This window comes from Lacerta agilis, chromosome 8 (assembly GCF_009819535.1).
Source record: "Lacerta agilis isolate rLacAgi1 chromosome 8, rLacAgi1.pri, whole genome shotgun sequence".
Classification (NCBI taxonomy): Eukaryota; Metazoa; Chordata; class Lepidosauria; order Squamata; family Lacertidae; genus Lacerta; species Lacerta agilis.
In genome coordinates, this window is record NC_046319.1 from 15,958,575 (window position 1) to 16,102,361 (window position 143,787).

The 143,787-nt window shown below is 46.5% G+C and overlaps 2 protein-coding genes and 1 long non-coding RNA gene across 3 annotated transcripts; 2 read left to right on the plus strand and 1 right to left on the minus strand.

Annotated features, from left to right (window-relative positions):
• The first annotated feature begins 17,942 nt into the window (after positions 1-17,942).
• LOC117050607 lies at positions 17,943-24,726 on the plus strand. Its single transcript, XR_004427112.1, has 3 exons — positions 17,943-18,090; positions 23,558-23,559; positions 24,245-24,726. It is a non-coding gene; the product is annotated as an uncharacterized LOC117050607 (long non-coding RNA).
• Positions 24,727-29,409: 4,683 nt separating this feature from the next.
• Positions 29,410-115,834, plus strand: TTLL10 (tubulin tyrosine ligase like 10). Its single transcript, XM_033156298.1, has 16 exons — positions 29,410-29,710; positions 65,751-65,898; positions 67,097-67,303; positions 68,198-68,387; positions 74,710-75,290; positions 96,014-96,103; positions 97,189-97,357; positions 97,818-97,936; positions 98,504-98,618; positions 100,669-100,754; positions 101,279-101,450; positions 104,689-104,860; positions 109,467-109,607; positions 110,316-110,432; positions 112,598-112,691; positions 114,919-115,834. Exons 1-16 carry the CDS (start codon positions 29,708-29,710, stop codon positions 115,746-115,748), a joined length of 3,234 nt encoding a protein of 1,077 aa, XP_033012189.1. The 5' UTR covers positions 29,410-29,707; the 3' UTR covers positions 115,749-115,834.
• Positions 115,835-119,986: 4,152 nt separating this feature from the next.
• Positions 119,987-128,232, minus strand: TNFRSF18 (TNF receptor superfamily member 18). Its single transcript, XM_033158938.1, has 6 exons — positions 128,076-128,232; positions 124,187-124,303; positions 123,337-123,424; positions 122,991-123,088; positions 121,418-121,540; positions 119,987-120,198 (listed from the first exon to the last, which is right to left on the minus strand). The coding sequence occupies exons 1-6, from the start codon at positions 128,209-128,211 to the stop codon at positions 120,065-120,067; spliced, it is 696 nt and encodes a 231-aa protein (XP_033014829.1). The 5' UTR covers positions 128,212-128,232; the 3' UTR covers positions 119,987-120,064.
• Positions 128,233-143,787: the final 15,555 nt, after the last annotated feature.

The window sequence follows — 143,787 nt, forward strand, 5'->3', positions numbered from 1 at the left end:
GCAGTTTTTCACATCCAGCCCACGCAAGGCGCATTGAGGCAACTGCCTGGCAGCCACGGCTACAGGGGAAGGAGCAGGCACTCCCATCTGCTGCTTTCAAAAAACGAAAGTCGTTTTTTGTCAGATGATGGAAGAGCTTTGACTCCGTTCTGGAGGTTTATAAAGAAGAAGCCATGACTGGCTGCGTGGGCGGTGGTGGTAAAGAAAGGAAGAAATGAAATGGAAATTAACACATGCACTGTTGTACACAAGAGTTATTTTCCTCCAGCCTCAGAGGCACACAACCACACCTGAGGGTTCCCCCCCTTTTTTCCCTGAGGAGGCCAATTACCTCAGGTGAAATCTCAGACACAAAAGCTGCGTTGCTAAGGAGGCTGAGAGGGGCCTGCGGGTTTCTGAACATTGTCTCCAGAGGGGTGGGTGAACATGGGAGAACTGGCACAGTTAACTGTTTGCTGGCCGTGGGAGACAGCCTTTCTTACAAACAACAGGGGAAGTATCCCAGGAATGCAGAGTTGCTGACTTGGATGGAATTTATATAAAACTTTCCTTCTCAACCTATTCCAGGGAACCATGGCAGGCTCAGTTTACGGAGAGTTGGGGTGCCATGGCAGATTTCAGGAGGGCAAAGTCATTTCAATAGGAGGGCAAATTTGCAATGAGGTTTACAGGCCTGGCTATTATTATTATTATTATTATTATTATTCCACTCTTTGGCCAAAAGAGGCTTCCAGAGTGGCTTACAAATATAACTGATAAGACAGTTTGTGCCCAGAAGCAGTTAAAGATATGGCAAAAAAGGGAAAGCGTCTGGGAGGGTAGAGGTAAAAGGCAAACTGAGGCACTGGTTCTAAGTTACAGAGGGTTATATCTAACTAAAGGTAGAACCATTAAAATTAATCTAAGTTAGTCATGCCTATTAATTTCAGTGTGTCTACTTCGAGTAGGACTAATGTTGAATTGGATTCAGAGTTCTTATTGCGAACTCGGTGCAGTGTAGATATTCAGTGCAATGCAACACTACATGTGTTTTCTCACAAGTAAACCCACTGTGTTCAATGGGGCTTACTGCCAGGAAATTGGGTATAAGATCAGGGCAGGAATTGCAAAGAGAAAGGAAGAAAGTCAGCATTTTTCTGATGGTTTTGTGATTTATAGCTCGTAACAGCACAAACCAGCTACTCCGATTTCCCTCCAATGAGTAAAGCAAATCTGTGGCTTTGGCCACAGAAGATCTGTCCATACAATCAGTTCCCCAAGCATAGCGGACACTGAGAGCTGCTTTGTGGCCCCTGCTCTGTCTCGCTCAGTTCTCTCTCCTCTGACTGCCAGTATTGCCCAGGCAGAGAAAGGTCTTTTCCTATTCAACCTGAGAGGTGCCAGTGACTGAACCTTGGCCCTTCTCCATGCCAAGCAGGTGCTCTGCTCTGGCCATTGTGTTGTCCAGAAAACCAACTGCTCACGGCAAATGATCTCAGGTGGGTTTCAGAAGCAAGCCCACCCCTGACTTTATAGCTCCATCCTCTTATCCGTGTTACACTATGAGGTTAGTTTGCTTTTTTTACAATCAGCAGTATATGCATTTTATGAAACAAACATGTGGCTGTCAATAGGTGCCTTCCATTGCTGTTTCTCTCTCTTTCTCTCTCTCCCTCTCTCTCTCTCTTTCTTTCTCTCTCTCCCTCTCTCTTTCTCTCTCTCCCTCTCTCTTTGGTTCAAACAAACCATACTCGGAATTTGCAGAACTGATTTTTTTCTAGAGCTCATGTGAGGTGACAAAAAGGTAACCGAGTGCACCAAGGGAGCTTTGAACTGTCCCCTGTGCTGTTCTAAAAGTGTTTGGTCGATTGTCAGTCCTGAGAATGACAGCTGTAACCAGGCCATGGGAAAGTCAGCCTTGCCCCTAACAGCCGCTCACAACTTCTGTGCCCTTTGCATGGGATGGGCGTTATTTATTTGATATCCAAATCTGATGAGTGGATGAGCTGCCAGCTGTTGCCTCCCTCATTTGTATCCCCCATGCAAAGCTTGTTTCTCTGTTTCCCCTCTCCTGCCTATTTTCACCAATTCTTTTTGTGGTGGTGGTCTGTGGCATAATCACGGGCGTCATGGGGGGCGGTGGGGGCAGTCCGCTCTGTGTTCCAGGGGAGGGGGGGTGACACTTGGACCAGCCCCGCCCCACTGGTGGACCCGAGCAAGCTGTGGAGCAAAGCCCTACGGCCGTCCGGGGTCCACCCGCCAGCACCGCTATGGGTCCCAGGGGAGGGGGGTGACACTTGGGCCACCCCGCCCTGCCAGTGGGCCCTGAGCAAGCCGCAGAGCGAAGCCGCTCCGCCCCGCGGCCCGTCCGGGGGTCTGCCCACCGGTGCCTCTATGAGGCTGCCCCGCGCGATTGGGATGGGGAAGCCCCAGGAGCCAGCGCTCATTCGGTGGGTTGCCACTGGAACAGCAGTGCTGGCGGGATGGACTGCGCATGCTCGATTTCCGCGCATGCGCAGTCTATCCTGATGCATGCGTTGTGACATCACGACGCATGCATCAGGTCGCCCCGCCTCCAGGGGTTGCCTCAGCGCGGCACCGCTACCCTGGGCACCCAAGAGGCTTCCTACGCCTCTGGGCATAATTTAATCTGCATCGCTCTCATCTTGCTTGGCATCAGGAATTTTATAGGCCTCCAGGGAGGAGTCTGTCAGTGGTCCCCTTTTACCCCAAAAGAGAAGGAGAAAGAGAATGAATGTGGGAATGAATGTTCCAATGAAGCTGAATGCTGGGCGATTCAGGGCACTGCATGTAACCAATGAAGAAACAGGATATTGAAGGTCCACAGGAGGCAGTGACAGCCACCAACCTAGATTGCTATAAAAGAGGGTTGGACAAATTCATGGAGGAGAGGGCAATCAATGGCTGCTAGCATGATGGCTATGCTTTGCCTTCACAAGCAGAGGCATTATGCCTCTGAATACAGGTCAGGAGAGGGCTCTTGTCCTTGGGTTCTTCTTACAGGTTTCCTATGGGCATCTGGTTGGCCACTGTAAGAACAGGATGCTGGAGTAGATAGGCCGTTGGTCAGATCCAGCAGTCCGTTCTTACATTCTGGAGGAGGAAGAGCTCTTGAGAATGTACATACAGTGGTACCTCGACTTACAAATTTAATCCGTTCCGAATGCACATTCGTAGGTCGAAAAATTCGTAAGTCGAAAAAAGCAATTTCCCCATAGGAATGCATTGGAAATGAAAAATTCGGAAAAATTCGTAAGTCGAGTAAACCGCATCTAAAATTCATAAGTCAAGTAAACCACATCTAAAACCGCCAACGGGTGTCCTTCGGATGTCGAAAAATTCATAGGCGTGCGGGCACTTTTTTTCATTCGTAAGTTGAAAAATTCGTATGTTGAGTAATTCGTAAGTCGAGGTACCACTGTAGTTCTTCCTCTATCCACTCTGTAACCACAGCCAGCCTCAAATCAGCTGAAATTTAGGCAAAGGACTTTTGGAGCAAAAGTCATCCAGTGTTGTCATCAGGCTAAGACTGTGCAGCAGAAGTCTAGGGTGCCACTCAACGAAACAGGGATGGGAAAATGGGTGCCCAATGGGTGTGTGAATGTGGACCTCCAGATTTCTCCATGTGGCCCTGAGGACTCTCCCCAGGCCACACCCTCTTCCCTGTTTTGCACCCTCCTTGAGTCCCTACACCAGCTGGAAGGTGTCTTTGAACTCTCATCATGCCTCTTTCTTGCCTGGCTGGAGAGGGGAGTGTGAGTGTCTGTGTAGAAAGTAGCTGACTGTACAAAGTTAAGATGTCCACATTGTTCCCACCCAGCATGACCAGTAGCCAGAAATTATGGGAGTTGGTGTCTACAAGCAGCTGGACAGCCACAGGCTCCCCTCCCAGGACCAGATGGCCCTGGGAGCTCCTTGCTGTGTCTCTGCATGAGTGGCTTTGCTGGTTTTTATTAAGGCCGATTGAAACAGGGATGGGGAACCCGTGGCCCTCCAGATGTTGTTAACGGCCAGAGATTATGAGAATGGGAGTCCCCAAATATCAGGTCTCCGGTCTCCTCTATCCCCACCTTTTGAGGCTCAACAAGTTGCATCTGGGAAGGGAATTTCAATTGAATGAAATGTCACTCTGTTCCAATGTTAGCTATTTGGTTTTTTGCTTTGTTCTTTGCTTTTATTCCTCGCTCCAAACCTCAGGATAAATGGAAAGAGACAAAGCAAATGCAGTTCACAGTGGGAGTGGTACAGCCACCATTGATACCCAAATCCTCTTGTTCGCTTGACATGGAGCAGGTGTACCTGTTTGCCTCTTTCAAATGTTATTTGCGGGGGAAGAAAAAGAGTATGGATATTGGGAGAGAAGAGGGAGAGATGTAAAAGATCAATTGAAAGAAGAGGATCCTCTTTGTCTGTCTTGTCCTATGTGGTGTGTGTGTGTGTGTGTGTGTGTGTGTATGTATATGTATATGTAAAATCTCTTACGAGTTCATGTAGGGAAACAAGTGTATTTGTACTGTCAATGCAGATGGCTGAATAGTCAAACAAGTTGTTTGGCGGTATTGTTTCCCGTCCACCTGCAAAAAAAGAAAGGGAGAAAGTGGCCTGTGGTGTTTGCATCCCCCTTCCAGCTATCTTTCATGTTTGCTCATGCAATTTCAGCGCAAGGAACGGTCCCCCCCCCCAGAGGTGTGGCTCAAAAGGTTGATCTGAGGTTCAGCAAAAGCTGGCTTCCTAGCTGCCCAGAGCAGTGAGAAGAAACCTGACCCTGGAAGCTTTCACAGGTGGCAGTTGCACATTACGAGGGGTGTGTGTGTATAATGCATCAGTGGCCCCCATGCCGCTTGATCCGGCCCCCAGAATTCTCTGCCTCCATCGCTAGCCTTGCTTCACACCATTCTCAAGTGTTAATCTTCCCTGCCTAGATACTTTGTTCATTGCGCTATACAGGCAGCGGACATTTTATGCGCGGCCGATTGATGCTCGATCACACACATGCTGGTTGCTGCTGCCCCAGAAGTGGCTTGAAAACGGGGCAGAACCAGGGGCAGGGGTGGAACGGGGTGGGCTGGGCTTATAGGCACTCCGCAAATGCGTGTGGGTGTCAGGAACAGAAGCCCTGCGCAAAATGGTCGCCACCTGTATATCTATACAAGCCTATAAAATAAATGAAGAGGGCAAATGTGGGAACTGAGGCTGGGGAAGAACATGGCTTTCTGAAAGCCACCTATTGAGAACATGGCCAAGGTGAGGTTTCTGGGCTCACTCCCTTAGCGCATGAGAGCAGAGCAGGCACCGGGCAAATGACTCTGTCCAAAGGCAACAGTTCCTAGAGCAGGGGTCAGCAAACTTTTTCATCAGGGGGCCAGTCCACTGTCCCTCAGACCTTGTCAATTATATTTTGAAAAATATAAATACCCTGCAAGCCGGTCCCTGCAGCACCCTCCGCACCTGGAGGCGGAACACACTCTGCACATGCTCAGGAGTGCATTTTGGCGCTGCCCGCCCACCGGCATTGTTGACAAGCAGCAGCTGCTCCATTGGCCTGTCCAGATGGCGCGCACCACGCACTGAGGCCCGTCGTCCAAGGGCAGGTTGGCGGGCAGGCCGCGCATGAGCAGGTGGCGCACAGCTTGCCCTCCAGCTGCTCCAGCACAGCCGCCAAGCATGCTACCAGCAGCAGCACTGGGTGCCAGGTGCGGGGCCAGCAGGCGCGCCAAGCTCCGGCTAAAGCCCTGCAATGCGCCCGTCATGATGCCCATGGCACGGCCCAGACCTGCTGCCCACCCGCCGGTCTCTCCATCCATGGCTGCGGCAGGTTTACCTCAGCATGCGGGCGGTGAGGCTTCGGATTGGCTGCAGGAGCTTCCTGCAGCCAATCTGAAGCCGTGCCAGCACCACGGAAGTCAGTCAGTCCCCGTGTGTGGCGAGGCATCTGCAGCACGCGGGGACTGAACAAGCAAGCGGCAGGGTCCACGGGCCGGATTTACGAGCCTGGGGGCTACATTCGGCCCCCGGGCCTTAGTTTGCCAACCCCTGTCCTAGAACAAACCTTTTGGCAATGATCTGTCTCAGACCCATGGACTGGATGTGGCCCTCCAGGCCTCTTTGACTGACCTTTGGGACTCTCCCCAGACTCTTTCCAGCCCTGCCTTGCATCTTCCTCAAGTGTTTTTGCCTGGCTGGAATGTGTCCTGGAACTCTTCTTGATCACATACCCTCCAACATATCTCCAATGAAAATAGGGGCGTTCTAAGGAAAAGCAGGACATTTCAGGATCAAATCAGAAACTGGGATGACGTCTCTAAATCATGGACATCCCTGGAAAATAGGGACCCTTGAAGGGCCTGTGATCATGCCTCCTGCTGGAACGGGCAGAGGGCAGAGAGGGGTGTGTGAGTGTGTGTATAAGCTAGGCTACTATACAGTGGTACCTCAGGTTACAGATGCTTCAGGTTACAGACGCTTCAGGTTACAGACTCCGCTAACCTAGAAATAATGCTTCAGGTTAAGAACTTTGCTTCAGGATAAGAACAGAAATCATGCTCTGGCGGCATAGCGGCAGCGGGAGGCCCCATTAGCTAAAGTAGTGCTTCAGGTTAAGAACAGTTTCAGGTTAAGAACGGACCTCCAGAACGAATTAGGTTCTTAACCCGAGGTACCACTGTACAATGTTAAGGGTGCACATCAGGGCTGTGGTGCAGGGAGAAGGGATGAGGGCTAGTGAGAGAGGGGTGGCATACCACAGCTTGCCCCTGGGCCCGAGGCGGTGATCACTGGCACCTGAACGGCCATGAATAGTGCTGGTTAAAAATAACCCAAACATATTATTCAATTTGTTTAACTTAGGTAAACGCAAAGTTTAGTGTGTAAGTGAGCCCAGAGGGACAAGATGGCTGCAGAGATCGAGGCTGTACTTTATTTGCCTTGGTGAGCCCAAAATTGTATTTACCCCCCACAAAAAACCTAATTTCAGGAAGTAGGATCCTTTTAAAAACAAAAGCAAGGGGTGTGGACATAATGCCTGTGTTTATTTGTTCACTGGGGTGAGGCGCTGAATGCCAGTGTTGCACTACATTGCGGTGTTCCCCAGGACAAGGAAATTCAGGCATTTTATACTAAATTGGAGATCAGGTGTGGCCAGCTCTAGTTGTAAATGGAAGGAACTTACTTTCACCTTCAGAGTCCTTTACTGAACATAGGAAGAGACCTGGTGTGTGAGGCCAAAGGCCCATCTACTCCAGCATCCTGTTCTCACAGTAGCCAACCAGATGACTGTGGGGAACCTACAAATAGGAGATTTGGAGCAAGGTGTCCATCAATACGCAGAGGTCACCCAACTCTATTTGTCTCTTCCTTCTGAATCAGGTGTGGCAGATCAGGTTTCCGAACTGTGTGCGTGGAGGTAGTGATGTGCTGGATGCGAATGCGGACAAGATGAAGGTATTGGAGATAGCTGGTTCCCAAATCTAAGTTGGCCTATGCTTGAGAGGGTTGTACACCCCTTGAAAGAACAATTGCGTAGTATCGGAGTGCTCATCGATTTAGCTCCTGCACATAAGCAGAGATTGCTGGATCAGGCCAACGGCCCCTCTAGTCCAGCATCCTGTTCTCACAGTGGCCAGTTGGATGTGTGTAGTAAACCCTCAAGCAACACCTGAACACAAGAGCTCTCTTCCCTCCATCAGTTTCCAACAACTGGTATTCAGAAGCAAACTTCTTCCGACTGTGGATACACAGCATAGCCGTCATGGCTGGTAGCTATTGGTAGCCTTATCCTCTGTGAATTTCTCTCTTTTTAAAAAATGCCGTCCAGGTTTGTGGCCATCACAGCCTCCTGCAGAAGTGAGTTCCGTAGTTGACCTATGAGCCGTGTGAAGAAGCGCTTTCTTTTTTCTTCCTGGAATCTTCCAACATTCTGTTTTCTTGGATGCCCACGAGCAAAGCAGGTGCCCACGAGTTTGAGTGTCAAACATCACCTTTCAGGGAGGTGACTGGAGGAAGCTTTGCTTGAAACTGGCACAGGAAATGCAGCACGGCGGGGGTGGAATCTATTCAGCGACGCCCTTTGTGTGCCTCTCTGTGAGTCAGTCCTCCCGCTAGTCATTAGCGGCGCAAAACAAGCCGAAGCTTGGAAAGGAAGGTGAAGGAGAAAGCAGCGGTGGGGGGGTGGGGAGGAAGGACTCCCCTGGCAGTGGAATGGGTGAGGCAACTCTCTCGTTAATTCTCACCCCTCCTGGCACTCGGTGACAGTAAAAGGAAGGCTACATTCACAGAGTCACGCGATGGTCTAGAAGAGGAGCGAAGCGCAACAGGCGAATCTGCCAGTTCCAGTTTCTCGCAATTTCTCGCTATGAAGTTCCGTTTGCCACATTTCCACATCAAGGCCCCCCATCCACACAATACCTTTAAAGTGCTATGATCCCTCTCTAAGCCATCACGACTTCCCCCAAAGAAATCTGGGAACTGTGGGCTGTGAAGGATGCCCAGAGTTCTGAGGAGACCCCTGTTCCCCTCGCAGAGCTACAATTCCCAAAGTGGCTTAACAATCAATCCCTCTTCCTGGGGAACTCTGGGAATTGTATTTCCAGGAGGGGAATATTGGGGGAGGGTCGTCTCCTCACAACTCTTAATTCCTTCAATGAACTACATCTCCCAGAATTCTTTGGGGGAAGCCATAACATTTTAGTGCTTTAAATAGCTGGTGTAGTGGTTAGAACATCAGATTTGGGCCTGGCCCAAAAGCTCCCTTGGTCCATGAACAGAATCGACACAGTTCAATCTTAGGCCACGTCCACACCATACTTTTACAGCACTTTCATTACCACTTTATTTAAATGGTAATGGTGCTGAGAGTTGTTGGGAGACCCAACAATTCCTAGTTCCCAAGGAAGAAAGATTGACTGTTAAACTGTTTTGGGAATTGTAGCCCTGTGAGAGAAGTAGGAGTGACCCATCAGAATTCAGCACCCTTTGCAAACTGCAGCTCTCTCAGGATTCTTTGGGGAAAACCATAACTCTTTAAAGTGTTATCATAATGCTTTAAATGTTTGGTGTGAATGTGGCCTGATTTGTGAATTTTTTAAAACCGTCATGAGAATCCAGCATTTTCACAAGAATTTTCCCCAGTGTACACATTTCTGCATGCAATTTTGCCTAATATACATGTTTATGTAAAGCATATTTCTGCAATATTTATATTTTCCATAATAGAATGCATTTTGTACATTATTTTCACTACTATGTGCATTTTTTTGCACACATTAATTAACCAGAGAACAGCACTTCAGAGTTTGGAAAAGTGCAGAATGGCTGCATTTCAGAAACAGTGAGTTAAGTAGATTCTGCCTTTAAAGGTGAACTGAACTGGACTTTTGCCCAATCCCTGAGTTCTCCTGCTTGCAGGCTTCCTACAGCCACCTGGTTAGCTACTGTGAGAACAGGCTACTAGACTAGATGGGCCTTTGTCTGATCCAGCAGGCTCGTCTTACGTTTTCTGGCTGAAGCCAAGCAAGTTTGGATCCCAGAAGTCAGACTTCATAGGGAGGCAACCCAGGATTCATACTTCATCCAACTGGAGCTCTTGGGAGGGGGAGAGAGTTATAATGGGTAATAAAATAAAACACTTCTATGATGGAGGCAGCAGTAAAGGAGAAGGTCAGGGTTTAGTTTTAAGCCCTGATTTACCACCCAGTGCCATCTTCTGTTCCTGATTTGTTGCTTGCAGATTTTGTTTCAGGCTCCATGTCTAGACCAGGATCTGGCAATAATGCAATGAGAGATGTAGGTCTGACTTTCATAAAGGTGGCTGATCTGGGTCTGGGTTGTGCAACAGAGGAGCATAGGAGGTTTCCTTCCATCAGTCCAGAAGAAGCAAAGATCACCAGTGTCGAAGCAATGGTTCTTCAACATCAATTTTGTTTGACTGGTCATGTTGTGCGGATGCCTGATTATCGTCTTCCAAAGCAACTACTCTATTCTGAACTTAAAAATGGAAAGTGTAATGCTGGTGGTCAACAAAAGAGGTTTAAAGACTGTCTCAAGGCAAATTTTAAAAAAATGTAGTATAAACACCAACAATTGGGAAACACTTGCCTGTGAGTGTTCCAATTGGAGAACAGCCTTTACCAAAGGTGTCATGGGCTTTGAAGACACTCAAACTCAGGACACAGGGGAGAAACATGCTAAGAGGAAGGCACACTTGGCAAATCCGCACCGTGATCAACTCCCGCCCGGAAACCAATGTCCCCACTGTGGAAGCATTTGTGGATCCAGAATTGGCCTCCACAGTCACTTACGGACTCATTGTTAAAACTGTGTTTATGGAAGACAATCTTACTTGGCTACGAGTGATCGCCAAAGAAGAAGAAAGAAGAATTGTCTACTCTGATGGTCAGCAGTTCTCCAGGGTTTGGGGCAAGGAATCTTTCCTAGCCCTACCTGGAGATGCCATTGAGGATTGAAGCTGGGACCTTTGGCATGCAAAGCAGGTGTTTTTGCCACAGAGCTAGGATTTCCATTCATTTCTCTCTGTGAAATCTTGTGGGGCTCAAAATAGGAAGGAGGAGCCAAGGAGGCTATTCTTCATGTCTCCACTAAGTCTCACCCTCCTTAAAATGTGTGTAGTGTAAGAGTAGGCGAATCTTTCTATGTCGGTTTCAGCTTCTCATTCTTTCAGACGTCAGTTCAGTTCTTTCCGCATCAGTCTGTGAAATTTCCCCAAAAGTGTTCATGAAAATTCTCCAGCATTTTACTGCAAATCGATCCTTCCTTTTTTTGGGCCAATCCATCCTCCCTAATTTGTATATGTTATTTTCACTAATATATGCACATGCATTTCTGTACATATTGCTAAGCTGGAGAACTGCAGTACAAAATTGGGAGAAGTGCAGATTTCAAATGACTGCTGCTTTTGGATTCTCAGGTTGTTTCATAAAGTGCAAACTAATTTGCAAATTAAGGGCAAATTAATTGCTAAGTGAATCCAATTTATCAACTGCTCCTAGTAGCGGGCAGGTTTAGAGAAACAGCTTGGCTCAAAGGACAAAAGTCGTGCTTTGATCGCCGCCCTCTAAACCTGCTTCTGAAACCACATTTGGAATATGGTGTTCAGTTCTGATTGCCTCACCTAAATAAAATAAAAAAGCTGAATATTGGATGGCTCAGGATGGATAAAAGAAAGGATTTCTTCAAGCAGTGCATAGTTAAACTATGGAACTCGCTCCCGTAGGGGGTAGGTATGGCCCCCTACTTGGATGGTTTAAAAAGATGATTAGACACATTCATGGAGGAGAAGGCAATCAATGGCTGCAAGCCATGAGATGGTTATGCTCTGCCTTTATGGTACAAGCTAGTCATCCTTCTGAAACCACAGGAGGGGAGAGTGCTGTTGAGCTCAGGTCCTGCTTGCTGGTCCCCCTCAGGCATCTGTGGGGCCACTATGAGAATAAGATGCTGGACTAGATGCTCCTTAATAAATAGTATGCTTCCCCCCCCCCGCTACTTCTTCCAGAGGGAAGGCAGCACAATCTGTGCATGCTCAGAGGTACTCTTTTCATTTGTACTTCACATCCTGCCGATGGAATGAGGGAATCAAATTATAAATGACAGCAGGTTCCTTGGGTGAACGTTTTAAAAAAAAAAGAACACTGTTCCAAACCCTTCCCGTCTCCTGGCTCCCATTGCTTCTTTTTTCCATTGCTTCCCCCCCACCCTGGCACCCCCAAATCTTTTGTAAAGTGGAAATGGAGAGCGGTGAGGGTTGATGGGGAGGAGAGGATAGAACAAAGGAAGGAGGGGAGGGGGGGAACCCAGCAATCCTAAGTGCCTTTATGAATGGTTTCTTTTTCACTGCTTCTGCATGGAGAGCCGATCGGAGCCTCGCCTCCCACGGCAACTCCTCCGCCCTTGCAGGAGGTGTGGGTGGGAGGGAAAGCTGTCTCCCATCACCCATCTGGAACGTGAAAGCGGTTGCTGGGACCATAGGCGTGTACAGGAGATTAGCAGCGGAGGAGAACACCTGCTTCCACTTAAACAATCCTAGCTGGGAACAAAGGGCGAGAAAGCCTATCGCCCCCAAACCTTGCCAGATTGGGTGGGAGTGGAGAAGAAGCTGGTTCTTGGCAAAGGTGCCTTCCATTTAGGGGGCGGGACCCCAGGCAGAAGGTGCCAAGGTGTTGTTGGATCACAGAGGAGGATGCCCCCCTCCCCACCTCCGCCTCTTGGGCTTTTTCGTCCTGACTGGAGTAAAGGGCAGTGAGGCAGCAGGAGTGGCTCAATGTATAAATGCAAGGGTGGGGAGGATTAGATAGAGCCAGGTGGGTGTCTGTGCCAATAGGGAGTGTCTTCCAAAGGGCCTCTGAATCAGTTTTTCCCATTTTTTGCTGCTTGGGACATGGCCAACTGGAACAATGTAGACCTGCTCAGTTTTTTGGTTGGTTTGCCTGCTTACGTGTTTGGAAGAGAATCCAGCCTCTTAATGTGATGTCTCCAGGAATGTGTGGCTGCCACAGAAAGCAGGACCACAATGCACCTGACACACCCACAAAACACACACACACCGCCACCCCACATGTCTCCTCCTTCCTGTCTCTCTACCAGCCACAGCATGCTGGTAAAATGGTGGCACTCCCTGAAAACATCATATATTTTTTCTTATTTAGAAAAAAAAGAATGCATGCTGCTAGTCCTCATGGTTGTAAGGAGGCAGGCTTCCATAGTCTCCTGTGTGGATGAGGGCAAGTCTTCCAATCTGCTTTCTCCACCTTCCTGCGCCGTTGTTTCTGGCCGTTCTAATTGTGCATAACAAAGAACGAGCTAATGGCCTCATTGATTAATTTCATAGAATCTTAGAGTTGGAAGGGACCCCAAGGGTCATCTAGCCCAACCCCTGCAATGCAGGAATCTGAGCTAAAGCATTTTATTTATTTATTTATTCATTCATTCATTCATTCATTCCCCACCCGTCTGGCTGGGCTTCCCCAGCCACTCTGGGCGGTTTCCAACAAAATATTAAAATACAGTAATCCTTCAAACATTAAAAGCTTCCCTAAAAGGGGCTGCTTTCAGATGTCTTCTAAAAGTCTGGTAGTTGTTCTCTTTGACATCTGGTGGGAGGTGTTCCACAGGGCGGGTGCTACTACCAAGAAGGCCCTCTGCCTGGTTCCCTGTAACTTGGCTTTTCACAGTGAGGGAACCGTCAGAAGGCCCTTGGCGCTGGACCTCAGTATCCAGGTAGAATGATGGGGGTGGAGACGCTCCTTCAGGTATACTGGGTCAAGGCCGTTTAGGGCTTTAAAGGTCAGCACCAACACTTTGAATTGTGCTCGGAAACGTACTGGGAGCCAATGTAGGTCTTTCAAGACTGGTGTTATGTGGTCTCTGTGGCCTCTCGCAGTCACCAGTCTAGCTGCCGCATTCTGGATTAGTTGTAGTTTCTGGATCACATTCAGAGGTACCCCACATAGAGCGCACTGCAGTAGTCCAAGCGAGAGATAACCAGAGCATGCACCACTCTGGCAAGACAGTCTGCGGGCAGATAGGATCTCAGCGTGCGTACCAGATGAAGCTCGTAGACAGCTGCCCTGGACACAGAGTTAATCTGCACCTCCATGGACAGCTGCGAGTCCAAAATGACTCCCAGGCTGCGCACCTGGTACTTCAGGGGCACAGTTACCCCATTCAGGACCAGGGAGTCTTCCACACCTGCCCGCCTCCTGTCCCCCCAAAACAGTACTTCTGTTTTGTCAGGATTCAACCTCAATCTGTTAGCCGCCATCCATCCTCCTACCGCATCCATGACAGATGGCCATCCAACCTCTGTTTGAAAACCTCCAAGGAAGGAGAGTCCACCACCTCTCGTGGGAGTCTGTTCCACTGCTGAACAGCTCTTATTGTCAGAAAGTTTTTCCAAATGTTTAGTTGGAATCTCCTTTCTTGTAACTTGAAGCCACCTGTTCCATATTATGCATGACCAGAATGTCCAGGGATCCCTTTTACAAACTATGCCTACAAAGCCATGAGGACTAGCAGCATACTTTTAAGAAGTAGTATCTGATTCCCACTCACTCAACTGCACCACGGGGATCTGAATAACTGTTAAATGCCAACTTTGACAAAGGTTTGGGAGTGTTTGGAGCCATGGGTGTTGATACATGATGCTGCGTGCAACACAAGCTTTTAGCTGCCTGATCCTTTACAGACACTGCAATGCCCAAGGCCCCTCCCTTCCCCTCCTTGACCCTCCTGCTCCCGCCTCTATTCCCCAGCTCGCTTCACATGCCAAGACACTATTCACTGCGATTTTGGCTTCAGATACTGTAAGGGCAGGTGGGGCCCTGAGCTGAACTTTGCTCCCATGAAAAACAAGCAGGAGCTCTGAAATGCCTTAATGCCCCTTTTAAGCCTGCAATGATTTTCACCTCCTTCCATCAGCTATCGCCTGGCCTCAGACATATTTCAGCTAAAGAACTTCGCCCAGGTGGCACAGTCAGAAAACAGCAACGCTTCCAATTTCCTCTCTGAGTTTGGAATTCTGAGTTAAACCAGTGGAACCCCCACTGAAATAAGCAAAATGCTTCTGCTCAGGGTTTCAGCTGTGCCCTTTTCCAGGTACTCCATTTTATTTGAATCCCAACAGGTTTTCCATCCTCCCCACCCTGCCCCGCTTCTAGACAGCATTTCCAGGCCTCGTTGGGATAGTTGGGGTGGGAGTCACATCTCCTTTAGGATTGTTTCCTTACATTTTCTTTTCTGCAAATACCTCCCTCTTGTGCGTGGGTGGTGCCATCTTGACTACGAAAGGATCCACTCTCCAGGAATTTGCTCATGCAAGGTGTACTGGGGGCCACTGACTTGGATGCATTTAAAAGAGGATTGGACACATTCATGGAGGAGAAGGCTATCATTGGGTGCCACCCATGATGGCTGTGCTCTGTCTCAACAGCTGGAATCAGAATACATCTGAACACCAGTTGTTGGGAATTGCATCTGGGGAGTGCCCTGTTGCACTAAGGTCCTTCCCATGAAGTTCATCCAGGGAAAGTATAACTAGCTTTGCCTCTGCTGCTATTCACCCTAGTTTGTATTTGTGGGACTAGGTCATATGAGTCTGGCAAGGTTGGGCTGAACCTTGTCTTAAAGCAGAGCCTCTGTGTCCCTATTTTCCAGGGACAGTCTCAGATTTACAGAAGCCATCCCAGTTTCTTATTTGATCCCAGAATGTCCTGCTTTTCCTTAGGACGTCCCTATTTTCATCAGATAAATGTTGGAGGGTATGGTAAAGGTAAAGGTAAAGGGACCCCTGACCATTAGGTCCAGTCACGAACGACTCTGGGGTTGTGGCACTCATCTCACTTTACTGGCCGAGGGAGCCAGCGTACAGCTTCCGGGTCATGTGGCTAGCATGACTAAGCCGCTTCTGGCAAACCAGAACAGCGCACGGAAATGCCGTTTACCTTGCTGCTGGAGCGGTACCTATTTATCTACTTGCACTTTGACGTGCTTTCAAACTGCTAGGTTGGCAGGAGCAGGGCGTTTCTATTTCCATCAGATAAATGTTGGAGGGTATGGAGTTATGCGACCCCCTAAGCCAAAGAGGTAAGTAACTCAACAACCTTTAGGAGACATCTGAAGACAGCACTATATAGGGAAGCTTTTTAATGTTTTATTATGTTTTTATATATGCTTGAAGTCACCCCGAGTGGCTGGGGCAACCCAGTTAGATGGGTGGGGTATAAATAAATAAAACAATATTATTATGGAATACCACGTCCCTATTTTCATCAGAGAAATGTTGGAGGGTATGTTAAAGTTTTAGTTCTCCACTTCCAGCCTAGCTTAGGAGACAGGCAGGGATGGAGATGAGGTGAGAGATGGCCTGGCCTGATGGCGCCTTGAACTTCCTGATTTAAGTAATAAAATTGCATTATACTGAGTGTGTGAATGAATTGACTTATTGACATACAGATCAGAGCAGGAGTTGGGAACCTCCAGCCGGGGGGGGGGGGGGGCTAATGCAACCATCCAAGTCTCTCTATCTGGCATTGGAACTCTCCCCAGACCACTTTCACTGGCCTGCTTCGTGCTTTATCACTTGGCTATTTTGGCCTGGCTGGAATGTGTCCTCAAGTTTTGACAATGCTTCTTGCTTGCTTGGATGGAGAAAAGAGAGTAGGTGTGCTGGAGTGTAGAAACTAGTCCAGTTTACAAAAAGGTAGCATTTACAGGAAAGGCTCTGCCCACTTTTGCCACAGGATGCAGCCCCTTGGAAGTTTACCCAGAAGGGAATGTGGCCCTCCAGCTGAAAAAGGGTTTTGCACTCCTGGGTTCAAGACTCATTGCAAGGTGGCTGCCATTTTGTTCTGAGGCATTGTGGGTAATGTAAAGGGGGGGCTCACAGCCATCTGTCATGTGGGCCTGATCCCGAGGATGCCAATTTAGCCTGCTTCCCCTTGCCGTCTCTCGGTATTGCCTAGTCACTTGCTTCTCCCTCTGTGCCCAATCCGCACCACCTCATGGGTGTGGAGGGAAGGCGGCTGCTTAATCTTGAAGACAGCAGAGCACTTCTTCACACAGTTAAACTATGGAACTCATCCCCACAGGAGACAGTGGTAGCCACCGACTTGGATGGCTTTGAAGGCAGATTAGACAAATGCATGGAGAATAAAGCTATCTGTGGCTATTTCCCATGATGGCTATGCTGTGCCTCCATGGTCGGAGACAGTTATGCTTCTGAAAACCAGTTCCTGGGAATCACAAATGGGGAGATAGTGCTGCTGCATTTTGCATCTGCTTGTGGGATTCCACAGAGGCATCTGGGTGGCCTCTGTGAGAACAGGATGCTGGACGAGATGAACCACTAAGAACCATGTTCTTAGTGATAGAAAGAAGGAGCAGAAGCCCAGCAGGCTCCAGATTCAGAATTGGGTACTCCTCAGAGCTGTGCACCTTCAACAGGTGACTAGGAATGCTGGTACGCCCCTTGATGGGTGAAAAGCCCATTAGGGCAAGCTCCTGCCCCGCTCCTTTGGGTGATGCCCAAGATCTGCCACTGCATGCACAAAGAGGCGTGTCTTTCAGCAACACAGCAGCCTTGTCAGGAGGTGAGATCTGCAGAGGTCACCGAGCCCCAAGGTCGTTCTCATCAGACAAAAGCAAAGGTGTTTACTGCTGTCATTACTACAAGGGACCGAAGGGAACTTCAAAGGGGCTCGTGCAAAAAAGAAGGGGGGGGGAATCAGATCATCATGATAAATACAGTGACACATTTCATCCAGCGTTAAAAATGCTGTATGTTGTTGTTGTGAAACATACCCTGCACTCTGGAAACTGTCGGCTGTTTGAAGTTCCTGTCTTCTTCTTTTTTGCTCCACAATATTTTATTTATTTTAATTTCTAGCTCATTCCCTCAAAGACACTGTTGGCTAGTAACCAGTTCATGGCTTAGTGGTGGCTTGAGGAACCAGGTGCCCTCTAGCTGCTGTAGGACTCCAACTCCCATCAGCCCCTGCCAGAGTGGCCAATTGCCAAGGATGATGGGAGTTGTAGCCCTGTGATGTCTGGAGGGCCAACAGCTTCGCTATCCCTTGGAGTAGTGTCCCTATTCAGTAAATTATTTTAAATTGGGGCAAAGCTAGAAACAAAGCAGAAATTGGCTTTCTTCCCTCAACCTTCTTCATCCCGGCCCATGAAATTTTGCCCTGCCTTCAAGCGATCCCAAAGCTAAAACTCTGAAATGTCAAGGCCAGACCTTGAGACCCACCAACTTGACTTGCTGCCAGTGCCAGATTAAACCCTGTAGAAGCCCTAAGGCTGTCAAACTTGCAAATTATCTCGAAGCTTCTTCTTGGCTTGATCAGAATTTTCTTTCAAGATCAAATCAATATTGTCGAAGGGCCCCTAAAAGGCATAGGGCCCATAGGCCAGTGCCTGCTCTGCCTCTTTGGTAATCCAACACGGCTTGCTGCGTTCTTTCCCCAAGAATCTCCACAGCTCAACATTGTCCTCTGAGTTCTCCTGCAGAAGACAAATTGCTCCATTCAGCATGCAAAAGCTTTCAAACTCTCAGTGCCTGCGTTCAATTTGCTGGGCTGCGTCTGTCGCGGGCCCTTCGCCCTGTACAGCCCACCCCCGGACGTTTTACGGTCTATGGGTGCTGCACCAACGACAAACAATCCCCAGCTGCAGCCCTTCAGACTACTAGCTGGATCCTGCTTACTCCATTCACCACAGACGAGGATATTGTGAACTAAAAAGATGTTTATTGCGTACAAAGCTTGTGGTTGCTGATAAATAAAAGGTTGTTCAATAAGCTTAAACAGTTGTCCTATACCGGCCTAATACCTCTAAATATTACCGGCCTAATACCTCTAATAGTAAACTAAATATCAATAACAATGCGCTTCACAATCTCTTTATCCTCTCTGCTAACATCCACCTAAGACTCTAAACTCCCAGCTCTATCTCTTGACTCACACTGCTCAACTCCAACTCTAACTCCCCGCACTTAACTGCCTCACTGCCCACTGGGAGGGGTGTTTTATACCCAGGCTAAGCCCGCCCCTGAGGGTTCTAACTGTCAGAAAAAATTAACCCCTACCTGGCATTGGGCTAGTCCTCCACATACCTCCCTCCTTTTTAGGTTTGTATCAGAGGAGTTACTAGCCAAAGTATCCCTCTGATACAAACAACATTTTTAAACATTAACATAAACAATACATTTTATAACTCTTACCTATATTACCTATCTATAACATAAACAGTTACATCTTCAGTAAAAGTACATATGGTTGTGAACATTATATACATGCAATATTACATAGTACCAGTGACATGCAATATCGTTGTGGTGATGTCTTGTCTTCGGATCAGCCGTGGCTCCCTGGTTTTCGAGACAACGCATCAGCCACAATGTTCAGGGTTCCTTTTACTGATTTGATGGTGAAATCAAAGTCTTGCAAGATTAATGCCCACCTCATTAACTTGCTGTTGGTCTTCATGGATCGTAGCCAGATCAGCGGTGAGTGATCCGTACAAAGTTCAAATGTTCGTCCCCACAGATACGGCTTTAAACGTTGCAGAGCCCAGATGATGGCCAAACACTCTTTCTCGATCGTCGACAGATGTTTCTCCCGAGGCAACAACTTTTTGCTGAGGTAGACGACCGGATGTAGTTCGTCCTCAGCTCCCGGCTGGCATAACACAGCGCCAAGTCCATCATTAGACGCGTCGGTGTAGACCGTAAATGGCTTGCCAAAATCAGGTGTAGCTAGTATTGGTTGGGATATCAGTGCGTTCTTCAGCTTGTCAAAAGCAGTTTGACAGGCTGCTGTCCACGTGATGGGGTCTGTTATTTTTTTTTCTGTCAGACTAGACAAAGGAGCAGCTATTTCACTAAATTTGGGGATGAATTTACGATAATACCCCACCAGTCCCAAGAATGCCCTCACTTTCTTCTTGGTTGTGGGTTTCGGCCAGGTCGCGATGGCTTCTACTTTTGCAGATAAGGGTTTAATCTGCCCATCCCCAATCATATGACCCAAATATTTGATAGAACTGCCCCCAATGTGACATTTTGCCGCCTTGATGGTTAGGCCTGCCTCTTGGATTCTTTGTAGCACTATTTTTAAGTGCCCTTTATGCTCCTCCCAAGTTTTACTAAATATGGCGATATCGTCAAGATACGCAATTGTAAAGTCATATAACCCATTTAAAACTTTATCCATGAGGCGTTGGAAAGTGGCTGGTGCGTTTTTTAGACCGAACGCCATGACTGTAAATTCATATAAACCGATAGGACTTCTGAAAGCGGTCTTTTCCCTATCTTTTGGGTGCATTGGAATCTGATAGTATCCTTTTGTTAAGTCCAAACTAGATATGTATTTACAGCTTCCAATTTTCTCGATTAAATTGTCGAGCCTAGGCATAGGATAGGCATCTGATTTTGTCACATGGTTAAGACGGCGAAAATCCAGACAAAATCTTATAGTTCCATCGGGCTTATCTAATAAAAGAACAGGGGCTGCCCATGCACTGCTCGAAGGAACAATAATGCCTGCTTTTAACATCTCCTGAACTTCCTCGGTTACAGTCTTTATATAATGGCCTGTAATCCTGTACGGAGCCAATGCAATGGGTTTGGCATCGCCCGTATCAATCTGATGCATTACCCCTTTAGCAATACCTGGTTTATTGCTGAACGTGGGTGCATAGTGTGTCAAAATTTGTTTTACATCTTCTTGTTGGGACTGCGTTAGTTGGGGGTCCAACTTAATGTCAGTTATTGGACAGGGTTTCTTCTCCCTTTCCCAACAAGGTATTGGCATGTCTTGGGGATCTTCTTTAATAGCAAATAATGACCACCCTTCTGCTTTATAATAAGGCTTTATCATGTTCACATGCACGACCCGCCTGCCTTCACCGTATTGAATTATATAGTTTACATCATTCATTTTTGAAATGATTTTAAAAGGACCTTCCCAGGTCAGTTGTAACTTATTCCCTTTTACTGGTCTGATTAATAAAATATCCTGTCCTGGCTCAAAAGATCTCACACGTGCCTTTTTGTCATACCAAACTTTCTGTTTGTGTTGAGCAACCTTGCACTGTTCTCCTGCCAATTCTAGTGATCGTTTGAGAGTGTTCTGCAATTTAAATAGGTAGTCAACTACATTAAATCGTGCTACAAGGCCATTGGTCTGTGGGTGGTCACGGGTACTGGTGATATGTTTTATCCCACACCTCTCCCACAAACGCTGCATCAGTTTAGAGGTAAATGAGGCTCCAAGGTCTGTCACGATTTGTTCTGCAAACCCTAGCCGACACATATAACTCATTAGAGCTGAAGCCACTGTTTCAGTCTCTATGTTTCGTAACGGAATCGCTTCCGGATATTTCGTCGCAAAATCTACAATAGTCCACAAATAATGATTTCCCCTGCGACTGGCTTTTGGCAGTCGTCCAATAATATTAACTGCTAAACATTGGAAGGGTTGGGAAATTATAGGCAAGGGGCATAATTGTGCTTTCGTTTTATCTTGCCCATGTCCTTGTAATTGGCAAGTATGGCACGTTCGACAAAATAACTTTATTTGCTTGCCCATGCCAGGCCAAAAGAAATTTTGGGACACCCTTTGTTTGGTTCTGGTGATTCCCAAGTGACCTCCAAAGATACTGCCATGTGCATGTTGTATTATCTTGGTTCTGAATTCAGTAGGTACTATCAGTTGCCTGTGGATCTCATTACCCCCTCTATTAGGCTTTAAAAGAATCTCTCTGTATAGCAACCCATTGTTGACTATAAACCGCTCCGGGCTTTCAGGGGTTAATACTGTATTCACGGCTGTGGCTTGAAAATATTTCTGTAAATCTGTATCTAGTTTCTGCTTGGCTGCAAAACTAGCTGCTTGACTATTTGTAACTGGCATTATACTTGTATCTTGTGTCAGTTCAACAATTGTATCAGGCCTTTCCTCCTGAGGTAACTGTCGCAGTTTTTGTGCCCTAGTTATTACAAATGCACTCTGTACATGGTCAAGGAGATCCCACCCGATTAACATTGGAGCTGGGATTTCTGGTGAAACTGCTACTTGCCATTTTCCAGACCATTGTTTATATGTCAGATTAACTAATGCGACTGGCAAGATTTCTGGCTGTTTTGATATTCCTTTTAAACTGATTGTTTTGCCTTTAATAAAGTCTTCTGGCTTTAACAAATCAGGATGTACAATACTAATCTGAGACCCTGTGTCTTTTAAGCCTTTATATTGTTTACCATTCACCCAAATTTCTTCTCCTGTTTTGTGTAATAGCATGTCATCTTGTTGAATTATATAGCACCTCACAACTTGGGCCTCTGGTAACTCATCAGCCTGTTCTCTAGACTGGGCCTCGGTTGTCGTGGCAACCATGTTGGCAGTTGGCTCTGTCTCCACAGTTTGGACACAATATGTCTGCTTCTGAGGGATAGTATTTGCACTCCTAGTTCTGAGTTCAGTTCTACAGTCCAGTTGTCTATGGCCTTTTTTCCCACATTGCCAACAGATTAATTCAGGCCTTTTACCCTCACTATATTTATTTACTTTTCCCTCAGTCCCCCCCGTTGTCATAGGCGTGTTATGGGGAACATTTGCATTGGCGGGAAAAATTTTCTTGGCAGTTTCTGTGGTAAACTTTGTGGGCTGTTGCATTCTCTTAAACTTATTTGTTTCCCACTGTTTGTCCTTATATTTTGGGGCATCATAAGCGTGTTCTCGGATTTCATTTATTTCATCTGCCAGATTAGCAGCTTCCAGGATGGTTTTAGGGCGTCTTTCTTTAATTAAATACTTCAAATGACTATTAATCGTGTCATAAAATTGTTCTAATGCAATCACCTCTTTTATTTTCGCCACAGAATCAGCACCCTCCTGTTCTAGCCACTTGTTTAAATAATTTGTAGTTTTAGCTCCTAGTTGAGCAAATGTTTCCTCACGCACCTTTTTTATTGTTCTAAACTTTTGTCTCAGTTGTTCTGCAGTAATTCCGAATCTCACATAAACCAACTGTTTAAATGCTTCAAAATCTTTAGATTGATCAGATGGCATTTGAGAATAAATCTCTGTTAATGTTCCACTAATACGAGCTCTCAGTATTTGCATTTTCTCCTCATCTTTTACTTCAAAATCCTCACAAGCCCTCTCAAAAGAAATGATAAACGCTTCAGGGTCGTCTTTATCTCTGAAGTCAGGGAATCTTTTTAAATCCACCCTGCTAGGATTTTGTGTGGAACTATTGTTGTTGTTTCTATTATCTACAGCTGATAATTCAAGTCTTTTCATTTCTAGTAAATATTCTCTTTCCTCCCGTTCTCTTTCTCTCTCAATAGTTAAGGTCATTTCTTTCTCTTTCAGTTCTCTTGCCTCTCTCTCTCTCTCTCTCTCAATATTTAATTCTCTCTCTTTTGCTTCAGCTTGTAATTTTAATTCTCTCTCTTTTGCTTCAGCTTGTAATTTTAATTCCCTCTCTTTTGCTTCAGCTTGTAACTTCGCTAGCTCGAATTTTAAATTATATTCCTTCTCAAGTTTCCATTTTTCAAATTCCTCTGAGGCTTTAAAACTAGTCCCCTCAGCAGGATTTTTGTTAACTGTTTCAGTACTGGTTTCCTCAATCTGGGAAACCCCATTTTCTTCTTCAGAGCTTTCTACTTGTGAGTCCCTAAGAGCTGTTTTAGTCTTTCTAGGTGGCATTTTCTATTTATTTGGTGGTATTATTTCTGTACTTAAATCAAGGATGTTTCAGTTAAACTATTTCCTCAGGCTTAGTTTCCACAGTTTAGGTCCAAAGTCACGCCTAAAGTTACCTCAGTGCACTTTGTCCAGCGTACTTTTCCGACCTCTCACTATAAACCTTTCTGCCTGAAATAGTTTCAAACGCAAAGTATCTTTGTAACTCTCACACAATCTCACAGTCTTAGGCGCTATCACACCACACCCTAGGGCCAGGTAATTCCTCTCTGAATTCCCCTTCTCCCTTTCCAGGTGTATGCGATCCCCCTTCCTGACTAGATTGTAGAGTCTCACAGAAGTTTGCTTAAATCCTCTTTAAGCCTCACACTTCACACAATGCGTCACCCTTAAATCCTTCTTGTACCTTGGCACTTCTTGCCAACACTTTAGATCTTTGATCTCAATGTGACCACCACTTTATGACAATCTTTCGTCCCGACGCTGCCACCACTTTAATGTCGCGGGCCCTTCGCCCTGTACAGCCCACCCCCGGACGTTTTACGGTCTATGGGTGCTGCACCAACGACAAACAATCCCCAGCTGCAGCCCTTCAGACTACTAGCTGGATCCTGCTTACTCCATTCACCACAGACGAGGATATTGTGAACTAAAAAGATGTTTATTGCGTACAAAGCTTGTGGTTGCTGATAAATAAAAGGTTGTTCAATAAGCTTAAACAGTTGTCCTATACCGGCCTAATACCTCTAAATATTACCGGCCTAATACCTCTAATAGTAAACTAAATATCAATAACAATGCGCTTCACAATCTCTTTATCCTCTCTGCTAACATCCACCTAAGACTCTAAACTCCCAGCTCTATCTCTTGACTCACACTGCTCAACTCCAACTCTAACTCCCCGCACTTAACTGCCTCACTGCCCACTGGGAGGGGTGTTTTATACCCAGGCTAAGCCCGCCCCTGAGGGTTCTAACTGTCAGAAAAAATTAACCCCTACCTGGCATTGGGCTAGTCCTCCACAGCGTCTTCTGGGGATTTTCCAGGTGCTTCTTCTAATTAGCATGATAATTGGTCATTTCATTAAACAACATCATCCACGAGAAGCTAGGGACCGAGCTCCCTTAAAAACAAGGAGAAAGGACAAAACTTGCAAGGTTGCATTTCACCCCTTTATTTTTTATTCGTTTGAGCAGAGTATATTGTAGTTATGGACGGGCAAATCTGTCAATTTCAGTTCCTCCCCATTTTTCAATTCTTAAGCTCCATTCTCCCCATTTCCGCACCAGTTTGTGATTTCTTTATTATTATAAAATGTCTTCGTGAAAATTCACCAACATTTTAGTGCAAATTCTCAACCTACACATCTTTGTATGCAGTTTTGCTTCATACAGACATTTTTACAAAGCAAGTTACCCAAATATAACACACTTTGTACGTTATGTACACAAATGTATGCATTTTATGCACACTTTATGCATCTTTGTACGCACTACTTTGTGAGAGAACTTGCACTGCAAAATTCAGATAAGTTCTGCTTCAGAAAGTTCAAATCATGTAGATTCTCCTTTAAACATGAATGGAATGGATTTCACTTCCTGAATTGTAGCATTACATGTACAGGACAGTTGAAGCAACAGTTTGAAACACACCATCCTATTCCCCACTAGGAATAGATCAATCTGTCAATTTCAATTTCTTTCATTTTTCTTATTCCCCCCCCAACCTGAAGTTCAGCTCACCCCATTTCAGTTTGTGATCATTAATTTTTTACAAGGTCCTCATGAAAATTTGTTGGGTTTTTTTTTAAAGGCTATTTGCCCTATATACATATATTTTGCAAACTATTTACCCTGACCCCATGTATTTTTGAAAGTTATCTTCACTAATATTTCGCCTTTGTGCACACTTTTTGCTAATAAAATAAGGCCATAGCTTTCATAGCTTGGATTGACGACATCCCCCCTAAATTAGATTAAAATTCACACGTGCAAACAAATGGTTGATTCTTAAAAGGTCTGAGGAGTCTGAGGCAGTTCACTTAGAGGTACCTCTGTGTCTCTGCATGACTCCCTGTTCTGAGCACAGCTCCTGATTTCAATGCATTGAGCCCATAACTGCGACTCATGTAGGGACATACTGGGCACCCCCCTCTAAGGTTTGCTCTGCTTCTGTACTGGGAGTAACCGGATCAGGCTTGATTCAGAGGTGGGGCAGACTAACTCACCCTGATGAAGACTAAATGGAAGGAAACACATTGAGGGCAGTAGATCAGGCAGAGAAAGAAAAGGCACTCTTTTCTGTAGATGAGCCACAGTTGAGTGGTAGAGCACTGCTACAGAACCCAGAGTGTGTCTCAGAAGATTTGGGCGTGCTCGATTCATGCAGACTCCTCCCCCTCCAGTGTGCATAAGCATTGGGAAGGACCCTAGATCTGTGAACAGAGCACAGGCTTTGACCCTCTGTGTGGATACTTTGCAATCATGACATTCATTAAGTTCTCACAGGGTAGCCACGTGTCCCATCTCATAGTTAGGGGCCAGCAGCTGTATCCAATGCAACACTATAATCAGGTATGATCTGCAGCACTCGAGGAAGTGTTTACAGGGGCTCCTCCAGAGGCATTATGCCTCTGAATACCAGTTCCTGGGAATTACAGGTGGGCAGAGTGCTGTTGTCCTCAGGTCTTTCTTTCAGACTTCATCAAGCTGCGAAAATAGGATGTTGGACTGGATGAGCCATTGGCATCATCCAGCAGGCATATCTTATTTCCTTAAGCCCTTTCTATTTTACAGTTATGGGCCTGTATTGAATGCTAATCCTGCTTAGAGCAGACCTGTTGTTGTTGTTGTTGTTGTTGTTGTTATATTCTGCCTTTCCCCCAGAATACAATTCAAGGCAACTTGCGCAAAATGACACCGATAAAAATATTTGCAGTGAATTTTTCAACAGTGGGGGCATATTTTCATCTGAAAAAAGGACTGGTGGGCAAAACCATGGCTCTATCCACTATCACTTGGATGTGCAGGAAAAGGGCAAAGTTATGATCCCACTCCCCTCTGCTCCAGTGGAAAAGATGCTTTGGTGGAATCTTGGGCCTTTTTTTCATCTGGAACCCGAAGGAACTCAGTTCTGGCACCTCTCATGTGGGCACCATTGCTATTATAAGAGAACAAGGAAGATGCTAATAGTGAGTTCTGGCACCTATTTTTCTAGAAAAATAACACTGGTGTCTTGAACCTTTCCGTTTCTCTCGCAAGGCCTTCCTTGCTGTGCACGCTGCAGGAGAGAAGGGGTTAAATCACCCTTTGTTGCCAAGAGACAATATCCAGGTGACATCATAGGACATGGGGTTCTGCCAGCACCTCCCTTGCTGTTCAGGTTGCAGAAGTTGGCCTTACTTTGGGTGAAAAGTGATTTTACTTTAAAAAAAAACAATAGAAATCAACAGCGCTTTGCTTATGTCTCAGAGCACCCCAGGTTTCAAAATAGACCAAAGGACTCTGTCTTGCTGTTCAAACTGCAGGAGAAGAACTTAAGAAACCCTTTGCTTGTGTCCCAGTTTGGGAGAAACTGGGTGAAAGAAACTGGATAATAGTGTTTATGACCTTTTGGTTTGGGGGTTATGATGTTGGCTAGATGGGGGTTGAGGTGTTGGATTTGCATTGAGGGTTGGATTTGCCTACAGTGGTGGCTTGTGCCTATTGGGATTGGTAGGGCAGGAACCCAAGTGTAAGCAAAGCCAGAGCAAATGATAGAGGCAGAGATGATATGTGGAGTCAACTAATTATAATCTTGCTCCCATGCTCCTCCTGGATGTGTTCTACAAGGGCAAAACTGAGACTAAGGAGAAGGAAGATTACAACCAAGACCTCCCCCTGGACTGGTTGTTAAGTAGGAAGGCAGGAAGGCTGGGCTGGCTGAGGGCAGGCTAAGGTTGGTGGGGCAGTGCCCCATTGGCATGAAGACACACACCTCCAGTTGCCCAATCCTATTATATTGTAGAGAACTGTCTCTTCCTCGTGACATTTGGGAAATTCTCTCAATGCCTACCCCCAGTTCCCAAATTGCTGCAGGTTCTTTTCAAGAGTACTAGATGGGAGGGGATCTTGGCTCATCCAACAAGGCATTCCTTCAGCTCTTAAGCAAGGGCATATATCCAGAATAAATTCACATATTTTAGTTTGGACAGCCCGTAGTTCAGTAGTAGAGCACATCACTTTGCATATGGAAGGATCCAGGTTCATTACTCAGCATCTCCAGTACGGCTAGGAAGAGATCCTAGTAAGCCTCCAGGACCAGCCCAAGATATCTTGCTGCCTGAGGAAAGGGCAAAAATGATGCCCCCCTCCTCATTTGATGTACAGAACCCAGATTGGACTGATAGATGAATCCAATGTCAACACTGGTGATGTACAGACTCTCCTTTTGTATATTTAGAACACAAGGGTGGACCATAGGGATTCTAATGACTGTCGGTCAGCAATCAGGAACCTTTTGCCACCCTTTGGGCCATACATCCAGATTTTCCTGGACATTACTGGGAATTCAAAGGCGGAATTGACATCCGGGGGGGATTTTCCAAAAGACAGCGCTTTGTCCTGGATCTTAGGCAAGTCATTCGAAAAATTGCGTTTTTGTAAAAAGAAAGCTCAACAACGTTGGGGTTTTTCTTGTAAAAGCTCAGTGACTTTTGGAGTGTCTTGATTTTTACTTTTTGAAATATGGCAACCCAAGGCACATTCTTTTCTGGGGGGCACATGCTAGTAGTGGGCAGAGCCTGAGGCAAAAGCGGGCAAAGACACAAAGGTAAATGTTTAGCTTTGTACAGTTGGCTCATTTCTACACATGCTCACACACTTCTCTCCATCCTGGCAACCATGAGGCATGATCAGAATTTAAGGACACATTCTAGCCAGGATCCGTGGGCCAGGTGGAGAGGCCTGGAGGGCCACGTCTGGCCTCTGGGCCCAAGGTTCCCCATTTCTGATGCAGATCATGAAAGGGTTGAGTTAATCAACCTACATCTGCAAGAAAGCTGCAACCTTGGATGACTCTGACTGAACGTTACAGAAAGTGACTTCCTTATTTGAAACCTTCCCCTCCTTCATTGGCTTATGGCAGTCGTGGCAGCTTGGAGGGGGGAGACTAACTGAACTTCTTTCGCCAGAAGGTTATACACCCTGCTGGTGGCGAGGACCCCTTTCCAACCATTTAGCCTACACTTCTTAAATAAAACAACAGATATGAAGGTTGAGAGAAAATGGGAGCAACGGGCCGTGCTAAGTAGGTAGGTAGGTACGGCATGCATATGTCACACATCAACTTAACTTCCTCCCCCCTCCCCCCGGTATTTGAAAAGATCCTTTGGAGGTGGGGAGGCTCTGAAACCTATTGTGTGGGGTCCGTGGCTACATCACGCCTGACGGTTCCCCGCCTGGCCTATCCCAAGATGGCAGGACACACCTGTTCATGGCTAGAGGCAAGGAGATTGGTCGGGAGCAAAGAATGCACCTGCTCAGGGAGGGGTCGAGGAAGTACATGTAAGCTGAGCCGTTAGACATTCTCCGTCTCTCCTGTATTCCAGCTTAAACAAGTAAGATGCTTGAGGCTTCCATGATGGCCGGGCAACATTGCGGCTCCCCCTTCCTCTTAAAAAACTTTTAATTTTATTTTAAGGATTTTCTTTTCTTTTTGGTAGCGTAGATATATCGAAGCTGTTCTGATTCCTTGCGTGCTTTCTGCACACACACACACACACACACACACACACACAATCCCAGCCATGTCGACATCCTGCGAAAATCCTTGCCGAGAAATCCCGAGAAATTGCTGAGACGTGGGAAGATCCGACACTCCAAAGTCACTCACGAGAGGCCTGCTGCGACTTGCTTTTTCAATGCATGTATTTATTGATTTACGATCCTTGGCGGTCTTGGGTTGGGGAAAGGTTACCCGGCGCCTTATGCCAAAGTCATTTTAATGGCTTCGCGGTCCTCGTATGCTGTAGGTTGAAAGATTCCCGTTGTGGATGTGCACTAAATGGGAGTTTAATGGTGGTGGTTGAGCCGCAGTAAAGTCTTCTTGCGAAGGTGTGCTTCCCCCCCCCCACTCCCTTCTATCTTTTGTCTCTTTTCTTTCTCCAGGTAGACTGAAGGAAGTTTTGTTTTTGTTTTTGTTTTTTAAAAAAAGAAGTATCAGGTTTTGTCTGCTTTGAGATGGAAGGTGAGGGGGGTTGGGATGGCTGAAACCTCGCAAATCCAAACGTTCACCTTACAACTGGCCAAACCAGTTGGGGCAGGTAGCAGCAAAGTTGCAAGGCGTTCAATAGGAGGCAGCCAATGGGGGGAAACGTTAGTCTCTCGTGCCCTGATCTTGACAAAGGAGGCAGATTTGGGATCGGTGGTGATGACTGAATCACGGCAGTTAGGCGAGGGGGGTGGAAAGCACTTGGTTGACCAGGAGCTGAAGAGCGATCCAAGCAGCCCATGGTTTGTATCTCTCACTGAATCCTAAATGACTTTTTTACTCCTTGTTGGTGAGCTGCGCCTTGCTTAATTCTTTCCCATCTTTATCCTTTCCCTACTGCTAAAAGATAAATAAATGGTTGTTACCCTGTTTAACATGGACAGGGGGCAGTTTAAGCGTGCGCGGGGGGGGGGACAGATATTTAAAGGCACATACATTGGAAAGCAGTAACTTCTGTTCTCTTAATGCTAAAATGGTAAATAATGGTGTGGTGTGTAAGTGGTAAAGTGGATGGGATTTGATTCTTGGATTGAGGTTTTGGCAATTAACTAGAGGATGCAGAGATCTTGATTCTGTCCAGAGTGTTTGCAGTTTGGCTTAAAGGAGCCATTTTGAGTTGGTCTCCTCGTTCTTTCCTCTCCACTGCCTCCTATAACCGCTGCAGGTCTATCCGTGTGTTATAAGAGAGCCTCTTTGCTTCCTCATAATCTTTCTTCCAGTTCTCTCCACTTCCATGCCTAACCTGTCTCTACTTGCTGCTTTGAGTTGGGCACTGAGAAAGAAAGAGACACCAGATTCTCTTTTGGAGGGGGAATAACTCCTCACATCTGAAGCCTTCTGTGCCAGTCAGTGTGGAAGGATGTTGAGTGGATCAAAATGGTTTGCGCAGGAGGAAAATGATAGAAGGAATGGCTTTCAAAGAAAAGAAAACCTTGGCTTTTTATCAACTTTTCCTTTGGCCTGTTGGGCTGCTGATGCTTGTGTGTGTGTGTGTGTGCTGTTGACACAGTAAACCGGGTGAGAGTTTTAAGACGTGTATGTGTGTGTGTTTTGTAAGCACACAAAAATGGTTCTCGTCATCCGTTGTTGGCTCCAAAAGCAGGAAAAGGCAGTTGGGCGTTGTGGACTTTAGGGGAGTTGACGCAGAGCGCTCTGTTCGGCTTTCAGTTCTTGGAAAAGGTTCTGGAAGGTTCCTCTGTGTCCGCCTTCACCAACCCGGTGCCCTCCAGATGTTGGGAATCCAAAACATCTGGAGGGCACCAGGTTGGCAAAGACTGTTCTTCCAAAGCCGGGGGGGGGGCACACAAGACAAGAAATGATTTTGATTTGCTTGGTGTTCTTTGCTTTCCCCCCCTTTTTTCCTTTTTCGAAAGGTCTCCTGAAACCAATCTTGATTTCAATACTATCCAATCTCATTACATTTCAACACAGAAGCCAGGAGAAAATGATTACAGAAAAAGAAGGGATCTGTCAGCAGGGCTAACTTTTTTATATTTACCTCCATCAAAGCCTGTTAATTAGATTTCATCCCTCTCCACATAGCCCTTATCCAATATAAACCTGCTTCTAAAGCTGCAATTCTTCAAACAGTTACTAGGGAGTAAGTCCGGGGATTTATTAGGGATTTACTCTTGAGTAAGGAAGCTTAGACTTGTACTGCATGGCTAGTACCGATATTTAATGGGGCCATTATCCTGTTGTGCCTGCATAAGCCTTACAAAGTTTATAGGATTGCTCTAGGCTAATATCCCACTGAACTCAAGGTCAAAACTCCTACCTGGGTTTGAATGGATAATAATAATACTTAGCAGGAATGTACCATTCTTGAACATTTCATATGTTCCACACGTATATGATCTTGTTGCCTTCGTTGCAGCCATAGTATTATCATTTTCATATTGCAAAAGCGGGGTGTGGGGGCATGAGTCTGAGGATGCAATCTTATTCAGGGCACCTTTCAGATGAGAATGCAGGATAAGACATTTGCTAAAATCAATTTGCAAAAACAAATTTGGTGGGGTTTTTCTTTCTTTCTTTCTTTCTTTTTGTAAAGACCCACTAGTGAACTCGTGGCAAAGGTGAGATTACCGGATTTGTTGCGTTCAGGGGCTTTCCATATATTTCCCACTCTTCCAGATATTTTTGAATTATCAGAAAGGCAGCCAGCACAAGCTGTTTGTGCTGTATCAAAAGAGCTCTTGTCTGAAATATGGGGAACTTGTGACACATCGGTGCTCCCTCAAATAGGCTTATGGCACACTCCTGCCCAAGTCTTTTCAGAAACAAGCCCCGCTGGTTTCAATGATTATTTCTTCCAGATAAGTGGATATAGGATTGAAGCCTTTAGAGCAGTGTTTTTCAACCACTGTTCCGCGGCACACTAGTGTGCCGCGAGATGTTGCCTGGTGTGCCGTGGGAAAATTGAAAAATTCAAGAGAATTACTTTATATATAGTCAATATAGGCACAGAGTTAATTTTTTTAACATTTTCTAATGGTGGTGTGCCTCGTGATTTTTTTCATGAAACAAGTGTGCCTTTGCCCAAAAAAGGTTGAAAAACACTGCTTTAGAGAGCTATTAATTTGAAAAATAATGTGGGTCTTAATGTGTACACTAAGGTATGATGGACACTTTTTGCACGAACAACTCTGCAGTCCTCCAAACTAGATAGTTCAGAAACGGCTGACACTAAAATTCTGTAGTATCTAACATTCACATTTTAAACCCTATCAATAAGATCCTACACCTTAATAGTGCCTTCAGCTTGAATGGTATTACCTTTGAAGAAGTACCCACTAAATTATAGCATGGGCACCTGATCCCAACCATATTTACTTTGGAGTATGTTCCATTCCCCTCCCCCCAGTGGGAAATAGTATCTTTAGGACTTCCATCCTAGAGCAATGTTTCATGAAAATCCATGACACTCCCAAGAAAAACTTTTAAAGGTGAAAATCAGGTTAGGGTGCTAAATGTAGGTTGCTTAATTTTGTGGATTCAATTACTCAGTAAGTTCCACTAAATGTAATAGGACCTGAACCCCAACAATGAGCACATAGTATTATTTTTTTTCAAAACAGTTTGGAATTTTAACTGTGCAACCTTGGAAGTAAGTCCTGTTTTCACCAGTGGGGCTTATTCTCAAGTAGGTGTGCTGAGGACTGCACCCTTAAAATCACTTATTATTATTATTATTATTATTTAAAAAGAAAAACAACATCAGCAGCAGCAGCTGTTAAGCTCATCTAAAAGTTGATGAATGACACAAATCTTATGTATTGGTAGTCTATCAGCAGATATCCAAATATCAAAAGATTGCTTTCTACAATCCCCTCTAACTATAAATATAGCTATTCATTTTAAGCTGCGGTCTTGTACTCACTAACTTGTTGAACCCAGGGTTTCTTATTTTGAAAATAATCTATGCACATGTTTGTGCCACAAGTTTCCATTTTTATATACTATTAACTTTCCCTTTCAACCACAGCTGAGCTGAAATTTCTCAGAAAATAATTTGCTGGTACATATTGTTTATTATTATTATTATTTTTCATGCTCCTCCTGAACTGTTGGAGAATTTCAGTCCTCCCCTGGAGAAAATTCAGTTAAATGCACCCCCGACCAGTTTCACCATCTGCATGGTTCCGGTTTTAATATTTTTTGATATTATTTTAATATCATGGAAGGAAGCAATGGGCTTGAACCTTTTCCCCTTCCAATCCTCCTTTCTCTGCCCACAACTTCCCTTATCCACCAATATGAATAACAGTAGAGTTTTCCTTCAATTTTGTCTAGCATGAAATGAGCTGAAATTTCTCACAAGAGAATTTTCTGCAGGGGGGGGGGAGAGGGACCTGGTCTCACCTCCTCCCATCAAGAAACCTGTTGACACCCACAGCAAATAGCTTTGACAATTTTGGAGTGCTCATTTTGCGCAACAAAAAATTCAATCTATCGGACTAAAACTAGGAATAAAACTAAGTGTGTAAGTCAGTGCCTGACTGGGTAGTATAACATAATCATTTCCCCTTGAGTTCTGACTGTAATCTGATTTAACAATGGATAGACTTTCATAGATATCAATGTCCCCTTTGGCATGCGTGCACACACACATATATAGGCTATTGTACTAGGGAAGCCCACAATACTTACTGAAAATAATATTGACCCAGGCTTAAAACTGAGCAAGGTTTAAACTCCAAATACAGCCTTGCTGGTGCCTGTTTCTGCTCACGCAGTGCAATCTTAATCATGTTTACTTGGAAGTAAGTGGCACTGTGTTTAACACGGCATTTCCCCAGATCAGTATGTATAGTAAGCCTGCAGCCTTAAGAGAAGTTTTGATGTGAATAGTTGAAACACCCTGCATTTATACAGCTTGCCCTGAGCAAGTGATGACAGAAAAATTGAAACTGGCAAAAATATATATGTAATAAAAATAAATCTTTGCTGAAACTGGAAGACGTGAATAAAATAAATTAAGAACAAGGATGAGGTTGCTGGGCGTCCCCCTCTCCCACCCTTAATAGAAGAATCTAAATTGTAAATTCAAATATGCTTAATTATCTCATGCTGCGTTCTGACAAAGTGTTTGCAAATTGCTTTTGGTAACAATATTGTTTCCCCAGAAGCTGGTAAATGTTTGTTTTGATGGTTCTCTGAGGAGCTCTTAGGTTTTCTTTAGAGGCTGCATTGGGTACTTTCCCCCCACCCCTGTCTCTACTGAATCTTCGCAAACGAATGTGGGGCTTCCGCACATCCCCATTACCAAAATCTCCTGAAACAAAAGGTGATCTCTGGCTGCCTGTCTCATCGGGAACCCTGTAACACATTTGATTTTTTTTTTCTTGTAATGCAAATTGGAAAGCAATCACATGTCAATTTATGAGCTTTCTTCCGTGTGTGGTGTGTTTTTGCAAGAGCAGCTAATTGGAAGTTTTGGAATGTGTTTATCAAGAGGTGAAAGACAGAAGGCATCCTTGTCTATTACTGGGGCCATCTGAATCCAGACCGCTTGCTAGCTAGCTAAACAGATTGTTACAGCACAGTGCTGTACACGTCCACTTGGAAGTACCTCCCAATGAATCTCAATAGGGCTTACTCCCTGGGTAAGTGAGTACAGGACTACAACTTTAAAGCAACTGAGAACTAATCCCATGGAACTCAGTGGAGCTTACTTCTGCGTAGACATGCATAGGCTTGCTCTCTTAAGACACGCAGAAAGAGACTTAATTCCAAAATTACCCTGAGATGCATGTTTTGATTAGAGTTCAGGGTTTACTTGGTTCCCCCAGCTTCCTCTGCCTCCTAAAAATAATGATGGTGTTGGGAACAAATTAAAATAAATTCAAAGCAAGAATGCTATCACTGAAGTGTAGAGAAGCCACAGAAACATCCCTTTGCTCCTTCTTGAACTCGGAAAGGCTGAACAGGCCAGCCTGTCCCTTTGGACTCCAGGTATGGCTTATCTGATGGGGATCTGAGATAAGGGCTCGGCTTTTCTTCTGTGTTTGTTCTTTGTTCCTTTCAGAGTCCCTGGCTATTGATTAAGGCTCAGGCAGGCAGGTTAACTAACAAGTTAGAAGTGCGGGGATCCCCCTCCCCTCCCCTTTTCTTTCCTCTCAACTCACATTCCTCTCTGGACCTTGAGCAACCTGGTGCAGTATGAACCAAAGGCCCCCACCTTTGGAGGAGAAATGATACCTGGTTGTTTGAAAAGCGCTGCTCAAAACTTGGCCTTTCTGTACTACAGAAAGGAAAGGAGGAATAAAGAACAGCAGGGAGGATGGCATGAGGGCAGATAAAAGAATGGGATCCCAAATAGAGAAAGTAGTAGCATTTTATTTTCTTAAAGTCCTTTGTTTCCTCCCCTCTCTTTCCTCCACACCTTTCCTGCCACCCCTCTCCTTTTGGGCCCTGGTCATCATGGTGATGATTAACTAAATGAGGTCTGTAACCCAGGTAACAAATAGGTTGGTTTTATGTTTCATGGGTACCCAACAGCTGGAAATAGTGTGCTTGCTGAGGGCTTAAAAACGGAGAGCTTTTTTCGTTTTATGATTTATTTATTTATTTTAAAAAATGATGACCTTATTTGCTTTAATCTTGTGCCATGGTAAGGTTACAGCCCTTACCTTCTTGCTGTCCTCTTTTCTCCCTTCCCTCTCCTTCCGTGTCCTCAATGGATAGACCAACCTTAAGCGTTCACACCTTACTGCAGGTGCCTGTGGGTGGAGGGGAGGAACTTCCCCCTCAAGGCCTTTCCCCCTCAAGGCTTTGCTTCGCCCACCTCTTAGTATTTTATGACAATGACCACAGAGAGAGAGAGAGAGAGAGAGAGAGAGAACACCTCTCGAATAGAAACTGCTTCCACTATCATCCTATGCCCTGCTCCACTTAGCACACGGTATCTATATGCTTCTTATTGCTTATGGCCATGTTGGCAGTTAAGGAAATGGCCGAGCATATTGCTCAGAGCGTGTCGTTCATCTCGCTGATGGGAGCCTCTGGTGGGCTATGCGCTGAGAGCCGTAACGTGGAAAGGTTGGTTTAATTTTTTTATTTTTTTGCCCTTGTCGAAATGGAGGTCTTAGCATGGTCAGCGGGCGAGACCGACTGGGGATAGGAGAAGAATTATGTGTTAAGGAAAGGCCATCTCAGTTCAGCTGGGAAAGGGGGAAAATAAAACTTTGCTGGATGTTTTGGAATGGAGTCAGATCTGCGTAAATAGGAAGAAGCTAAAGGAGCACGTTTTTGGGTGCGAGAGAGGAATTCAAATGGGGGAATTGAAAGGTAGTGGTTTGCTTTCCTCTTCCAGGCTGGTTGTTTAATGGAATCCATAATGCACAACTTAATGCCTTTGGGGGCATTCCATTCTGTTGAATCGAGGAAAGGGTTGTGCTGTATCCAGCAACCTCAAATCCCCATATGTCCTTCTTTGGGGGAGACAGTCCACCCTAAGTGGCAGATTTGGGGGTGCCATTACAAGGCAACATGCTGTCAATAACTTCATTTCTTATTAAAGGGGAGGGATAAGGACGAGTTCCCACTACTTGTGCCTTAATCCTTGGAAAGTTTAAACCAGATGAGACTTCTGTTGCTGAAATTCCTAATATTATGTGCCCTTTGCTGAGAGAGCAAGCCAATAAAATACTTAAGAAACAAGAGTTTCATTGGGGATGGAGACAAATCTAATTGCTTTAGCCCAAATAGAAGACAGGGGGGAGAAATCACATTGGTACAGCCCATTTAAGCCAGTAATTATGAAAATAAGCCAGCAGTTTAAGATAATAATTGCTCCTAAGCTTGCATTAATTACTGAGTAGAGGCCACATATGTGATGAGAATGGAGAATGCTACCTCCTCAAGGGTGTGTGAAAATAAAAGATAATAAAGGCAGCGGCGTAAATCCATTGTAAATCCTTTCAACTTCAGTGGAGGCTTCCAAGATCTAAGATTTGACCTCTGGGTCTTTCAGATTCCTGCATGCGTGACTTAAAAATAGCTTGGCAAAGAAAATGGCGGACAAAGATTTCTCCCTTTGCATCCCTTCTGTTCTCCAATCCCCTCGGTTTCCTGCCACAAGGCTCCTTTCCATTGAGTTCTTAATCTTCTAGGAAAATCTAAGGCAGACAAATATATTATTGTATATGTTTTGGCAATAGGTGAGGTGGGACAAGAGTACAGAGGCTTCCTTGACTCTTTAGTTTTGCTCTCTGTGTTGCCGTTTGTGCTTGAGCAAGACGATGGAAGGATTAGCTAGCTGTCGGGTGGATTATGTAGCCGTAACAGGGAGCGATGGCAAGATCTTCAGGCTGGCTTGTGAAAAGCACTGCACTTTCTCTCTCTGTGTGTAGTTTTTAAATCAGATTTTGGCAACCCAAAATCCCACTTCTGCTGAAGTCTCCCAAGTGCCAACCAGGTAGGGAAGTCGGGACCAGTCTTTTGCATGCTGATCCACGTCCAGTGTACAAGACAATGACTCAGCACAGCATACATGCAAGGCTTGTGTTCACTGGATCTAATGGGGCAGAAGGTAGGGAAACCAACAGTAGGTGGAGCCAGAGCCAATGGCAGGCAGAGCCACACCCCATTGGTTGGAAATAAGACAGCAGGCTTCCACTGATTCCCCTTTGAAGCCATCTAAGGAAAGTATGATGAATAAGAACATAAAAAGCCCTGCTGGATCAGGCCAGTGGTCCATCTTGCCAGTATCCTGTTCTCACAGTTGCCAGCCAGGTGCCTATGAGAAGCCTGCAGGCAGGACCTAAGGACAACAGCAACTCTCCCCACTACTGCCTTCAAATTATTCCAGGCTGCTTTTGACCGTGGAAGAATGAAGGAAGGAAGAAAAAGTGTTTGGTGCTCCTGTTCAGGGTCAAATGTACCCTGCAAGAGCAGCCCCCAACATTGAGCCATGGTTAATTTCCTTAGCATCTGGATATAGGGACCAGAACATCATTCTGTTTTATGTTTTAGGTCTTCATCCCCGTTCACAGAGCTGCCAACCCAGCCTTTCTGTAGACTCACTAATGAGAGCCATCATCTAGAATTTGAGGGCATGGCCTCCGTACAGCTCAGAATTCTGAGCATCTCCCCCATTTATAATTAATCTCTGCTGGTGGGGCAGCAAAAACGCTCAGCCATGGCTGGATGAAGAAAGGAAGAGAGATGAAGGGAGATGGTCACCAGTTTCATACTGCACCAAGCAACCCCCAAAGACGAATGCTTGACTGTCCTGTGCTTGCAAATAATTAAATAAATAACAAACCCGATATTGGGGGTTTGGTAGACCACAATTAAACCATGGTTCTTTCAAAAGCCATCTATTTTGAGGATTAATGCAGAAGTATGGAATTAAGGATTGGTGTTTCTGCCATTGGTCAGTGGTGTAGCTATACAGAGATGATATCTGGAGTTGGTGATAACACTCACTAATTATTCCTATGATGTGTTTACATACCCCTCTAGGGTAGCTATTCACACATTACCCAAATAAAGCAGAAATGAATCAGATTTGCATCGTGTTGGCATATGTTTCAGTGGGTCCACTGTGAGCAAGGCTAATGCTGGATGCAACCCTGTATTTCAAATAGGCAGGCTGGGCATCTCGGCATGACAGGGAAAATTCTGAGCAAAAGATCTGTGTGGTTGCTTTGTCTGTGGTCCAGAGGCCAACTGCTGACAGGCAACTCCAAGGTTTACCAGATCTCCCTCCTTAGGGTTCTCAATCTTTAAACCACTCATAGACCAGACAGCCTTCAGATAGAGGACTGCCCTCTGAAAGACAGTACGCGTGGCAACTCTGTAGATCCCTGATAGCTTAATAAGGCAGTCTTCTTCTTTAATGTTGGTCATCCTTTTGCTATGAATTTGTAAAAAAAATGCATGGCTAGCACCTCCTCTTAATAGCTTGCATCAAGATAAAGCAGCTATTGTGTTATTCAATGCAAGCTCTAACCACACTTGGGATCATTAAGGCCTCATTCACAGCATGCACCTTTAAACAGTCATGGATTCCTCCCAAAGAATTCTGGGAGTCACAATTTTTTTAAGAGTGCTAAGGAGTTGCCAGGAGAGCTCTATTCCCTCAACACAGCTACAATTTCCAGACTTCCCTGTGACTGTTAAACAACTCCGGGAAATTGTAGTTTTGTGAGGGGGATAGGGGGTCTCCCATCAACTATCAACACTCTTAACAAACTACAGCTCCCAGAATTCTTTGGTGGAAGAAGCCATGACTGTTTTAAATGGTATCCTAGTGCTTTAAATGCGTGGTGTGAATGTGGGTTTAAACCCTCCAGTACTTGGACTTCAACTATTTACAGTGCAATCTTATACATGTTTACTCTGAAACAAGTCACACCATAGTCAATGGCGCTCACTCCCTGGTGCTTAAGTGCATTTACCAGATTGTGTCCTTAATCCCCCCCCCCTTATTCACTTTAATTGGGGTCTAGCTGGCACCAGTGCCCTTTCAGTAAAGTCCTCCAGTTTTTAAAAAGGGATGATTAAAGCTGATTAATTTGCAAAACATCTACATATCTCCCTTTTGTTACAATGCCTTTCCTGGACCTGATAGACGGAGATTTGTTCTCTGATTCGCCTCTCCTTACCATGTAATTATTTCGACCATGGTCATTCGTGCCAATCTGTTAGCTAACATGTCACCAGCGGCTGTTATAAGATCCACAGTGTCAAAACACTAGCGCTGCGCCATTGTCCTTACAGAACAAATCAGAAATATTTTAAAGAAAAATAACACCCCCCCCCCCAATTGAGACTTATTTCTCTTTTTCTAATGGAGCGAGAGCACCTGCTGCTTAAATTTCTCACTGGTTATCATCTCCCCCCCCCTTTTAAATCCATGAATTATTGATGCTGCAGGGGGGTGAAATGAACATGGCAGGGGGAATGAAAGAGAAAAAAAGTCTGTCTTTTGTGCAGGCTAAATGGAACATGGCTGCCTGTCGACGGGATTTGATTTGCTTTATCTTTTTTGACAGTTACCTAATAACTGGGAGGAGAGGAGGTGTAGCCATGCACTTTTGGGGCTGGGTGGTGGAGAGAATGGAATAGCTTCCCTCAATGGGTTCACCGTTTGCACGTAGGACCGAAACTAATTTACTCCTGGAAAATTCACCTCAAAATTCTCCTCTTGTCAGTTTGGATGCTGAATACTCTACACATCGCCCCTTGGCATTCGTGACATTTGCTCAGTGTTCACCTGATTGTTGGCTGCTCCATCTGGAGTCCCATGATGCCTTTTTTTCAAAAATTTGACAAAACGTATTTGATTAGGGGTGGATATTTGTCAGCCATCTTTGTGGGCTGCCCTTACAAAATTCTCCGGGTGGCTCACGGCAGGGAAACAAAGCCGTTAGCCAAACAAGGCAAAACCCAACTGAACAATGATAGAGGACAACACGGAATAAGGCTTTGCACTTGTCAGGATTGTACCTCTGACCATGAGATGATGGTTTGTGTCAGGTGGTTCCAGGGAGCTGGTGGCTGGTCAGAGCTTTTTATTTGGCACCTGCCAATGCGATCAAGCAACAGTACTCAAATTTCAAAATTCTGAGGTAAACTTTACCTCAACTTTCTGAGGTAAATGTTTACCTCAATATCCTGAGGTAAGCTTTCACACTCAGGGTGCGAATCCCTATTGAAAGTTCATATGAATGAACTGAGGGGGCAAATGTTAACATCTGACATATGTTGAATCTTTACAATATAATTTGCTTCAGCTCTGAATTGAAGAGGCAGGAACTTACTGTGTCAGAAATATTTGGCTCCTTGAGCTGTATACAGTACATGAGGGGAATGCAAACTTGGTCCTTCTGGCATTGTCTGTTCTGTGGTTTATTGTCTACACTGGCTAGCAGCAGCTCTTTAAACAGAAATCTTTCTCAGCCCTATCTGGAGGTGCCAATAGTTATGTTCAGGGCTCAAACAGGTCCTCTGCCATTGGACTGTGGCTCTCACCCTAGAAAGACTCTAGTCATTATGCTTCTGAATAAAGTACTGGTTTTAAAAGGGAGAAAGGAAGCTCCAGATGTTGTTGAACTAAACTCACATCAGCCCCATGAAGCATGGCCAACTATCAGGAGCAATGGGAGCTGTAATCCGACTCCCAAAAGCCCCACAAAGCATGGCTACTGGTGTTGTCCACCAAGCAGCACCTGGATGGCCAATGACTCCCTATTCCTGCTGTACATTGACTGGCAAAGGCTCTTTATAAGGTTTCAGGCTTTCCCTGTCCTACCTGGAGGGGTAGGATCATAATAAGAGCCCTGCAGAATCAGATCAGGAAGCCCATCTAGTCCAGCATCTTGTTCTTACAGTGACCAACCAGTGGCCAACCAGGACCTGAGCACAACCAGAACTCTCCTCATTGTGAGTTCCGGTAACAGGCATCCAGAGCCATGCTGCCTCTGGCGGTGAAAGGAAAGCACGGCCATTGTGACTATTGGCCGTTGCTTGCCTTATCCTCCCTGAATTTGTCTAATAATCTTTTAAAATCACAGGCAGATTCCATAGTTTAACTGTGCATTGTTAAGCCTGGAACCTTCTGAGTGCAAATCAGAGGCTCTTCCACATTGCTGATGAATCTTGAATATTATCTTTCTGAGAATCTTTTTGCCTTTGCATGCAACTGAAAGCCATTTGTTCCTCTAATAAAATATGAAATATACTCCTATATTCTGTATAAGACAGACAGACACAGAGAGAGAGGGGGGGGGCTTATTGATTTCTTGTACCTGGGGCACTTTGCTGAAATTCATGGTACAATGGCTTAAAAATTTATGCCACAACTCTTTTTTAAGGCATCAAGGTTCAGCCTCTCATTTGCAAAGGTCACTTTACTGCCACGGTCCAAAACACACACTTTATAGTTGTGTTGGGAAGGAAGTAAAATGGTCTATCTGATGTTAGAGCAGGCCCAGTAAATGGACATGACTTAGGTTCTTTAATTTCAATGGGTCTATTCTATGACTTAATTTACCAGGAAGCTGGTTTAGATCAGATCACCAAGCCTTATGAGGGAGGGTTGTGGGAGTTTGGTATGTTTAGCCTGGAGAAAACTGAGAGGTGATAAGAAAGCTATATTCATCTACCTGAAGGGCTATCACATGGAAGATGGAGCAAGCTTGTTTTCTGCTGCTCCAGAATGTAAACCAGTGGATCCAAATTACAAGAAAGGAGGTTCTGGCTAAACATTAGGAAGAACTTTCTGACTGTAAGAGCTGTTCGACAGTGGAACAGACTGTCTCTGAAGGAGGTGTGCTCTCCTTCCTTGGAGGCTTTTAAACAGAGGTTGGGTGGCTATCTGTCAGGGTTTCCTTAGCTGTGATTGCTGCAGTGCAGGGGGTTGGACTAGATGACTTTTAGATGCCCTTCCAACTCTACAGTTCTATGATTTGTCTATCTAGCTGGGTTTCTACTGTCCAGCTATCTACTCTGACTGGCAGCTACTGTCCAGGCTCCTAGGCAGAAGAGAGGTCTTTCCCACAATCCATGATCTGGTCCTTTTAACCGGAGATGTGATCTGGATCCCATGTGTTTAACTGGATCCCTTGCAGCCCCCTCATATACTTTTTGCCTGGGTGGAATGTGTCCTTGAACACTGATAATGTCTCTTGCTTGCCTGGATAGATGTCAGAGAGAAGTGTGTGTGTGTGTGGAAGTATAAGAATTGAAGGGAAATGGAAAATGGGAGAAGCTGTATTCAAAATATTTTTGCAAGCTGTTGGTAAAAGATAATAAAGATCTGGTGAATTCTGCCATCTGGATTTTCTTCTGTTGTAATAGAGCAGGGGTCCCCAAACTAAGGCCCAGGGGCCGGATGCGGCCCAATCGCCTTCTAAATGTGGCCCACGGACGGTCCGGGAATCAGCGTGTTTTTACATGAGTAGAATGTGTGCTTTTATGTAAACTGCATCTCTGGGTTATTTGTGGGGCATAGGAATTCGTTCATATATTTTTTTTCAAAATATAGTCCGGCCCCCCACATGGTCTGAGGGACAGTGGACCGGCCCCTGCTGAAAAAGTTTGCTGACCCCTGTAATAGAGCATCTAATACGTGCCATGGAGAAAAGGTAACAAGACCGTCTTAGCATGTAGTGCAGTGACACTGGCTGTTAGGACTCTGCCAGTACTTCACTTTCCTTGTCACATTCTCTCTCCTTAACATTACATTTTGATAATTAACCACCTATTCTGACTAATTGTGCTCACTGTTCCTTGCACGGACAACGATCCTGGGATGTCATTGCCATCTTACTGGGCAGCATTGGATGTTTTCTGTCTTTCTAATACTGCCTGGTAATGATGATTATGGCCTCTCATGCCCAGCATTGGAAAACGCCAACGGAGAATGCAGAAGCCAGAAGGTTAGTGACCAGCAATGGTGGGACAGGGAGGGCAATGCATGATAAAAATTCAGATAACTAAAGGATGGGGGAGGGGGGCCCTGATCAGTCATAAAAATGGCATACCTAGCCTTGTGGTTGGTTGGCAACCCACAGGAAGGATGCTCCACAGAGTGTCCTGATCAGGTGTTCCTCTTGAACCCAAGGTCAATTGGTTGAGCAGTTGGCTGGAGCTCAAGATGCACTTACTGGGAAATTTAGCTGGAGCCCAGGACCCAATGATTGGGCACGTTGCTGGTGTCCAAGATTCATTGATCCTCCCTCCATCCCAACATGGCTACTCTTCTCCCTTTGCACAAATTCAGTTGGAGGAAAACTGTGAATTTGTGTCTTGCAGGAAGAGGTAGGCTAATCTGTCAATTAAATTTTCTCTCAGTTTCTCATATTACAGATCCTAGGCTCAGTTCTGCATATTGCATCCATCAGCATACACCTTAGTATGCCATTCTGCCTAACATACATGTTTTTGCAAAGCAATTTCCCCTGAAGTAATAGATTTTGTGTGATATTTTCACTAATGTGCACACTTTACCCTAGTGTAAGCATTATTGTACACATTTTTTTTTCAGCTGGAGAACTGCATTGCAAAATTAAGAGAAGTGCGGATTTTGAAGGATTGCTGTGTTTTAGTTCTCATATAGTATTGGGAAGTGTGAATTAGGTAGGTTCATCATCAAATGAGGAAAGAATCAAATTTCTCCCCTCATCCCTATTTACATGTCAAAGCCTTCAGCTGGCTCTGTTCACAATTCAGAGCAAATCTGAAGTCAAGCTCCCAAGCACATAGAATTCCTCTGGGTTTAACTCATTTCTAGGTTTGCAGCTGCCTTCTCATGGTCTCCAGGTGGAGCGGTGGAATCATAGAATTGTAGAGTTGGAAGGGACCACAAGGGTCATCTAGTCTAACCCCTGCAATGCAGGATTTTTTTTGCCCAGCATGGGGCGCGAACCCATGACCCTGAGATTAAGAGTCTCAACTGAGCTATCCACATGATCCCAAGAAGGAAACCCTACGTGGCCGCCATTGAACCCCGATCCTGCTGGAACAGGAAAAGACCCATCTAGTCCAACATCCTGTTCTCATGGTGGCCAACCAGATGCCTTTTAGAAGCCCACAAGAAGGACCCAGGTGCATCAGCAACCCGCCCCACCTACAATTCCAAGCACCTACTATTCAAAGGGACACTGCCTCCAGTGATAGTGGTGGAACATAGCCATTGTTAAGTGTTGAACCAAAGGCTCCCTTACAAAGGGATGGGGAACCTGTGACCTTCCCAGTGTTCCCATTAGCCATGCTGAGGCTGGTGGGATTTGAAAGCAGAACAACATCTGGAGAACCACAGGCTGTCAATCTCCCCCACTCTCAGATCCCTCTTTCATCTTTTCCCCTCCCTAAGACCCCAAATCACCAGCTTCCTTATTCAAAGATGCTGTAAATAATGATTTACAAGGATGTCTTTGGAAGGTGCTGTTGCTGTTAGATATTTCAACTGTGATCACAGGTCTTCTTCCACACCTGGCAGGTGCAAAATGAGAAATAAATCTCTCTCTGTGTGTGTCTGTCCCTCTCTCTCTCAAACACACACACACACACACACACTCCTCTGGTACTGTTCTTTTAAATTACTGCCCACACTTACATTGGGGGTGTTATTGAAAAAGAACTTGGATACCTACCAGAAAAATAAACTGTATCCTTGATAAATGTAAACATGAAATATAAATATAGTTTCATAATATCATGGATATATGAGTCAATTACTGCATAAACAGCATTGCTTATACTTCTTAGGTATGCTTGGTTACAATTATATTTTAGGCTCAATGTCAAATTATAGGAGTGAAAATAATATATAAGGATGGGCAATGTTCTTAGCATTTTACATTCTAATAACTAGCAGATTGATATGTTTTGGGTGCAGGTCCTTATCTATTTTATAATATGTAAGTTTTGTCAACAATGCTGTATCTTACACATTTTTATTTTACCTTTGCAAGCTGTCATCTGGTTTATCTGACTTCCAGTTTCTTGCTATGACTACTCTGGCTGCAATGATCATAGCTGTTGCAGGTTCCCAATCTTCCTTACTGTGCTTTACAGATTAAAGGGGGGGGGATTCCTCTGCTTCCAAATCTCTGCAAAACACCAAATCTACGCACTGCTTTGCTAGAGACAGATAATAGAATACTTTGCTTTAAACTAACTCTTAACAATTTTGACCATGTAAATGGGTGGTGAGGAACATAGTAAGATCCTTATTAGATCCTAGTCTTGTGGGCCAGATTTGACAGGTAGGTGGGACCACCCACCTGTGAATCACCTGATGTCACAGTGAGGTCAGGCGATAGAGTGTTTTGAAGACCTGAAGTCGGGACTCCAAAGAGCCTTGTGTGGTGCTTTAAAGAGCCTGAGAAATTGGCTTTACCAGCCATCAGCTGAGCTTTACGTTAAGCGTCCATTGGCGCTGTGTCTATCTGTCCTATACTTGACTTCAGATAGGCAGGTGGACATGGGTTGTGGAAAATACCCTTGTGGGCTGAGTGTTGCCCATGGGGCAAGAGGTTTCCCATCCCTGACATAGATACTACCAAATTTAGATCAATTCCAACATTCCCATCTTCATCTCCTTTGCTTGGGTTCTTTTAAGCATCTACCCCAACCCCCAAAATAATAATAATTTATTTTTCCACTCCTTTCTTGGAAGTCAGACCTCCTGTTTATCCATTGCACATAAAAGGTAATTACTTCATGATCCAGATGGGAAAGGGGAGATATTTTACTCATAGATTTCTATAAGAAATGAATTCTTGCAAGAACATTAATGGATGCCCCATTTCGCCACCAGCCGCTGTGATGATGCTCCTCTGTGGGCATCTTACTAGACAGTGCTGGATTTTCTGAATCTACTCTAACACTGTCTGGTAACGATGTTTAAAGGGTGAGCCAAACTGCTACAGTCATCGGATGGCTTCCATGACCAAGAGCAAAGAGGTAAGTCTGGGTGGAACTTACATCTGGTGCCAGTGGGCAGCAAGTTCAGGTAGATGCTTGGGCCCCACTGTTGGCAGGAAAGGTATAGGGAAAACTTGGTCAAAACCAAATTATGTAGCCTTTATATTCTTCTTGGCTTTTGCTAGAATTGTGGTGTAACTTAAAAGCAGCACTCCTATAGAAGGATGGTGGAACAGCCCTCTACATACCCCAAGGAGTGGAAGGCTGTGTGTTCCCTGTCCCTTTTCATATCCTAACTGTTTTCCCCTTTGCTAGTTAAAAGAAGTCTACTTTTCTCCAGGGAATTCCCTAATTTCTGAAGGCAGCCTTCAGTCAGCACAAAGTAAAGGGACTTAAAAAGCCTGAAAAGAGATAATCATTATGCACGCTTCCCAGAACTCTTTGCAAGAAAGTTGGGGTGTGCATGCCATTAATAATAGAGATTACTGAAGTGGCAGTTTCTTTCTCAAAGCAGGGAATAAATCTTGCTTCCCGCGTTGTGTTTCAAGAAGCTGGAGTGACTTGTGGGAGGTGGTGCAAGTGGGTTAGTAGCCCAGTGAGTCATCTTGGGTCACACCCAGTTAGGCCCCTCCAGAAACTTGGCTCTTGTTCTGCAGTTCCACCTACCTTCTTCCAGGAATCATGAAGATGCCATCCCTGCATCTTTAGAGTCATATCAGCACTCCTTCAGCTACAGCCTTAGATAAACTGCATCCCCTCATTTGACTCAGAAGCAACCTTTCCCCAGCATTCTCCTTTCTTGGGAGATGATTTATTTGAGAGCTTAGAAACAGTGAATAGGTTTATGCCACACCCAGCTGTAGACTTAAGAATGGTTGCTTGTTGGCAGGACTTGTTTTGGCAAGCATGAGCAGCAATCGCAGGAAGCTAAGCCACCCTATCACTCAGGCATACCATGACAGCAGCATTATTCAGACTCCGGGCTACTTCAGCTTTGCATGTACAGTATGTCTGTATCTTCGTGTGTGTGTTTTAAGTCCTATAAGCCTCCCACAATGTGTTCCAAACATACAAGAGGATCTTTCATTGCTCACATTGTCATGCTGGAGACTGACAAGGAGCGCCTGGCTGATGGATCAGGCCAAAGGCCCTTCTGGTTCAGCATCCTGTTTTTCACAGTGGCCAGTCAGACGACTCGAGGAAGCCCACAGTCAGCACATGGAAGTAAATACCCTCCCTCTTTGTTACTCATAAGAACATGAGAAGGGGCAGTCTGAGGTCCGTGTCAGCCAAGGTACAAGCAGGGACTTGAACAGAGCAGCAAAATGGGATGCAAAATTCAGGTGAATTTTGTAGCAGGAAATATGTAAATAGGACTTGGCCAAGAGATCTGATTCCCCAGAGTGGAAAAATCTGGAGCTGCTTATTGATGTGAGGCAGTCCATGGCAGTGGTGGTGCTGGGGAGTGCTCTTGCACATGAAAATGAAGAAGAGGTGTGCAACATCATTCCCATGCGCTGTGAAGCATGGTCAACAGAAAGTTATCAGTTACGTGGTCTAAACCACTGGGAGATTCTCCTTCATCTCAAGCCTTATTGAAATGAATGGGGGCCAGGCAAGTTGTCCAGTAGTCAACATCTCTTCCTTCCCCACACCCTACAATCCACGCTTCTGCTGCTGGTGCCTTCCAGATGTTTTGGATGGCTGCTGCGAGTCGTAGTCTGAAAACATCTGAGGGGTTCCAGGTTCAGGAAGGTTATTCTGTCTTACAAATCAATATTGGCCATGCATCACCGTTCTGAAGCTTGAAATACTGCTCCCACAATAGACATATGAAGCACATTACAGTGGTACCTCTGGTTACGTACTTAATTCGTTCCGGAGGTCCGTTCTTAACCTGAAACTGTTCTTAACCAGAAGCACCACTTTAGCTAATGGGACCTGCTGCTGCACCGCCAGAGCACGATTTTTGTTCTTATCCTGAAGCAAAGTTCTTAACCTGGAGCGCTAATTCTGGGTTAGCGGAGTCTGTAACCTGAAGCATATGTAAACTGAGGTACCACTGTAGTTCCCCACAAGAATCTCAGGAGCTGTTGTTTACCCCATCACAGAACTACAATACCCAACCTCTTTAACATACTACAGTTCCCAGGATTCTTGTTGGGAAGTTGTATGCTTTAAATGTGCTCTAAATGGGTAGTGTGGATGCAGCCAGAGACTCTCCTTCACCCAAAGGAAACAGCCTTCCACGCATCAGCGTCAAAAACGGGCATTATATTCAGAGTAACAGCCAAAACTCTTGGACAAAACTTTTTGAGAAGAGGCTCTGTGTGCGCCTGTGTTTGAATGATGATTTCAGGCTCACTCAACTGACAGTCGGTGCCGTTCCAGAGTTTTGGAGAGTCTTTCGGAAACAGCAGCTGCTTAGAATAGAAGAGCGATTTATTTTTGTCTCCGCGCTAGTGGGCTTGCACTCAATGGCTGGCTGGTTTTCCTTCTTCCTTCTTCTGAGGATTTATTACTCATGGCAAACGCTAAGTAGCCAAAGGAGAGGAGCGGGGAGGGAGGGAGGCAAGGGGGAACCGGACCTGCCGTTGAGATGCCTCGTTACTGATTAACTGCTCGCAAAACAGTTGAGGAAATGGTGTGAAATGTGGATTGACCCTGCAAATTGACTTTTGTCGGAACAGGAGTTCTAAAGCAGACCAATATTATTATTATTTTCACCTTGTAAGGAAGCCCCAGCACATAAAAAGAAGACTCCCAAATGATTTGTATGGATCAAGAGGCACACTTGAGTCAATTTTTCTCCCATAGCACTATAACTCACGGACATCCAATGAAGCTGATTGTTGGGCAATTCGGGACAGATAAACTAAAATCTTTCTTCATGTCACTCTTAGTTAAACTATGGAACTCACTTCCACAGGAAGCAGTGATGGCCACCTACTTGGATGGCTTTAAAAGTGGATTGCACAATTTTTGGGAGGATAGGGCTATTGGTGACTACACACCACCATAGTTTGAGGCAGCAATGCTTCTGAATGTCAGTTTCCGAAAACCACAGGAGGGAACAGTGCTCTTTTGCTTAAATCCTGTTTGCCAGTTTCCCACAGGTCAGTCACTGTGGGGACAGGATGCTGGACTAGATGGGCCATTGACCTGATCCAGCACGCTCTTCTTATATTCTTACATTTACTCCTGCTCCAAAATTTGTGTATGCGTGTGTGATATGCAAGTTTACCTAAGGTGCCTGGATGTCTAGTTTGTTCCTTCTCCATATGCCATTGACAACTCTTGCCTTCCCACAGGGCTGATGGCGTGCCGATCGCTGTCTTACCAGACAAAGTTAGATCTTAGCTATCCCTGTCTAATACTGTCTGGTAATGCCGTCGATGGCACTGGCAAAGTCTTCGCCGTGAAAGAAAGAGGAAGACAGGTCTGTTTTAGGCGGGCAGTTCTGGGTGTGTGCCAGAGGTTGTTCCATCAGGTGCCTGGGTGTGTTTGAAGTGCCCGTTTGAGTCTATGGGCCCAAAGTCCGCCTTTATCGCTCTCATGTCAGCCCCATAAAGTCTCAAAGAGAGGAATAAAACCCTTGATAAGAGAGAGGTTGTACAGGTGAACAGCCTCGCATGTCCCTTGCCTTTGCTGATAGGAGGTGGTTCTTCAGCTCCAGCATACACAATATTTAGCTGTGTCAACAGCAACACAGAGGCCTCTTCCTGTTTTCCTAGACTGTAAAGCTGAAATGAGACACTTATGGAGACGGCTTGGCTGCTGCCATAAGCGGAAGAACTGTGGTTTGTTGACATAGCACCTGCTTTGCATGTAGAAGGTCTTGGGTTCAATCCCCTGCACCTCCACGTAGGGCTGGGAATGTCCCCTCTCTGAAACCCTGGAGAGCTGCTGCCAGTCAGTGTAGACAATACTGCTGTAGATGGATCAATCGATCACCTGGCTCAATTTTAGACAGCTTCATATTGTCTAAGTAGTACCCAGCTCCCTGTCACTACTCCTACAAAGGTGTAACTGCATGTACAACATCCCTTGCTTACCCTTCCTTCCCTTTGTACCCATATGGACTAGAAAATTGCATTGTTGTTGTCTTAATTAAAAGATGAGATTCTCAAGAAGCTTAATTCTACATCCAATACAATGTTAAGCACTTTTTGTTTTATTTTTTGCATGCCTGTGGTGTCACAAACCACAGGCATGCAAAATGAGCCAGGCTCAATCCTTGGCACCTCCAGTCAAAAGGATTGCATTTCTTTGGTCTTTAAGGTGGCACCTTAAAGCAACTGTTTGTTCCTTTCATTTGCATGGCCTAACAAAAGAAGGAAAAGAGATCAGTGCTGGGCTCAGCCATTCTGTTGTTTAATGCTACAGTAACTTTCCTGTGTCTCCATTAATTTTGTGTTGTCCGTATGATGTTCTCCTCCAAATCATTGCTTTCCCACCCTCTCCCTTCCCCCAGCTTGCATTCTTTATACACCAGGGGTATTCCAAAAAAGAGAGGGCATGAGAAAATCCAAACCAAGGGAAGGGAAAATGTGGTTTGGAGAACATCATATGGGCAACAGATAATTAATGGAGGCATGGGAAGATTAATTCTTTAAGCTGTAGTTCCTGCCTGGCAAGGGGTTGGGCTGGATGACCCACTGGGTCCCTTCCAACTCTACAATTGGATGAGCATTGAATCTAGCCTAGCCTTCTCCAAGCATAGCTACTTACTGAAGAACAGAAAAGCAGGAAGGAGTTATGCCAAATGGTAAGAATTGCCGGCTAAATAATGCAGCTTTTCTCACATCAGAATGTGAATGTCCCAAGTGTAAAAATGTGAATTGTTTATTTTCATGAAGACACACACGCACACAGCCCTGACTTGGAGCTGTGAAAAGGTTGCATGCATGAATATTTACTCTGGAAAACCTGCAGTGGCAACATCCCTTGCCGCCACCCCCTCCACACACCTTGCCGTGCAACTAGCACATGGCCCGGGAGGCAAATCTTTCTAATCTTCCTCCACATAGGAACGGAACTGATCAGACATTAAACAAAGAGATCTCTATGGACAGTTTTGGGAGAACAAAGGGTGTCCTGTGCTCCCTTCTCTGGTCAAACAAAACTAACTCCTGAGAGTAAACTTGGGACCATTTCCCCCAACTGACAAGGGCCCCCTTCCATTCAGTGAATGATTTCTTTGACCAGGGATGGGGTGCTGCCAACCCAGTTGACCAGACTGGCTGGTAGGCCCCCCTCTGGTGTAGCCCATGTGAGTACATACTAGGTCATTAAAAAAAGGGAGAAAAGCTAATAGGCAAAACATAGGCAGGAGTTTCTCAGGAATGTTGACTCAAGTAGGCAGGTTGACTTGTGAGCTAATCCTATTTACTGCCTCCCTCTTTTTGTCTGCCTGTCTGTCTCGCTGGACCCCCAGGTACTGTCCTCTTTCCCCACCAGATACTACCAGGCTCCGCCCATACCAAACCAAACTCTACGCCCTGATCTGCCAGGCATCGCCTTTTAGTTCCCAGGCTCCACCCCACCCCAAAAAAGTCTCGGAGTCTAAGGAGGCTCTGCAGACCCTGCTAGGGACATCCAGAGTCTCCAAGATGTGGATCCACCCCTCCATGTCCCTCTTCAGAAGGGCCTGCGAAATGGAGGCAATGTTACACCATAGACTCCCCAAGCAAACCTAACTGTTTGTGCTCAGCTTCTTCCTTTGGTAGGAGAGAGAGGGAGAGGCTCACATTCCTCCGGGTGGTTCCGAGCTCCCCATTCCCCACTGCCTCCTCCAAGCGTCTTTGAAGTACGCAAGTGTGTTCTCCGAATTGAAGCAAATTGGCCATCTTTTCTAACATTTGCTCTCTGCTAATTACCTTAAAGAACCTCCAATGTCTCCGAGCGAAATATGTTCTCTGGTGAGATGACTCACAAGAATCTCTCTCTCTCCCCTCTCCATCCAGCCCAGCCAGTTTGGGAGGACGGGTGGGGTGTGTTTTACGAAATGCTCCAGATTGTAAGCGAGATGGGGGGGGGGGGGGTGAGAGAGAGAGAGAAGAGAGAAGGAGACGGCAGCTTTGCCTTCTCAATTACCATTAATTACCGCATTTCGTATTGATGGATTGAATATTGTGCTGCCAATATTCCAGGCCCTGTTTTATCACCAAACACCACATGCCTGGGAGGGAGGTGCCTACATCCCATCTGTTTTCTTCCTGGTTCCGCAAATCAAATGTGATTCCGTTGACTTTGGGGGCTGCTCATTTATATTCCTGAGCGTGCTGTAAAAAATGTTTGGATTTCTTTCTCTCTCTCTCTCTTTCTTTTCGTTTCTGTATATAAAGCACTCCTTAGCTGTACAATTCAAATAAAATGTGATGTTCCAACTCGGTTTTCGTATTGCATTTATTTTTCAACTTCGTATTTAAAGCATTTTCTCATACAGAGAATACCCTTGCCAGATAGCTGGAATTGTACTGATCCTGCTGGTTTACTCTCAGGCGACTAACACCTGGGTCTGAAAACAGAGGCGTTTTTGCGCTTTGCCGGGAGACATTTCAAAGAATCAGAGGGTCACACAATCTAACTTTCGCCTCTAACATAGGATCTGTTACACAGGCGGAGCCTTGGAGTGAAGGCAGTAAGTATGCCATTGGCAAGCAAGGTGCAGCACACAGATATTCCCGGAGCATTCAGCTCCGGAGGACTGCAGTACATGAGACATGAGGTAGGCTGGGCAGAGAGAGGGAGGTTAGTTCAAGGTCACTCTGTGAGCTCTGTGGCTGAGAGGGGATTTGAACGCAGGTCCTATACCAACACTCTCTGGGAAGAGAGACTCCCGCTCCTGTTGTATCACCCAGTGGTCATCTCCTGTTGCCCTGAAAACTGCCTTCCCGCCTGGAGACCAGTAGGATACAAAACCAGTATATTAGTGAGAATATTAAGCTATAGAATATTTCCCTTGGACGTTCTCATTTCTAGGTGAAGGTTTTCCTTAAGGGACATCACTTGGCTTTCCTAGTGAACCACCACCACCACACACCCCTGCAGTTTGCAGGGGTACAACCCACAGGAGTGGCCATATTAAGCTCAAGGGGACAGAAACCTTTGCCGTACTTTGATGCCGGAGGGGGTATTAAAAGCTTAAATGGAATTTAGCTTCCACCCCGCCACATGTTCACGCCTGCAGCTGCTTCCTCATTCCACAGCAGCAGCCCGCGGATGCATTCACAGCCTTTTGCACAGTGGTTAAGAGAGCGCATGCTTTGCACGCCAAAGCCCCCAGTGTCATTCTCTGGGTAGGGCTTGGAATTAACCCTCCCCCCCCCAAAAAAAAAACCTTGGAGGGCCATTGCCAGTCTGTGCAGATACTGTGCTAGACGGACCAGTGGTCTGACTTGCAAATAAAAGCTGGATCCGCAGGGAAATCATTTTCAGCCCAGGTATGCTAGCTTTCCACTTGCAGAGAGATTTCTCCATAGAGAAGCATTCAAAAATGTGGTTCCCCCGACCTGGAGAAGGTCCCAGCACCAATCGTTGGCATCTCCACGTTGGCAAATCAGTTGCTCTGTAACCAAGCTACGGCATGCTTTCCCAGGTAACTTCCCCTTTCTTTGTCTGCCAGAAATCAAAGATTCCTCAGTGCTGTGTCACCTCAGCCCAGCAACAACCACGTAACACTTAAGCTGAGCTTTATCCTCCCTTGGGAATCCAACCCCTTGCAAGGAATTGTGGGAGATGCAGTTCTCTGCCTTCTCTGCCTGCAAACACTGTAAAATCCGAAGATGGGGGGAAGCTGAAGGGAGAAGCAGTAAAGCACACACAAACCACAGATATGTACGTTTGCTTTGCTATTCATAGACTCCAAGCCTGCGAGGACAAATATTAAGCCACTGTTACGAGGCCGGTGAGCCAAGGAGAGGCTTGACAAACAGAAGGAGTCACTTTCAATTAGAGCAGTGAGTTCTGTTTACAAGCCAATGTCTCCTTTACCTATACCCCCACCCATCGCAAACCATTCACGTCTGCAAGAAACTGTGATGTGTCACACAAAATGATGGTTAGACAAACACAGAAAGGAGAGGAGGTTTGTGTGATCTATAGAACAAGGGGGAAAGGTATACTCTGAGGACGGGAGGATGCAACTCTCTTGATATCCAGCAGCCTCATTTCCTTTCCCGGACCTTGAGAATCTCGTGTTTCGCAAGGTCCAAATTGCGCAGGCATTGTGTATGGAATATTCTAGTTTTTTGTTTTGTTTTTTAAAGGTATGCTCTATCTAATACATGGGTGCCTTGAATGTTAGGTATAGATATAGAAACAGTTGCACATCATGCTAATCTCTGAGTGGTGCTTCATTCCAGGCATTTACCCTGGGTTTGGTTTCCTTGGAATGAGGCACTGTGGAGATGGTGGCGTCTTTATGATATATGGTTTAGTTACACAAATATACAACCTGAGCCTACGATGGAAGGGCTCGCAGCATTAACACCCTGAAGATCTTGCTTCTCCCATAGCCACAACCTTGGATTCAAGGGGAAATCAAGCATATATATGACTTCTGCTTGCCTCCTGCGTTTAGCCCAGCCCTCACACACCTAGACTGTCCCTTTTGTCCTTCTAACTACCAGCCAGTTGAGGGAGCCACCCCTTTGCCCTCTGGCACAGAGCCACTTCCTTTATTATCCTAGGAACCCGTACTTAGGGCCATTATCAAGAAGCTAGACTGGCTATTCCAACAATTGTATCCTCGCTGGTTCCAGGAATTAGAAGGGACTCGGGCATAAAGCCTGACCCCTCTCCCACCTGCAAAAAAACCAAACAAAGCCTCACAACCATATATTCCACCTTAAACCTTGGAGAGCCACTGCCAGTCAGTGTAGACAATGTTGAGTGCTCTGACTTGTTATATGGCAGCTTCCTGTGTCTTAAGCGAAGGGCTGTAGCTCAGTGGTAGAGCATCTGCTTTGCATGCAGAAGGTCCCAGTTTCAATCCCCAGCATCTCCAGGTTGGGCTGGGAGAGACTTCCTGCCTGAAACCCTGGAGACTTGTAGCTAGTCAGTGAAGACCAAACTAAGCTAGATGGACCAGTGGTCTGTATAAGGCAGCTTCCACTGTCTCCCCACCCCAATATGTTGTGGGGTGCCTTTTAAAAATGAGGGTCTGTTTTTGAGTAAAGTGTTTTTGCAAGACACCCCACAAAACTCTTTATGAATCAAAGTGACCCAATTCAATGTTGTCATTCTAAGGAAAATGTGGGGTCAGCTCCATATCAACTGTCACAGAGCAATGGGTCTTCCTTCTCCAACCTGCAAATTTCCAAGGCATGAGCCTCTGCCAGGGGTGCCAACTTAAGTAAAATATGGGGGGGGGGAGAAGTCCCGCCCCACATAATCGATCACATGATGTGGCATGCACACACCCCATTTGGATGGCAATGCCAATCAACTGGGACACAGGGCTAATATTTTATTGAGGGGGGCCAAAGGGATCTTGCCCCCTAGGAGTAGGCTGCTATGTCCTCTGCACCTTCTAACTCAGCTGGGGCAGCCGCAGGATTTGAACCCGCAACCTTCTGAGAGCTTACGTGACCAGAGCTGCTCAGCCACTTCTCAGAAGGCAGCATCAGCTGTAGGCAAGAAGCAGAAATCCAACCGGGGCAGGCATGCAGCTGCAGCGATGCCAGGATGTTGCACTGGTTGAATGATTGGCTGTTAAAAGCACAACCATAGCTGCCAACCTTCCCTTTTTTTGCAGCGGGAAACGGCGCTGGAATAAGGGAATTTCCCGCAAAAAAAGGGAAAGTTGACAGCTATGACAAGAGCTCTGTACATGTGGGTGGGTGGGTGGGTGGGAGGTGTCAAAGCTTTCATCAGTAAAACTGATGCAGATACCAAGGCAGGCAGGCACTATTTTACCGCTGGTGCTATAGCCTGCACCTGGTGCCTTGGAGGCAAAATTTAACTCGCATTGGACAGCCTTTTTCTCCGGTCATGCATTCCTGGAAACAAACCAGACTCTCTCCCACGCACAACCACGCCAATTTCCAGATGCAGCTTCCCAGCCTCCCTCCTTCCTTCTGCCTGCCCCTTCACCCACTTTGAAGAACTCTGCCCTTGCCCTCCCCTCCCCGTCGACTCCATCCCGGGTAACGTCTTTGTTCTGAAGATCAATAGGCATGACCCGCCTCAGTCCGAAACGTTGCCAGAAAAGGCTTGGTGGGCCTTCTGTCTGAGCAGAGGAGTCTAGAGTGATGTTTCAAGCAAGTTAGTCCCCAGATCACAACCAGGTCTTTGTTGCTGGTGAGTACTTGGCAGACAGCAGAAAACAGACAGGGGTGAGATGCCCGGTTTTTCTCTCCCCTGCCCCTTGCTCTTTCTTTCCCTGCTGTTTCCAAAGCGGGTGGTTTTCAAACTCATGGAAAAGCAACAGAAAACTCAATATTTCAAGGGGGGGGTGTCGTTCACCACCCTCTGTGGCGCGCAAGCTTTAATCCTGCCAATTTGTGAGAATAAGCACAGCAAATAAGTACATTTGTATACGAAACATCCATCCACTTTATTGGTAGGTGAATTAGGTTTTTAAAAGTGCAAAGATTCACTTTCTCTCCCCACCCACGCTGGTCTTCTTTTGTTGAGAATGGCAGAAGAACTTGATCTCTGGAGGGCTTACCTTTAGGAAGGGAGAGGTGAAACTTGCGAGAGGATGTCACAGTGTTGAGGTCCAATCCCAGGTGCTTGTCAGCCATGACCACTTCCCATTCCATTATCTCTCCCCACCAGTGTGTGTGTGTGTGTGTGTGTGTGTGTGTGTGTGTGTGTGTGTAAAGTGAAATGTGAGTGGTTCATGTGCAGAACAGCTGGCTATTGTGTACATTCACACCCCTTCAAGGAGCTCAAGGTGGCAGCGCACATGGTTCCCCTCTCCTCATTTAATCCCCGCAAGTAGGTTAGGCTGAGAGGCAGTGACTGCCCCAAGGACACCTAGTTAGCTTCGTGGCCAAGTGGGGGATTTGAACCTGGCCTCCCCGGTCCTAGTTCAGCACTCTGAGCACTATTATACAAAGGCAACACTGATACTGAAGAGAAGGAAGCTGGGCTGGTTGTAAGGAAGGAAGCAGGCAAATGGGGACTGACTGAGCAGGAACGGAGGTTGATGGGACAGGGCCCCATTCACCCCAATAGACTGAGAAGGTCCAGGCACAATACCTTTGCAGTTTGGCAGTAGAGCACACTCCATCTTTACTGCAACACACTCCCCCCCCCCAATATCTCAGTGTTCTCAGGGCGCTTCCTGTCATCTCATTCTGCATCTCGCTTGGCAATCTGAAGGTCACCTCTCCTTAGACTTTACGCGCAGGGAATGTTCTCTGACAGGCGAAAATGAAGGACATCAGGAAAGCAGCCACTTCAGACGCTTCCTCCGCTCAAGTCTCCTTGACCCAACACAGTCTCTTCCATTTTCCTTCCCATTCACCCCCACCCTCGGCAAAGCCGGGCACCGGAGGACAAATAAACATCTCAGAAGCGCACTGCGGAACTCCTGAGAGCTGACCAAGGCACTCTTGATGTCATCTGTGTCTTGGTTATTTCTTTCACCTGTCTGCAATCTTCAAAATGAGAGGGAGGAAATTGCCCAAAGCAGGACCCACAGTTTAAAATCTCTGTAAGAAACACCATAAAAATGTCATATTAAGAAAAAGCAAAAGAGAGAATGAAGAATCGGCTGTATATTTTGGAAAGTGGTTTGTCTTGACTGCCTGTTTGTTAATAATAATAATAATAATAATAATAATAATAATAATAATAATAATAATAATAATAATAATTTATTTCTACCCCGCCCATCTGGCTGGGTTTTGGCTTCCTCTTGATATATCATCACCCAACTCAACAAGGTGGCGATGACCCTTTTCCTGGCAACTGGGATGCCGGCCACCATTTTGAATCAAGATGGAGGGCCCAAATGTTGCTTTGGTGTAGTTTTGCCTGTGGTTTTTGTTTGTTTGTTTGTTGTTTGTTTGTTTGTTTTTGCATAGGCTCAACCATCTCTTGAACATCATTGCCAAACTTGGCATAGGGGTTCCTGTGAGGTGGGGGTAGCAGTCTCCATCAATGGATGCCAGGCACCATTTTTATTCAAGATGGTGGACCAAACCATAGCTTTGTCATGACTTCACCTGTTTTTAAACATAGGTTCGACTGCCTCTCGAGACACCATTGCCAAACCTGACGTGGGGTGGAGGTCTCTATTGATGTTTGGATTCCAAGCACCATTTTGAATCAAGATGGCATACCAAAACATGCTTTTGGCATGACTTTACCCATTCTTTGGCACGGTGGTTCCAAACTCACAATTACACTATCCATTAAAAGACAGTGGCTAGAGCAAAGTTTTTCTCCTTCTCTCATGACACTAGAACTCACTGACATCCAACAAAGCCAAGTGTTGGAAGATTCAGGACAGATAGAAGAATCTGCTTTCCTTACATAGTTAAACTGTGGAACTCATTCCTATAGGAGGCAGTGATGGCCTGGTTTTAAAAATAGATTACGCAAATTCAAGGCTATCAATGGCTGCTAAGCAAGATGGCTATGCTCTGCCTCCACGGTAGGAGTTGCTGGAAACCACAAGGGCTCTTATGTTCAGGTCCTGCTTTTGAGCTTCCCAGAGGCACCTGGCTGGCCACTGTGAGAACAGAAGGCTGGACTAGATGGGCCATTGGACTCATCCAGCAGGCTTTGCTTATATTCTTAAATGTGATGAATTAGGAATGGCTTAAGGGCTGCAGTCAGTGTGAAGCTGGTTTGAGAAACAACACATCAAACAGTAGTATTTTACTTTAGTTCTTTAAAAAAAGGAGAGGATACAAACAACATTTTGGATAATACCATGCGATTAAAATCCAGCCCTGGAAATGCTGTGAGGGCATTGTTGGGAGTGGCAGTTCAGCAACATCCAGAGGTTCCAAAGACCTATCTTATGCAGTTAAAGTCCAGAGGAGACCTCTGGGGTGGGCCTTGACTTCTTACGGCACCTGGGACTGCCATGCCGTCTCCTTCTCCCTCCAGCACAACCTGGAGATGACGCTTCCCTTTTTACACAGCTTGTTTAAACATTAAACAGTGGCTGAGACAAGGCTGGGGTATGGACACAGAAGAAAATCAAATATATCTTGCAGGCTTTAGGAGTCCTTACCCAGAACTCAGCAGTCGTGGACAGAATGCAATCAAACAAGCCTGTGATCCTAAGGAAGATGCCTGGCAGGCTTCTTGCTTCAGCCGTGCTATGCTGAAATAAGTCCTCCAGTCTCCCATAATCATCTTCCCCTCTGAAAGAGGCATCTATTGTTTGAATCTTCCATTCTCATGGCACTAAAGGGCATTTCAGCCCCTCCAAGGCTCCCTATTTCCCAGGAACAGTCCCAGATTTACAGAAGCCATCCCTGTTTCTGATTTGATCCCGCTTTTCTTTAGGATATCTCAATTCTCCTCAGAGAAATGTTGGAGGGTATGGAGCTATGCGACTGCTGAGCCAGGGAGATAAGTAACTCTACAACCTTTGGAAGACATCTGAAGGTGTTAAGGCAGCCCTGTATAGGGAAGTTTTTAATGTTTTATTATGGTTTTATATATGTTGGAATCCGCCCAGAGTAGCTGGGCAACCCAGCCAGGTGGGCGGAGTATAAATAAGAAGAAGAAGAAGAAGAAGAAGAAGAAGAAGAAGAAGAAGAGGAGGAGTTTGGATTTGATATCCCGCTTTTCACTACCCGAAGGAGTCTCAAAGCGGCTAACATTCTCCTTTCCCTTCCTCCCCCACAACAAACACTCTGTGATGTGAGTGGGGCTGAGAGACTTCAGAGAAGTGTGACTAGCCCAAGGTCACCCAGCAGCTGCATGTGGAGGAGTGGAGACGCGAACCCGGTTCCCCAGATTACGAGTCTACCGCTCTTAACCACTACACCACACTGGCTCTGTTGTTGTTGTTGTTGTTGTTGTTGTTGTTGTTGTTGTTGTTGTTGTTGTGCAGTAGGACATCCATCCACACCACCCATGTAAAGAACTTAAAACAACTAGATACAGCCATGGCTTCCCCCAGAGAGTCCTGGGGACTGTTGTTTGTTAAGGGTGCTGGGAGTTGTTGGGAGACCCCCATTTCCATCCCATAACTACAATCCCCAGAGTTCCCTGGGAAGAGGGATTTACTGCGAAACCGCTATAGGTACTGTAGCTCTTATGCTCAGGTCCTGCATGGCAGTTTCCCACAGGCATCCCACTGGCCATTGTGAGTACAGGATGCTGGACACGATAAGCCACTGGCCTGATCCAACCTTAGTAATCTTCTTATGTTTTTTTTTTGGGGGGGGAGTACTTTTGAGGAGCGACTCCAGGTCCACTTCTTTTCAAGCCAACCTCACTTCCCCTCTGCTCTTGGCTGCCGCTCTGCAAGCTGGAACCTGTTCTTTGGGCGCCTGGCGGGATCTGGAGCAATGTCAGGGAAAGGTAGGCTAACTCCACCCAAACTTGAGGCTGGTTGGGAATGGCAGAGAGGGAGGAGGAGGAGGAGGAGGAGGAGGAATCCCCAGCTAAGGCCCATTTCCTGAATCTTTCACTGCTAGTAATGCAGGGCTGTGGTTTTAACAGCTCAGCCCCCTTCTGGAACTGATGGAGAGTGTCCTTTCCCAACACAGAGTCCTTGAGATCAGTGCAGCTGGAACAGGAGACCAGAATCTCAGAATCTTAGAGTTGGACACCGAGGGTCATCTAGTGCAGCCCCCTGCAATGCAGGAATCTCAGCTAAAGCATCCATGACAGATGGCCATCCAATCTCTGCTTGAAAACCTCCAAGGAAGGAGAGTCCGCAACCTCCCGAGGGAGACCATCCCACTGTCAAAACAGCTCTTACTGGCAGGCAGAACCAACTGATTCTGGTTTTGCAGCCATCCTCCAATTCCCCCTGCTGAATTCTGCAAGGGGCAACATTGAGGTTGAGGAGGAAGAAGATGGCAGGCAGGTGGACTGGATCTAAGAGAGAAGGCAGGCAGGTGGAGGCTGGCTTGTGGCAGGCTGAAGTTGGTGGGGCACTGCCCTATTTGCCCCAATATACCAGTCTCCGCTGCCTAAGGATGAGCTTTGGAGGGGGGAGACAAGGTTGGCATAGGGACTCAGAGGCCTGCTTTTCTTCTGGCTCCCCCCCCAGACTTCGCCCTGCCTCCGCTTCCCCGCCCCTCACAGTTGCGAATACAGCATCAGATGATATGTACTGGTTGCTATGAAGCTACACCCCCCTAGGAATATGAGTGTGGGTGGCATGCCAGGAAGCCGCAGTTGGCAAGTGACTCCCACGTCAACAGAGCTACTGAGATTTTAACCTGTGGCTGCCAGGAAATGCAGGCAGGGTAAAGAACAAGAAGACAGGAGCTGGCTGTGTCATGTTTTTTCTTTTGCTTTCCGCCCTCCCGGGTCACCTTCAAACACGGGATTCTGGGTTTGGGGGTTGTATCCCACTCATTTGCCACTAACTCTGTCCCAGGGATCCCCACAGTAGTGGCTGGTTGCACATTGGGGGAGAAGGCAGGGAGCCTGACAGTAGGTGGCGCCAGAGCCAATGAGAGGCAGAGCCAATGAATTCTAGTTTTGTCCCCCATCCTCCTCTTCCCTGCTGAGATCGGCAAAGGGAGTCTGAGGAGGAGGTTGACAGGCAGTGCCATTCTCTGGACTGGTTGAAGTAAGAAGCAAAGGCATTGAGGTTGGTGGAGTATTGTTCCATTCACCTAATGAACCATCCTCCCCTGGCTCTTTTAATACAAGCCTGCAGTAGGGTTACAAACAAGGTTATATAGAGCTCCCTGCCCCCAAATTTCTTGGTTTAGCCAAGTAAAAGTTGCCAACTTTCCTCCAGCTCCTGTGCTTCTAACAGAAGAGTGTGCAGTAATAAGCAGTTACAATCAAGGATGATGGATAGATGTGCTGGCCAAGAACATGCAGGCCCTAGAAGTGGTGAAGGCCTTGATGAACAACGTTGTCTCATTTTGTGACACTTGAGTGCAGAAATGCAACTTCTTCATGATTCCAAAACATCTGAGAAGCACCAGGTTGAGGAATGCTGGTCTTTATCAGCTCTAAACTACAGTGGTACCTCGGGTTAGAGACGCTTCAGGTTACAGACTCTGCTAACCCAGAAATAGTACCTCAGGTTAAGAACTTTGCTTCAGGATGAGAACAGAAATCGTGTGGCGGCGGCGCAGTGGCAGCGGGAGGCCCCGTTAGCTAAAGTGGTACCTCAAGTTAAGAACAGTTTCAGGTTAAGTACAGACCTCCAGAACGAATTAAGTTCTTAGCCCGAGGTACCACTGTACAGCTAGATCCCTCTCAGTTTTGCTCTTAACAAAGCCTCAGATTTATAGTTCTTACCAGGGTGTGTGTGTGTGTGTGTGTGTTGAATATGCACCTGCACTGTCCGTGATTTGCCTGACGGTTCCCAGGCATTATTTTGTCTTTGCATCTTGATTCCTGAGCCTTAAAGGAATTGAGGGTCTTTGAGAAATGCACCCTCTGCTCATCCTCTGGCAAGGGGAGAAAGGGAACGGAGCAGCAACAGACATACACCACCAATGAATTATTGCTGTCAGATTGGTGGTTAGACAGGAGAGGGTTAATGGGACCAGAAGGCCGGCTGAAAGTTGGTCAAACCTGTCTGCTGGTTCCAACCAGGCACCTCCTATTGTTAGGTAAACTAAATACTTAGGTAACTGGTTTTGTGTTGCAGGACTATTTGGGGAACAGTTCTAAACAAGTAGAGTCCCCCTCAGAAGAGAGAGGAAGACCTCCTTCTCCTCACTCCCAGCTAAGGATGAGGTAACCCAGGTGCAATCTGAGGCTGTCTCCCTAGTAAGTTTTACTGAAATTAATTAATTCAAGTTAGACATAACAGAAGCCTGCTGGATCAGGCAAATGGCCCATCTAGTCTAGCACTCTGTTCCCACAATGGCCAAATTCCACACTTTAGCCAAGAGCTTTCTTTATCTGTCGTAAATCCTCCAACACTCAGCTTCATTTGATGCCACGCCTGTTCTATTCACTGAGTCTACTCTAAGTAGAAAACCCTCCTAATTGCACTTCCGTGAGCCGAAATGCAGCTAATCCTTGGAGATTCACCCATTTCCAAATTTTGTGGGGCAGTTCTCCAACCAAAGGCATATGCAATATGTATCTAATATTAGGAGGAAGTGTGCACATATATGCATCTGTTACTGAAAATAAAATGAAATGCATTCTGTTGGGGGGAAATCCCTTTGCAAAAATGCACATGTTAGGAGGAGAAATGTGTGCTATAAAATGCTGGTGGGTTTTGTCAGGCCTTAAAAACAAAGTTCTCAAACTGACAGGGAAATGTGGCGAACTGAACGGAAGACTGGGAAAATGAGAGAAACCAAAAAGGACCGATCCGTCCATCCCTAAGTCTGAGTGAGACACAGAGAGTTAAATTTGACCTCCTCCAGACCACCTGGATACACCTGGGTATCTGATGTGGAAGGAAGCAGAGGACTTTTATAGTCTGTTGGAGAGTTTGTGCTTCTTGCCTCTGCTTAACCCAGTGCTTTTTTTATGGGGGGACGCAGGGGTACGCATACCACTAATCATTTTGTAAATCTAAGTTTTGCCTCATTGGCAGTATTTAAAAGCACTGGTTTAACCTATATATTTGCTAGCACACACAAATATTAGGAAGCACCAACAATCTCCCCAAAGACCCCCTTCCCCAACAACCAAACCCAAGTGAATGCTCTGACTCATTACCTGCTTGGAAAAGTGGGGTTGAGCATAAGAATATAGTATTTTCTAGCAAGAGCAGAGCAGGTGGGAAGGAAACAGAGATGACTCTACAGTGCCATCTTGTGGCCTCTGTTGAAATCAGCTTATTTGCCAGCCTGGATGGCCTTTTAGGAGATTTGTCCTTCTCCTGTATTCACATTGGCAGAGTTAAGCAGCAACTGGTGGACATTTGCAAGGGCTCGTGCAAGAGGATGTCTCTCACTGCTCTTCAGAAATGCACAGAATTGGGTCTGAGGAAGGAGAGGCGTGTCCGAAACCCTGGAGAGCCACTGCCAGTCTGTGCAGAACTGGGCTGGAGAAGCTGTAGCCCTCCAGATGTTGATAGACTACAAATCCCACCATCACTGGCCCTTCTGGTCAGCGCTGATGGGAGTCCAACATCTGGAGGGGAAAAGGTTCATCCCCCCTGGTGCAGACCAGCCTTCCACAATCCGCTGCTCTCCATATATTTTGGCCTACCAGGTCTATGACCTCCAGATGTTGCTAAAGTCCAGGTAAAAGGTAAAGGTAAAGGACCCCTGGACGGTTAAGTCCAGTCAAAGGCAACTCTGGGGTTGCGGTACTCATCTCGCTTTCAGGCTGAGGGAGCCGGTGTTCGTCCACAGACAGCTTTCTGGGTCATGTGGCCAGCATGACTAAACCGCTTCTGGCACAACGGGCCACAATGACGGAAACCAGAGTGCACGGAAACACCGTTTACCTTACTGCTGCAATGGTACCTATTTGTCTACTTGCACTGGCATGCTTTCGAACTGCTAGGTTGGCAGGAGCTGGGACAGAGCAACGGGAGCTCACCCTGTAGCGGGGATTCGAACCGCCAACCTTCTGATCGGCAAGCCCAAGAGGCTCAGTGGTTTAGACCACAGTGCCACTCGCGTTTCTGAAGTGCAACTCCCATGCTTGGCTACAAAGGCTGGAGCTGATGGGCATTTGAGTCTAGCAATATCACCAGGGCTACATGGCCCATTTCAATTTCTCTCAGTTTCTCGCTTTTTCCAGTCTCCAGTCTGCTTTTCCCATCTCCACATAATTTTGTGATTTATTCACTGAATCGCAGAATTGCAGAGTTTGAAGAGACACTCCAAGGGCCATCTAGTCCAACCCCCTGCAATACAGGATTCATTTCGGCTTAGTTGGTGCGGTCCTGACAGCAGCGGCAGGTCCTTTTTTGTAATCTCAGCGGGGCTGGCTGTGTGTGCCTCCACCTTTCTGTCAAATCAGCAGGATTTCACCTGGAGCAAAGCGGCTGTTTGGTTGTTGCTAACTGAGGATTCGCTCCCAGGTTCAGGAGAGGAGGGTGGGGCGGGAGTGGGGAATTCGTTTTCTTTCTTTTTTAAAGAGCCCTCGCGAAAATTCATTGGTAAATCTCGCCTAATATTCACATGTTTGTATGCTGCTTTGCCTAATGGTTGCGTTCTTGGGTTCTTTATGAGAGAGGGAGAGGGAAGAAGAGAGGCTTTAATGGTGCTTTCCTTGTCATGTACAGCAATGCGCCCCAAAGTCCGAGCGACTCGTGAGTTTGCTTCCATTTCACTCCCCGCTCACTTCCTTTGGTTCTAGGAGGAACTCAGGAGGGTCGCTCAGAAGAAAGCGCCTGTACCCAGAAATCTGCATCCGGATGACCAGTGGAAACTCCGGATGAAGTTCCTCGAGCAGGCGAAGAGTTACATCGGCGTGCCTTACGCACAGAAATACCATCAAGCTGGAAGTAAGAGCCGTTTGCTTCCCCAGGCTGCTTTGTTTTCGGAAAGCGAGGGCGTAGGAAAGGGAGACTCCCCGTGACACCAAAATACTGCTGAAATAAGCAATCCCCTCAGAACACTTTTCTTCCGTAAGGACGTCAAAAGAGCCCTGCTGGATGAGGCCAGTGGCCCATCTAGTCCAGCATCTTGCTTTCACATTGGCCGACAAGATGCCTGTGGGGATATTGCAAGCAGGATCCGAGCAAAAGAACCCCTTCCCCCTCCACCATGTAGGTTCTTCTTTTCTTTCCTTCTTTTTAAAAATATTTTTTTTTAAAAAAAAAAAAACTTTTCACATTGCAATAAAAAAACTAATCTAAACGAAAATAGTAAAAAGAAAGAAAAGAGCTGAAAGAATACACGGTCTTCTCTCACGGATATAGCCTAACTTTTATCCCATTCAGCTAAGGCTGTACCCTCCCATCTCTCACCAAGAAGCATTTTCCTTTTCCCCCAGCATCTCACTCTGGGAGCTCTCCCCTTTCCTGCCTCTCACACAGTCTTTTATCAGCTGTTGGGAGCCCCGAGATTTTCAGGAGTCCCAGTCTCTCTGTGTGTGAGAAACCCTCCAAAGGAACAGGGTTCCCCCCCCCAACACACACAAAACAGCCTCAGTGAATCCTGAGCATGCTCAGTGGCCGCAGGATGATGACTGACTGTGGTAGTGTGCTGGGACTAAAAAAACAGGCGGAAGGTCATCTAGCTCAACACCCTGCAGGAATCTGTCACCCAACATGGGGCTTGAACCCACGACACTTGAGATTATGAGTCTCGTGCTTTCCATCAAAGGCAAGGTCCTTCCTTCATACTCTGCAATGAGGAGCTTCAATGAGGACTCTGGTCATTTGCTGTTAAGGATGGGACACTGGAGTTTCTTCTTACCTGGGGTGGATCTACATGCCAGAAAAGAAACACTATAAATAAGTAAGAAATTAAATCATTAAAAGGAAAAAAAAACCACTATGGAAAATTGCTTAGAAATTGTTTTGCTCTCTGGTGCCATCTGGTGTTGCATGCTGTTTCTTGACTAATGTAGCTGAGTCCCTGGTCTGCTCATCTGTTCCCCATTGCTCATTTTCCCTCCGGACGTTCTGCTTGAGGCTGCCATTTTGCTTCAACAATATTCCACTTTCCAACTGACCTTTGCTTCAATTTCTTCCCCAGCTCCAGAATACAACTCTCCGCTCTTCCTGGACTGCTGCGGGTTCATCCGGAGAGTAATGTGGGACCTGACAGAAGAGTTTGGCTTCTGCATGGGCTTAGGAAACCAAGCTTATCAGTATGACACTCTTCCTATTACATTACCCAGCGAGGAATATCTGAAACCAGGAGATCTCATCTTCATTTCAGGAACTTACTTTGACACACAACGTAATGTGGCCTGTGATGTCCATCATACTCCTCTTCCTGTCCTTTTCTGAATGTCCCTACCATCCTTTTGCCTTTCTTCTTATCTCAAGCTCACCAATTGTCATCGGGGTTTTTGGGGGGGCGGGGATTCCATGGGCACATTTCTATTTTTCAGCAGGTGCCCTCTGAACACCTCTCTCCCTCCCACCCCCCAGGGTCAACTTCCCTGCTCCAAGAAACCAAGCAAGCAGGAGGAAACACACACTTGGCTTTGCCAAGGGAACTGGGCAAAAGCCAGATCCAATAGACTTAATCCGAGCCTTGAAAAGCACACTGAGTTGAAAAACAAAGTGGGAAAGAGTGTTGCTCTCCAAACTTCCTCCTTCAGCTCTATGTACTTTGTCAAGGGAATCAAAGGTGGTGAGGGGAGCACTGAGCATCTTTGAGGGCACCAGGGGAAGGCCTTGCAGGCACCACTTCACCCAAAAGGTGCCATGTTGGTGATATACCACATCCCCAGCAGCCATTTTATAATATGCCATACCCTCATGGCAGCCATTTTGTGATGCTCCACATCGCCCAGGGCAGCCATTTCATGACATATGCCAGCAGCACTTCCTCAAAATTCCAAATGTGCCTGATGGCCTCAAAATCTTGCCTTCGAAATGTCTTGCCACTCCATTCAGACACTGCTTTCTGTCTTCATCTGAACCCTTCAGCACACACACACCCCTCATGGGACCATCTGAATCCGCTTTCTTCCTCTTCCTAGGGCAGGCGATGAGGGGATTCTCCAGTGCCAGAATTTTGATGCATTAAGGCTCCCCTCTTCCTCACCCCTTCCAGGTGTAGCTAAACACGCCAGTTTTCAAAAGCCGCTTTCCAAGATGTACTGTACTCCTTCCCTCTCTGCAGGAAAAAGGCAGCCCCACGACATTGTCCATGTGGAAATCTGGTTGGGGTATGGAGAGCGCAGCCTAGGGGCCAGGTGGAAACGGGGCAAATCACAAGTCTTTGATTCCTTCAAGTTTGTCTCCAGCACCTATGGGGACATGGAGTACCACTTCAAATCCATCGAGACGTGGCTCCAAGGCATCTGTGTCAGGCAAGTGTCTGCCCTGTTGAATGCTGGGAGATTCGGGGCAGGCAGAAAGGAGGACTTCTCCATGCAGCACCTAGTTAAATTGGCTTTAAAAGAGAGTTAGGCAAATCCACAGATGAGAAGACTATCAGTGGCTACCAGCCATTATAACTATGTTCTACCTCTCCTGTCGAAGGCAGTAGGACTCTGAATTCCACCTGCTAGGCATTGCAAGTGGAGAGAATATTGTTGCGCTCAGGAATCGCTCATCGGCTTCCCGTGATCATCTGGTTGGCCCTTGCAAGAACAGGGTGCTGGTTTTGATGGCCCTTTCCGCTGACACAGCGATGAAGTGTTTCAAATATCCCTGCACCTAGAAAAGGAGCAGGTCAAGGAAAGGCACCCTTTCACATTGTGCAGAGAGAAAAGCGTTTCTCCCTCTCACATAACATTAGAAACTCATGGACATCCAATGAAGCTGTTGGATGATTCGCAATAGATAAAAGTCCTATAAAAAGCATATAGTTAAACTGTGGAACTCACTGCCACAGGAGGCATCAACTTTGATGGCTTCAAAAGAGGAGTAGATGAATTCAAGGAGCTACCGGTAGCTACTAGCCATGATGTCTTTGTTCTGCCTCTACTGCCAGAGGCATCATGCCTCCGAATACCAGGTGCTGGAAATCACAGGTGGGCAGAGTTGGTGCTGCAGCACTCACATACAGCTCTACCAGGCTTCCCATAATGGACATCTGGTTGGCCCTTGAGAAAACTAACTGGGCCATTGACGCGATCCAGCCGTTCTCATCTTATAGTCTTTCGATGGGCCACTCCCAGGATCCCCGCTGAAAATTCATCTTCTGTCCGTCATGCATGCTTAATTTGGGATGTGTGTGTTTCTCGCAAACTTCCCAAGCGATGCCTAGTTTCCTTGCGGCAGCCAAAAGGAAGCGGCAAGCAAGGCTTGTTTCGATCACCTCCACGGCTCTGGACTTTGCAGCCCTCCCCGGGTGTGTTTCCCCCTAACGCTCCCCGCCACCCAGCCATTGTCATTCCGTTGGCGTCGAGGACCGTATAATTTTTCATCCCCAGCACGGCGCCTCTGGAAATGGTCAACACCCACCATTGTCTCCTGAAACTCTCCCTCCCCGCTTTCCCTCTCCTCACTCCTGGTCTCCGGTGCCCTGGCCTCCGCCTGCAGATTGGAAATCAAAGGTGTCATTACAATTTCAAAGGCTCTGCCTGAGCCGCGGTTTAAGCTGCTGCTGCTCAGAGAAGAATGATGATCTGAAAAGCTCAGTTGCAACCCAGAAAGGCCAGTGAACCTGGTGTGCGTAATACCAGCTGCCGTTCTGCAAAAGTGCTTGCGGGCCTAGCAGAGGCTGGTGCATTAGACCAACCTCGGTCTGCCCTGAGCTGGACCCCACCTGCTGGTCATCTTAGTTCCACTCAGCCCAGGGGATGGCTGTGTGCTTCCTCCTGCTCCTTAGTCTCAGCATTGCCACGTAGAACCCAGCAGGGAGGAAGATGGGGACAAGCCTAGCATTTGCCAGCTCCACCCACTGTTGGTCTCCCTGCCATCTTTCCTCACCAGTATACCTGAAGGAGCGTCTCCACCCACCATCGTTCTGCCCAGACACTGAGGTCCAGCGCCAAGGGCCTTCTGGCGGTTCCCTCACTGCAAGAAGGGAAGTTACAGGGAACCAGGCAGAGGGCCTTCTCGGTAGTGGTGCCCGCCCTGTGGAACGCCCTCCCACCAGATGTCAAAGAAATAGACAACTATCTGACTTTTAGAAGACATCTGAAGGCAGCTTTTAATGTTTGATCTTTTACTGTGTTTTTGATATCCTGCTGGAAGCCGCCCAGAGTGGCTGGGGAAACCCAGCCAGATGGGCGGGGTATAAATAAATTGTTATTATTATTATTATTATTATTATTATTATTATTATTATCATCATCATCATCATCATCACCACCACCACCAGTCTCAGTGGGCACTGAGAGGGTCTCTTACAGTGACGCTGTTAAGGCAGGACTTTGGAACACACTCCCATGGCCCCAACTCAGGAGAATGAGTAGGGTCACCTGCAGATGGTCCAGATTTTGTATTACACATACAATCACATAACTGGAAATTTGGGTTTGCACAAGTAAAGGGGAATACAGCACCCTAGCTCAACAATTTATAATTTATTTCCTTGGTGTTGAGAATTTGGACATTTGAAGACTTGCCTTAAGGTCACATGATTCAGGCAGTTCCAGAGACCTAGACGTTGTTTCAGATGCTCTGAAGAATAAAGTGGTTTTGGGCCATTCCTTGTTCCTCTAGTTTGTAGACCCAGAATTGTTACATGATATCGTTAAGTGCAGGATGGGGAATGCTCTGGGTCCACACCCCGTCCTCCAGAGAGCATATCAGAATCATTATGGTATCACCATCCCACAAGCAAATCAGGTATGACTTCCCCAGAAACCAATAAGAGAGAATGCTCCATCAATACTGTAGTCTAACCTCCGCGTAAGCAAGGTGCAAGGAAATCAGGATGAATGCTCAATAAACAGGTCATCCGGAAGAAGCCTTCAAATGCAATAGACTTGCCACATATTGTAGTCAGAGGAAGAACTTAAGCTCTTCGGAATAAGGCCAAAGGCTCATCCAGTCCAGCATCCTCTTCTCATGGTGGTCAGCCAGGTGTCCCAGTGGAAAGTCTGTGAGTAGGACCTGACTTCAGCAGCACTCGCCCCACTTGCAGTTCCAGCAACTGGTATTACTCAGAGACAATTTGCCTCCGACAGTGAAGGTTCAACGTAGCCATTGTGGCTAGTAGCCATTGGAGAGTCTCCATGAATTTGACTAAGAGTTCATCCACACTTACTTTTGCTCAGGTAACAGGTTTGGGCTTTCTTTTTAAAAAAAACTACTGGATTTTATATATATATAAAATACAGTAAGAATTAGGCTATCTACAAAACAGGAATAGTAGTAGTAGTAGTAGTAGTAGTAATAATGCCAGAGAAAAAAGAGAAGAGAGGAAGAGAAAGAAAATACCCATAAGACCCTTTACCATATTTATATAATATATCCTGTAATTTTTCCACACGCAGAGAGGTAGAGACCCCCCCCCCAATCTCCCACCTTCCAGGTCCATATCTGAGTGCTGGTGTTGTTGCTGTTTTTTGCCCTGGTGAAAACTTGTTCTTTACTGCTGAATTGGAGCAAATGGCAATTCCGTGGAAAGCCCTAATTGCCATTTGCTCCAATTCAATATTAAAGAGTAGGTTTTCATGGGGGAGGCGGGGTCAGGGGAGAAAGCACCGGGACACAGTGCTTTAAAACAGGGGTCAGCAAGGTTTACCTTGCCTGGAACGGTTCACTCCAGCAGATATCCCTTTGTGGGCCCGTGATTTCCAGCATTTGCACATGCGCAGACACGATTTCTGGCGCAGCGAAAGCAAGTCCCTTTGCTGCACTGTGCCAGTTTAGCACAGCGCACGGGGACTCTTTGAGCAGGTGGCTTGGTTTGGGGGCAGCTCGTGGGCCGGTTAAACGTCCTCCATGGGCCGCTTGTGGCCCATGGGCCTTAGGTTGCCGACCCCTGCTTTAAAACGTGGACCTGTTCCTAGAAAGCACAGGGCAAAAGGTAAGAGTGGAGGAGCCCAAATCCTCTTCTTAAGCCATCCCAGTTGGTGGCCATCACTACCTTCCATGGGAGCGAATTCCAGAGTTCGACCATGGGGACCTCACACCAAAGGAATCTTGCTATGAGCATGTGCACAATCACATCAAGTTGGCTGTTGAGGTGGCGGCTTTTCAGTGCGCACTGCTGATGTGAACAGGGGCGGGACATGAACTGGGCCCTTGTGCCAACGGGGCATGCACAGAGCTCCGTACAAAACCCAGCAGGTTCCCAATGCCCTTGGTGTTGCCAGGATCTATGCACAGCTGCCCCGTGTGGTGAGCCTTTAGAACTGCAGGTGGCAGCCTTCTCTGCGAAGAACCTTCAGGCCCCGGACTGACTCCGCCCACTCAGGCTTCCGCAGCCAATTCCAAGCTCACTTGTTTTTCATTATGAGTGATGGGGAGGGGCAGAGCTTCCCCAGGTCGGGCTGGGAATGGTGCCCTGTCTGAAACACCTGGAGCGCCACTGCCAGTCAGAGTAGACAATTATGAGTTTGGTGGACCAAGGCCATCATTGTATAGATTTGTGGAGCCCTGCTGTCATTCTGCCTTCTGCTCCCAGCATTCCAGAGTGCAAAGTTTCCTGCGGCAATTTATTGGGATGCCTTGGAACAAGCTTGACACACCACTGGCACATGGTAGTGAGGACTTTTCATAATGCCCAGTGCCAGCCCTGTTCTGATAGGGCCTATGTGCTTCCATCTCTGTGGGCACCCCACTTTCCCTTTAGTTCCATCCCCTGGCCCAGTACTGACTGCCATTTTGATTTCCCACAATGCCTCTGGCTCGCATTGACCCAGGGCATTGTGGGAGGCCGGGCAAAGGCCTACCGGGACTCAGAAGGGCCCACTGTGCCCCTGCAAACCTGGAGCCCTCAAACACATGTACCACACAGTCCCCGGGGCAGAAATCAAGCCTGCTCACTAATGCAGGAAATAATTCACAATTCTAGCAACAGTTCCTAAGCAGCAGTTGCTAGGCGACTGGCCCTTGTTGATAGTGCTGAGACCTGTCTCTGAGCTGCCCAGGAAGAGGGAAAAATAGTTTGCTGCCTATAGATGCTCAGAGTGCCAGGGCTGGGCCGCCTGAGAAGCTGGTGTCGCCTGAGCACAGAGCAAAAAACACATCGAGCCTCTGAAACCCCGAGCCTGCTTGGGAAGCCTGGAGTTTGGCTGGCTTTAGACTTCCGTATGGCTCGGCTGGAATACAAACCCACCAATGCTTTATTAAAGCATTTAGGGCGTGCCAAGTTAAGGTTAGAGCTTCTGTTACTTTGCTTTCTGTTTGGGTTGGGTCTTCCTTTATCACATAGGCAAGCTGCCTTACCCTGAGTCCGACCATTGGTCTGCTTAGCTCAGTACTGTCTACACTGACTGGCAGCAGCAGCTCTCCAGGGTTTCAGGCAGGGGTCTCTCCCAGCCCTACCTGCAGATGCCAGAGGTTGAATTTGGGACCTTCTGCATGCAAAGCAGATACTCTGCTACTGAGCTTTGGCCCTTCCATTAGGAAATGGGAACGCAGAAAGCTCCCTGGTGTGGAGTCAGACCATTGGGCCATCTAGTTGTGTAGTTTCAAGGGAGAGCCCTATTCCCTTCAGGAGTTGCAGTTCCCAGAGTGGCCTAACAACCAATCCCTCTTCGCAGGGAACTCTGGGGTCTGTAGTTCTTCCATAGGAATAGGAGGTTTCCTAACAACTCTCAGCACTCTGTGCAAAACACATCTCCCTGGCTGTTTAAAGTGGTATTACTGCACTTTAAATGTATGGTGTGAATGTGGCCAGTGTATGGACTGTCCAGTATAAATCTACCACTAACATACTATTATGGCATGTGGCAGAATAAGGGATTGGGGTGGGGGTGGGGAATTCACATTTAAGGGCAAACTATGATTCACACTTTCCAGACAACACGTTGTGAACTGCCCAGAGATCTATGGATGAAGGGCAGTATACAAATTGAAATAATAATAATAATAATAATAATAATAATAATAATAATAATAATGCTGCAAACTGAAACATAGGCATCCTTCAAAATTCACACTTCTTTGAATTTTGCAATGCAGCTCTCTAGCCAAGTAATGTGTACTAAAATGCATATACCAGGGTAAGGTTTGCAGTAGAATGTATATACTAGTGAAAAGAGCATAAAACTGTATTATATTTTGGAAAATTGTTTCACAGAAATGTGTCTATGTGGCAAACCTGCATGCAAAAAGTGTGGGTGTGGGTGTGGGTGTGTGTTATTAGGATATTATTTTCCTTAAAATGCTGGTGCATTTTTAGGAGGATTTTAAAAAAACCCACAAACATCTCAGATTGGCACAGAAATGTGGAGAACTGGGTTTAAGATTTGAAAATTGAGGAGACAGAGAAGCGAAATTGACAGACCCATTCATCTCTAGGCAGTGATGGTTGGTTGGTTGGTAATGGATTGGATTTAAATCCCATCTTTTCCTCCAAGGAACTCAAGGTGGCAGGCACGGTTCTCTCCCCCTCCCCATTTTATTGCCACAACAACCCTGTAGGGTAGGCAACGCTGAGGCAGGGACTGCCCTCAGGCCACTCCGGTGAGCTTCACGGCGGGGTGAGGGGTTCAAACCCTGGTTTCTTCCACATTGGCTCCATTGCTGTCTGAACTTGCAGTTCCTCTTTGGTTGTTTTCACAGCCACTGCCCAGAGCACAGATGGGCGTCAGCCATGGAGCTCCCCAGCAAGCGATCAATCTTCAGTCTTCCAAGTGAGCAAGGCGAGGATGTGGGCGCTGAGGAAAGCAGGCCGCAGCCTCCGCTGAGGTCAGAAGAGATGGCGCTCAGACTGCAGCCCATTGCGGAGACAGTCAGCAACTTTGAACTGAGCAGCAGTGAGCAAGCAGAGGGCTTGGGCCTCCAGGGTCCCTCCGGAATGAATTCAGGGGACCTTGAGACAAACCCAGTTAAAGGAGACCGGGTTAAAGGGACTGGCCAAGCCCAGAGACAGTCTCCGGAAAGGACCCCGCTGGAGGCTGCAGGCCCAAGGGCGGGAGGCAGCGAGGTTTCGCTGGAGGGGAGCCCGGCCCAGGAGGAAGGAGGGTGTGAGGAGGGTCCTGCTTATGGCCAGGAAGCCGGCACAGAGGCGAGGCCGCCTGGGCCCACTCAGCACTCCGTCGGAAACCCACTCCCAATGTCCCACTCGAGCTTGAAGGTAAACTCCAAGGGGGCCTTAGCGGGCGGCGCTGGCAAGCGGAGGAAGAAGCGCAGAGGACGAGGAGGTAATCAGAGCCCTTGAGGGATCTCCATGGGTGGCATCAGGAGAATCCAGGAGCCTCGCTCCCCGAGGGTTAGATAGAAAAGCAGTCTCGCTTTCAGGGTGCGGGGGAGGGGACAACTGACCCTAGCAACGTCCACCTCACCTCTACTGGTTGGGCACAGGGGAATGGTGGGAGGAACCAGCTTGGGAAACCACCAAAGGAGGCAATGAGGACGAGTGGCTGAGGGAGACAAAGGGGTGGGAGCTTGTTGCAGCAGGAGGGGGAGACTCTCGTGATTCTTCACCAGCCCGACTCATCTCTGCCTTTTTGCCTCCTTCTCCTACCACCCTGCTTCATGTCCGCCTCTGATTCTGGACTCTCCCAGCTCACAAAGCCCTGCTACCTCCTCAGCTTCCAACACCTCCTCTTCCTGGTCTTCTCTGGGACTCCGTGTTGTCCCACCACCACTTCCTGGGCTCCAAGCCTTCTCCCCTTGGGGGTTCCTCAGCTGCTTCTTCCCACCATTCCTCAGTAACCGATCTGCCCATGACACCACCCTACTTTTGGCTTGGCTTGGCCTCTCTGAAAAACCTTATCCCTCATACCCTGTAAGTGGCGTCCACACAGCAGGCTGCTTGCACCCTTTTGAAAAAATTGAAACCCCCGAGGGTCATTAATCTCTTAAATCGTTACCCGCCTTCCACTTCGAGGCCTGTCCCAGGGCAAGTTACAACAATGGAGAATGCAGTTTGAAAGGGTCTAAAAACTTGCAGTAAAATATAACCCCAAAAAACAGGGCGAGGATTAGCACTGGACATAACCTTGCACCAAATGCTAATCCTACTCAGAGTAGACCCATTGAAATGCATGGACATGGCTAACTTGGGTCTGTTGATTTCAGTGGGTTTGTTCTGGGTAAGACTAGCACTGGACCAATGGGGCAGAGTCAGCTAAGTTGCTGCACCAATAGAAGCCAGCGCAACAGAACCTGCTAGCACAGCATGACTCTCTCCTCTCTCCTTCGCTTGGAGCTGCTTGGGAGGTTTGACGAACCCCCAGAACAGCGCATGGAGGAGGAGAGGCAGGATCATCCGGCCCAGATGACTTTTGTTGTCAGGCAGGCCAGCAAGACAATGTCTGAAGAGGGAGCTGCAAAAATGGCACATTATACTGTACAACTCGTGCTTCCAGTTGCCAGCAGAGAAGATGGGCAGATCGGTGGGCATTGCCAGAGGCTGATATTCATGGGACGCACCAGGTCTGCTTCCATGCATTTCATCTCAAGTGGATCAGTTTTGGCATTGTATTCCACATATCCGCTCAGCGTCTTATCAAAAAAAAAAAGGCAAAAAAAGAAAAAAGGCAGAGGCTTCGTTCTCCCTCCCCTTGCCAAGAACTTCATAAAACCGAAATCGTCCAAGTGAGACTTATAAAAGAGCAAATTAGAAATAAGGGGAAGGGGTATATAAAAACAGGTCCCATTAGCAGGCAATTTGGCTAGAAGCGAAGATGGTAGCTTCATTAATAGGGCAATTTAGCTGAGGGGTTTTTTTTAGGGGGGAGGGGCGGGTGTGTGTGCCTGCCACAAATATTTGTATGCTATAAAAATGCAAAAAGACAAAGACAAAGCCCTGTTATTTTATTTCCCTGGCAATACTGGTTTGCTAATTGTCCTATTACAGTCCTGGCAATAAAGTGGATATTGGTTTATCGCAACAGCGGAGAGTGCAGGTTGGAGACATTTGAATAAAAGGAATAGCACCTGGAACTGTGCTGAAATTGAGTTTGAAACAATGGAATAATTTGAGGCCACCTGGTAACATGAGAACATAGGAAGAGCCCTGCTGGATCAAGCCAAAGACCCATCTAGTCCCAACATCCTGTTTCCCCACAGTGGCCAATCAGATGGCTCCAGGAAGCCCCCAGGTGGGGCGTGAAGTTGGCAGCCCCCTCTCACTGTTATTCATAAGAGCAGCCCCACTGGATCAGACCAAAGGCCCCCCCTGTTTTCACAGTGGCAGACTAAATGCCTCTGGGAAGCCTGCAAGCAGGACTTGCATGCAACATAGCTCTACTGACTTGCATTTCCCACCAACTGGTATTCAGAGGCGCACTGCCTCTGCCAGCCAGACCAATTGGAGCAGGGGGTTGCCCCCCACATTGGGGGAGGGTGCATCACGTGGTGTGTCATGCCCAGTGGGACATACCGCTGGGAGAAGGAGGCGGAGGGCGGTCCTTGCTTGGCTTCCTCCTCCCCGCATGATGATTAACTTCGGAGAATCTGCTTTGAGGAGGCCTAGCAGTAGCCACAACTCAACGGTAGCCTTCCCATCAACCTTTCCCCTCCCTTGAGTGCAACATTTCAAATTCTGGACTGACAACCTTTCTCTTAACTGGAGGCGCCAGGGATGGAACTGGTGGCCTTTGGCCCTTCCCTCAAAGTTGACATACAGCTGGGACAGGCAGAGCCCAGGTTAGGGCGCAGCTAAGATGGAACCATGTGGGCTCAGGGGCGGAGCCTGGCACAAGTCTGTTGGAAACTGGATGGAATCAGGAGGAGGAGGAGGAGATCCAGAGCAGAGCCTGGTGGGGCCTAGAATGCAAATTTGACTGCTTTTCAGACTCCCAGTACTCATTTGCCTTATAGGACAAAAGTTTTGCAGGCAGAACCAATGCAATACTAGCTGGTTAGGAATCAGGGATGGAATCAGCACCTGGTAGCATTGGACAGCTCCTTGGGTCAAGCCACTTGACAGGGCCCACCATTGATTTATCTGCCCTGGCTCAGTCCTTCAAGCTGCTCTGGGTTGCTGGGTCTAGCTGCCATCTGGATTTCCCACATTGCCTGACTGCCTCCTCCCTATGAGTAGAGTATCTTTTCTGGCTTCAGTTTATATAAGATGATTCCAAACTCAAAACCTCTGCCAAAACTTTTTGGGTGGTATCCTGTTGAGGCACTGAAATTACTGAACCTCGGTTTGCCAGTTAAGTTCAATGGGTCTGCTCTGAGCGGGGTTAGAACAGGATATAACCCCTTGCTTCCCATTCTCAAATGGAGGGAGCTGCTAGTCCTCATGATGCGCCATGTTAAACACAGATTTATGCAGCATGATATCCCCAAAGAGCCTACAAGGCTTCCCAGCGCTTTGCCGGTCATGCTTAGCATCGTTACATCTCCAGTTTGAGCGCAGGATGTTAAATTTGGTAGATAGTCTTAATTTCTAATTTTTAGGGCTTCAAAAAAGGAGACATTTCAAGAGAGGACGAGTCTAAGGAAAGTCATTGCTCTTTACTGTACAGTCTAGCACCTGAACTCAGTGCTTGCTCCCCTCTTTCGCCACAACGGAAGATAAAAGCCAGAACGGTACATGCCCAACAACACAACCAGCAGCTGGTATTTTTAAAACCCAAATTAATACTTTGAATACATGACAGAGGGGGCGGGGAGGATTGTGGTAATAATTAGCCACCAAGAGAGGTGGAGAGAGAGGGGGGGGACTACAAATGCAAAGTCTGTGAGGGAGAAGGGTTGGGGGCTTATGCTTTAATAATGTGTGTCAAAATATATACAGCGAGCCTGAAAGTGCGTCTTTAATCTTGAAAGGGAAGAATCCCGGGGGACAGCCCTCTTTGATCTCCTTATGTTTGTAATTACGGAGCCTCCCAGTATTAGGCTGAGACGGGGACGTGTTTCAACGGAACAGGAGCTCCTTCCCCTCTCGCGCCTCCTGTCACTCGAGCCAGGGTTTCAGGATAAAGTGTCTCAAAATGGCTCTTAACCGCCACTGCCATTAGGGGTGGGGGGACCAGGAGCAGCAGGGGAGGTGGAGGGGTGTGTGAGAAAAGAAGCAAAAAAAAAGGAGAGGTATTAAAAAAAAATCAGCCCACAGCAGCTATTCAGACATGGCTGCTGTGTTTGTATCAAGGATATGCAGTTAGTCTCGTGTGTCCTCCTCATGCATTCGCTCGTTTTCCTCTTCCCTCCTCTTCTCTTCTTCCTTATGTGTTATGCCTTCTTAGATTGTAAGCCTGAAGGCAAGGATTGTGAGTTTTAAAAATAGAGAGACCTGCAAGCCATTCTGGCTGAAGAGCTGAGTATGATATTCCCTTTAAAAATAAAAATTCAATAATGTATTGACAGAGAGATACACAGAGAGAAAACAATGTAATTAAATGAAAATGAAAATTATACACACACACACACACACAAACAAGATACACATTTGTGTATTCTGGGGTTTATATAACGAATAACCTAAACAAACTTTGCCAAGTTAATGTTATACCCCTTATAATGAGTGGAATATAAATACTAGGGCTGTACATGCACAACAGATCTGATCCAGGGCCCTGATCCAGACCCCCAAATCACCGGGACCTGGGCTGGACCTGGGACCACCCAACCCAACCCAGACCCAGTCCTGAATCAAGCTGGGGGCGAGGCTGGTGTTTAATTAGGGCTCTCGTCGGTTTGTTATAAAACACATCTGGGGTATAACATATCCAGCTCCCTCTGATTAGCACAATGCAGGGTTAAAAAGGAATTTAGTGGGACTATGTTGTGTTGTTGTTGTTGTTGTTGTTGTTGTTGTTGTTGTTGTTAATATTAATATTTAAATTTGTGTACTGCCCTATACCCACAAGTCTCAGGAAGGTTACTATGTACCAGATCTGGTCAAATCCTGGATCCTGAACCAAATCAGACTGATTTGTGCCAACCCAGAATTCAGCAAGATTGGGTTGAGAGAGCCCCAGAACACCCCAGGTTTTTTGGGTACACCTTGAATGCTCCACTGGTGTAGCATTGTAATGGGGCGGGGGAGAAGAGACACAGGCATCCTCAATACAGAGGTTAATCAGGGGTTAAATTCAGATCAGGGCAAAAGCCGGCTCCAGCCCTCGAATTCAGGGCCGGTCTAACTGAAGCAGCTGCTAATGACAGCGCAATCTTTGCTGTTGTGCGCTTAATGTTGATCTGTGAAGGAGGAAAGTCACATAATGATAGGCTGAACGCCCTGGAGGAGACAGTAATTAATAAAGTATGCAAAATAAGAAAATAGGTAGTAGAGTGATTAAGTCATTATGCAAACCTCTGTTTGCATGGAGATCAAACTAGCTGCACACGGTGAGCCATATTGCAGCATTGCCGTCTACACAAGGATATTTGAGATGGGAGGGAGAAATTTGGATCAGTTTGCATTTAAAGCAGAGTCTAGAAAACCTGCATTTTCTGAAACCAGAAGTGAGCTGAATCAACCATCCTTCAAAAGTCACACTTCTCTGAATATTGCGTTGCATTTCTCCAGCCAACCAATGGGAACAAAAATGTATTTACTAGACAAAGCATGCATGACAAATGTGTATGTTTGTGAAGATAACATCTGGGAAAATGTAAATATTTATATCTTGAAATACTGGGTAGATTAGGCAAAACTGCAAAGAAAAATGTGTCTGTTAGGAGAAATTTGCACTGAAATACAGACAAATTTCCACGAGAATTTAAACACACACACACACACACACACACACACACACACACACATATAATCACAGACGTGAATACAAATATTATTTATTTGTGTGGCTGAAGCCATTACAGAAACCCGAAATGCATAAAACAGAATAAATTACAGTACACAGTTAAAATAATCATGAAAACCAGACATTCCATCAGATGAAAGCTTGCTCCCCTGAAGAATTTTACTGATCCTCCCCACAAACTTTTCTCCTTAAAACTGCCACTCTAAAGGCTGCACAGGGAGGGCTGGCACGTCCATTAAGGCGAACTAGGCAATTGCCTAGTTCGCCTTAATGGAGGGGGCGCTGGCCAGGCTTGGGCGGGGGGGCGGGGCAGGCTAGCAGCAGCTTCTCCGCTGTAGCAGAGAAACTGCTGCTTGCCCCCTACACCACCCCCACCTCCCGCTAAAGCAGGCTTGGGCGGGCGGCAGGCGGCGGGACGGGCAAGCAGCAGCTTCTCTGCTACAGCGGAGAAACTGCTGCTTGCCTCTCCACCACCCCCACCTCCTGCTAAAGCAGGCTTTGGCGGGCGGCGGGGGGCACCAGAAGGTGGTCTCGCCTAGGGCGCAAGAAACCCTAGCACTGGTCCTGTGCACAGGCTGCCTTTTTAGAACTGTAGAGTTGATCAGATACACAGTTGTATTCAGTTGATTTCTCAACTGGGAGATTTAAATCTTTGAATAAGGCTGCTCATGAATCCTCACAGATTGGGAAACCAGTAAGTAGCCAGGTAAATCTTCAGGCGCATTCCCCCTGCACATGGACAAATGCTCTCTTCATAGGGGATCCTTCGATAGCGTTCTTCAGCTATGGCAGAGTGCATAGACTGGAACCGCAGAACTATAAAGGCTTTTCTCCATTTGACATTTGTTGTGCTTGCTACACAGCAGGGGCGAGGAATCTGAATGGATTGTTTGGCATACCATGGGGGACATTGGGACAGGCAGGCAGGAGTGCGATCAGCACAAAAAGCCGTGCTTCAAAATACAAGATTTCATGTGGGGAGAAGCCATCACAACCGATGCAGAGAACTGAGCTAAAGGCTGGGAAAATGCAAAACGCAGATGAATCAAAATGGACCGATTCGACTTCCGGTTAGGTGCCGAGTCAATGGCGGACGGGAGTCCGATGGCTCCGTCCTCCGCTAGGCGATAGGGATTTCCGTGCCTGCGCCGCGGGTCCCTTAAAGCCACGGGAAGAGCGTCCCGTGGACCGACGGCTTCGTGGGTCCCAGACGTGCTGTCTCCGCTCCTGATTGACCCTCGTAAGGGGGAAAACCAGGCGAGCGGAGCCCCAGCACGGGACTGAAGAAGCGACTGCCTGCGGAGGATCAAAGCAGCGATCCCGCCAGACCCGAGCACCCGGCACTTCCTACACAGAATCTTACAAAGAAACTCTGTAAGTTAAAGAATTGGATTACTTTACAAGTTTAAAGAGAACTGCTTGCAGAGGAAATTGCAAAAGGAAGCCTGTTCCCTTTGTACTGTTTGAGCGAGCTTGGTAGCGCTAAAAGATCAAAGCCGCGACTAACGGGAAAGTTTTGCGAACTCTGCCAAACTTTTTAAAAGTGGTTTAAAAGTTGCTTAAAGGTTGTTTAAAGACTTAAAAACAGTTGATATGGCAAAAGAAGATGCCCCTCACCCTCTGGATTAGGATTCCGGGTCAGTAGCGGGCTGTGATATATTGTTGCCATTTTTTCTTTGTTGGTGTCTCAGTGACTGTTTACCAGTGGAGACATTTTGACTTCTTTGTAACCAGATACAAGTTATTCTATGGACTTTGGTGGTAACACTGCAAGTTAGGAACTGTTACTGACTTGGGCTATATGAAAGTGGACTCTTCTTGGCTTTAAGGAATTTATATTTTGGAAAACTTAAACTCTTTGCCTAAAAGCTGGATTTTTGGGACTGGTGTGGGTTCCTGGCTCAGCAGTCTCTTTGTTCTCAGAACTGAGCTGCTGGCCACCTGGTGTTTACTTTTGGGACTGTTGGCCTTCTGCTGTGAATGTCTGAGATTGTTACCACAGCAACTGGAGTGACCTTGAGATTACAGCTGCAGAGCCCACAGGGAATGGAAACTAGATCTAAAGGAACTGGCTCTGAAAAAAGAAAAGGCTCTGTTTCCCTAACTCTACAGGAACAAATGGAGAAATTGGTTGTTAGTGTGGCAGAAATTGCAGCAGGACTGAAAAGCGTTACTGAAGGGTTGAAGCAAACACAAGATCAAGTTTCATCAGGAAATACAGCAGTGAACTCAGCAATAGAAAAACTACAAGCTGACATAAAAGCTGATATTAAAAATTCTACGCAGACCCTAGAAAAATCTATTGGGCAAATTGAGGAGAATGTAAGGAAGAATAGAGAAGAGATTAATAGGATTGGGCAAGAGGTGACCACCTTGAAAAAGGACTCAGAGGAAATTAAAGTGGTCAAGGAAAAAATAAAAAAGGTGGAGGAAAAATTGGACAATTTAGATTTGGAGCAGATAGAGAATATTGGAACACGACAGAGGTCTGTTGAAGAGTCTCTCGCGTTTCTGCAACTACATCAAAGAGAGGGCAACATCCGCCTAAGGGGTCTTCCAGAATTGGAAGGGGAAGACCTAAAAGCTTATATAGTGAAGTTATTCTCAGGATTTTGGGAGATAGAAGAAATCAACGTCTCAGCGCGCATAGTGAAGGCCTTCAGATTTGGTCCAAGAGGCTCCAGAGGAAAGAAAAGCAACAAAACAGTCAGTGACTGTTTGATTGTGCTACACGATCGATACGACAGGGACTATTTTCTGGACTTGCATTATAGAAACAACCTGGTGGTAGAGCAGAATAAAGTAATTTTTTATAAGGATATCCCCAGATTTTTCCTTGACAAAAGAGTTCCTTACAACGATTTGGCAACTGAGCTCAGAAAAAGGAAAATTCCCTTCAGTTGGGAATTTCCAGAAGGCCTGGCATTTACGTTTGAAGGAAAAAAGATAAGAATAAGGTCCCTGGCGGAGAAGCAAAAGTTTTTGGACAAGCACCTGGAACAATTTAAAGGCACACCACTCGATCCAGCACAACTTTACAGGTTCCCAGAGGTATTTCCACCACCGCCGGGACTACCAAGTCTACCAAGTCCAAGCCAGGATCCAGAGAAAGATAAGAAAGGAGAAGCAACTGGAGGAGAAGACTAAAGAAAGGAAAATGGCGCTCAAGTTAATGACATGGAATGTCCGGGGATTGAATCAGAGACCAAAGAGACGCAGAGTGTTTTACAGCATAGAAAAGAAGAATTTGGATATAATATGCTTACAGGAAACCCACATAGCCCGACGTCACAGAAGATTACTACAGAATAAAAAATTAGGCCAAGAGTTTATATCATCGGATAAGGTCAAGAAGAGAGGAGTAGTGATATATGCAAAGGAGAAATATAGCCCAAGACAGCTTTTTAAAGATGAAGAAGGGAGATACATCGCAATTGAAATCAATATACAAGGCGAAAAATTTTTGATTCTGGGACTTTACGCACCAAATGATGGAAAGTCAATTTTTTATAAGAAAATACATGATCTGCTGTTGGACTATTTGGATTACAAATTAGTTTGCCTTGGAGACTTCAATGGTGCAGTTTCCACATTAATGGATAGATCTCAAAGAACCAAACTAACGAACGATGGGAAACTCCCAAAGACTTTTTTCGAAATGGTGGATAATTTGAATTTGGTGGACTCTTGGAGATTAAAAAACCCTACAGATACAGAGGCAACTTACTTTAGTGAACCTCAGCAGTCATGGTCGAGGATAGATTATATTTGGATTTCGAATGAATTGGCTCCAAAAATACAAAAGGCAGAAATTGGCCCCAAAACTCTTTCAGACCATAATCCGGTACAGTTAAATCTAAAAATGATTTCCAAGGATTCTTTTAGATGGAGAATGGATGACGCTTTGATGAGAGACACCAAGCTAGTAGAAAGAGCGGCGAAAAAGATGAAAGAATACTTTCAGATAAATTGGAGTTCCGAAGTGGAGAAAAGAATTGCTTGGGATGCAAGTAAAGCTGTAATGAGAGGATTTCTCATTAGTGAAAAAGCAAAAAAGAAGAGACAACAAAATGCAGAAATGGAGAGAATATTGAAATCAATTAAAGAAAAGGAAAAAGAACTAAGAGGACATCCCAGATGTGTTAAAATTCAAAAAGAAATTAAATACTTGCAATCCCAATATGCCAATATAATGAATCAGGACATTGAATGGAAAGTGAAAATGATGAAGCAAAGAACATTTGAATCGGCCAATAAGTGTGGAAAACTACTAGCTTGGCAATTGAAGAAAAGACAAAAGGTAAATGTCATCAATACTTTGGTAGTAAATGGAAAAAACGTGGAGAAACCGGAGGAAATCAGATGGTGCTTCCAAAGATTCTACAAGCAACTGTACAAGGAGGAGAAGATAGATGAAGCAGAAATAGACCGATTTCTGGAAAAGAACGGATTGCAAAAAGTCCCAGAGGAAAAATTAGTTACTCTCAACCACCCAATATCGACACAGGAGATAGAAGATGCAATAAACAACATGCAATTAGGGAAGGCCCCAGGACCGGATGGATTAACAGCAAAATATTATAAGATATTGAAAGACTGGCTATCGCAGCCGTTAAGAGAAATTTGCAACAAGATACTAGAAGGAGATAGGGCACCAGAGACGTGGAAGGAAGCCTTTATCACACTGATTCCAAAACCAGATACTGATAAGACTCAAATGAAAAATTATCGTCCAATATCCCTTTTGAATGTGGATTATAAAATTTTTGCAAATGTATTGGCTACAAGGCTGAAAAGAGTGTTGAAAGATTACATACATAGAGACCAAGCAGGTTTCTTGCCAGGTAGACAAATTAGTAATAATACGAAAATTATTGTGGACATTTTAGAAAAACTGGAGAGAAACATAAACACAGATGCGGCACTATTGTTTGTTGATGCAGAGAAAGCATTTGATAAAGTTTCTTGGACATTTATGAAAAAGAATTTGGAAAGGATGGGAGTTGGTGAAAAATTCTTGAATGGCATTAAGGCCATTTATACAGAACAAAAAGCTAAAGTAATAGTAAACAGTGTGATATCGGAGGAGTTTGAAGTTGAAAAGGGAACTAGACAAGGGTGCCCTATCTCCCCTTTACTTTTTATTACGGTCCTGGAAGTCCTCCTAAATATGATACGAAAGGACAAACAGATAAAAGGAATTCGTGTGGGAGAGAAGGAATACAAACTACGCGCCTTCACAGACGATTTGATGTTATCCCTGCAGGAACCGGAAAGCAGTGTCCCCAGAGCCTTGGAAATAATTGAACAATTTGGACTTGTAGCTGGTTTCAAATTAAACAAGCAGAAAACCAAAGTTTTAGGAAAAAATATGAGTGCAGAACAAATTCAAAGAATACAGGAAGGCACTGGCCTCAATTTTGTCAAAACAGTAAAATATCTAGGTATCAATCTCACAACCAAGAATCTGAACCTGTACAAGGACAACTACGAAAAACTGTGGATGGAAATAAAGAAAGACATGGAGATATGGACAAGATTGAAATTGTCGTTAATGGGAAGAATTGCCGTGATAAAAATGAATGTCCTACCAAGGATGCTGTTTTTATTCCAAGCCATACCAATTTTGGACAAACTGGATTGTTTTAAGAAATGGCAAAAGGACTTATCAAGGTTTATATGGCAGGGCAAAAAGCCAAGAATCAAGTTTAAGATTTTAACAGACTCTAAAGAGAGAGGAGGCTTTGCCCTGCCGGACTTAAGACTTTACTTTGAAGCAGCGACCTTTTGCTGGCTAAAGGACTGGTTCAAACTAGAGAATGTTGATGTATTGGACTTGGAAGGATATGATAATATGTTCGGTTGGCATGCATACCTTTGGTATGACAAGGCTAAGATCCACAGAACTTTTAAGTCTCACATAGTCAGAAAATCCTTGTACCAGGTCTGGATTAGATATAAAGACTTGTTAGAGAGAAAGACCCCTAGATGGATCTCTCCAGTGGAGGCCAAAGCCTATAAGAGACCGAATATGTCTGCAAACTGGTTAAGATATATGGACATATTGCAGCAGGAAGGGGACTCTTTTAAGTTAAAAAGCTACGACCAAGTGAAAAGTCAGGTCCCCGACTGGTTGCATTATCATCAGGTACATGAAACATTTAAAATGGACAAAAAAGTTGGTTTTCAAGTAGAAAAATCAAAACTGGAAACAGAATTGATAGAATCGAACTTTAAAAACCTTTCCAAAATGTATAATCTATTGCTAGAGTGGCATACGAAAGATGAACTGGTTAAATCGTCAATGATAAGTTGGGCGAAAGATATAGGACATAATATTATGATGGATGACTGGGAGGGATTGTGGCAAAAAGGTATTAAATTTACGGCTTGTCATAGTTTAAGAGAAAACATAATGAAAATGGTTTACAGATGGTATTTGACACCAGTTAAAATAGCTAGGATGAATACCAAAATGTCAGATGTATGTTGGAAATGTAAACATGCGAAAGGTACCTTTTTTCATATGTGGTGGTTGTGCCCAGCGGTGAGTGCTTTCTGGGATAAGATTTATAATGAACTCAAGAAGGTAATGAAGGTTACCTTTTGTAAGAAACCAGAGGCATTCCTTCTGAGCATAACTAATGAAGAGATACCCAGTCAGGATAGAGTGTTTTTTATGTATGCCACAACAGCAGCTAGAATCTTATTGGCAAGAACATGGAAAGGCGAAGAGATACCAACGGTGGAAGAATGGCAGATGAAGATGATGGAATATATGGAACTCGCAGAACTGACCGCCAGAATCCGGGACCAGAGGGAGGAGAAGGTGTCACGAGATTGGAAGAAATTTAAAGACTATTTAGTTAAATCAGTAAAATTGAATATTTGAGCAGAATCAAATAGAATAGCGGCTTTAGCAGGTATATGTTAGATAAAATTGTTACTAAGATTTTTTGGTGTGAAAGATCTAATTGTCAGAAAATGTGTTAAGATTTGGTGTTTAAGTTAAGATATGATTAAGTAAAGTAAAGCGCATTAAAAATTGAGTAAATGTGAATAGAATAAGATACAAAGCTACCTAGAAGATATAAATGATTTTGAAGACAGTGGAGGGAATGGGGGAAGTCCCCCAGAATAGAGAAGATAGTAACAAGAGAAGTAAGAGGATAAGTGTTAGTTTATAGGTTTGTATATGTTTCTTTTTATTGTGATTGTTGGATTGTGTTTTTGTGTTGTGCTTATGCATTGTATTTTTGTATTGTTAATGTTGTTGTTTATGCTATGTTTTTCCTTTGTCTTAATAGAAAATAATAAAATCTTATAAAAACAAAATGGACCGATTCACTCATCCTTAATGGAGATATTGGATTTCAGAAATGGAGCTCTCTTAAAGCACCCTCCCCAGGTGCTTTTGGCATAAACCTTTATCCTGGCCTGAAGCCTAGGGAGGTGTAACTTATTTTCCTCACTGCCACTCCTCTGGCCTCTTCTGTCCTTCCTGTCTCTCTCTCCACTGGCTGTTAAAACGTTAGACTGTAAGCTCCTAGAGGGCGGAGGACTGTCGCCATCTGCTTAGCCTGTTAAAGAATAAAGGTACAGCATCGATGGTGAGCGAAAACAGGAAACCCTTCTCGATTGCATGAGGTGATGACCACTGCCATTTTGTACCAAATGCCAACCTTACTCTAAACAGCCTCGGCCCAGTATACCTGAAGGAGCTTCTCCACCCCCATCATTCCGCCCGGCCACTGAGGTCCAGCTCCAAGGGCCTTCTGGCAGTTCCCTCCCTGCAAGAGGTGAGGTTACAGGGAACCAGGCATGGTAGTGGTGCCTGCCTTGTGGATGTCAAGGAAATAAACAACTACAGTGATACCTCGGGTTACAAACACTTCGGGTTACAGACTCCGCTAACCTGGAAGTAGTACCTTGGGTTAACAACTTTGCTTCATCAACAGAAATCACTCGGTGGCAGCAGGAGGCCCCATTAGCTAAAGTGGTACCTCAGGTTAAGAACGGTTTCAGGTTAAGAACGGACCTCCAGAATGAATTAAGTTCTTAACCAGAGGTACCACTGTATCTGACTTTGAGAAGACATATGAAGGCAGCCCTGTTTAGGGAAGTTTTTAATGACTAGTGTTTTATTGTGTCTTTAATATCCTATTGGAAGCCACCCACAGTGGCTGGAGAGAGGCCCAGACAGATGGGTGGGGTATAAGATAATAATAATAATAATAATAATAATAATAATAATAATAATAATAATAATAATAATAACAACAACTCTGAGTAGACCCACTGAAGCCTGTGCACATGATTAACTTAATCCCAACCAGTGCACTCCGAGTAGGACTTAATTGACTGCAACCCATATTAAATGAACGAATTGTGGATTCAGGCCCGTGGCCCATCTCCCTCAGTATTGTCAACACTGACTGGCAGTGACTGTCCAGGGTTTCTGACAGGGGACAGCCCTACCTGGGGATTAAACCTGGGACCTTCTCCATGCCAGGCAGGTGTTCTGCCCACTGAAGGAAGCTGCCTCACGCAGAGGGCTCAGCTATCTTATTACTGCCCACTGTGACTGGCAGCAGCTTTTCACGGGATGGAAGCAGTGCCAGGTTCCCAGTCACATGCCCTCCTCGCTTGGCCAGCCAGGGAAGAGTTCTGGAGAGAGCAGGGCACCTGAGTCAACAGGTGACATCACAGCCTCCCCATTATGATCTGTGTGAGAGTCAGCTTCTAGAGGATATGGCTTCAGAGCGGGAAGGAGCCTCAACACCGACTCCCCTTTCACAAAAGGTCTGCAAGAAGAAGCTCCACAGCTTCCCGCCTCTCTTGACACTTCGAAGACCAGCGTGCTTCTCAGGTCAGCCCCACAGCCCCAAATCCCAGCAGAAACAACCTTGACACTCACCTCTGGCTGCCCTCCCAATGGGATCGGAAAGGCAAGGGGTGGCGGGGCCCACACGCACCTCAGTTTTGGAGGTTGGGGGACCTGAGGCAGAAAATCCCACAAACACTTCTCCCTCACCCGCCACACAAATGCAGCAGTAAATTAGGCAACCGCTTCCGACACCCAAAATCAACCACCTGAAGCGGCCTCTGCACTCGCCTGATGGTAGAGCCAAGCCCTGCAAAGGGATAGTTGAATGGCAAGCTCGTTTCCGCTTTGGAGGAAGCCGCCCCAAGAGGATTTTTTTTTAAAAAAAGAATTCTTTAATTTTCTGTGAGCCTTCGCTTTGCTTTGCTCTTGAATGCAGAAAGCGCCTCTTCATTAAGCGGCAAGAGGCAGTCGAAAGAACTAATGAGCCTCAAGTGGAGATTCTCTCTTGGCCAGGCGACGTTTGGCTCAAGAGCTTTGATTAAATAATTAAATGAGCCGATGTGCAGGGAAGGAGCAGCTGAAAGTGCCAAACTTTTCAGTGAGTCATCGGAAGGGATCTTAGAGGTTGTTACGGCCAACCCCGTTTAGCAAATGCAGGAAGTCCACTATTACAGTGTCCCTTCGCAGGTAAAATCTGCTGTGAGAGTATCCCTGATTGGTAAGATCCTCACTACAGGATCCCTGATAGGTAAAATCTGCTGCTAGAGGGAGCCAGCCATTTTCTGCTTTAAAACATCTAGCAACAAGGAATCCACCACCTTGCATTGAAAGAGCTTGTGCCTCCATCCATTCAATTTTTGAAATTGGCCACAAAGTGAGGTTATATTACGTTTTGTGCTTAGCTTCACCCTGGGAATCCCTGCCAGAACCCCAATGGCATCACTGCTCCACTTTAATTTTATTTATTGAAATTCTTATAGACCACACTTGTATATTTATATAAACACCACACACACACACACACACACACACACAGCAAGGCTGTATACCACATAAACAGTTCCATTCTGATAAACATCCATTAAGAGCATTGATAAATACTAGCTGGTAAAAAGACATCCATGCATCAAAGGCCCGTGAATAACACAATTTTTCAGAGGCATCCGTAAGAAGGCAGGAATGAATCTTGCTGAACCTCCATTGGCAGGCAGTTCCACAAGACAAGGCCCACCACATTAAAAGCTTGGTCCATTGTAAAGGCTGACTGAACCTCAGGGGCCTGGGGAACCCCAAGAACACCCATCAGAGGATCTTCGTGATCTGCACATCTTTCCATTCAACTGTTGCCCAAGGCACTGGAGGAATTATGTAAAAGAGAGAGCCATAAGCGGAGATATTTATCCCGGGGCCCATCAGCACTATATACGTAAAGCAGTATCATGGCTTCCCCCAAAGAATCCTGGGAGTTGTAGTTTGCGAGGTGTGCTGAAAGTTGTTAGGAGCCCCCCCATTCCCATCACAGACCGGCCTAAAGTTATCAAGGAGCTGGGAATTTGAACCCTGGTCTCTACTACACCCTAGGCTGGCATTCTAACCACTCAGCCGCATTGGCTTTCAGAACAAGAGCCAGCGGCCACCCGGTTCTGACCAAATTGCTCTGGCTTATGTAGGATGGATGGATGAAAGGCCTTTGGATCCCAGTGAAAGAGCAGCCGCCATCAGCTTAGGCTTCCGTTGGTATCCCTACACCGAAGCAGGTGAGACCCGCAAGGGGAGAGCCACGGCGGGAAGACGCCGGGGAAATGGCAGGCGGAGGGTTAAAAGCGCCCCGTCCAATAGGCAAAGAGGTGAGCAAAGAGACCGCCTCTAGCACCAACCTGAGATGGGCCTGTGATGGCTGGCAGGGCGGAAGGGGCACCCAGAGTAGGCGGAGACAGCGCCGATGACAGGCGGGGCCGGAGCCAATGGCAGGTGGCGCCGACTGATGATCCCTCCCCGCTGAGTTCTGCAAGGGCCAAAGGGAGGCAGAAGGTGAATGGGCAGGGCTGGTTGTACGAAGGCAGGCGGAGGTTGCTGGGAGAGAGAGCTCCATTCACCCGCAATGGGCCAGCTCCACACTTGCTTCAACACATCTCAAATTAACCGCATGCTGCAATTTGGCTAGGAAAAAAGTCTTCTATTAGCGAAAGAAAACTTCTTTGGAGTCTAAGTTTGGAGGGTGGGGCACAGATAAACAGGGGATGGCAGCCCAGGCACTACCATTGGAAGAATGTGTTTGTGGGAAGGGGGGTTATTGTTTTGTTTTCATTTTTAACTATTTATTTTGCGCTTCTATCCTGTATTTTTATCTTGTGAACCCCTCTGAGATCTTCCAACGAAGGATGGTATAATAATAATAATAATAATAATAATAATAATAATAATAATAATAATAATAATTTGAATTTATATACACCACCCTATAGCCGGAGGTCTCAGGGTGGTTCACAGAACAAAAATCAAAATATAAAATCACAAAATATATAATCAAAATAAAAACAACAACCCAATAACCCCACCCCCCCAAAAACCAATTATAAAATAATAATAAATGAACAATTATTTTAAAAAACTAATACTAATAGCAGGCAGCAGAAAGCCATGTTATCCAAATGAATTCTACTCAGTGCTTGGCTGATTGTCCCATAAATTTGGGCTCAGTACCTTTCCGCCCGCCTAAACAAAGCAGCACTAAAGTTTCCATTTTGTGAGGTTTATTGTGAGGTTTATTGAGTGGGATTCTTGAATTTATGTATCGCTTCCCATTACCAAAAATAAATAAAACCCACCCAACTCCCAAAGCGATTTTCAAGCAAGTAAAGAATGTGGTCATAAAATCACACGGGCATATTAAAAACAGATTTAGCAATACAGTCATATCAGTGATGCTGCCCAGATGCCCAGGAAAACAAATCAAAAAAATATTCTTGGGCTGGCACATAAATAATGACAAGGTTGGAGCCAGGCGTACCTCCTGCCCAAACAATGGCATTTTAATCTCGGAAATCCATCTGAGGCTTAAGACAGCAGCTTATTGGATTTGCAGATTATGGTAGAAATGAATATCTAACTATTAACTATGAGAAGTCAAAGGTTTCCAAATGGACAGCCAAGTATTCCTGGACTGTGAATGCCCACAGACTAGACCAAGCCAGTTTTTATGAGTCTCAGGTAGAAAAGGACAAAAGTGTCAATTTCAGTTGCCACATTTCTTTTTCAAAAAATGATCCCCACGAAAATTTGTCAGTGTACATTCCCCTTAATATACACAGTTCTCTATTCAATTTTGCCTGATATGTCTGTCTTTCTCTTTTTTTGCGAGCAATTTCCCTAATAGAATACATATTTGTTTGTTTTCACTCATAATTGCATTCTTGTGGACACCTTTCCTCAATACATAAATTTTTGGCCCACATTTTGTGGCTGGAGAACTCCCTTGCAAAATTCAGAAAAGTGTGGCGATGAGCTATATGGACCGATTGTCCAAATCTACCAAAGTGCAAATTAGGTAAAGTGGCGTTAAAATGCAAACCAATCTGAATTACTCCCCCCCCCCTCTGATCTCGGGCTGCATTTCATGAACAGACCGAGTGGATAGTGCAGGATAACTATAAAAGAAGAACATTCAATAGGTGCATTTCTTTTGGGGAACGGCCATAGCTTAGCGGCAAGAGATTTGCATTCAAGACATCCCAGGTTCAATACTTAAAAGCAACTCCAGGTAGGTCTGGGATTGTCCACTGCCTGAAACCCTGGAGAGCTGCTGCTGCCGGTCAGTGTAGACAATACTGAGCGCGATGGACCAATGGTCTGTGACTCGGTAAAAAGCGGCTTCCTGTGTTCCTAGGGGAAAGTTGTGACCCAGATTTTCTTTCAAGCCTCAACTTGGTTTCCAGGATTTAGCAAAGAATTCTGTCCTCCTTTCTCTGAACTTTATTGAATCCACCCACTCGCGTTTCTGGTGCTGCCCTCGATTTGGAAGCTGGCTGTGTGTCATTAAGTAACTTGGCTTGGGCGCCTCCTGTTCATTATTGACATCAAATTGGCCGCTCTGCCTCCCGAAATGCTCTGGCAGATCAGGTGCTTGTCGACTCAAAGAGCGAGCTAATGGGCAAAAAGGTGTGCGGTCCCTTTCTCTCTCTGAAAAGCAAGCTCTTTTCTTAGTGGCAGGACCACGGCTCAGTTGAGGAGCATGCAGAAGGTCTCAGGTTCAATCCCCGGCCTCTCCAGGTACGGCTGGGAGAGAACTTTATCTGAAACCCTGGAAAGCCTCTGCCAGTCAGTGTGGACAATAATAAACTAGATCGGGGGTCAGCAACCTGCGGCTCCGGAGCCGCATGCGGCTCTTTTACACGGCTGCCGCGGCTCCGGGGCTCCGGGGCAGATACGCCCGCCCACTTCTCCAGCTGGCAGCGACCGCCCTCCAGCTGGCCGGCGGCCCGCCCTCCGGAGGCTGAGGGCGCTGCTCAGGGGCGTACCCAGGATCACCTGGCCTTGAACAGCGGGGCTCGGAGGCAGTGGGGACGCAGTAGAGGTGGTGCAGCTCAGCAGAGGGCTCTGGCGGGGAGCGCGCCTGAGGCGCGCACGCTCCTTCGGGAAGAGATGGAGCTGGGCGAGCAGGAGGGGGAACTTTGAAGACCCCGCCTCCGCCTCCGAAGCAGGCGCCCATGGGAGAGGCCGCCCCCCGAGCCTGCCTGGCAGGACCAACCCTGCCCAGCTCCGGGAGTCTTCCTAGCGTGGGAGGCGGCCTTGGGGTGGACAGGGGAGCTCCGCGGTCGGCGGGTATGTGGGACCCCGCAGCATCCAGAGGCAGCTGGGAGGCGGGACGGGATGGGGGCAGGAAGGGGGCCTTCAGACGCGTCCCCGCACGGGCACTGGAGGCCAGGACTCCTCGGCTGGGTCGTGGGACTGCGGGGGAGGGCTGGCCGCGGTTCCTCTCGGAAGGCTGCTGGCTGCTGCGTCAAGGCGACGACGAGGTAGGCAGCTGCGGGCTGGGCCAGGGGCGACGGGTGGCGGGCGAGGGGGGAAGCCCTCTTTTTAAAAATGGTCGAGGAAGCGGCGCCTGTTTCCCTGCCGTTGCCTCCTTCGCTCCTGGTTCCGCTCGCAGCCTCAGACCGCGCACTCACGGGCGCGCGTCTCTCTCCGCCCCGGAGCAAGGCCAGGACGTTTTGCAGTTTTTCCTCTGTCCTGAGTGTGTGTTAGGGGAGCCTTGACAAAGCACCTGTTGGCGTGGAAGAGAGGAGTCCTAACTTGGATCTGTGTTCATGTGCAAAATCTATCGCCATTGTCATTAAGGGGGCAGGGAACTCCCCTAAAAAGGTTTGAACACTACGAACTACTACAGCCACCTGTATGCAAGTCAGCACAAACATCACAGGCTTCTCTGGTGCAATTCTGTGCTTTATTTAGCAAGAGAGGAGGTTGGAAGAGGTGAGCATAGCCTCTGGTCTGGAATATTAAGGGTAAAAGCCAGCAGTCTTCAATAAGACATGGGACAAACATTTAACACAAGTGTGCAGTTGAGGACTCATTTTTTTAAAAAAAACAACAACAACAAATCAAATATTTGTATGCTGTTGCAACCCACCTTGGATCAGGCTGTGACCTGGTAGTGGTCCCCAGGGTGGATAAAAATGAATGATTTTTTTTAATGGATTTTTTTTTTATTTAAATCGGATTTTTTAAAATTTAAATCGGATTTTTAAAAATAAAATGCAGTGTTATATTTGTTTTAAATGTCGCAATGGTTTTGCGGCTCCCAGTTTTTTTTCCCCTTCGGAAACGGGTCCAAGTGGCTCTTTTGGTCTTAAAGGTTGCAGACCCCTGAACTAGATGAACCAGTAGCTTGACTCCACATACCGTAACCCAGCTTCCTACGTCTTAAGGGAAGGGCCTTAGTTCAGTGGCAGAGCACTTGTTTTGCATGCAGAATGTTTTTTTTTTCAAAAATAAAAACAGAGATTGAATAGCCATCTTGGGGTCCCTTCCTGCTCTACAGCTAATTCTAAAGTGCTTTAAATATACAGGGTGGGTGTGGCTGTGCTGAAGAAACAGTAGTGTAGCCACCACGCACGAAATGTTGATTTGAAACAATTCCAAATTAAAAGGCACAAAATATGAATGAAACACGAAGAGCCCGCTGCCACATCTCTGCAGAATCCACCCCTTTTCTCCTCCAGAATTTAGAAGGCAAAAGTTGGGGGAGATGGGTCTTTTCGCAAAACCATTTCTCCTTCAGCTCTTGGGTTCATTTCAAGTATTGTGGTCGGTATTGGTGTTACGTATTAGTATTGGTTCAGGGCCCAATGGCTGTTTTTCTCCTCCTCTTCCTCTGCAGATTCCAAGTGTGTCGCAAGTACAAGGGAGAAATTCATGAGCATGTTTGAAAGCCAAACTGAGAAAGACTTGCAGCCAGAGAAGCAAAGCAGTAGGCACCCTCTTGCTTCCCCCAATGTGCCCTCCCTGCTCCACTCCTCCCCGGCCCACACTGTCCCCAAACCCAGACCCATATCTGGCTGCGTGCATGTGTAAAGCGAAGCTGGCGTTGCTCTCACAAAGGACTTGAGCATGAGAATGCGGAGACCTTCAAAGAGGCAATGGCCAATTAGTTCCAGCCTGACGGAGCCGACTCTCATCCTGGGCGGGTGTCGCACAGTTGCAACGACCCCCTCCCCAAATTAATTGGCACGATGCTGCACCCTGGTCTCTGGAGAGGCAGACTCTGTCTGTCCTCCTTGAACGCTTTGTGAAGTTTGAACAGCTCAGCGGAGACCTGTGAACGTGGGCATCAAATCAAGCGCATCTGTGGAGAAAGGGTCTCCTCTGGCAGGGAGCACATACAGGTGAAACTCAAAAAATTAGAATATTGTGGAAAGGTTCATTTCTTTCAGTAATTCAACTTAAAAGGTGAAACTAATATATGAGATAGAATCATGACATGCAAAGCGAGATATGTCAAGCCTTCATTTGTTATAATTGTGATGATTATGGCGTACAGCTGATGAGAACCCCAAATTCACAATTTCAACTTTGGGGTTTTCATCAGCTGTACGCCATAATCATCACAACTATAACAAACAAAGGCTTGACATATCTCGCTTTGCATGTCATGAGTACATCTCACATATTAAACTCCAGTAGCTAATGAAAACAATAGCTTACATAAATGGACTTTTCCACGATATTCTAATTTTTCGAGTTTCACCTGTACTTTATAGCAGGGTCCCATCAAGCCCATCAAGCTTTCGGTGACCCACCCACAACTGCTGGAGGCAGGAGGCCCCTGAATCCCAGTTGCCGGGAATCACCAACGGGGAGCGTTGCTGCTGTGCTCAGGAACAGATTTCGGGCTTCCCATAAGGAGCATCTGGGAGAACAGGATGCTGGCCTAATCCAGCCAGGTCCTTCTTAGGGTTGTATGCATGGCAGCGAGGGTGGGCGTTGCCTTCATGCCCTGTTTGTGGGCTTTCTGGATCCGCTTCACTCCCTGCTGCTTTTCTCTCTTGATTCCAGGCAATTCCAACTTAGCTGAAGGGGAGCCGGCAAACGAAACCAAACCCAAAGGGCAGAAAAGCGTTCCCAAAGCATCGCCCCGAATGAATCACCCAGAAGAGAAGAAGCCAGAGGAGCCCCCTAACCTGGGGCCTTTTTATTATATTGGAGGAGCAAACGGAATCGATATGTAAGGACGCCTGCAGAAAGAATCGCCCATCGGTCATGGGTGCTTCTTCTTGTGGCTCCCCATTTCCTTTAGTCCTCAGGGCCTCTGGCTCACAGTGTAAAACAGACACAGCACACAAGGAAAGAGGAAGTGGAGGGAGGAGGGAGGAACTACCTCTCCAACTTAGTTATTGAAGTCACAAGTGATGTCAGTCCTGGCTGTCTCGCTATAGGTTATCGTGGGGAATGGCTCTTCTGGTGTTCTTATGAGTGAAGGAGGGCTGGTGCCTTCATGCCCAGCTTCCTGCAGCTATCAGATTGGCCCCTGTGAGAACAGCAGGCTGGACTAGATGGGCCTTTGGCCTGATCCAGTAGTCAGACTCTTCTGATGGTGAAGGCAAGGGCTGCTGCCGTTCTTTATTTTTTTTAAAAAAACCAACAAGTTGCTGGACCTCATTGTTTTCTCTCCTTCCTCTGAGCAGACTGAACACCTTCTGCAAGAACAAAGGCTGGCAGCGTATCTACGACAACCGGAGGGATGATTACATCCTGAAGTGGTGTGAGATTAAGTGCCGGGACACCTATTTCAACTTCAGAGAAGGTAAGGAGGCCTGGGGGGAGCCACCACCAAAAAGACCTTTCCCCTAGTGGTCTTAGGGCACGGGAGTGGAGATCCTGAGGCTTAACAGATGTTGCTGAACCTCCATCAACCACAGCCAGCAGGGCGAGTGGTCAGGGATGATTGAAATCAATGGAAATGACTAACTGAGGTCCATTCATTTCAGTGGGTCTTCTGACTACCATTAGCTACAGCCTGATGGGTGCTGTTCTTCATAGAATCGTAGAGTTGGAAGGGAACCCTGAGCGTCATAGAGTCTTAACTCCCTACAATGCAGGAAAGCTGATGAGCATTCCCATTCAAATGGTGTGTGCGCACACCACGTCATGTGATCGATTATGCGGGGCGGGGCTTATCTGGGCCCCCACAATATTTTATTCAAGTTGGCACCCCTGCAGTCCAGCAGCAACTGGAGTCGGCAGACTCCCTCCCTGCACCCTTGTTGTTGGGCTTGGCCCAAAGGTTATCAATGAAGGACGTGCTGCGTGTGAGAGAGGTTGACCCAGCCTTCATGCTCCACCTTTGCTCTCGCTATTCATCCCTTTGCAGGAGAGCAACTTCTTTACCAGATCTCTAACAACAAGATCCTCACCACCAAGATCGGCCTTTTGATGAACTTGAGGGAGTATGAACGGGTCATGAAGAAGATCAGCAGGACCACAAAGTGAGCCCTAAACTCTTAAGCATACCCTCCCTGTGCCTTATGTTGTTCAAGGAGGGAGGGTCTCGAGTTCAGAGGGGCCAGACGTGTCCCTTTAGCCCCCTCTAATCTGGCCCTCAGGATGTTCCGCAGGCCACGCCTTCCTCTTGCCAAACCACGCCCCTCGCTTGAGTGTTTTTGCCTGGCTGGAATTTGTCCTCGAACCCACATAAAGCTTCTTTCTCAGCTGGTTGGAGGATAGAGAAGGGTGTTTGTGTGCACGTGTAGCCTACCATACAAAGATAACATTCACATGGCTTGACCCACTCATTTTTCATCTGATTCTGCCCACCACTGTCACACGAACCCCCAGAAAGGACTGTGGCCCTTGGGCAGATGAGAGGCATTTAGAGGGGGCAGCAGAGTGGCATTTATCATTGGGCATAAAAAGGAAGGTGACTTGATTGATGGTGTTTTTTTGGGGGGGGGGGTTCCTTTAACAGCTCCCTTTTGGTGCCAAAACTATTCACTGCAGAGCATATGGTGCAGCTGTAGTGAATTATTATATGTGGCAAAAGCAAACATCAAAACATTATGCAAAGGATGGTGAAAATGTGCATAGAATTTGCAAAAATTACTCAGGCTGCAAAATCCTCTCTTGCTTCTTGGTAGCTGCATTCCCAGTAATGGGTGATGTTTGCTTTAGGAGGCCAGGAGATGCCTCAGGGACCGAGTTTAGTAAAAAAACAACAACATTGACTATGGGAAGTAGGTATAATTTAACTGCCTCCCCCACGCACCCTGCAAAAAACATTCTCCCAGCCGTAGCCAGCTCTCCAGAACAGAATGTTTACTGTGCCATCGTCATTCAAAACCTCAAATCCAGATGCCAGCGTGTAACAAGGTTTCAAATCCAGAGCTATTTGGCTTTGTGACATCATTGTGTTCGCTGATTGGTTGGGATCACATCATGTGGAATCATGTGACACACAGCTGAGGGTATGGAGGTCTATGAGCTGCCTTGGCTGAAGGGGAAAGTTGTCCAATTTCCACACTGGGGGAGGCATGTCAGCAGTGGGGCTGCCTGGCAAACACGCCCCCTAGAAATATGGACCCAGTGTTTCAACAGTGTCGGGGTAGGGTGTGTGGAATAAAGTGGATTCAGTTTTCATTTAAAAGCGAACGTATTTATATTAGTTTATTAATTAATTTATACACTGCCCTTCATCCGAGGCTCACAGGCCAGTTTGCAGTATATCTATTAAAAATACAGAACGTAATAAAAAGCAGAACAACACTTTCTCAAACGATACGAAAACCGGAACACAGCTATCTTTCGAAGTCTGCCCTGAATTTTGCAGTGCAGCTCTCCACCCAAGCAACGTGTGCAAAAAGTGCACAGACTAGGGCAGGGGTCAGCAAACTTTTTCAGCAGGGGGCTGGTCCACTGTCCCTCAGACCTTGTGGGGGGCCGGACTATATTTTGAAAAAAATAATAATGAACGAATTCCTATGCCCCACAAATAACCCAGAAATGCATTTTAAATAAAAGCACACATTCTACTCATGTAAAAACACCAGGCAAGCCCCACAAATAACCCAGAGATGCATTTTAAAGAAAAGGACACATTCTACTCGTAAAAACACGCTGATTCCCGGACTGTCCGCGGGCCGGATTTAGAAGGCGGTTGGGCCGCATCCGGCCCCCGGGCCTTAGTTTGGGGACCCCTGGACTAGGGTAAAGCATGCATTTGAATGCATCCATTTCTGCCAAAACCATACCAAAAAATGCATTGTATTAGGGGAAATGGCTCTGTGGAAATGTGTACGTCAGGCAGAATTGTATACAAACGAGGGCGTATAAGGAGAAATTCAAGGGTGGGTTTTCAAGAGGGATTTTAAGGTAACTAAACAAATGACAAACAGATGTGGAAATGTGGAGAGCTGAACTGAATATTGGGAAAAGGATAAACCCAAACTGAGAGGTTGTTTGCCCATCCTTAGTTGGAGAGGGGCAGACCCTGACACGAGGAGCATGCAAGTTCAAACCCCTTCTTATCCTGGGCTTTTGCAGGGTTTTGAGAATGGAGGAGTTTTTCCCCGAGACTTTCCGGCTGGATACCAAGGACGAGAGAGAGATATTCTTTGATATATATGAAGGTGATTGTCAGGAGCTTCAGAGCTATGTCACATCCTCCCAAGCGGAAATAAATTCATTTGACCATTTTCCAAACCTGCCAAACTCCTGCTTAGCTCAGGCACGGTCTAGTTTTGGATCGGAGTTGCCCTGTGGCTGTAGATTCCAGATAAAGGAAACTATTCCCAATTGGGATGGTTGGAATTCTTTTTCTTTTATTGCTACATTTATCTCCCACCTTTTCTCCAGAGAGCTCACAGTGGCAGACATGGTTCTCCACCTCCCCATTATATTCCCACAGGTCCTCAGGCCAAATCAGAGCAGTGGCCCACCCAGCCCAGTATTGCCTGCACTGACTGGCAGCAGCTCTCCAAGAGATTCAGGAAGGGGACATTCTCCATCCTACCTGGAGATGTCCTTGGGGATTGAACCTGGGACCTTCTGCATGCGAGACAGGTGCTCTGCCACCGAGCTGCAGCCCAGGAGGCCATGATGGGCCAGATAGACCCATCAGGCATCTTGCCTGTGTTTCTCCTCCTCTCCGCAGAGCCTCAGATCTGGATCTGCAAGCCCACCAGCTCGAACCAAGGCCGAGGGATCTTCCTCCTCAAAAACCAATCCGAGGTCAACAACTTGCAAGCCAAGCTCCTCAGCATCGAGGAAGATCCTATGTACAAGAAACTGCCCTACAAAATCCCCCCGGCGAGGATCGTTCAAAGGTAGAGAATGCAGCGATGTGGAGGTTCTGCTAACCCACTGCCCCGTCATCTTGCAGAAATGTGAGCTGCTGGAATGCAACCAGTACGGCAGGAGCAGGCAACTTTCCCCCCCCCCCGGGGTCCGCATCTCTTACTAGGCTACCTTCCCGGGGGCACAGGCCAGTAGTGGGTGGGGCCGGTGGGAAAAGTGGGCAGAACAACTGTTGCAAATCTTAACCTGTGCTGCTTCCTGAGCACAGTCCCCGACACTCTTCTCAGTCCTCCATCCAGGAAAGCAAGTGATGCCGTTGAGTTCCGTGACACATCCCAGCCATTCTGGAGGACGTGAAGCTTGGCTGGAGAGGGGTGTGGCCTGGTGACAGGGGGTGTGGCCTAGTGAGAATCCCAAGAGCCACTTGGCACCTCTTCTGGGCCTGAGCATCCCTACCCCCCCCCCCATTATGTGCTGCAAAAGTCAGGGACTTGCATCAAACTCCCCATTAAACACCCCCCCCCCCCAATACCAGGAAAAAAAATCGCAGAGTGGGGCATCCTGGAGGCCTCCTGTTCTAGATTCCATTCTAGCATCCATGACCTTGCCCAGGATTTTCCATTCCATTTATGGTCCCCGCAAACATTCAATCGGCATTCCACAGCCACTGAGCTCGCTCAGCCTTCACTGAGCTTTTTTGTGATGTGTGTGTCAAAGAACCATTAAGTTTCCCTCCCCCAAATGCTTTTGTACTTGTGCAAATTTCAGAGTCTGAACAGGAGGCGCCAACCAAGTGCCATCCCCTTTTCTGCGATTGCACGGGATTCTGCGTTTTGCGTAAGAGCAACTGCGGAAAGCCTTAGTAGCGGGTGGGCAGGAATCTCTCCCCCCCCACACACACAATTCCTTTTATTCCTCCTGGCATACACAGCTCGAGCATTCCCGGTCTAAGGACTTCCTGTCGTTTGTATGATCAGAGTCCTTTGCTCAGTCGGCCTAGTTTCATTTCCAATACCTTTCTCTCTCTTTTTTAAAGTTTCGTGTCATCGGCACAGACAGATCATTAGCATTTTAACAGGTGGTGAAGGGAGAGAGAAAGAAAGAGAGACAGATCAGAGATTATTTCTGTCTGGGCATCTAAAGAGAGCTTCAAAGGAGGAAATGCACGCCAAAGACTTTGCATTGTGTGAGCTGAATAAGTCTCTAATGCTATATACCAAAGCCGTTAGAGAGCTGAGCAGCTGCACTCACCTGCCCCCCACCCCTCCCTGTCTAACTGGCTTCCTACAGAAGTGGAAATGCAAAAATTCACACACACACACACACACACACGGCCGTATTTAGGTTTGACAAGGCCCTAAGCTACTGAAGGTAATGGGGCCCTTTATATGTCCAGCTGCCCTTTGTCAACAACAAATTATTGCTGTTTTTGTGTGTGTGTTGAATATATGCTATATGGCAATTTATGGACCCAATAGGTATCTAAAGCCATTTGCACATAACAACTTATGTATTTTATCAAAGTAATTGCTGAGCTGAAACACAATTAAGAAGTATATTAATAGCGAAATAATTATTAAGCTGAAACTGTATGTAGGTTTTATTTTATTTGTTTTTTTATCTTATATTTTGGAAATGTACATCCAGTTTTTTCCCCTTTAATTTTTTTTGGGGGGCCCCCAAGAGAGTGGGGCCCAAAGCCAGGGGTCAGCAAAATTTTCCACCGGCGGGCCGAATTGCCCGTGCGCGGGAGCGCGTGCACCCGTACGCATGTGCACACCCCACTGCTCTTTCCTCGCTGGCTTTCCTCGCAATGGCGGGGGAGGAGGAGGCGTTTGTGGCTTCCTATTGGCTGCAGGAGCTTCCTGCAGCCAATAGGAAGCCGCGTCTGCGTCCTGGAAGTCAGTCCCAGCGCGGAGCAACCGGCGCAGCACGTCGCTTTCGCTCCGTGCGGGGACTGACTGAGTGGGCCAGGGTCCGGTTTACCGACCCCCTCGGGCCGTATCCGGCCCGCGGACCATAGTTTGCCAACCCCGGCTCTAAGCTATAGCTTGTATAGCTTATACGTAAATCTGGCACTGCACACATACACACACACAGTGCCCCAGGCCACAATAATCAAACCAAACAAACATGAGATCAGCTAATGCCCACTTTCAACATCAGCTAACGTCCACTTCCCTGCAAGCATGACAATTGCACGGCTAGTTTGATCAGTCCACTTATGACTATCGAAAACAATTCGAGCAGTATTTGAAAAACAGCTGTATTGTGTGCTGTCCACAGAGCTGGGAGGTCTATTCCGTTTTCTCTAGTTATTCTCTGCCAATCTTACAAATCTGGAAAGCCTTTATTGGCTATACAAACATAAAGGATCAAAATGCCCGCTTCCTGTCCTTGATATATTCTAGGTTCCCAAACTTTTTCGGGTCACCGCCCCCTTGGTTCCACAAATTCATCCCTCGTGCTCCCAACCCAACCTTTATTATTCATTATGGTGGTTCACACAACCCAGGAAGGAAGAATAATAATACAGTTCTGGTTATGAACTTAATTTGTTCCGGAGGTCCGTTCTTAACCTGAAACCGTTCTTAACCTGAGGTACCACTTTAGCTAATGGGGCCTCCCGCTGCTGCCGCCGCCGTGTGATTTCTGTTCTCATCCTGAGGTAAAGTTCTTAACCCGAGGTACTACTTACAGCCTAGCAGAGTCTGTAACCTGAAGTGTTTGTAACCTGAGGTAAAACTGTAATGCAATACAGTTTGAAACAGTAACCATTAACTGCACATGCATTCAAAAATCCAATTAGTTTAATTAATTCAACCAAACGGGTGAACTTGAAACCCACCCCGCCCCACCGCAGGTTATCCCACCACCTCTTTTGGGAATCTGTGTTCTAGACTATGGACCTTTTGCGTTATCTTTTTGCCCCGAAACCCTGGAAAGAAGAATTTTGCATGGAAACCACTCCCCTCCGTAAAGAAACTGTAACAGAGGAAGGAAATATTAAGATAATGAGGATGTATAGTTACTGAGCTGTCTTGTGCCTGCTGTGTTAATAAGTTACCCTTTCCATGCGCTTTCTTTGATTTATTTTGAAATTTATATTTAAAATACTGTAATAATGATGGTGGTGATGTTTTTTAAATAAATGAAATGCAATAGATTGGAACATAAAAAATAAAATAAACGGATTGGGATGGGCAAGGCTTGAAGAGCCTCAGAGGCTCAGGTGCCACAGAGATACATATCCTCCCGGCTCCTCAGGTATATTGATAAGCCGCTGCTCTTAGATGGGAAGAAGTTTGATGTTCGCTCGTATCTCCTCATCGCCTGTACATGTCCCTACATGCTGTTCTTTGGCCATGGCTACGTCCGCCTCACATGCCTCAACTACGACCCGAAGTCGGAAGACCTCACTTCTCATCTGACCAATCAGGTGAGGGGGGAAGAGGGTGGCGGGATTTGAGCAGGAGGCAGAATTCTATGGTCCAGGAAATAGTTGGGCCTTCTTTTAAACGTGGAGTGTTGCGTTAAGGAATAATAGGAATAGGAATAGGAATAGGAATAATTTATTATTGGCCAAGTACATTTTCCAACATACTTGGAATTTGTTTCGGCTACATTGCAATGTAAACATACAGACACTGTTCCTCTCACAATACAAAGAAGCAAAGAAACCCCACCCATATTTTACCTCCCCTTAAGCTATACAACTATGAATTTAACAATTTAATGGCACAAGGGAAAAAAACTATTCTTGTGCCTGGCCGATTTTGTATATGAAGTCCTGTAGCGACGTCCAGATGGAAGTAAATCAAGCAGATGATGACCGGGATGTAAAGGATCTGCTACAATTCTCTCTGCTCTCTTCCTAACTCGGGTAGCATAAATTGTCTCTATTGAAGGCAAGCTAACACCAATTACCCTTTCTGCAATTCTTACAGCTCGTTGGAGCCTTTTCTTGTCTCTCTTGGAGGCTGTACCGTACCAAGCTGTTATAGAATTACAGAGAACAGTTTCAATGATGCCTCTGGGCATCGTACCTAAACAATACGCAAACCAAAGCCAGGCGTTCCTTGAAATTCGCACTGCTCTTATACATTGTAGAATATATAAGTAGCATGGAGACTTAATTGGGGATAACTGTGAATTAGGGTTTAATTTGGATTCAACGGGGGGGGGGGGAATCGGGGAAGTCTGTAAAGATGATGCATATAAGCTAATTGGTTAAATTGGGAAAGAATTGATAATTACCCCAGTGAGAAGGGGGTCTGTTTTGTTTTGCTCCCCTTGGTGAGAGAAAGGGGAGTTTGGGAAATTTAATCATGTATTGTAATTTGGTTTAAATTGGAAAATCTTCAATAAATAATATTTTTTTTAAAAAAAAAAAAAAGAAGAAGAAGAAATTCGCACTGCTCTGAATGTTGCGATCTGGTTCGGCAACCCAATGATGAGTGCAAAAATGTGTGTGTGTTAGGGGAAAGTGTGTAAAGAATGTGACCTTTGAGTAGCCATTGGAACTCTCTGCCTATTGATACCAGGCAGGCCCCTTCACTGCCCTCTCTTTGGTGCCTTCTAAAAAACCTTTATTGTTTCGGCATGCCTCTCCAGATGTTTAGAAATATTGATGCGAGTTTTAATCTGCTTTTAGTCTATTGTTATTTTAAACTTTTGGAAATCTGTTTGTTTTTCTTTCTTTCTTTTTGCAAAACTGCTTTGAGGTGGTTGTTACCCGTTTTGCAAATCAGGCGCCGTGTGGGCATTTTGAAATAAATAAGTAAGGGCATCTATCGGTGAAATTAACATGCTTCCAAATGCAGTATATTAAGGGAAATTGCCTCCCCCCCCCCAAAAAAAAATGAATGGTAGGCATAATGACATATTAAATTAGGGGGAAATGTAGACTAAAATGCTGGCAAGTTTCCAGGAGAACTTTCTTTTAAAAAAGAAAAATAAGATGATATTTGCAGATCAATGCGGGAAGGTGAAGAACTAATCTTTAGATTGCAAAAAGCAGGAAATGGAGGGAAACTGAAATGGAAAGTTTCGCCCATCCCTAAGCTTAGCCCTCAAAAACAGCAGGTGCTAAATTTAAATAGCTGGGCCAAGGTCATGAAAATATATGATGATATCTGCGGCCTGCAATACATTGTTTGAATCTGTCAGCCTCAAGCCAGCATCACTTTTGCTCAGGGATGATAGGAGTTGGAGTTCAACAGGGGCAGGATCAGTAAGACCTGCCTTTTATACCTACAGAAGCACTTCTAGCTTTTATTTGCTGTCCCTGTTGTTATTGGTTTTGTGTTTGTAAGTCACTTGGGGCCACTTGAGTGAGGAGGCATCTGGTTAATACTAATTATTACCATTATTAACAGCAGCAGCAATGTCCAGAGAGCCACAGGTTCCCCGCAACCCGTGCCATAAACGATACCTACGCTCTAACTCCCCACCCCCTGCCCATCTAGATTTCTAGGTGCAGGGAAGGCAAATTCATCCGTCTCCCTTTGAGGGCTCGGGTGATGAGAGAGATTCAATTTAAATTTGGCGTTTTTGTAAGCTGTCCAGGTAACATTTTGCAAACCGCTTGGAGGGGTTGATTTCAGAGCAGGGGTTTACATATAGATGTCTTGAAATAATTCGTGAATAGTTTTCTGAGGCCTCTTAAGCAAGAGGCATGACCGGAGCAAGGCTTGAAATGGGGGCTCTCTGATTCTAAGGCCCTCCGTTGGTTATCAAATACGTCACACTCGCCCAAGAGGAGAAACACAGACAGGAATTGATTTCTCTTCTCGCTCCAAGGACGGGCACCAGAAAATAAGGGCCATCCATCCCTGGTAAACAGAGACAGCTGGGGCATATGTTATCCCTGCCAGCCCACTTGGTATTGCCTTCCTGCAGCTTAATGGCCTTGGCAAGATGGGCGCCTTGTGTGGTTTTTTGTGTTGTTTTTTGTTTTTGCCTTGAACAGAGCTGTTTGCTCAGCTTGGGATTTGGAGAGCTGCGGTGCCTCGCTGGCTCCGGAGAGACCCCGTTGCCACAAAGGACATGAAATGAGGGCCAGGTGTTGTTATTCAAAGGAGTACCTGCAAATCTCACCAGCGGGGGTGGGGTGGGGAGGGAGACAGGAAATTCAGGGAAGAGCAGGTGGCGGCGGTGGCGGCACAGAAATCTGCCTCTCCGCCCCCAATTGTGTCCCACCTGAGTGGGTGGGAGCGAGGAGGGAATGGTTTAAATTTTCATATTTAAGAAGTGGGGATCCGCCAGGTGGATGGAATCAAAGGGGAGAGACCCCCTGTTGCTGCCCCTTCGCTGAGAAATGTGTAAACAGAAGGTCCGTGGGAGACTCACCCCTTTCCTTTCTAGAAAACTGCCCGTTTGATTGAGGTTCCTAGATTTGTGTGCGCACGCCTTTTATTTTATGAACAATATTTGCATGTGAACCCGATAACAACAACAACAAAAAACTTATCTGAGAAGCTTGAAACAAGAACATAATAATATAGCTGTAAACAGTAAATCATAATGCATCATGGGAGCATCCCATATGAATTTGTCCTCTTTTAAATCCGTCATTACCTGTTTGGGGAATTAATCCCTCCGTTTAGTTCTGGGCCACAAGAAGAAGGCCTTCCTTTTGTCTGCCCTGAATCTCCCAACATTCAGCTTCATAGAATCATACACTAGTTGGAAGGGGACCTCGAAGGACATCCAGTCCAACCCCTAGCGATGCAGGAATCTCAACATGCAGTCCCCCATCCAATTTGAAACCAGACCAGACCCTGCTTAGCTTTGCAAGTGTGCTAGCGGCTTTATGGCTGCACCGTTTGGAGGGCTACTGGATTAACCCCTAGGGTTCTCATATTATGTGGAAGGGAGAGAGAGAGAAAGAAATTGCAGAAAATCCTTTTCAGCCAATGCTGAAACAAATTGAATCTACACAAAATCTGAGTGAAATTAGGTGGAATCCAGTGGATTCAAAGCATCAAACAAATGTCAAATGTTGCTCTCTCTCTCTTTTTAATGTGGTTTTATTGTCATGTGGCTCTGGGCTCCTTCCAAGGAGGAAGGATGGGTTGTAAGATCTGAAATAATCTGTCAATACATGCACCCTGCACCTGGTTAAACTGTGGGATTCACTTCATCAAGAAGTAGCAGCAGACACCAACTTGGGTGGATTTAAAGGGGGGTGAGAGAAATTCATGGCGGGTTAGATTCCTGGCAATGACAGCTGTGTCCAAACTCCATTTCTGAATACAGTCTGAATTCCAGTTCCTTGGAAACACAAAGGGGGGGGGGGGTTCTGTAGCGCTCAAGTCCTGCTTCCCATCTGCTTGGCTACTGTGAGGCTGGGCTAGATGGGACCTTGGCCACCCCCAAAAAATATTTTTTTATTTATACCCCACCCTTCCCAGTTCAGAAACCCGGGCTCAGGGCGGCTAACAACAGATTTAAAACACTTAATTATAATACAGCATGAAATACAGTATAAAAGCATGAGTAACAATAAAATTCAAAGCTCAGAAATCAATATTGGGGAAAATCCATCCAATAAACATTAGATAGTCACCAAGGCTAGCTGCCTAAATTAATCCTACTTCGGCCAGCAAGAAGGCATGGGGAAAATTAGATGTGGGGTCCCAGAGTGGGTAATCTTCACAAAAAGAGGAGGGGCGAAGAGAAGGGAAATAAAAGATCAGGCTGAGTGACAAATTAAAGGCCAGGAGGAATAGCTCTGTCTTACAGGCCTGATGGAAGGAGGTTAAATCCTGCAGGGCCCTAGTCTCATGGGACCGAGCATTCCACCAGGTCGGAGCCATCACTGAAAAGGCCCTGGCCCTGGTGGAGGATTATAAGCAATCCTAGTGGCTGCCCCCCCCCGCTTGCTTTGCTTGCCCACCCTCCTGCTCCCCGTCCTACAAACCCTCTCCCCCTTGCTCCTTGCCCAGACCCTTGTCCTCGGGAGGGGAGGGGGGGCACAGATCCAGCGCTACAATGCACAGCCCCTAACAGAGGCGCCTGTTTTCTCTGCCAACTCCCTGCAGTACGTTCAGAAGAAGAGTCCGATGTACAGCCACGTCAAGGAGGAGACCGTGTGGCGCATGGAGCGCTTCAACAACTACGTCAACGAGAGGTTCAGGCACATCAAAGGGCTCCCCAAGGACTGGGTCTTCAATGGGTTTACTGTGAGTTTCCACACTTCCTTCTGCCCACCCCGCAGCTGCAGCCAGTTCTCCAGGATGAGCCTGTCCAGCTGTCACGTTGCCCCACTGTTTATCTATTATTATTTATTGCATTTGTACCCCAGCTTTTTCTCCAAGGAGCTCAAGGTGCCCCTCATGGTTCCCCCTCCCTCTTATTTAATCCCCACAAGAAGCCCTGTGAGGTAGGTTGGGCTGAGATGCAGTATCTGGGTCATCCAAAGAGCTTCCGGCCAAGTGGTGGATTTGAACCCTGGTCTCCCAGGTCCTATTCTGATGCTCTAAACCATTATGCCCCACTGGACTGCATAAGCCAACGCCACAAGCTGACCGAATTGAGGAGCCTTGTGGAACTTGATTGGTGCAGATGCCCATATGTTCTGCCAATGGGCATCTTGGGGATGTCGAGAAAGTGCTCCTGGACACCAGCCACAAAATGGCTGCCGTTGAGGGTTCAGTCTAACACGAAATGGCTGCTGTCGGGGTGTGACATGAATATAAACCATGAGTGGGCACAGCATCTGTGACCTCCAATGGGTCTACTCTGAGTAGGGCTGAGCGGGGGACCACCCGAGGACTGGACATAAACGGATCCTCTAATCTGGATCTTTTGTGGCTTCCCCTGACTCGCAAGCGGTCTTGTGGGGCGGGGGGAAATTTGCCGGGATCATGCTGTCCTTCTGTGTCTTTCAGAAGAGGATGAAAGAGATCATGTTGCAATGTTTCCTGGCGGTCAAGTCCAAGCTGGAGTGCAAGATGGGCTACTTTGATCTCATTGGCTGCGACTTCTTAATCGACGAAGACTTCAAGGTACAGTCACATGGCCGCATCCTCGGCTGAGTGGGCCGCGGGTCGAGAGGCACGAGTCTCCAGAGTCAGGGCTTGAGGAGGACAGCCAAGGGACTCCTCTGATGGATAACGAACCCATAGATCTGGAAATGGTGGCTGTATGGGGTGAGCCTCCGGGTCTCTCTGCCTAACCACATCCCCTCACCAGCCTTGCTTCACACCTCCCCTGAGAGTTTTTGCCTGGCTGGAATGTGTCCTTGAACTCAGATCGTGCCTCTTTCTTTCCTGGATGGAGGATTGAGGGGTGGTGGTGTAGAAACTAGCTCACTGCGCAGAGGTAAAATTTGCACTCGCCGCTTTGCTCACTTTGTCCCTCTGGACCCACCCACTCCTGGCCTCAGGACGTTATATGGCGTGGGTATACTAGAAGTCGTGGACATTCAGTGAAGCTGGATGTTGGAAGATTCCGGACATACATAGTGCACAGTTGAACTATGGAACTCCCTGCCACAGGAGGCAGTGATGGCCACCAACTTGGATGGCTTTGAAAGAGGATTAGGCAAATTCATGGAGCAAAGGCTATTTTTGAAATCCAGGTAGCTCTATAGGATAATAATAATAATAATAATAATAATAATAGGTTGTCGTCAATGAACTTTTCTTATAATTGACCCATTGAAATTAAGGACCATGACACACTTTGATTTCAGTGGGTCTACTCAGAGTAAATGTTCGTTGACTACAGCTCATTGATAATTGTTCATAATAATGGATTTTATCCCATTTTTGTCCTACTCAAAGTAGACTCGTGGAAACTAATGGGTATGACTAACTTAGGTCCATTCATTTCAGTGGGCATACTCTGAGTAGGGCTTGTTGCACACAACCCAATGATTATTAATAGAGAAATATAAGAAGAGAGATTTGTGTCTTATTTTAGCCCTACTCACAATAGATGCCTTGAAATTGATGAACATGAGAAACTTGGGTCTCTTACTTACTCTGTATAAGACCTAGATATTTATATGATTTATACTCCACGTACTGCCCAAATGTTTTCTAAGCAGTTTACAAAACACATACACAGAAAAAAACAATTGCACTGCATTGTTTAAAATACAGAATAATTTTAAATATATATCGTAGGCAAAACCCACAGCAAAACTATCCTATTTAAACATTAAACTATAAATGGCCATGATGAAAATGTGCAATAGAACATCCCCGTTAAAACAACACAGCAATTAAAACAGTATACTCAGGCCGTGAGATCAAAGGACATCATCATCTTCATTATCTTTAGCACCCAGTTGAATAAATTATAGCCAGTTATGATTAATTCAAACTACATATGCATAAAAACAATTCTATATGAGTCAAATGATTTGTGGATATTTTTCACACTCTCAAAAAATCCACTGCTCTCCTGAATCCACCGCTATACTGCTCATTTTTTTTGCTGCCTGCAGAAATATATGGCTGGCACTTTCCCCTTAAACTCTTACATTCCTTGAACTTGTTTATATAGCCTCTGTTGCAATAGGAAAGGGTTTTTTTTGGGGGGGGGGGAGGCAGTTACCAGAGAAAATAGAAAGGACTTTAGTGCCCCCTAGTGGCAATCATAAAACGTTTTCACTGGTCAAATTGGAAAATGGAAACAAATGGGGGGGGGGACAGAACACAGAATCATAAAACTGTAGAGTTGGAAAGGACCCTGAGGGTCATCTAGTCCAACCCCCTGCAATTCAAGAATATGCAGCTGGGTTGAACTGGCAACCTTGGCATTATCATCACCATGTTCTAACCAAGTGAGCTATCCAGGATCAACAAAACAGGGATCACACACATGCCTTTAAAGGCTTTCCCTCAAGAATCCTAGAAATCTTGGATTGTTAAGGGTGCTGGGAATTATAGCTCAATGAGGGGTAAACTACAGTTTCCAAGATTTGTAGGGAGCCGCGTGCTTTCTTTAAAAAAAAAAACAACAACCTGTGTTGTCGTGCAATAATTCTCTTGCAGAGTCTTAGATCCAGGATCCAGTGGATCCTGAGGCTTCATAGTAGCCACACACCTCGGCCCTGATTTGCAGCCTGGATTTCAGGGCCAGAGCTGGAGATCCGGCAACTCAGCCTGTATGCAAAGAAACAAATGTGTTTCCCCGCTTCCCCCCCCCTTTTTAAAATCAGGTCTGGCTCCTGGAGATGAACGCCAACCCTGCTTTGCACACCAACTGCAGTGCCTTGAAAAGCGTCATTCCCACGGTGGTGAACGAGACTCTGGGTAAGCAAAGCTGATCAGCCATGAGGGAAATGGAGGGGTTCAGGAGCACAGAAACAAGCCGACTCCTCCATGAACAGAGTTGACCAGGACTCCCATGGCTTCTATAGCTGTGTAGGGGACCCGGCGCCAGGGATAGACACTGTCGGGCAATTGTCCAAGCTCCCAGGAATGCTTCAATTACCGATCAGCCCATCGTACCAGCTCCAACCAGCTGGACCTGGCACTCTTTTTCAAGCTCTCCTTTGCCCAGCGTTGGTGCCCAGGTGGTTGAAGACTGGCTCCTAGGGAGGAGCGGGTGATGCTGTGGTCTAAACCACTGAGCCTCTTGGGCTTGCCGATCAGAAGGTTGACAGTTCAAATCCCCACGATGGCGTGAGCTCCCGTTGCTCTGCCCCAGCTCCTGCCAACCTAGCAGTTCAAAAGCACACCAGTGCAAGTAGATAAATAGGTACCACTGCAGTGAGACGGTAAACGGTGTTTCCATGCACTCTGGTTTCCATCACAGTGTTCTGTTGTGCCAGAAGCGGTTTAGTCCTACTGGTCACATGTCACGGAAAGCTGTCTGTGGAAAAACACTGGCTCGCTCAGCCTAAAAACAAGATGAGCGCCACAACCCCATAGTCACCTCTGACCAGACTTAACCGTCCAGGGGTCCTTTACCTTATTTACCTAGACTGGCTCTTGCCCAGAGCCCTCAGAAGGGAATGGAGGGGAGCCTAGAAGTTGCTCTTCGTTGGAGAGGTTCTGGGTGCAGACTGAGCAGACTCAGATCTCCTTAACAAAGGAGACCAAGAACATTGCATCACACAGTTCCTGAGAAGGGATGGGTGGATCTCTCCAATTCAGTTTCTCTTAGTTCCTCAGGGTTGTATCCAGTTAAGTCCCCAATCTGAGTAAGCACATGAAAATTAACGGGCCTAAGTTAGCCTTGTGTTCATAAACTTCAGTAGGATCCACAATTGAATACAACCCTCTGCTTCCCACTCTGCTGTTCAGTTCTCCACATTTACACATCAGTTTGTGGTTATTGTGGAGTCCTTGCGGAATTTCATCAGCATTTGGGGGTGCATTCCTCATAAAGCATACCTTTTTGTCTGCCGTTATATACACATTTTTGCAAAGCAACTCTCCTTAGCGTAATGAATCTTTGTACACCGTTTTCACTGCTACATGATGCCCTACCTAGGATATACGGTCATACCTTGGTTCTCAAACGCCTTGAGACTCAAACATTTTGGCTCCCGAACACCGCAAACCCAGAAGTAAGTGTTCCGGTTTGCAAATGTTTTTCAGAAGCCAAACGTCCGATGCGGCTTCCACATCTTTCGATTGAGTGCAGGAAGCTCCTGCAGCCAATCAGAAGCCGTGGCTTGGTTTTCGGACATTTTGGAAGTCAAATGGACTTCTGGAATGGATTAAGCTCAAGAACCAAGGTACAACTGTTCATTTTTGCATGCAGATTTACTCAGTTGAAGAGCTGCATAGTGAAATTAGGAATAATAATAATAATAATAATAATAATAATAATAATAATAATAATAATTTATTTATGCCCCTCCCATCTGGCTGGGTTTCCCCAGCCACTCTGGGCGGCTTCCAGCAGAATATTAAAATACAATTACCCGGTATTCATCCAGTATTAAAAGCTTCCCTAAACAGGGCTGCCTTCAGGTGTCTTCTAAAAGTCTGATGAGTTGGTTTGTTCTTTGACATCTGGTGGGAGGGTGTTCCACAGGGTAGGCACCACTACCAAGAAGGCCCTCTGCCTGGTTCCCTGCAACTTCGCTTCTCGCAGCGAGGGAACCGCCAGAAGGCCCTCGGCGCTGGATCTCAGTGTCCAAGTTCTGAAACAGGTTTTTAGCCGTGTTGGTCTGCCATAGTCGAAACAAAATAGAAAATTCTTTCCAGTAGCACCTTAGAGACCAACTGAGTTTGTTCTTGGTATGAGCTTTCGTGTGCATGCACATGGTATCTGAAGAAGTGTGCATGCACACGAAAGCTCATACCAAGAACAAACTCAGTTGGTCTCTAAGGTGCTACTGGAAAGAATTTTCTATTTTGTTTCAATTTCTGAAAGATAGCTAGCTTTGGGCTTTGCATTTCAGAAACAAGAATCAGGTAAGTTGCCTTTAAATGTTGAAACTGCATTGGATCACTCGCCACACCACTCCTTTTCCTCCCTCCCCCCCCATCTCTCTCTCTCTCTCTCTCTCTCGGCCTTTCCCAGATCTGGCCATCGAGATTTTCACCAAGAGCCAGAAGATCCAGAACATATTGCCCTTGGAGTCACTCTGCCACTTTGCCCTGCTGTACAGTGGGGTGGGCACAGACAGCAGCCAGTCGCGGTCCACCAAGAGCAGGACGTCTCTCCGCTCTCTCAGAAGCCACCGGTCCCTCGCCGAGAATAGCAGCTTCTGCAACAACACTTACAACTTGAGCCCCGGGCGCCCGGCGGAGAAGCAGCCAGTCAAATCTCCGGAGAAGCCAGCCAAGGGCGAGGCGCCAGCCCACTCTGAAGGGGTCACCATTGTGCCCAGCAGGGGTGTCCCCAGGAACACTTTGCCCATGCCCCAGATCCAGATCTCCATCGTGCCCAACCTCGCCTTCTGCCCGTCCGTCAAAAACATCCTCCGGGGCAACCAGGTCTGCAGCAGCGGCAACCAGTATATCATCAAGCATGTCCCACCGGTCTCGGAGAGGCACCCGGAGGCCGAGGGCGACGACGAGAGGTCCAGAGCCTCTGGCCTTGCTGTTGCCGGAGCTCCCTCCAAGGACCGGTCCTATGCGGCATGGTTCCAGCAAACGTTTGGGTCCAAGTTCCTGACGGCCAGTGGCAACGGGGCAGGCAGCCCCTTGACCAGCTCACAGATGGTCTCCCTCCATCTCCAGTCCAGCCTACCGCCAAATATCCCGGCCTCCCAGGAGCAAGCCAAGCCACTGCGCCAGCTCATGAATTACTCCAAGCTGCCCGGGGAGAGTGGCAAGGCCTCGGCAGCGGGCCAGAGCTGCGGCGAATCCCTCCCTGAAGAGAAGAAGCTCTCTCACCGGGGCTCCTAAAAGCGAGATCGCTTGTGTATTTCCAAAGCCCTCCTTCTTTTTCCTATAAAGGACGACGAGAAAAAATAAAAACCAAAGCAACCCCAGTCCTTGACTTCTTTCAGCAATTCTAACAATGGAATCTGTGGCATCCCTTATAGGATGTCAAAAATGATTGGTGTTGGGTTGTTGTTGTTGTTGTTTTTTTACACAAATTATTATTGATACGTTTTAAGGGAGAAGAAAAGGCTAATAAGGAGTAAACCGGACACAAATCTGGAGTGGAGTCCCTAAGATGGTTGTAGCCAAGCTGGTGCCAAATATATTCCTCTGCTTTCCTTGGACCGCATCAGCGAGGCTGGGAGGGAGGATCTTGTTGTCTGGGCAGCCCAGGACCAAACTGCTGAGGCTTGCACCCTAGGGAGGTCACTTTGGTCACCTCTGGAGGTGCACTCCATTGTCTCTCGAGACAACAACAAGAAAAGAAAACATGGTGTAAAAAAATAATGCATCTGCCCATAGACAAGACCCAGATTATTCTGTGATTATGCTTGACTCCTGTGCCTTCCCTTTGAGATTGATATTCAGGGGTGGGGTGGTCACTAGCATGATGGAAACTGACATCCTTGCTCTCTTTCCTTCTCTGTGTGATGTGGAACATGCAATAACACCCTGCCTGATCATTCGTTGAGCAGAGCACAGGATCACAGAATCATCGAATTGTAGAGTTGGAAGGGACCTCTTGAGAGTCATCTAGTCCAGCTCCCTGCAATGGCGGAATCTTTTGCACAACGTGGGGCTCATACCCGCAACCCTGAGCTTAAGAGTCTCATGTTCTACCAACTGAACCAGCAGATGAATAATATTGTTGCCTGCCACCCCAACCTCTGAACAATGTCAGATTCCAGGGCCACCGGGTGTCTGTTTTTCCTTTTGGACAACGAGGCACAGCAGAGACTGTGGTGTCTTTATGATACATCGTTTATTGACACATATATACAACCTTGAGCCTAGGATAGGTGGAAAGCTTTGCATTCCAGGAGGGTCCTGCCTCTCCCGTGGCAGCCAACGTTGGATTCAGACTCCCAGCCTACGTTGTGCTTGCAAACTGCTTCCTAAGACGCCAATATTTTTCCTCTTGCTTTCACCAGCCCCCGGCAGTTCTGAAACTCCCCCTCCCAACTCTGCATTGTCTTACGCTAACTACCCAGAGTGATAGCTACCAACCTAGACGGCTTTAAAGAGCATTATACAAAATCCATAGAGAAGGGTATCAGATGGCTATGCTTTACCTCCCAGATGTAGAGTACAGTGTATAACTTTTTCTTTGCATGCAGGAATTCCCAAATCCCAGCTCCAGCAGCATAGCAGAGGGGTGGCGGCCTCGGGCACAAAATTCTGAGAGAGGCACAACCAGGCACCCCCACAACAGGCTCTCCTATTGAGGGCATGTGGCTGAGCTCCCAGCGCCTTCCAGAGCCACAGGGAGGAAAGTCGTATCCGGGCCAGGCTTTCAGGCCTGGGGTGGTGCCACCTTCTCCTCATGGCCCTTCAAGGGATGCCCGCATGCCGAGCCGGGAGGCAGCAGAGCCGCCAAGGCGCACAGCCAACTACCACCACCAGCAGCAGCCATGTGTCTTGCAGACTCAGCACCACCCCCCTCCCTGGTGCATGCTTCCACCCAGCTGCCCAGTCCACCGACTTGCCCCACCCCGGGCACCAGCAACCCATGCTAGGCAACTGCAGGCAAAGGGGAATCAGGTCACTGTTGATGGGAGGGTTCCTTCTCTGTCTTACACTCTGGAGAGCTGCTGCCAATCAATATACATCCTGTACACTGACTGTCAGCGCCTCTCAGGCCTTCAGGCAGGGATGTCTCCCAGCTCTTCCTGAAGATGCTTATGATTGAACCCAGGACCTTCTGCATGCAAAGTTGATGCTCTGCCACCATGATACATCCTTTCATATAAGGCGTAGGCATCTGCCTTAAACAAGTTAGACCGCTGGCATGTCTAATTCAACATTGTGTAAGCTGACGGGTAGAGGCTCTCTAGTGTTCCAGGCAGGGGACATTCCCAGCCCTACTTGGAAATGCCAGGGATCGAACCTGGGACCTTCTTTGCGCAGAGTAGATGCCCCACCACTGAGCTATGGCCAGTGATGCACGCTGCCTGGCCAGCTGCCCCTATTGAGCCTCTGGTTAAGCCAGCAGTCCAGCTTGTGACCTCTCACCATGAAATCCTCTCTTTAACAAAACGCCAATAGAAATGTATGGTCTTTACTCAGGTTGTGCCCAAACTGTTAACTCCACCTTTCATAGGAACTCAGGAAGCTGCTTATCCCAAGCCATACCATTAGTCCATCTAGCTCAGTATTGTCTGCACTGACTGGTAGCAACTTTCCGGGGTTTCGGACAGGGTCGTTCCCGTCCCTGCCTGGAGATGCTGGGGATTGAACCAGGGGCCTTCTGCATGCATGCACCGGACTGTCGCCTCTCCTTCCTCACCCTGTTGCTTTTCTCCCCCCTTGTGGAAATGCCAGCCCCATGTTTGCGAGATTAACGCAGCTTCAGAATCTGAGCAGGGTTGAAAGAAGCTCTCTGAGAGCGTGTAGGCGCAAATAACACCCCCCCAGCTTCCAACCGGGTAACAAAACCATCCTTTCTTCAGATTGGTCCTGAAATTCAAGTGGGGAAAACACCTGAAGCCGTGAGTCACGGCGAACGGTTGAAAACATTTTAAAGAGGCACGCAGGGCGTTTCAGAGAAAAGGAAAGTGTCCATGAGGTCACCCGATATCACAGTCACGAATTTCCACGGTCTCTTTACTAGCAGCGGAAAGAAAGAAACGAGTGAAGCTGAAGCTTTATTGTTTTAACAGAGAACTGTCAGTTTCACAAAGGAAGCACAGCTCAAGGCTCTGGGGTTCTCCCCCCCCCCTTCCTTTTCTAAAAATTAAAAAAAGAAGAAAAGGCGATTCTCGTTAAGAGATGGGGGTGGCGCCACTGCTTTTGCGATGAAAGCAAACTGTCTTCCCTTGCGTCAGAATTGCACCCTTTGAAATGGTGGAAGAAGCGGAGTAAGAGGGGGGAAAGGGGGGGGGAGACGCCTTCAGGTTTCCCAAAGCAGGTTTCTCAAAACAAGGAAAGCTCACGACAACAGCCTCCAGAACAGAGCCTGAGGAGGGACATCATTATGGGGGTGGTGAGATAAGCAGAAAAGCCTCCAGGCAGCCTGCAGTTGGAGATACACATTGTGCCAGAGGGTGGAAAACAGCTCAGGGGAATTCTGTTAAGATTGCCATTTTGCAAATTCAAAGCTGAGTCTCTGCCCTTTGCTTACCAAACAGGGAGAGGCTCTTAGAGCAGGTGTCTCCAAGCCAGGGGCCTCCAAATGATTTAGACTACACCTTGCATCACCCAATGGTCAGGGATAATGGGAGATGTTGCCCACAACATCAGGAGGGTGCCAACCAAGGGAAGGCTGTTCTAGGCATGAAGGGCACGTCATTCTCTCCGAGTACCGCAAATCATATGCCTGTGCCCAGGCCATGTCTTGCCATCCTCACCAATATACATAGACAGGGTTGCTAACTGGCCGGTCAATGGCTGATCTGACCAGTGAAACGGCATTCTGGGCTGAGCTAATCCTGCTCAGAGTAGATCCCTTGAAGTAAATGGCCAAGGCTGGCTCAGGTCCATTCAGTTCAAATAGCCTGCTCCCAGTGAAATGTAGTTGGAGACGGCCCTCCTCTCTCAGAGAACCAGGAAGGAAGTCTGGGAAGTCAGATTCTGCAAGGCTCCGCCCACAACCCTGTCATTCACATTCTGGCTCCAATGTACGCCAGGCTCCGCCCTGCCCTCTGGCCCCACCTTCCCTGGCTCCATACCCATGGAGTACTCATAGGACCAGTGTTTTTGTAAAAATAATAATAAATCAGACGTCAGCTGCCCTACCCATAAGGACATCTCCTGCATTCTCCATCTTCCAAACCCTGCCTAGGTAATCAAGGTGGGTGGCTTGTTCCAGCAGTTGCAACTGGGGATGGGTGAATAGGGAAAGCAGGGTTGGAATTTCCATCTACGGGAGATCCTTCCTCGTAATCTGATTTCCCTAGCCAGCAAGACTAAAGGAAAGCTCTCATAGTCACAGTGTGGAGCAGGTGATCTGAACTCGAGACAGCTAGTAGCAGTGAAGGAACCAACCTAGAGGGAAATAGCTCAGGCGCCCAAACCCCATCGTGCTACAACAAAGATAATAGCTGCCGTCCTTATAGTTCAGCCGCCTAGATATTGCAGGGCGAGTTTTGCACATGCTTGTGGATCCACCCCAAGTTCTTTCAATGGGCCAAAGAGATCTGTGAGGCCTTCCATATGTCCATGTTCTCCCCATGCTCTTCCTCTGGGAACTGGCAACTGCAGGTGTCTTCACGATGAGATCCTAGGAAGTTTGAAGGGTGGGTGGATTCAGGCTCTGCGGGACAAAGGTACCAATGGTAAGACAAGGAGGAGGGATGTCTGAGGGCCACATTCCTTCCTGGGAAATATGGCATGCCCCAGAGGTGGGCAGGGCCAAAGGCAAAAGTGGGTGGGGCAATTAATGTAAATTTTACCATCGTGCGGTAGGTGGAGTACCCTCCACCCAGGCAAGCAAGGGTTAATGGGCACAAAAATGAGGACGTGCAATAATTAAACCTGTGGTTGGGAGGGGTGTGGAGTGAGAAGGAGGTGCTGGGTTCAATCCTGCTGGGTGCTGCTTTGATAGCACATTCCCTGCAAGGAAGCCCTGCCAAAGCAGACCCTGAAGAGACTGCCTGCCTCTTCTGTTTCTCACCTGCCCCATAACCAGCCTATCTTCTGTCAGGGCCAGATAGCTCTGAGTGGGACAACCCAACCCGAGATGACTGGGGCTATCTCTCCACTCAATGCAGGGTGATCTGGTGCTGGATCCTGGCTTGGGTCAGATCCAGAGCACAACCCTACTGGAAGTTGTCATAGTCCAGGTGTCATGGACCGGTTGGATGCAGACGAATGGGGGGGGACCAACTGGGGACCCACTAAGGGAAGAAGGCTCAGAGACCGAGGACTGGTGGTGGGATGACGATGAGTGGTCAGAGGGAGAAGATTGGGGGGGGGAGGTGTTGGAAGAGGTAACAGGGTTTAGTGAGCTAGGAGAGTCGGTGGCAGAGAGAAGTCCAGAATCAGAGGCGAAAGCTGAAGAGGGAGAAGAGGGAGGCCAGGAGGCAGAGATGAGTCAGACTGCTGAAGAAACACAGGTGTCTCCTCCTCCTGCTGCGACAAGCTCCCCTCCCCGCTTGCCTCCCAGAACCAGAAGAGGGCTGAAACGGGTGGAGGAGCAGCAGGTTGCACGCAGGCGCAGTCTCTGATTACTTGGGGAAAGGCCTAGAAAGGAGGGGACTTAGCTGTGTGGAGGCGGGGGCTTTCAGTCACAGCAACTGATTCATGGGGTAAGACCTCCCAGGGATGAGCTGCTGTGCTCATTAGGCCTGACACTCAGCCACGTCTGTGAGGATCGTCTTTTTGCCAATAAAGGAATTAGCGCCAACTTTGAACACTGTGTTTTACTTTCAGCTCGCCCTTTGACACTAGGCTTTCGACTGATACCGCCAGGGCTAGGTTAGGAGGGAACTGTGGGTGGGCACCAGGAGGGGGTCAAAAAGCTACACACTGACCTTGCACCAGGGGCAGTTTCTTCTTCTGTGTCCATACGCAGATGATTAAAAAGAACGTCAGCAGGATGAGAAGAGAGAGGCCCGTTGCTGTCACAATGGTCAGGATAGTCGTGACTGTGGAATCTGAAGAATTAACATGCATAGATTTATGTATTTATAAGAGCATTGTTTTACAATTGTATCATAAAACACCATTCAAATAAATAAATAAAAACACATTAAACCGACTGGCTGCTAAATAATAATAATAATAATAATAATAATAATAATAATAATAATAATCTGCTGCATAGACCTGTCGACAGAACTTTGGCTGAGCTCCAACTCCCTAGATGTGCTTCAAGGGCGCCATCTAGGCTGCAATACCAGCCGCCTGAGCATTCTGTCAGCTGACCTCCCAAGGGCCAATCCCAGCACACCAGGCCCTATATAACTCAGAGCCCAACGACTTGTTCCTCATTCCTAGCATGAGGACACTGTAGCAGGCTTTAAAAACAAGCACTAGATTTTCGAAACAAGGAAGCTGAAGAAAACACTCCTCCGTATAATTCATTCTCATATATTTAATCCATTTTGTCTGATTTAATAGGAGTTTAATTGGGTTGAGAGTTTAATTTATAGAATTTGGAATTACTTTAATCTTACATAGCATTTTAAGAGGGTAATTTATCTGTAATTAATCTGTGTTCATAATTTATATTTTCTAACCCTCCATTTCATTGATCTTTTCATTGGTTTTTTTCCATATTAATCTATATCATTATTTTCTTTCTTGAGTATCTATAGATTTAAATCTTCTTATAAAAGATGGGAAAAATTATTGGTTTAAAGGTATTCTCGCCCCCCCCTTTTTTCCTTTTTAAAAATTAGGTATTATTTTATATACTCTTCTTTACTCGGTTATTTATGGGCTCATTATATTGTAACAGATGAATTAATGATATCTGTTTCTAGGACATACTTTATTTAACAATATCTTTTTTTCTCCCCCTTCGTTTTCAGTTTTTTTTTTAATCAGATAGGCACTAACATAGAGCAGTGATGAGACAACGCTGTTATACCTGTTATACATTGTGATATTGAAGCGTATTTATGAGCTTAAATGTATAAAACAAAACAAACACCAAAACATGTCTTTAATATTTGCTGCCACCTGCAAGAGAACTCTTTTGCTAGCCGTGACCATCATTCCTGTGCCCCAAGAACACCCATCTCTGTCACCAAGGAGAAGCTTCCTCATGGACATCTTTGCTCCTGTCCCCAGAATAACGCCAAGGTCACCCTCCCATTTTCACCACCTGCATGGGCCACGTCAAAAACATGTGTCTCCAAGTGTGTGAGATTTGGCAACAGCCATAATCGGAATCCAGTCCCGCTGTGTCCAAGTTCTCTCTGTGTGTTGTGTTCAGTGCAAGCTGTACTCAGAGTAGACCCATTGAATTGAACAGGCACCACAGACAGATCCATTCATTTCAACAGGTCTGCTTTGAGTAGAACCGTGTCGGAGACAACTCCGCGATTCCCATGTGTAGGTCTTTTAGTCCCATCTCGGATACAGAAAACAGAACCGTACCAGTTTGCATAACTACGGTGACGGGTCTCGTGTCGCCACATTCCGTGTTGTGAGTTGTGTTCCCTGGTCGTCGAACGGGAAGCCCCAACGTCTTGCAGCTACAAAGGAAGGAAATAATGGTGGTTGGAACATGGGTGATGCGCTCAAGGTGTGCTACAGCTTAGTGGCTGAGCATCGGTTTTGCTTGTGTCTCCAGGCCTGGAGAGTTCCCTGTCTGAAACCCTGGAGAGCTGCTGCCAGTCAGTGTAGACAACACTGAGTTAGATGGACCAATGGTCTCTTTCGGTATGTTCCTCTAATAAAATAGCATTGTTATTATTTATGCTGCAAACAGAGAATGACTTACTTTGCCCAAGGTCTGCAACAGCTGCCTTTGGCATCAGAAAAAGTTCCATTAGGGCATGGGCTGCAGAAATATCTGAAGTCAATGGTGCCTGGAAGAAGGAAGAGGGGAGGTGGTTACTTACTGCTGAGAGTTTCCCAGCTGTGCTTTTACTCTTTCTGGCAAAGCAACATTTTCTCTATTTCTGCTTAGTAAACCTGTGTACAATCACTCCAAAACAGTTTTCAATAAGCAGCAAACTATAAAATTGAGTGAGACAGTATAACAATTCGGAACTTTAAAAGAAGCCGATACTCGGTTCCAAAAAACAACAACACCCTAGTGGAACATATTTATTATTATGTATAAAATTTGTATACCGCCTTAAACACATAGATCCCAGGGCTGTTCACAACGTAAGATTGCAATATAACCCCCCCCCCCAAAAAAAAATACATAATGCAAAATAAAAACAAAGACAACCCAATAATTCCCCCCCTTCCACAATATATTTTATAGGGCATTAGATGTCAATCACGCCTATTGTTCAGGCTCAGAACCTGGCAGACCCCGCCAGGCTCCGCCCTCAGATCCACCACACCCTGCCAGGATCCGCCCCCTACTCTATCGCATTCTGGCAGGCTCTAACCCCTGATCCACCACATTCTGCCAGACCACCAGACCCCTTAGCCTTGCTAGGTTTTACCTCTTGTCTTGTCTTGTCTTCCATACGCTGTTAGACTACAACTCCCATCATCCCTGACCCTTGGCTCTGCTGGCTGGGGATGATGGGACTTGTAGTCTCACAACACCTGGAGGACCCAAGGTAGAAAGCCTGTGACTTAGAGGAAGAAGGGATTGACTCAAGGGTTACCTGAACAGGTCAGTTCCTGCCCTTCTGGACACGTTGGCACTGCCCGGCATTGATGGCATGGCTTGTCCTTACAGCACTTCCCACCACCACATTTGCCACAGGATTTCGGAGGGACTCCTGGTGACGAAGAAAGCACAGATCAAGCCAGGTGAGCAAGGAAAGAGGGCTATGAATACAAATTTCTTTACAACTGCCCCTTTGAGTCTATGATGGGCACCATGATTTAGCCCAGGCCTGCGGAGAAAAATACAGTGCTCCATTGAAATCAATTAACCTAAGTTATTTTATTTATTACAGTTATATCCTTCTTTTTTCTCCAAGGAGCTCAAGTAAGAGTACATGGTTCCCCTCTCCTCGTGTACTGTATTTTTCGCTCCATAAGACGCACTTTTTTCCTCCTAAAAGTAAGGGGAAATATCTGTGCGTCTTATGGAGCAAATGGTGGTCCCTGGAGCTGAATTGCCCAGGGGCAAAAAGAGGATCATGCTTTTTATTTTACAAAGAGAAAAGGGGGTGTTGAAAGGACCCCGCTCAGCATCTGATCAGCAAGAGATCGGGAGAGAGATAAGAGTCCCGGCTCCCTTTCAGCCCCGCCCCCTTGCCCAGGCCTCCATTGTTGAATGTGCTGCAGAGGGAGGTTGTTTGTTTCCCCAGCGACATGTGACTGGCTGATTAGATTATCTGTCTGGAAACTGTAGAAAAGGCTCCCTTTCCTTTAGAAGCTGCAGAAATGTGAGTTGAACCCCATAAAACAGGGCTTTTCCTCTTTGCTTTTCCCCCTTTGCAAAAAAAGCTGCAAAACTTTTAGCTGATCCTCAAAAAACAGGGTTTTTCCCTTTGCAAAAAAGCTGCAAAACTTTTAGCTGATGCTCAAAAAACCAGGGCTTTCCCCTTTGCAAAAAAGCTGTAAAACTTTTAGTTGAGGCTGAGAGCCTTTGGCTGTCTCAAGGCCATGCGGTGAACTCCATTGCTGAGTGGGGATTTGAACCCTAGTCTCCCAGGTCCTATTCTGACATGCTAACCACTATTCCGCATTGGCTTTCCAGTGTGTTCTTTAACTTTGATAGCTCTGCTCTGAGTCCTCTAGCAACTGCAGCTTTGAGGGGATGGTGAATCCACACCATCGCCCATGCCGTGTGGGTTGGTGGGCGCCAGAGCTTGCCTCCCTGCTGAACCCTGCAGCGACATCTCTCTTGACAGCCTTTGATCACTGGTTCACAGACTCCTTGGGAGATCAAGAGAACCCCAAACAAAGACCAACAGAGCTGGAAACTCCATTGCCTCAAAGAAGCCAACAGCTACAGAAAAAGGCACTGGTCACTTAACTGGCTTGAATGGGCACTCAGGGGGTGGGAATTCCAGTTAATGACTACCTAGCCTTACTATAAATCCTCAGCTGGTTGCTTGAGGACTTTGCTGAGAAGACTTGGATGACTTGTCTTGCCTTATGGGGTGCTATCCGTGGTCCTGAAGCCTTGCCAAACTACTGGCCACTTCTTGTTTCGGCCATCATTCTTAGTGGAAGACATCCCTGTGGATCATGACACACCCATCCCTTGGAATGGGACATTACTAGGAGAAGGGGAAAGATGCTGACTTCCAACCAGTTGGAGCAGTATGGAAACTGAAATGAGTCTGCCCCCTGAAAACAGCCCCAAATCCCTCTTTCTTTTCATGAAATTATTATGGCCTAACCCAGCACTAACTGCTGCCCATTAGGCTTGCAAATGGACACCTAGTCTGGTGGTCTATGGCTAATAAGAACCGTGCCAGATGTACCCCTGTGGAAAGGTGGGCATGTTGGTAGTATATAATTCTTATTTTCAGTTGATGCAGTTTCAATGTTTTGGTCAATGGGAAATGTTTAAACCACCACACGGCTCAATAACAAAAAGATAGATAAGATTAGTTGTTTTAAATTGTTCTAATATTGTTTTTAATGCTGTAACCCACCCTGGGCCCTTAAGGCAAAGAGTTTGTAATAAATTTATCACCGTCATGATAAATAAGACCTGGAAAGATAGAAAAGAAAGAGGCAGCAGGATTGGGTGGCAGACAGATTGGCTGTCTAGGTAGAATAGATTGGATAGCAAAATTGATATACACGGCAAGTAAGATTAAATTATATAGAGATGGATAGAAAATGCACACCGTTCAATAAACAAAAGGATAGAAGGGATTGATAAGAAGACAGGTTGGAATATTGTAAGTAAATAGAATAGATTTAATGGATTGACAATGATATATAGAAATGGTAGATAGGATAGTTGTGTAAAAAAAAAAAACTAGCACACAAGTCAATAAACAAAAGGATATAAAAGACTGGTAAGCTCTGTAAAGATGGAGAAAAAGAGAGAGGATACAATAGGAACAGTTCGGATAGACAGATAGCCATGGGATTGTAAAGTTATGGAATTATAGGTAGAAACTAGCAAACAGGTCAATAGGCAAAATATACATAAGATTGGTAAACTGCAAATATAGAAAATAAAGGATAGCATAGGAAGATAGGTAAAATGACAGATAATGCATTTGACAGAATAGAAAGGGAGATGAAATAGATTGAACAGATAGGTTGACATTTATGGTGAAGAGGATAGTTAAGTTATGCAAAGATAGAAAAACAGGATATATAAAATAGGTAGACAAGGTAGAATAAGTAAGATGGATAGGATAGCTAGACATCATATCAGCTATGGCAAAGTGTAGTTCTTAGGAAGTTCTCAGTATTACAAATAAAATCATCTCAGTAAACTTTGGTTTAACCACTGAACCGCTTGGCCTATCTTATGTAAGAAGTCTTTCTGTTGCTCGTTATGCAATAGTTCTCTTGAGCCCTGAGACGAGACTTTGGAAATGGGGAGACACATTCCGAACACAATGGTATCTTTCCTCCCAACCATTAGGCTCATTTTCAGGGTATCAAGGCAAGAACCCCCTGCCTGAAGCCTCTGGCAATGTCCTAAGCTTCATGTTGAAAATTAGTGGCGACCCCCTGAAGTTGCTTTTAAAAAGATGCAGGAAAAATGAGGGGTGGGAATAATTTTCACAAGTCATCTGCTGGTTTCCTAAGCTTAAGAATGTCAATTTGACATTTAAGGGCTGTAGCTCAGCAGGAGTGCAACTGCTTTGCATGCAAAAGGTCCCAGGTTTGATCCCTCACAACTCCAGGTAGGGTTGAGAGATAGGACGTGTCTGAAGCTCTGGATAATACCTGCTAGTCAGAATCAGTGATGCTGAGCTGCATGGATCAGTATAAGGCAACTTCCTATGTTCCTATATCTTAAAGGAAGGGCTGAACTCAGAGGTAGAACTTTGCATGCAGAAAGTCCCCAGTTCAATTCCTGACGTCCCCAAGGAGGGCTGGGAAAGACCCTGTCTGAAACCCTGGAAAGCTGCTGCCAGTCAGTGTAGACAATACTGAGCTAGATTGATCAACAGCATGACTTGGTTTAAACATGTCCCTATGTTCCTATGAAAGGCTGAGTCAACAATTTGGGTACTACCTGGGTAAAGATCATAAATTTCTACTGGGAATGCCTGATACACCAAAGAGTAGCTGCCACCCAGTGTTGACAGTACTGAGCAGAATGGAGCATCCTATGTTCCTACGCTGCAGTGGGACATCTGAAGTGAGGCCTCTGAGAACGCTGGGCTTTTACTTCCGATAATAGCTAGCCTCAGAATCTTCAAATTCAACAGGACCTTGGTGCATATGCAGAGTGCAATTTAGCATTGCAGGGGGTTGGATTAGATGACACTTGGGTCCCTTCCCATTCTATGGTTCTATGAACTCCCCTGGGCTACAGGAAAAGGGCTATCAACCCAGGCAGTCCAAAACCTCAAACCCGCTCACCTGAGGAATATTAAAACTCTGTTCCAAACTTACCGGCAAGAGTTGACGAGCAACAAGGGCTCCCCTCCTGTTGTCCATCCATGGTGGATTGTGCTAGTTCCATACACAGCCAGAGCATCGCCAAGCATAGCCAGCGGCCGTCTAATCTGGGGTGAGAGTTGGCTTCCATTTCCTTCAGTCGCCTCTTCACTTCCTCCTTGGTGGATGGAGGTTCAAAGTTCTCCCCCAACAACTAGCCCTCTGGTGTGCTGGCTGGGAATGCTGTGCCTGTCAGGTCTCCCACCTCTTCTTCCCCTCTGTCTCCCTCTCGCTTCTTTCGACACATTTTTGTAGCGAAGAACAGCCCACGTGTTTTCTGTGGAACGAAAGCCGTGTCATTTCCTGTATGGTGTGTCCTTGTGGCCCTCTCGTACCACAGCTCTCGACAGGAAGCACTGAGGCGAGAGACATCGGGGGGAATCTGAGCCCAGCAAGAAGCTCTCTCTCTCTCTCTCTCTCTCTCTTTCTCTCTCTCTCTCTCTCTCTCTTTCTTTCTCTCTTCCGGCACTGCAACTTGGGGCCGTCCAATGAAGCAGAACGTTGGAGGATCCAGACAAGAGGAAAGAGTCCTTCACATAGCTCATAGCTAAACTGCGGCACTCTTTCTCTCGCAGGAGAGAGAGTTGTTGTTGTTCAGTCGTTCAGTTGTGTCTGACTCTTTGTGACCCCATGGACCAGAGCACGCCAGGCACGCCTATCCTTCACTGCCTCTCGCAGTTTGGCCAAACTCATGCCAGTCGCTTTGAGAACACTGTCCAACCATCTCATCCTCTGCCGTCCCCTTCTCCTTGTGCCCTCCATCTTTCCCAACACCAGGGTCTTTTCTAGGGAGTCTTCTCTTCTCCTGAGGTGGCCAAAGTACTGGAGCCTCAGCTTCAGGATCTATCCTTCTAGTGAGCACTCAGGGCTGATTTCTTTGAGAATGAATAGGTTTGATCTTCTTGCAGTCCATGGGACTCTCAAGAGTCTCCTCCAGCACCATAATTCAAAAGCATCAATTCTTCAGCGATCAGCCTTCTTGATGGTCCAGCGATCAACCTTCTTGATGGAGAGAGAGACAGCCACCCAATATGAATGGCTTTAAAAGCAGGATTAGACGTGGAGAAGACTATTGAAGGGGGCTAAGTGATTCAGGGTGCTTCTGAATTCCAATTGCTAGAAATCACGTGGGGAGAGATGCTGTTGAGCTCAGGCCGTGCTTGTGGGTTTTTTCAGAAGCATCCTGTTGGCCGCTGTGAGGGTGCTGGATGAGATGAGCCTTTGGCCTGATCCTGCTTCAGAGCTCTCCTTATGTTCAAAAAGCAGCAGGCATCATTCAAGCGATACAGAAAAAGGCAGCTGTAGCCCAATAAAGGGCAACAATCCTCCGATTTAGTGTTCCCCCAAACTTGGGTCTCCAGCTGCTTTTGGACTACAACTGGGATGATGGGAATTGTAGTCCAAAAACAGCTGGAGACCCAAGTTTGGGAAACACCGATTGGCGAACTCAGTGGCATGTTTCAGGTGCTCAGCGCCGCTTTCCTGCCTCCGCGGGTCTTCAGCAGGAGATGTTTACTGAAAGTCAGCACAGGAGGGGCAACACCAACGAGTCGTGGCTAGGAAAGGCAGCCGAGCGAGGGCAGGGAACTCTGCTTGAATGGTCCTGGAACCATGGGGAAATTCTGATGTTTTCAGGGAGGAAGCTCTGCGCCTCGGGAGTAGAGCATCTGCTTTGCATGCAGGAAGTCCCAAATTCAATCCCCGGGCTGGGAAAGACCCTGGAGAGTTGCTGCCAGTCAGTGTAGACTATACTGAGAGAGATGAGCCAATAGTCAGATTCAGTCTGAGGCGGCTTCCTAAGTTTCTGTGCCTCAAGGATAGAGCATCTGCTTTGCATGCAGAAGGTCCCAGGTTCAGTCCCCAGTATCTCCAGGCAGGGCTGGGAGATGCTCCCTATCTGAAACCCCAGACAGCCGCTGCCAGTCAGTGTAGACAGTACTGAGCTATATGGACCACTGGTCTGACTCAGGTTAAGGCAGCTCTCTATGCTCCTATCCATTGCTTCACCCACTTTTGCCTCTGTCCCCATCTGCTACTGGCATGTGGCCCCCAGAAAATTATCTTTGAGGGAATGTGGCCCTCAATATGAAAAAAAAAGTTCCTGTCATGCCTCTTTCCGTGGTCATTTATCAGTTCCGGGAAATGTTTTCTAGAGGGAGGTGAATATCTTGCTCCTCTTTTCGTTGACAGCATGGATTTATCTTATTATTAATAGATCTGGATCTGCAAACTAAGCTTTTGAGCATGTTATCTGGGAAAATTCTGAAGCCAGCACAGTGTCTGCGACTGCCTCTATTATACTTTTGCCATTTGTAAATGCCGGAAAGACTTTTCAAGGAAGTTTTCCCCAGATGAAACTGACCACAACTGGACATGGGTGGTGTCTTCTGGCCGTCATTTCAACTCATTTGTGACGAGCGACAAGGTAGGCATCTCATAAGGCAGCAGAGGTTTAGGATCAGAGTTTTGCTTTTCCTACATGGGGTACCTTCCCAGTGTTACGGAAAAATTCTGGGTGCAGGTTTACTCAGGGCCGTCTTAAGCTCATCTGGTGCCGTGGTGCAAGGATCCCTCTGGCAGCCCCCCCCCCACGTTTCCCTCCGGGTGGGCAGCAGCTCCTCCGGCAGGGAGGAGGCTCCAGCCGCGGCACGGCATGGTGGAGGTGGGCGAGGGCAGCTCTGCCGGTGGGGCTGGAGGGTGGCTTCTCTGGGCATGGCTGAGGTGGACGAGGGTGATGAGCTGATGCCAGGTGGCGCCACTTCCCGCCTCCGCCTCTTCCCTGGCACCCTCCAGAACTTGGCGCCATGGTTCCCTGCGCCACTAGCCTCTATAGCAAAGACGCCCCTGGGTTTACTCCGCTGCCCGACTCTCGAGGTGCCACTCCCCACGGATCTCTCCTGGTCTTCAAAAGAAGGAATTTCCAGCCAAGTTAAAGATGCAAACAGCAGCCAGTAGACCTGATCTTTATTTGTTGCAACAAGGTTCAAACGCACAAAGAGTAGGAACCCTGAGCATGGGATTGCATGGACTTTTAAGACCTTCCCACCCCCCTTCCCATAATACATTTCCAGATACATCATCGATACATCACCAACGAGTCGCTAAGAAGGAGGGAATCTTGCACAGTAACATGAGCCCATCGTTCATCCCTGTTATCAGATTCGGTTCCCGTACACCTTCTAAGTACCTACAACCAAGAGAACAATAAAACCATTTATACCGATTCTTGCCCTCTGGGCTTTCCTGAAGATGGGCTTTGTGAATACCTGGCTTCAGCAAACTCCATCAAAGGATATCTGTCTGGTCCATTGTTATATTTTTCCTACTCTCTGGGGAGGGGGGAGGGGTACGTGACTCTATGCATCAGGGATTATGGAGGCAGGGGAAGCCCTGGATCCCCCTCTTCCAGAGGAGCCATTAGCCATTGGAACCAAGGAAATGGGTCAAACCGTTGAATTTGGGCGATTATTTGATTCTATATTGGATAGTCAGGGGGAAACAGTACAACACAGTACATGGCATCCACTTATTGCTACCAGTGCCGGATTTACATATAAGCTAAACAAGCTATAGCTTAGGGCCCCACTCTCTTGGGGGGGGGGGCAAAACATTTAAAGGGGGGGAAACTGGATGCGCATTTCCAAAATATAAGATGGAAAAACAAATAAAACAAAACCTACCTACAGCAACAGTGTTTTGTGTTGTGTAGGCTCCGATGATGTAAGTAACGGGCCCCGCCTGCTAGCCTGCTCCCTAAAATATCACCGGTTTTCTCATTTCTGTATATAGGGTGCCTACATTCTGCATGGACTGGTTGCAGGGCAACATGTGCAAATGGCTTTAGATACCTATTAGGTCCATAAATTATCATATTGCATATATTTAAAAAGGCGACAATTTGTTGTTGACAAAGGGCAGCTGGACATATAAAGGGCCCCATTACCTTCAGTAGCTTAGGGCCTCATCAAACCTAAATCCGGCTCTGATTCTTTTCTGATCTTCGTTGCTGCTGTGTGTGTATGGTGCCTGTGTCAACGGGCATTGTTCTAGCCTTAGTTAGAGGCTGGGGGGGACGACTTGGGATTTCGGGGAAGTCGTTTAACTGCCCCCCTCCCCATTCCTGGTTTTAGCACCAGGTTTGATGAGCCCCACCTGCCCCTCATTTCCCTCTACAGCACAAACAGAAACCGCCTTATTGACCATTGGACCTGCTATTGGTCTCGTCCGCTCAGAGCAGAATTGTCCCAAACCTGAAGAGGAACTCCCAAATGATAAGTGCTGTTCTGTTCAACTGTCCAACAGGCCTCAAGGTGTCCTGGGCTCCCCTTTGATGGAGGCATTTAAGCAGCAAGAGATGCTTGTAGCTGCCTCCTGTGTTGCAGATCTTGCAAAGACTGGGGTGGGGGGTGGGGGTTGCACTGTGTGACCTCCACCATCTTTTTCTAGCCCTGTGATCCTACGAATCCAAGGGGGCGGGATTAGATCTGGAAGGGGCAACCACCACCCCATCAAACGTTTGTGATAAAAAACAGTAGAGGTAATTGACTCAAAGTTTCTTATCAAACCCAGAGCTGCTTAATTAGGTGAGCTGATCCACATACTTCTCTGCGGTCAATGAGCTTATCAGAAATAAGACTCTTGATATGAAAGCACTTTTTGTGCACGTACCAGCTAGGGGCTGAGATTTGCAGTTCACAAAATGTTGCCAAGCACGTCATTTCGCTGCCAAATGGTGAGATGCGGCCATGACTTTAAGAACTTTTGTGCGCACAGAACTACAAGATGGCTGCTCATTATTAACTTACAAGATCATAGAATCCTAGAACTGTAGAGCTGGAAGGGACCAAGGGACCATCTAGTCCAGGCATGGCCAAACTGGGCCCTCCAGATGTTTTGGGACTACAACTCCCATCATCCCTAGCTAACAGGATCAGTGGTCAGGGATGATGGGAATTGTAGTCCCAAAAACAACTGGAGGGCTAGGTTTGGCCATGCCAGGTCTAGTCCACCCCTCTGCAAATGCAGGAATCTTTTTGCCCAACATGGGGCTGAAATGACAGACTTTCCTGTTCCCCTCAGCATTGGATGGCTGATAGAGCCTGGTTGTAGCAACCTTGAAATTAGCAACTGGGAGCATATATGACTGTTTTGAAATGATTTTAGATGTTCTTTATTTAAAAAATAAATAGATGGTTTTTAGTTGTTTTTAAAATGCTTTTATGTTATTTTAAAATTGCGTTGTTTTTAACGTTTTTGATTTTTGCTCCTTCAGGAGGAAGGCTGGAGAAGAAATTTAATACAGACAAATAAATATTGCTCAGCGTACAGTAAGAACCGAGAAGGGGTGTGTGTGAGGGTTTTAATCCACATAGGACAGCAAAAATAAGACACACTGGCTCCCAGCTAGTGCTCACTAGTGTTGCTGACATTTCCTGTAGAAAACCCCCAAGTGTGTGGTTTATGTGACGGGCTCCATCAGACACTGAGCTCTCTACGTGTGGGGAGGGGGGGGGAGAAACCATGCAGGCCCAGAAAGTAAGAATTGACTCAACTTGACGTCAAACTAACCGCCAGCCTTGGGAGCTGACTCCAGAAATGTCAGCGCATGGACTCTGTGCTGTCATTCCTCGCTGAGGAAGCCCAGTTCATTGGACGTTAGATGTCATTCTCATCACCTGTGCCATGTGGGAGAGACGTCAGGGGCTGCTTGTCTGCAGAAGTTGGGGGGGGGGGGTCGGCCCTTTCATCAGAAAGGCACCCTGGCGTCTCTCCAGGTATTTTGAAATGTCAACACAAAAGGCCAAGCAGGTGAAGACTCATGTCGAGAAGGTGAAGAGGGACTTCTCATGATTTCTCTCTCTCTCTGTGTCCCTCCCTCCCTCCCTCTTTCTCTGAAAAATGTTGCCACACAGCAGCCTAGAAACTACACTGAAAACCACACGAGTCCCAACACCTTTCTCTGCTCGTCGGCTGTGGCTCAGCGGTAGAACATCTGCTTTGCGGTCAGAAGGTCTCCGTCCCAACCTGTCTGTGAGAGACTCCTGCCAGCTGTCAGATGGACTGGCATTCGGACTTGATAAAAAAAAACAGCTTCCCAGGTTCCTGCGTCTTAGGGAAGTGTTGCAGTTCAGTGGCAGGGCATCTGCCTTGCAGCAGACAGTCCCAGGTTCAATCCCCGACACTGGCCAAGCGTCCATTCAGTGAGGGGGCCGGGGGCACAATGGTGAGGTCAGGCCAGCTTCTGGGGCCCAGAGACCCCCCAGCAGCAGGCAGGGCAGGAGGGGGATCCCTGTGAGGTGGGGGTGGGGTGCCTGGCTCGCTTGCCCTAAAATCGTGCATCTGGGGCTATGGCCCCTCTGGGCCCCCCATGCTATGCCCTCTGCAATTTGTCTTCCACTTGCACTCCCAGTGCACATTTTCAAGAGTAATGACACCTCAGTTTGGCACTCCTTTTTGGAGCCCTAAACGGCCTCAGCCCAGTATACCTGAAGGAGCGTCTCCACCCCCGTCGTTCAGCCCAGACACTGAGCTCCACCTCCGAGAGTCTTCTGGCGGTTCCCTCCCTGCGAGAAGTGAGGTTACAGGGAACCAGGTAGGGGGCCTTCTCGGTAGTGGCGCCCTCCCTGTGCGACGCCCTCCCACCAGATGTCAAGGAGATAAAGAACTACACAACTTTTAGAAGACATCTAAAGGCAGCCCTGTATCGGGAAGTTTTTAATGTTGGGTGTTTTATTATGTTTTTATGTGCTGGAAGCTGCCCAGAGTGGCTGGGGAAACACAGCCAGGTGGGCAGGGATGATGATGATGATGATTCTCTCTGGCTCATCATAGTCCAACATCCTCTTTCCCACAGCGGCCAACCAGAGGGCTCCAGGAAACCCTTAGGCAGGGCATGAAGACAACAGCGCTCTCTCGCTGTTACTCATAAGTACATAAGGAGAGCCCTGGAGGATCAAGCCAGTGGCCCATCTACAGCTGCATCCAACTCTCCCAGTGGCCAACCTGAAGCCCACAAGCAGTTCCTGAGCATAACAGCCACTCCCCCCCACTTGTGATTCCCAGAAACTGGCATTCAGAAGCAGACTGCCTCCAGCAGTGGATGGAGAAGATAGCTAGTACCGTGTTTCTCCTAAAATAAGACACCGTCTTATATTTTTTTTCGCTCAACAAAACACAGTATGGCTTATTTTCAGGGGATGTCTTATTTTAACCGTGTCGCATCGGTACGCTGCATAGCCACGCCTCTCCAGGCTGTTTTAATGGGAGGTACCACGTCACTATGGCTTATTTTCGGGGTATGGCTTATTTTTGGGGAACGGCTTATATTTCGCAAATGCATAGAAATCCTGCTATGGCTTATTTTATGGCCATGTCTTATTTTAGGAGAAACAGGGTATCTTTTGCTGGCCTTCTCCTCCTCGAACTTGCCAAATCCCCTTTTACAGCCATCCAGGTTGGTGGCCATCGCTGCTGTTTGTAGGAGCGAGTCCCATATTTTCACCACGCACCATTTCGTTTGTGATCGCTGTATTGTATTATTTTACATCGCAAGAGGCGCTATCAGAGTTCAATGGCACCATTCCAAGCAGGCGGAAACACTCAAGGAGGGTGGGAATGTCTGAAGGGCCAGAGAGAGAGCCTTGCAGGGGATACTTTTGATCCGTGAGTCTGAAATTCTCCCCCCTTGATCTCCTGTGTTCAAATCATGCTTCATTGCTCCAAAGCAGAGAATGGTTTCAACATTTATTCCCCCAAAATTGAATTATCAGATTCATTTTCTGCGTCTTCCCCGATTCTTGATGCAGAATGTGGACGCCTAAAAATGGGATGCGGATAATCTGTGACATTTTGCTTTTGCTGAATCAGAAAATCAGAAAGCCGCAGGTATGCCGATGCTCTCTTAACCCCAAGTACCCAGATGTGAGACATTTGCTAAGGTTGCATTTAACCAAATCTTCTCGTCTTAAATGTTCTCAGCTTCGTATCTTTAGGTCTGTACCTGGAAACCAAGTGTCATGACTCTGCATGAGACTCTGACCGCAGAGAGGACTGCTTCCTTTGCAAAGCAGTGTCATCAGTGTACATGGCATCCGGTCGGGAACGTGAAACCCCGGTGACGGACGGTCAATCTTTCAGCACATTTGAGAAGATAATCTCTGACGAGAGCGAGAAAAGATGACTCTAGCATCTGCCAAAATATAGAGACACTGAGTAGCATCCAAGTAAGGTACACTGAGAATCAACCCACAGGAATAGGTGGACCAAAGTTAGTCATGTCCATTGTTTTCAGTGAGTCTACGCTGGGTAGGATGAACCAGCGGGAGAGCTTGAGGTCTCAAATTTCAGTGGGAAACTGCTCAAAACTCTGCAATCTGTACGGTCTTTTCATTAAAATGAAAAGGTAACAGGGCCACAGAGGGGAAGTCTGTGTGCAAGAATCAGCTCAGCTTCCAGCTATTGAACCTTCTGAGATTTATTGTAAAAAGGTTTCGTTTGCATTTAGTTTCCCTAACTAAAATAATGAACTCCAAAAACCAAAAACCAAACCAAAACAATTCGTAATATTATTAGGAATTGTATGTACCAGCATCCCAAAGGAACAGAAAAGACAACAGCAGCACGTATATTACGGTATTAGCCCAGAGATGGGAAGAAAGGAGGAGTCCCTACTATAGAGGAATGGCAAACCAAGCTGTTAGACTACTCCAAAATGGCAAAACTGAGACCAGAAAGCTCAGGAACCAAGAAGACAAAAACTTCAAGAAACAATGGGGAAAATTTATAATTTATTTAGGAGACTATTGTAAGCAGATGAAAACATTAGCGGGTTTTAATCTCGCTTGTAATGTAAGTTACAGGTAGGTAGCCGTGTTGGTCTGCTGTAGTCAAAAGAAAATAAAAAATAAAAAAAAATCCTTCCAGTAGCACCTTAGAGACCAACTAAGTTTGTTCTTGGTATGAGCTTTCGTGTGCATGCACGCTTCTTCAGATACCTGAAGAATACTTCAGATAATATTCTTCAAATGCTACGGACAATATGGATAGTTACAAAATGTAGACTATGAAATACCGTATGTTTGCATCTATAACACTCCCCCATGTATAAGACGCCCCCTATTTTGGGGGACTCAGATTTAAGAAAATGGGAAGGGGGGGAGATGGCCCCATGTATTTTTGACATTATTTTTTAGGGGGGGGAAACTAGTCTTATACACAGAAAAATACGGTAATATGCAGTTGAAAACATTGACAATAGGACCCATGGAGGCGACCGGGTGTGTGTGTCCCGAGAGTCAGAGAAATCTCTCCGTACGGATATGTATTTGGCTTTGTTATAAATTTATATCTGCAAAATCAAATGAAAACGATTTCACTAAACAAAAAAAGCACCTGTGCGCTTTCTAGTCACAGGACAAGCGTAAGTGTGGACAAGCCCTAACTTAGGCCCCACAAATCTGTTGGGTCTACCCTGAGTAAGATTTACGTGGAAACAACTCACTGTCTCTCCGCCTTACCTACCGCACAGGGCTGCTTATGTGGATAAAAATGGGGAGGAGCGAGAACCCTGTCCACCATCTTGAGCTCCTCGGAGGAAGAGGCAACCCATAAATGTAATAACAAACCCTAAAAGTAAATGACCAACACCACCACGACTGATCCTTCCTTTTAACAGCAATGTTGCTATCCCTGAGTCACAAGATTTAAGGGCTGAGGGGGGTGGACCCATTTTATTAGCCACATCTCTTCACCAGCTTGATCCCACTCATTACCGGTATGCACCTTATTACTGGTATGTGGGGTGTGGGGGGTTCCCTGGTCCTGAATGGAGTAACTGTGTCCCTGAAGGACCAGGTGCGCAGCCTGGGAGTCATTTTGGACTCACAGCTGTCCATGGAGGCGCAGGTTAATTCTGTGTCCAGGGCGGCTGTCTACCAGCTCCATCTGGTACACAGGCTGAGACCCTACCTGCTCGCAGACTGTCTCGCCAGAGTGGTACATGCTCTGGTTATCTCCCGCTTGGACTACTGAAATGCGCTCTATATGGGACTACCTTTGAAGGTGACCCGGAAACTACAATTAATCCAGAATGCGGCAGCTAGACTGGTGACTGGGAGCGGCCGCCGGGACCATATAACACCAGTCCTGAGAGAGCTACATTGGCTCCCAGTACGTTTCCGAGCACAATTCAAAGTGTTGGTGCTGACCTTTAAAGCCCTAAACGGCCTCGGTCCTGTATACCTGAAGGAGCGTCTCCACCCCCATTGTTCAGCCCGGACACTGAGGTCCAGCGCCGAGGGCCTTCTGGCGGTTCCCTCACTGCGAGAAGCAAAGCTACAGGGAACCAGGCAGAGGGCCTTCTTGGTAGTGGCGCCTGCCCTGTGGAACGCCCTCCCAGCAGAGGTCAAAGAGATAAATAACTATCTGACATTCAGAAAATACCTGAAGCAGCCCTGTTTAGGGAAGTTTTTAACCTGTGATATTTTAATGTATTTTAATATCTGTTGGAGGCTGCCCAGAGTGGCTGGGGGGACCCGGCCAGATGGACGGGGTACAAATAAATTATTATTATTATTATTATTATTATTATTATTATTATTATTATTATTATTATTATTATCATCCCCACAACAACCCTGCGAGGTAGGGTGAGGCAGGCAAACAGACAGTAACTGGCCAAGGTCACACCCAGCAAGTTTTGTTGCCGAGTGAATATTTGAACCTATTATTATTATTATTATTATTATTATTATTATTATTATTATCATCATCCCCACAACAACCCTGCGAGGTAGGGTGAGGCAGGCAGGCAGACAGTAACTGGCCAAGGTCACACCCAGCAAGTTTTGTTGCCGAGTGAATATTTGAACCCAGGTCATCCGGGTCCTAGTCCGACAAACTAACCACTACACAACACTGCATTTGGTCTTGCCGGGGAGGGGAGAGAGCAGCGGGTCTTGCTACCAACAAGAGACTCTTAACTGACAGTCAGGCTGCTTGGAAGACCTTAGGATGGGAAGTCAGCATATTAATATTTTAAATATATAAAGTATCATGAATCACCTGTTCGGCGAACCTCACTGTTACACAGGTTTTGATTGGGGAAGAGCTCCCCCCTCTGATTCCTATAGGTACTGCAGCCAATTGAACATTTTATCCCCCTTTTCCCCCCGCCATAAAGGGGATTAATTCATCCCTCCGAAAAATTAGTACTGTGGACCACCTAACAAAGCGGGTCTCTGTAGTAGTTTCAGGGCTGATAAAAGGATCTTATTCTTCCCCAGCCGGGGGAATTGTACGCAACCGCGGCTGTGAGGGTGCTTATTGCGACATATTGAAAAAAATGACAAACTCCCTACTAGAGTTGAATGGTTATCCAAATTGACAGAATATGCGGAAATGGCCTCTCTTTCGCAAAGGAATCAGAGACGAGCCCAGACAGGAGTTCGTTCTAGAATGGGATAATTTCAAAAATTATTTGAAAAGCAGCTGTAATCTAAACACGGTAGTTGCCTTTGAGTGATTTCTGTAAACAATACATACGATGGAATACGATACTGAAATAGAAAAGAGAATTGTTACAAAACAGTAATGATAAATTAAAGCAAGATGTTTAATATAAAGGAAAAATACGGAGAGGATGGGAAGTCATAGGTTCGTGTAGAAAGCACATAAGTTGAAATTGTATGTGTCTTTTGTGATATCTTTATTGGACTGACTGAAGTGAAGATGACTACATGTTGTATATATATATGGAAAAGGAATAATAAAGCATTTAAAACGAAGAAGAAGAAGAAGAAGAAGAAGAAGAAGAAGAAGAAGAAGAAGAAGAAGAAGAAGCAGCTAGTCATGCCCATTTGTTTCAGTGGGTCTACTCTGAAGAGGACTAACCTTGTATATAATGCAGAATTCCCTCGGAGGCAGAGCTAGCTGCTCCTGCAACTAGAGCGGCGCACATGCGGTGCACCTGGGGGCATGGGGCTAGCTGTCCACGGGGGGCGGAGCGAGCATCCCGGGGGGGCAATGTCACTCCCCCTCAGGGATGTCACCCAGGGCGGACTGCACCTACCACACCCCCTTCCTCCGCCAGTGAATTCCCTTGCCCTCCACTGCCTTCAGTGGCTTAAAATGTGGAAACAAAATAGAAAATTATTTCCAGTAGCACCTTAGAGACCAACTGAGTTTGTTCTTGGTATGAGCTTTCGTGTGCATGCACACTTCGTTAAAATGTGGGTTTCCCAGATTCTTTGCCCTTTGGGCGCTGATGGTAAGCTTTGCAAGACCACCGGGCTGTGCTCCCTTGGAAGCAGGGTGCTGAGCTAGATGGACTTTTAGTAAAATCCTCTGACACTCTTGACTGAAATTAGATAGAGGCCTCGGCTGGTCTCGGAAGCCTCATCCTGCAGAGAGCAAAGCTTGCGTCTGAGAAAAAGAACAGGAAGAGAAATTGTGCTGATACCAGTACCTCTAGAAAGGTAAAGTCCCTCTTCATCACACCAGCAGATAAGATCAACGGTGGCAGGATGAAGGCAGCCGCTTGTTAGCTATTTTAAGAGCCAGGAAGCTGCCAGATTTTTTGCGTTGGCAGCCTCTCTGCCCGAGCTGCTTCTTACGGAAAATGGGGTAAGAGAAACGTTGAAGGGTGTCTGCCACCTAGCCAAGCTGGCAGCCGGCAGCTCTGTTCAATTTGGGGAAAGTATATATAATTTTTAAATCCTTAAAATATCAATGACTTCCCTTCTTCTCTTTCCGTGGTTCATTTTGCATACCATAAACCCCTGCACATTTTACAGAAACTATACCATTCAGTATTCCACCCACCAAAACTTATTTACACTGTTGAATTTATCTTAATGCTGCCAGCGTTTTCAGCTGTAGGCTGTTATTTCCCATATATTCAACAAACCTTTTCCAATCTTCTCTAAACGTATGTTCTTCTTGTTCTCTTATTCTATATGTTAAGTCTGCAAGCTGCGTATATTCTGTCAACTTGAGTTGCCACTCTTCTTTGGTTGGGACCTCACTCGTTTTCCATTTGGGGACTAACAAAACACGGGCCGCAGTAGTGGCATACATACACAACCTTGGGAATTTCAGCCTGATTTATCCCCAACAGAAAGGACTCTGGAGTTGGGGCGGGGGGGGGAGTACTTTAAAACATTTCCCCCGCAATTCATTATTGATCAATTCCCAATATGCTTTTACAAGTCCATCACATATGGGGGGAAAAAACATTCCCTCAACCTCTTTGCATCTCCAAAGGGGGAAATGATGTTCAGCTAGGGACAGAAAAAGGTCTGTTTACTTCAGTGGGTCTACTCTGAGTAGAGTTCATTGATATACAACCCCTAGGACTGGAATAATAATGATATCCCACCCTTAAGAACATAAGCCCTGCTGGATCAGGCCAAAGGCCCATCTAGTCCAGCATCCTGTTCTCACAGTGGCTAACCAGGTGCCCCAATGGGAAGCTCAAAACAAGCAGGACCTGAGCAGAAGAGCCCCTTTCCCCTCCTGTGGTTTCCAGCAACTGGTATTCAGAAGGTTTGCTGCCTCCAACTTTGGTTGAAAAAATAAACCTATGCTGCCAATACTCGTGGTAAATCAGTATACAATAAGCAGCACAAAAACGGTGCACACAAATCTACCAAATCACTCCACGTATTGAATTCTATATTGGTAGTCCAATCAAAAACAAACAGAAAACTCATTCAAGTTAGTACAACAGGACAATTTCAGTCTTTAAATGTCTTTAGCCAGGCTCCTGTAGATATTGATGAAAATAGGTCCAGTCAGATGATACGCACAGATGTTAATAGATGAAAGCAAGTCCAATATTGAAGATGTGATGCACAAAAATTAGACAGGGTGCCGGCGTTTGTCCCCTTCTTTGAAGGAAAGAATTTACTGAAGAAGCCCAAAATTGTCCATGGGCGAAACAGGGGACAAACGCCGGCACCCTGTCTAATTTTTGTGCATCACATCTTCAATATTGGACTTGCTTTCATCTATTAACATCTGTGCGTATCATCTGACTGGACCTATTTTCATCAATATCTACAGGAGCCTGGCTAAAGACATTTAAAGACTGAAATTGTCCTGTTGTACTAACTTGAATGAGTTTTCTGTTTGCTGCCTCCAACTTTGGTGGCAGAGCAGAGCCATCATGGCCAGAAATCACGGAACAGCCTGGTCTTCTTTGAATTTGTCCAATCCGCTTTCAAAGCCATTCAAATTGGCGGCCATCCCTGCCTCCTGTGGGAATGAGTTCCATAGTTTAACTAAGAGGTCCTTCTTCATTTTGTCTTGCCCGGAGTCTTCCAATGTTCAGCTTCATTGGCTGCCACCCAGCTGGACTGAGCATGGTCTAGCCCAAACAAGGCCATTCTTATATTCCGGATGAATTAATCTGGCTTAGAAACTAAAGTGAGGTTAGTTTAATCACCACACAGACTTGGGTACGTTTTTATTCATTACGGTGGTTGCCTAACATTCAGGTGTTTGTCACTCCCATGGTGCAAGAGCTGGTTGTAAAATATCTGCCGAAAGGCAAAACAGAAAATATATCTTTTCCACAGGTAAATAAAACACCTCCCAGTGAATTGTCAAAATTCATGATGCATTTCAGGGGGTTGGACTAGGTGACACTTGGGGTGCCTTCCAACTCTTTAATTCTCTGTTTCAATGTTAACTCTGACATTTGGGCTGCATTTAAAAAAAATCAACAATATATCACCAGTATAAGATAAAAAAAGAGGTGACAGCCTACTGGAACCTCTAATTTAGGCATACTTTAGGCAAACTCGGCCCTCCAGATGTTTTGGGACTACAACTCCCATCACCCCTGACCACTGGTCCTCTTAGCTAGGGATGATGGGAGTTGTAGTCCCAAAACATCTGGAGGGCTGAGTTTGCCTATGCCTGCTCTAAGTAATTGCACTGCTGAACAAAAGCATTTGTTCCCAGAGGGTCGATGGTATATCTCAGGAGAGAGAGAGAGAGCTCTGTAATCATGGGGACACCACAGAAAAGGCCCTGCCCCTTGTCAGTACCAGACTGACCTCCCTTCCTGTATGCCCAGCATAGTAGGCAGAGCCAGGGGACGACGACAGGCAGAACCAGAGCCAATGGCCGTCAGAGTCAACTAATTCTGGTTCTGACCCCATCCTCCTCCTCCTCCTCCTCCTCCCCTGCTGAGTTCTACAAGGGGCAAGTCTGAGAATAAGGAGGAGCTAGCTGGGAGGTGGTAAGAAAGCAGGTGGCGGGGGGGCAGGCTGAGCTTGGTAGGGCAGTGCCCCCTTTTGCCCACTGACACCCTCTTTGGACAGTCCCAGCAGGCTGGTAAAATAAAAAAAAATATTAACAAATTAATAAAATAAATTACAGGCTAATAACTTTAGTGCACTTAGTTGCAAGGATGGTTAAGAGAACACCCCTAAAATATTTTACTTATCTTTGGGTCTTTCAAATTCCCTATCTGGAACCAAACCTAATATTTCCAAAAGGAACACACAGTAAATTTGCTGCAATCTGTTTCAGCAATCGTCAAGCCAAACACGCCTTGCGAGAAATTCAAAGGCAATTGTTGCTTTGAAGTGTTTTACCCTACAACCAAACACTGAGTCAAAAAAAAGGTTGATCGCTTCTCCTCAAATGCACACTCGGTAAC

Bases quoted from the DNA above. Each gene is read 5' to 3' on its own strand.
- TTLL10 (XM_033156298.1), top strand. The intron at 65,899-67,096 runs GTAAGAGCCGTT...TTTCTTCCCCAG, and splicing joins GAAATACCATCAAGCTGGAA to CTCCAGAATACAACTCTCCG. The intron at 96,104-97,188 runs GTAGGCACCCTC...TCTTGATTCCAG, and splicing joins GCAGCCAGAGAAGCAAAGCA to GCAATTCCAACTTAGCTGAA.
- TNFRSF18 (XM_033158938.1), bottom strand. From the start codon at position 128,211: ATGGAAGCCAACTCTCACCCCAGATTAGACGGCCGCTGGCTATGCTTG. The intron at 123,425-124,186 runs GTAACCCTTGAG...TCCTTCTTCCAG, and splicing joins GCAGGAACTGACCTGTTCAG to GCACCATTGACTTCAGATAT. The intron at 123,089-123,336 runs GTAAGTCATTCT...CTTCCTTTGTAG, and splicing joins TGTTGCAGACCTTGGGCAAA to CTGCAAGACGTTGGGGCTTC.